The following is a 136943-nucleotide window of genomic DNA, read 5'->3' on the forward strand; positions in this document are numbered from 1 at the left end:
CTGGAGGGCAAAGAGGGCCTTCCTGGGGCTGACCATGAGGGTGGGCAAGCAGGGGCTTCTCCTCTCCAGCGGAGGGTCTGCCTTGGCGCGCCTGTGCGTGCTGCAGCTGTGCGGGAACTGCGGGTTTCAGCGGGCAGGCAGGAAAAGAGATGTTGAATGAGTGATGCAAACCACAGTGATGGAAAAAGGCAGAGGAGACACTGGGAGTGCGACGTGAACCAGGTCTTATTAGGAAATGGCAGTCAAGGAGCCGCGGTCGAGGGCCACACCCCCACGCGCTCCGACTGGTTTCGCTTCCACCCCGTATTATCCTCGCGCAGCGTCTGTCTCTGGCGACGCGTCGACCCCATCCCTGGTCCGATCCTTCCTCCGCCCAGCCCTGAGACTGCGGCCCACAGTTTGTTGACCTTTCCTTAGGGTTCACTTGAGGGCCTCCGCGTGGCGATTGAGGGCCTGAGAAAGGGCTGTCACAGCTCCCATCACGCGGCCCAGCTCCCAGGTCTCAATCTGGTTCCGGAATCGCTGTAGGAAGCGGTCGGGGTGCCAGCGGACCTGCTGCACCCGTAAGTACCTCCTGAGAGCCCCCTGCTCCTCCAAGGGGGGCCCTCTGGCCACCAGGGCTGCAGCCATGGCCTCAGGGTCCCTGCCCCCAGGGCAGGGCCAGGGCACATCACTGAAGCGCCACAGGCTGCCCCTCCCTGCCCCTCTAGGGGGCTCTGCCCTGGGCCTGGCCCTGGCCAGCTCTGGCTCTCGGTCCCCCTGGGCCTCCTGGGCCCTCCTGGCTCGGCTCTCACGCAGTTCCTCCTCCTTGGCCCGGGCTCGTTCTCGGAAGAGCCGCTGCTCCTCCTCCTGCTGTCGCCAGCTGTGACTGGAGCCCTCGGCCCGCGGGGGTCGCCGGGATCTCCCTGCCTCCTGCTGCTGCTGGCGCTTCTGGGCGTGCTCCCGGGCCAGGCGATCTGACCAGGCTGAGAAGGACTCGGGTTCCTGGGTCTCACGGGCAGCATCATCTGTCAGGGGTGGGGGTTGGAGAGGGGCTGTGAGAGGGGCCGGGGCCCAGAGGCAGGCGCGCGCAGAGGAGGGGGCGCAAGGCAGTGGCCTCCTCACCTTCAAACCTCCCGATGACCTCCTGCCACTCGTCCTCCAGCTCGCCCTGCAGCTTCTGCCTCCATTCCCGCTCCTTGGAAGCCTCATCTTCTTCCTCCTCTTCCGTGGAATCCCAGGGGGGTCCCCAGCCCAGGATCTGCCCAGGGGTCTCTCCATCCTTATTCTTTATTCCCATGGCGGAGGGACAGCGGCTCAGCAGTGGCAGGAAGAAGTCTGTGTAGGCTGTGTGTGGGACAGCAACAAGCAGGAGTCAGCCGGGACTCAAGGCCCTGGCAGGGGCGCCAACCTGAATCCCGCCCCCTGCCTGTCACCCATTTTCTTGGTCTTAGCCTTAGCAAGATGGGAAGGGGGGCCCACACAGATGCCTCCTGGGAATCAGGAAGTAACCACCCCTGACAAATGTGTCCTCATGTTTTACCACATGCATGGCAGGTGTGGTAGTTGAAGACACTCTGCCCTGTGTCCCCACCAACTGTTGCAGTGTTCTGGAAGTTCCACCAATGCAAATGGCATTTTCCAGTTCTGCCTCAAGGCATCTAGGGCGGCATCAGAATCCACTGCTTATTCTATTGTTGGCTTGAAAATACTGTCACTGCACAGCCCTCGTGTCTCTCACCCAAATCTACACAGCAGACTGGTAAAATGCAACACGCCGGTCTGCACCACTACACACACATACACACACGGAGATTCGTCTGCTTTATATCCCTTTTCCATAAACTCAATAAAATAAATGCTTTCAAGGGCATCCCTCTCAGCCAGCCTTAGTAGGTCATGTTGGAGGGGTGGGCCAGTAGCTAGCCAACAGCCCAAGCTCTTCCAAAGGCCTGCTGCCCTGGGGCAGGGGGAGGGGTGGGGACAGAGGGTCTCACTCAGGAGCTGGGAGGAAACAGCCAGGGGCTGACAGTCCTGAGCTCCAGGGTTAGCCATGCCACCGGAGGCCCACCTGCTGTGGCCACCAACCACCCCCCTCACTCAGGGCACAAGGAAGGGGCGGGAGCAGCCTCCCTTCCTGTGGACCTACTTTCTCTCCCTGGGGAGGAGGAAATGGGCCAGCAGTCTTTCAGCCTTTATTGGGTGGTGCTCGAAAGCACTGCTGACCTCGGTGAAGGATGGCACAGGTTGACCTGTCCCTGCCAGCAAGGCAGGAAGCCAGGGCGACCAAGGCCGCTCCCCGCACCTAACCCGCGTCAGTGCCAGGAGCAGGCGCATGGGCTGGGACCTGCCCCAAGTCCTCCCCAAACCAGCAAATACCTGGTCCTGTCTTTCAAGTGCTCGTTCCCCCGACGGGGCTCACGGCAGCTGTGAGGGAGGGGTGTGCTCAGGCTTGTAGGGCAGATTTCAAATTCCTAGGTTTTTAAAAGAGGAAGGCCTCCAGCTATGGAAGTGACCAGTAAGATAAGGTACAGAGTAAATACTAAACGGCCTGCACAAAAGATATGCTGTGGAAACAAGCGGACTATAAAACTGTATACAGGATCTAAGCAACTGTCATTAAAAAGGGGGGGGGGGGACACCAAATCCTATGCTTGAAAAAACATGAACTAGAAAGAAATCAGTAAAAACTCTAGTTTCTGAGTGGTAGGATTAGAGGCTCTCCTTCCAACTTTATCTGCTATTTTAATTTGAAGGGGATGTAATTGAAACTTTCTTCTCTTTATGAAGAAAGAATAATGAATTTGTCCACTAACAGTAGATTGCTGTGGTCTCTACCAGCCCGGTCTTGGTGTACATAAACACGCGTGGCACTGTTCAGAGACCTATGACCATACTGCATGTACTGTTCAGCAACCTGCTTTTTAAAAAAATACATTCATTTACTTATTTGGGACTGAGAGAGACAGACAGACAGACACACACACATACACACAGTTCCTATCCACAGGTTCACTTCCCAAACAGCCGCATGGCTGGGACTGGGCCAGGACAGAGCTGGGAGCCAAGAGCCCAGCTGGCCGGGATGTAAGCACCTGAGCTGTCTGTGCTGCCTCCCAGGGCACAGAGGAAGGTGCGCATTAGTGCACAGCTGGAGTCGGGCTGCAGCTGTGACTCGAACCCAGGCCCTCTGCTGTGGGATGCGGTGTTTCACTGGCATCAGAACCACTAGGCGAAACACCATGTCTGTCTTTTTTCCACAGGAATATATACAGTCTACCTCACTTTTTTTTTTTTTTTTTGATGACTGCGTGGTTAAGTGTTCCACTGTGTGTGCAAAACAAACAGATCTCGCCACCAATTGACAGCCCGTGTTTCCAAAACTGTTCGGCGTCCTACGTGCATCTTTGAGGACTTGTCCAACATTTGTGCAGAGCACATTTTCAAAAGTGGAACTTTTGAGTCAAAGAAAATGTACACTTTTGCAAACTGCGTTCAGTAAGATTCTGCCAAGAATGTATAAGCATGCCTGTGGCTTCCTTTACTGAGACTAAATATAATCAACCCTTTAATCTTGCCAATCGGATAGATTAAAAATGATTTTACTAATGAAGCTTTCTTCATTTTCATATATATATATATTTGCTATTTGTATTTCTTCTGTGAATGACTCAAATTCTTTTCCCATGGAAATTATTTATATCAATGAGACTTCTTCATATTGTGTGTTTTATATGTATCTATATAAATATTTTCTGCCTGATATATATATATATATTTTTTCCTTTCTTATGTATCTTTTAAAGTTGTTAGGGGAACAGACATTGTTTGGGAGGCCCGATGATAATGTTTGCAAGCATCTGGGGAGTGATACAGTGGATGGAAGAGCTCTCTCTGTCTCTTTGGCCTTTCAAATACAATGAAAATAAATAAAAATATTTAAAAAAATTTTTATGTAGCTAAATATCTCAATATTTTCTTTTTAGATTTTTTATTCCATTTCATTTTATTCTTAGGTTATCTTCATTCTAAGATTATAAAATATTCCCTTGTTTTATTTAAAAACTAAAAAATTTATTTATTTTGGAGCCAGCGAGACGGAAAGATCTCACCTACTAGTTTACTCCCAGATGCCCACGGGGGTCAGGGCTGGGCCAGGATGAGGCTGTTAGCCGGAAGCTCAGGCTGGGCCTCCCACATGGGTGATGGGAACCCAACTACTTGAGCCACCGCCTGCTGCCTCCCAGCCTGTGCATTAGCAGGAAGCTGGAATCAGGAGTGGAGCGGGGACTCAAACCCAAGCACTCCAGCATGTGCTCATAGGGGTCTTAACTGCTAGGCCAAATACCACTCCTATTTTTATTTTTAAAAGTTAAAAAAACTGGGGCTGGTGCTGTGGTGCAGTGGGTTAATGCCCTGGCCTGGGGCACCAGCATCCCATATGGGTGCCGGCTGCCCCACTTCTGATCCAGCTCTCTGCTATGGCCTGGGAAAGAGGTAGAGGATGGCCCAAGCCCTTGGGCCCCTGCACCCATGTGGGAGACCTGGAGGAAGCTCCTGGCTTCGTTCCGGCCGTTGTGGCCAACTGGAGCGTGAACCGTCAGATGGAAGACTTCTCTCTCTCTCTCTGTGTGTGTGTAACTCTGACTTTCAATTAAATAAATCTTGAAAAAAAAAAAGAAAAAAAGAAAAATTAAAAAAAAACCTCAGGGGCAGGCAGCAGGTAAGCTGCACCTGGGATCCCCTGGTGGAGTGTTCTCCTGAGTCCTGGCTACTCTGCCTTCGGTCTGGCTTCCTGCTGACATGCAACCCAGAAATCAGCAGCCAATGGCACAGCACTTGGGTCCCTGCCACCCACATGGGAGACCCAGAATGAGTTCCAGGCGCCTGGCTTCCACCTGGCTCAGCCTTGGAGAGTGAACTAGTGGATGGAAGATCTCTGTCCATTTCTCTTTCAAATAAAATGAAAATACTTTTGAGATTTCAAAAATTCAAAAAAAGTACCAAGTATTGAATAATAAACACCTCTGTTCCTATCACAGGGTATATTGATATGCTGACATTTGTAAAACATTTTATGTTTTTAGGTAGTCAAACATTTATTCATTTGAGAGAGAGAGAGAGAGAGAGAGACAGAAACTCCTCCATCTGCTGGTTTACTCCCCAGACACCTGCAGTGGTCAGGGTTGAAGCCCAGAGCTCAGTACTCAGCCTGGGTCTCCACGTGTGCGGCAGGGACCCAATTCCTTGAGTCACCTTTGCTCCCTCCCAGGGTCTGTACCAGCAGGAAGGTGGGGTCGGGGCCAGAGGCAGGCATGGAAGCCAGGCACTTCAATCTGGGACATGAACATCTTACCTGGAGGCCCAGTGCTCACCCCACATTCTATTTTAAAGGAATTAAACCCTAAGAGATAAAACTGTCCAAACCACCTTTCAAGCTTTATTCACCCCTCCCCCCCAGGGCAACCCTGCTTATGAATTTGGTGCGTAGCTTCCTGTCACATTTAGATGCTGAATCTGCTAGAATTTACTTTTGAGTTGGGTAGGACTCTTTTCCCCTAGGTGAGCCAAAATTAAAAAAAAATTTTTTAATTTATTTGAGAGCTGGAAGAGAGGGAAGGTGGGAGAGAGAATGAGAACAAGAGCTCCTATATGCTGGTTCACTCCCACAATGGCCACAACAGTCAGGTCTGGGCCAGGAGGAAGTCAGTTCAGGTCTCCATAGGAACGCAGTTACTTCAGCCCTCACTGCTGCCTCCCAGCGTCTACACTGGCAGGAATCGGGGTGGGAGGCAGAGTGAAATTCTGATGCAGGCATTTTAACCGGTGTCTTGACTGCTAGGCTGCATGCTCACCCCCCATGTTGTTTACGACCTACTTCTTAGCCCTCCAGTATGTGAAATGCCATCTTGGCACAGCTGGCACTGTGGCTTAGGGGGTAAAGCCACTACCTGCAGAACCAGCATCCACATATGGGCGCCAGTTTGAGTCCCAGCTGCTCCACTTTCAATCCAGCCCTCTGCTATGGCTTGGGAAAGCAGTGGAAAATGGCCCAGTCTTTGGGCCTCTGGACTTGTGGGAGACCTGGAAGAAGCCTAGGCTTCGGATTGGCCCAGCTCCAATGGAAAAATGGAATTAAAAGATAGGCTTATTTTGGGGTAAATTTTTTTTAAATCTATGCAGTTTTTTCATATAGTGTTTTCTATGAACTTTTGAAGGCCCTCCCCATATGCTGTGCTTTAAAAAATTATTTGTTTTTATTTATTTATTTGACAGGCAGAGGGGAGGGGAGGGAGGGAGGGGGAGGGAGAGAGAGAGACAGAGAGGTATCTACCATTTGCTGCTGGTTTACGGCCCAGATGCCCACCACAGCCAAGGCTGGGCCAGAGTAAAACCAGTAGGCCAGCACATAGTCCAGGTCTCCCGTGTGGGTGGCAGGGACCCAAGTACTTGAGCCTCACCTGCTGCCTCCCAGAGTGTGCATTAGCAGGAAGCTGGACGCAGCAGTGGCGCTGGGACTTGAACCCAGGCCCTCCATATGGGATGTGGGTGTCCCAAGCAGCACTCAATTGCCCCACCCCCTGCTGTACTTTCAATGGGAAAAAATAAATATGAAACAAACTCTGTGGAGGAAAACTTCATTCTGTCTCAGGGATGGCAGCACTGCTCTCCCCTAAGCCACAATAAGCCATGATTTTTACCTTTAAGGGACAGGCGAACTAACTGGCAAAAAGAACAGTTTCTAAAAATGCCAACCGCCAAGGCTTATGAGTGAACGCGGAGGCTCTCGGGAAGAAAAGGTCACAGCGGCTGAGGTGGTCCGAGAGGCCTTCCTGGAGGAGGTGGGGCTGGTGCTGGGCTGGGCGGCAACACTGAGCGAAGTGGAGATGAGGTGACAGGCAAGCAAGCAGCAGGCTTGCGGCAGGCGAGTCTCGGTGGCTGGAGTCGCAGGTCTGTGGGTGTGCAGTGGGAGGTGAGGCTGGAAAGCAGAGTGGAAGGTCTGGATGGCTCAGCCACTGCAGAAACGGGGTCATCGCTCACTTGCTTTGCAGACTCAAGTGCGTAATGGGCGCTCAACGTCTGGTCCCGTGTGGGCACGGAGCAGAAATGCAATGAATGCTACGCTCAGAGAGGACCAGCCTGGCCTGGCTTTAGTCTCCTGGCAGACGGTAGAACACCACGCTATTTCTGAGTGTTCACGGATCTTGCTCTGTGCAGAGAATGGTGACTGTCTGACTAAGGTGTGTTTATGCGGGGTCTCTACCAGCAAAGACCACTTCCCCATGAAGCCATGGGTTCTAGAAAGAAGTCACCAAAAGCCCCATGGGGGCTGTTCCCTGGCATCTTACTGGCTGTGGTAACCCAGCCCAGCCACTCCCGCAGGACCGGCACATGCCTCGCACTCTACAAGGGAACTCAGAGGGAAACTCCCAGGGTGGATTCTGGCTCATTTGATCTGCTCCATGGAGACAGCTTCATTGTACCAAGCCAGGGTGGTCTCAAAAGTGGCTGGAAATGGAATGAGCTGGGCTTTCAGCCTCGGAGTTAAAGGCCACCCGGAGGCAGGGCTGGCAGAGGACCAGGAGGGTGTAAGGCCCGCGAGGACGCCAGGGTTTGAGAGGGGGAGCAGGGGGCAAGGACCTCAATCAGCTCCGAGATTTCAGACAAGTTTCTGAAGCTACTGGGGCCGACCTTCCTTGTCTGTAAACAGGATATAATAGCAATCTCACATGCTTCTTGGAATTTAAACAATGATGGGGTGAGCATTGTGGCCCAGTGGGTTAAGCTACCACCTGTGATGCTGGCTAGCATCCCATATGAGCACTGGTTTGAGTTCTGGCTACTCCACTTCCAGTCCAGCTCCATGCTAATGCACCTGGGAAAGCATCAGAAGATGGCCCAAGTATTGGGGCCCCGGCACCCACAAAAGAGACCTGGATGGAGTTCTGGGCTCCTGACTTTGGCCTGGCCTAGCGCTGGCTGTTGGAACCATTAGGGGAATGAACCAGCAGATGTAAGATTTCTCTTTTTCTCTGTCTCCCTCTCTGTTACTCTGCCTTTCAAATAAATAAGAAAATAATTTTTTAAAAAAGAAAGTCTTAAAAAACAAAGTTCAGTTCCCAGAGTGTCTCTGCGTTTCAGAACAGCGAGTCTGGGACCTGCTGATGGCAACAGAAACAATCACCAGAATCCACAAGTGCTTACCATGGGCCGGGCGCTCCAGTTACAGCCGTCCACAGATTCCTGTAGGCGGCTGGTTCCAGGATACCAGCTGGACACCAAAACCTACACATGCTCAAGTCTCTTCTATAAAATGCCATAGTGTTTACATTTAACCTATGCATGTACTTTAAATCACCTTTAGATTATTTAGGACAGGAGTGAGTGTTTGACATAGTGGTTAAGAAGCCATTCTGGGACACACACATCTCATATTGGGGTGCCTTGGTTGGAGTCTCAGCTCCACTTCTGATTCCAGCTTCCTTCTAACATGCACCCTGGGGGGCAGCAGGTGATGGTTTGAGTACCTGGGTCCCTGTCACCCATGTGGGAGATCTGGACAGAGTTCCAACTCCTGGCTTTAACCTGTCCTAGCTCTGGCTGTTACAGGGATTTGGGAAGTGAAGCAGTGGGTGGAAGATCTCTCTCTGCTGGTCTCTGTTTCTCTTCCTTTCAAATAAATAAAACATAAAACAAAAACAAACAAAAAACTAGGGGGATGGCATTGTGGTTTAGCAGGTTAAACCTCCACCTGTGACTCTGGCATCCCATATAGGTGCAGGTTTGAGAACTGGCTACTCCACTTCTGGTCCAGCTCCCTGCTAATGACCCAGGAAAGCAACAGAAGATGGCCCAAGTACTTGGGCTCCTGCACCCACGTGGGAGACCTGAAAGAAGCTCTTGGCTTCGGCTTGGCCTAGTCCCAGTCATTGTAGCCATTTGGGGAGTGAACCAGCAGATGGAAGATCTCTCTCTCTCGCTCGCTCCTTCTCTGTAACTCTGCCTTTCAAAAAAAAAAAAAAAAAAAAGTTGAGCGAGAAAAAAATGCAATATAAATAGAAATAAATAGTTGTTAAACTGTATTGTTTAGGAGATAGTGAAAAGGAAAAAGTCTGTCAGATGCATTTTGATTTTTTGACTATGTTAGCTTCACAGCTTGTTGAATTCATGAATATAGAACCCACAGGTATGAAGTGGAGAGCGGACTATACTGTGTCATACACTCTCAATACGTATATGATTCTTAAACCACGTATGTCCCAGCACGGGCACTCTGAACTCTGTGAACAGCCAATCACTGCAGTTCTATGAAGTGTAACTCAGGCCAACGTAGCTGTCAAGAGCATGGACATTCCAGCCTGGGTTGTGATCCCTGGTGAGTGCCTGGCTATGTAACTCTGGCAAAATGACCTCACTTCCCTGCGCCCAGTTTCAGAATCTAGAGTGAGGGCTAATGGCAGCATCTACCGTACAGTCCTGTGTGAGGACAAAAAAAAAAAAATTGCTTTGTGAGGCACCTGGCATTTCGCTCATTTTGCAGGTAGACAGATTAAGCTTTGGGAAGTTTCAGAACACAACACACAGCCAATAGGAGCGAGGGTTTCTGGGGTGGGGGTGGGGTTGTGGCATGGTGGGTTAAGCCAAACCTCGAGATGTCAACATCCCGATTCCAGCCCTGGCTACTCTGCTAATGACCCAGCTCCCTTGCTAATGTGCCTGGAAAGCAGCGGATAATGGCTTAAGAACTTCATCCCTGCCACCCAGGTGGGAGATCAGGGGGGAGTTCCTGCCTCCTGGCTTCAACCTGGTCCAGCCCTAGCCATTGTGGCTGAACATGGAAGATCTCTCTCTCTCTCTCTCTCTCTCTCTCTGTCACCTTGTCTTTCAAAAAAATAAATAACTCATTTTAAAAAAACAAGAGCTGGGATTTTCCAGGCAATCTAATTTCCAAGTCTACCTTCTTTGCTACTTTTTGTGCTATAGGCAAACAAGTCCAAAAAACCCCCCAAAGTAGCTCCTAATCTAGGAAGCTGTGACATTTAAAGACCAGCCGTTTGGGGGGACGGTTGGGCTCTCACACAGCACAGCGCAGAAATGTCAAGGCACACACGACAGCCACGCGCCAGCTCTGGTCAGCTGCACCCCTCCGGCTCTCACTTCTCAGCTCTGGGTGGGCTTTCAAGGGGCAGGCCAGGTGGGCTGCCCGCGAGCTGGCTTCCCCTGGGCAGACTCACCATCGGGGCCCTGGCGGGCAGCGGCGTGCAGGGCCGTGTCCCCGTGGCGGTCCTGGTGCGCAGGGTCGGCCCCGAGCCGCAGCAGCAGGCACAGGGCAGGGGCGTCGTGGCGGGCGCAGGCCCGGTGCAGGGGTGGCGGCTGCCCGGCGTCTACATCGAGGCCCGGGTGTCGCTGCAGCAGGGCCTGAGCCCGGACCAGCCGGCCGGCGGACAAGTACCGACGGAAGCGACGCTCTCGGCGCTGGCGGCGCGAAGCGGAGGCCATGGCACTCTTGGGCTGAGGAAGAAGGAGAAAAGGCGGCGATCAGGACCCCAGGTGCGCCCGTCCCCCCTCACCTGTGATGCCCGCTCCTGCCTCCCTCGATGTCCCCCTTTCTCCTCAGATCTCCAGCAAACCACCCGACCCGAGGCCTGCCCTGGCCCTCATCCCTCCCCAGATGACAGTCAGGCTTGGAACAAAAAAATTTGGAATGGGACTGGAGGCACAGACTTAATTTTTTTCACATAAATTTTGAGAAAAGGATGTCTCGCTGCTTCAAGGCTCATGAGCCCAGGTAAAATTTTTCATAAAGCATAAAAAAAAAATAGGGCCGGATGGGGGCAATTTTGAGCAGAAATTTGAATTTTAAAAAGTCACAATTTTAAAGACTGATTTAGAAAGCGAATATAGTGTACCCGGCAGACAGATGTAGAGGCTTCTCCCTCTGGGACCTGGGGGGAGGGGTTACTCATCAGACCTGTCCCCCGCCCCCCAAGTACCCCCAGAGCGGTAGGCCCAAGGCCTGAGTTTAAGACGCTCGGAGAAGGGAGGCGGGAAGGGCGGAGACACGCCAGGCTGCGGGAAATGACGTAAAGACAGACGTAGGCGGAGGGCGGAAATGAACGCTGAGGAGCCCTACCGGATGGCGTTCTGCCCTGACCGGGAGTTTCTCAGTCCGGCCTCCGGGGGGAAACTAGGGAACTTAAGTAACTGTTCCGCTTGAAACCAAAAGACTTGAATGAGAGGCTAAGAAAAAGAGGCGAGGCGAGAGCCGGGAGAGATGAGGGCTATTTGGAGGTTTATCCCCGCGTTTCTCAACCAGGAGGAGAGAGGGCGGCGGTTCAGTGATAGAGGGAAAAATGAGAAGAGAGAAAACAAGGCAGGCAATGACAGGATAAAACCCACAGTGAAAACGGAAAACATAAAACCACAGTGAGGCCAAGAACAGGGACAAATCCAAACAGAGAAAAAGACATCAGGAGACAACCGTAGGACGGTGCAGATGAAATGGATGCGGGCGTTTGGATTTGGAAATCGTGGGGCAAGGCTGAGAGAGAAAAGCTGGGGGAATTAGAAGGCCAGCATACTCTCTTTCCGAAGATGACATCCCTACCTTTTCATCCCATCCTCAATTCCTTTAAGTGTCCTCCTCAGAGACCACCTCAAGCTCTCCTCCCACCCCGAAAGCCCTCGGGTCTCCGCGCCTGTGCGCATCCCTAAAGCTGAGCGACCGCAAGGCCCTGCACCTGCTACGGCGGGCGCGCGGCTTGGCGCTTGGTCTCTGCTGCCCCCAAGCGGCCTTTCTGGGTACTGCCCGAGTGAGAGGTGGAGAGGACCTGTCATCAGCCCGAGGATCAGACTGGGGGGAGACACCCGGTGCGGCAGGCTGGGCGAAAAGGGGGAGCACTAAGACCCAGGGGTAGCTGAGGCCTGCAGCAACGAGCTGGAGGAGGCGAAACCGGCGCTGGGGGTGGGAGCCATCTGGTACCTCGGTAGCCTACAGAACAGCACCAGCACTCAGGACAGAAATGGCCAGCCAGTCCCAGGGTATCCAACAGCTCCTGCAAGCTGAGAAACGGGCCGCGGAGAAGGTGGCGGATGCCAGAAAGAGTGAGCCTACTTCCCCTTCCCTTAGGGGTCTGGGGAGAAAGTGGAGGAGGGGAGCAGCAAACGTTGGGGTCCTTGGGAAAACCCAAGCCTGGTGGGCGGCGAGCTGGGAGCTGGAGGCTGGGTCGGAGAGAGAAGGCAGAACTTTCTGGAAGGGACTGGCTCCTACCATCACTTTTTTTGGGGGGGGGTTCACCCTGGTCCCCCTGCACCCTTTTCTGCTTTCAGGGAAGGCCCGGCGGCTGAAGCAGGCCAAGGAGGAGGCGCAGATGGAGGTGGAGCAGTACCGCCGGGAGCGGGAGCAGGAATTCCAGAGCAAGCAGCAGGCTGTGAGTTGCGGGGGAGCTGGGATGGGGACCTGCGCCCCCACGGCGAGTGCATCTAATGAGGGGTGTGCGGGTGACTCACCCAGGACATCAGGTGGCAGAGGGTGCAGGGGACCACGACGCTGGTCAAGCTCTGTGACGCCTAGGAGGGCCTGGGAGCCCTGACGCTTGTGCCGCGCGGTGGATTATCGAGGTCCCTGTGGAGTAGGATGGTGTCTGGGGTGGGGGGTGGTGTTTTAGGATGAAGCGCCTGTCGGGGCTTAGAGAAGACGGGATTTGCTGGGCGGGGGTTGGTTTAGAAGACGGGATTTGCTGGGTGGGGGTGGTTTTCTGTTCTGGGCCTTGCTCCAGACTATCTCCCTCCACGCGCCTGGATCCTTCTTTCTTTCCGCTTTCTCCTTTCTCTCTTCTACCCCTTTCCCCAACCCCCTCCTCCCCAGGCCATGGGCTCCCAGGGGAACCTGTCGGCTGAGGTGGAACAGGCTACGAGGCGCCAGGTGCAAGGCATGCAAAGCTCCCAGCAGAGAAACCGTGAGCGTGTCCTGGCCCAGCTGCTTGGCATGGTCTGTGACGTCAGGCCCCAGGTCCACCCCAACTATCGGATCGCTGCCTAGAACCCACCGTCCAGCCTGGCTCCTTCCGCCAGTTCCCTCCCTCAAAGGGATCCCTCAAATCAGCATCACCTCCCACCTCTGTTCCCTGGAGATTCTAGGAGGCAGGACCTAGTAATTGTCCTGTGAAACCTGCACTTCCTGCTCTGGCCTGCATCTCCCTGATGCTCTTTAACCCTCACTGGGACATTGTCAGCTTCCACATCACACTGACCCGAGCCCTGTCGTCAAATCCGTTTCATGGAGAAGTAGAGATGTGCAAAACACACTGACTGCATAGCCTGCAGATCTGGGCCCCTCGCCCGACCCTGCCACCTGCTGGCTGTGCCGCTGGGATCAGCTCCTTAACCTGGTAGCTCGTGTCCCTCTGTGGAACTGGAGTAAGAGCAAGGCCTGCCGTGTGCGGCTGTTGCAGTGTTGAGTCCTTTTGAGAGCCTGCTGCCTGACCTGTAAGAGCCGCGATTCTATAAAGGGCAACCCCGTGACAGTCTCCCCAACCCTTGCTCATCTGCTAGAACCTAAACTCAGCTGTTCCCTCGCGTCTGCCCGTCTGTCCGTCTGTCCGTGCCTGATTCTGCACATGCTGTTACGCTCGCTGGTGATTCTCTGCAGACTGGGTTTTCACCAGCTCTTTTCCCAAAGAACCTTAGGCCCTGTGGGCAGAAGGAATGATGACCTCATTCAGCCCCTCTGTCGCGGCTCCAGGGGGGGGTCTGTATCTCATCAGCTGCTCACTGCTTCTGGGATCTAAAGCAACGATGCACCCCCCCCCCATGCATGGCCTCCTCCTCACGCCCTCATCTTTGTAACAGTTAACAATTAAGTCAATAAAATAAGTATGGTTGAACAACTGATGAGTCAAAGCAGCCTCCTTCCTCAATGCAGTCATCCCTTGTTCCCCACTCATGTACCCCAAATACTCCAACAGGCTGTCCTTTGAAACTTGAAGGAACAAAAGCAAGTAGCACTTTATTATTTCTCTAAAGTGCGAAACGTGTGGAAGCTAAAGACTATAAAATGGTAACTGCAAGAGAGAAGCTGGCATGAAGGAACAAGCACTTTTTTTTTTTTTTTAATTTTTTTGAAAGGCTAAGAGAGAGAGAGAGAGATTTTCTGTGGACTGTTTCATTCCCTAAATGGCCACAACAGCCAGGGGCTGGACTGGGCTGAAGCCAGGAGCCAAGAATGCCATCTGGGTCTCCCACACGGGTAGCAGGGACCCCAGAACTGGAGCCATCAGCAGCTCTTCCCAGGCTCATTAGCAGGGCGCTGGATTGGAAGTGAGGAGCTGTGTTGTGACACAGCGGGTTAAGCTGCTGCCTGCAACGCCCTCACCCGTATCAGTCCCCAGTGCTCCTCTTCCAATCCGGCGCCCTGCTAATGCGCCTGGCAAAGCAGTGGAAGATGGCCCGAGTATCTGGATCCCTGCACCCACGTGGGAGACCCAGAAGAAGCTCCTGGCTCCTGGCTTCAGCCTGGCCCAGCCTGAGCAATTGCAGCCATTTGGAGAGTGAACCAGTGGATGCATGATATCTCTCTCTCTCTGTCTGACTCTCCTTTCTCTGTCTCTCTGATTTCCAAATAAATTTAAAAAAGTAAAAAAAAAAAAAAGAATAAATCAATTAAACTGTATTTAGGGTAGGGAAAACCGTCCTATGACACATCCTTGGATCGGTCGTTTCTCTTCACCACAGAAGACAAACTTGCTTCACCGAAAACGTGACCCAATGAGATAATCCTTAGTGTATTTACCAGATTTACTTTTAAAAATTTATTTATTTTCTTTTGAAAGGCAGAGAGACAGAGATTTTCCACCCACTGGTTCACTTCCCAAATGCTTGCAACAGCGAGGGCTGGACCTTGCCAAAGTCAGGAACTCAAGCTGATCATATCCTACGTGTGTGGGTGGAGGGACCCGGCCGCTGGAGCCATCATCAGCCGCCTTCCGAGGGATGCACCAGCAGGAAGCTGGACTTTGGAGCCGAGCCAGATGCCAGTCTGGGCACTCAGACATGGTAGGCGGGCTCCAGTCACCTGTGCCAAAGGCCTGGCTCCTATTTACCAGGCAGGGAGGCAGAATAGAGAATTAGAGGTGTTTACTTCCTGTCACTTTACTTCTGTTTTGCTTGTCTGCAATGGTAATTGACTAACGGTATCTACTCCCTATTGTTAAGTGTGCTAACAAGGAGATGCCAAAATTCTTGGCTATCACTTTTTTTTTTGTAAGCAGCAGGACATTGGCATCTGCAGCCTCTCACAGAGGGGGATGACACACGTTTCCTTCTGGAAAAAAAGTCCAGGATGAGCAACAGGGCTGTTAGGGTGGGGCTAAGAACATTCTGCTTGAATTTTTTTTTTTTTTTTTTTGACAGGCAGAGTGGACAGTGAGAGAGAGAGAGAGACAGAGAGAAAGGTCTTCCTTTTGCCGCTGGTTCACCCTCCAATGGCCGCCGCAGCCGGCGCGCTGCGGCCGGTGCACCGCGTTGATCTGATGGCAGGAGCCAGGTGCTTATCCTGGTCTCCCATGGGGTGCAGGGCCCAAACACTTGGGCCATCCTCCACTGCACTCCCTGGCCACAGCAGAGAGCTGGCCTGGAAGAGGGGCAACCAGGACAGAATCCGGCGCCCTGACGCAAGGCCAAGGATTAGCCTAGTGAGCCACGGTGCCAGCTTTGAATTTTTTTTTAAGATTTCTATTTATTCCACACAGCAGACTCATAGAATGACAATTGCTTTAAATAGCACTCTTAACTTCAGAAGCAGCCCTTAAGGCATTCTGGCCTGGCTGAAAAGCCCAGGAGAGCATTTTAGGCATGGACAGCCAAGACACTGTGGCAAAAAATGTCCTACATGAAGGACCTCATGGGTGAGACCCCAGTGGAAAGCAGGGACCATCAATGAAAGAGGTATATTTTCTCTGAAGGGAGAACTTCCACTTTGCTTATGGCCCTGTGTAAATACTGACGGGGTCTGTGGATCTGAAAGGCTTCCATAGCCTAGGCAGCTCTTGTCAAGAGCCTCGGGTGATCACTGACATCATACAGAAGAGTGTTAACCGTTAAATTAACAAGAGTCACCGTGTACTGTTCCCATGCAGGACCTCTGTCCTTAAAGAGTTGCATTATAATTATCTCTAAGTGCTCAAAAAAGATGTATCATTCTTGGGTGCTTCTTTAAAGTTAATCAAGTTTCTAAAACAAAAGTGAAATTGACTTCAAGATTTAGTGACTTTGAACAGCCCTTATCTGGACTGCTGAGGAATAGTTTTTCATGCAAATTGTTGAACTCTTTACTTAGAGTTGGTCTTCTGTGTACAGTTAGTTGAAAATGGATCTTAGTGGAGAATGGGACAGGGAGGAGGAGGAGGGGTGGGAGGGCGAGTATGGTGGGGAGAATCATTATATTCCTAAGGTTGTACTTCTGAAATGCATGAAGTTTGTATTCCTTAAATAAAAGCTTTCTTTGGAGGGAGGGAAATAAATAAAAATTTTATTTATTTACTTGAGAGGTAGAAAGAAAGAAAGAAAGAGAGAAAGAGAGAGACAGAGAGAAAGGTCTTCCATCGGCTACTTGAGAGGTAGAAAGAAAGAGAGAAAGAGAGAGAGACAGAGAGAAAGGTCTTCCATCGGCTGGTTCACTCCCCAAATGGCTGTAACGGCCCGAGCTGGGCTGATCCAAAGCCAGGAGCTTCTTCCCGGTCTCCCACGCGGGTGCAGGGGCCCAAGGACCTGGGCCATCTTCCACTGCTTTCCCAGGCCACAGCAGAGAGCTGGATCGGAAGTGGAGCAGCCTGGGCTCCAATCGGCGCGCATTTGGGAGGGCGGCGCCACAGGCGGAGGATTAGCTTACTACGCCGCAGCGCCGGCCCCCTGGATTAACCTTTATGCAAGGCTATATAACCCTCATTAACAGCTGGGGAGGAATCTGAGAGCCCTCGCTCACCAGCTCCGGGGCCTTGGCTACCTCGGCCAACGCTACTCCGGGCAAACGCCGTCGCCATCCCTCCGTGCACGGCTCACTCCCCCGGCCTCGGACCCGGCGCCCCGAGCCCCAGCCTAAAGCCCAGACGCCCGCAGGTCACCTTGACTACAGCGCCGAGGACCCCGTGGGAACCCGCGGCCGCCGCCCCGCCTCGCCGCGCTCGTTCCCGCAGAGGCGTGCCCGGAGAGAAGACCTGCACGGCCAAGTCCTGAACGAAGAGGTGAGGGGCGTGGGCAGGGGTGCGACACGAGGAGAGCGGACAGCGGTCAGAGAGGGCTGTTTTCTTTCTGTCATGTGTGGCTGGCAGCAGCCGGGGAGTTAGAAGAGGCCCAGGAAGAACACCGCGGCAGACAGGCATTTCCCACAGCCAAGCCCGCAGCGCGCGGAACTGCAGACCCGCGGAAGGCCCTGCTTCCGGTCTCCTCGCGCCTGCGCCTTGGCGGGCGGGAAGGCGGGAGGCCGGAGTGGAGGGAAGCCGGGAACCGGAAGTGAAGGCAGATTCCCTCCTTCGTTGCTGTTGCCGCCGCCATACGCGCTCACCCTGCTCAGGTAAGCTTCGGCCTTCATTACCATCCGCCTCCATCTGCGTTTCTTTCTGGTTGTCCTGCCGCTTAGGCTCCTGATACGCCTTCCGTGGGCGTTGGTCTGGTCGCCGGGGCATGATGGAGTTGTTAGTTACACTGCTTTGAACCTTTTCGAGGGCAAAGAGCTTGGGCGGGGGAAGACGAGGAGACAAGGGAGGCCCAATCCAAGATGGTGGCTCCGGCGCCATTGTGTTCCCTTTGCTGCGGGCTCCGCGTGGGGGTCCCCCGCCAGCCTGAGGGTCCAGCGCCGACGCGCGGCGGCGGCGGCTTCTGGACGTTTGCGAAGGGCGTGGCTCTGCCCACCGTCGCGTCTCTCGGGGCCTCTTGCCCGCCGTGTGGGACCAGGAGGAGGAGGAGCCGCCCGTTTACTGGCCCAGTTGGGCCCTTGTTGGGAGCGCTTTCCCGGTGTCTCCGGGTGGCGTCGTTGTATGTCTCCCCAGGGGGTAGCGCCTCAGGGACGCGGTACCTCTTGGTAAAAATGCTGTTAGGGGAGACCTCCTGCTCTCGGTTCTGCTTCCCCCTTACCCATTGTGGGGTCCGGAGACGGAGCGCGTGTGCGCGCGCGAATCCCCTCCCCCCGTTAATTACACAGGATCCCTGAGCGCGGAGGCAGGGTGCTGAGGGCTGGGAGGCCGGCGAGCTGGGGGTCGTGTCTCGCAGCCACATGATGTTTTCGTTTTGAGGCGTGAGCGCTTGGCGCGCTGATGACCTTAATCTATCACCCTGGACTGATGGCTGCCGTGGGAGGAGTCAGTAGGCACAGCCCTAGGTTTGGCCTTGAGGGCTTTTCAGCACCTGGCTCCCAGTCGCCTTAGTCCCATCACCTTCCCGGTATCCTTTTGTCTTCGCTGCTGTTGCTTACACAGCAGGAACTTGGAACTTGTCCTGCCCCTCAACAGCTAACTGGATTTCTGCTACCTTGCTCCTAAGGCTTGGTGGGAACCTGCGTCCCAGCCACGTCCCTTGAGCACTTTTCCCGTTTCCTCTCTTGCATTTGCTTTTCATATTTACATATGTGTTTCTAGTTCTGTACTGGAATTTTTTCCCAGATAAAAGGCATCATAGGGACAGGAGGAAAGTGTGGGGCTCAAAAAGGGTGGCGAAGGCCCTGCCTGTGACTGATACATCGGCTCTCTCTTCTTTTCCTAGCTCTTCCTCCAGAAACTGTCTTTGCCCGCCCGCTTCCCGCTTGCTTCCCCCCATTCTGCAAGAGTCGATCCTGAGACCCCTCCCCGCCTCCCCCCGCTGGCCCAGTGATGGCAGAGAACGACGTGGACAACGAGCTCTTGGACTACGAGGAGGATGAGGTGGAGACAGCAGCTGGGGGAGATGGGGCTGAGGCCCCTGCCAAGAAGGACGTCAAGGGCTCCTACGTCTCCATCCACAGCTCTGGCTTCCGGGACTTCCTGCTCAAGCCAGAGTTGCTCCGCGCCATTGTTGATTGTGGCTTTGAGCATCCATCAGAAGGTAAATTTTGGCTGGACGTAGAGTTCTTACTAGGCCCCGTGAGAATGAGACAAAGATGTAGTCGGGTTCTTCGGGCAGTAAGGGTTTATGTTTAGTACAAATAGGGAATTACCAGAAGCGATTTTAACAAGTTAGGGGTTTACACAGTCTGCTCTGTGGTGACGGCCTGGAGGTGCTGGTGGTCCAGAAGTGGCCTGGAGGCCTGCTGTTCCTTCCTGTGACGTGTCTCCTTTTCCTTGCTTGTTGTTAACTTTGTCATTTTGAGCTCTAATGTTAAATTTCCAGAAAGAGCCTGATTGCTGATTGCACCATTAGTTATTCTCTGTTGGGTCAGGCCAACACTGATCTCTGGAAACCTTTTTGGTCTAAAGATGGCTGACTTCTGGGTCTGGTGCCAAGTCCCGTATTTTATTCAAGGTTGCTGGGTTTTATAACCCGAAGCCTGGCAGCCTAAAGTAAGAGAAATGGCCTGTGACTGGCGTTCAGGGGCCACAGGCTGTTACAGATGAAGGACAATAAGGACGGAACCAGGAGCGCTGAGAGTGAGCTGGTGCTAGTGCAGGAAGGTTCTTAATCAGAGTGTGGAGGCCAAAACCTGGGGGAGGCTAGAGTAGAAGGAACTAGCAGGGCTCTGGTGTCAGGATAGATGTAACTGAGGAAGCAGAGGCTGGGAATTGACCAAAACCAGGTAAATTTTCTGAGTTGAGTGTGAGAACTGGGTTTGGCATGGGGAAAGGTGGAGTTATGTAGAGGTCGAAGTTGATTTATCTTTCGTTGTTTCCTGTTTCCAGTCCAGCACGAGTGCATCCCTCAGGCTATCCTTGGAATGGATGTCCTGTGCCAGGCCAAGTCCGGCATGGGGAAGACCGCGGTGTTTGTGCTGGCCACACTGCAGCAGCTGGAGCCAGTTACTGGGCAGGTATATTTGGGGAGCGTGCTGGGGAAGGTGCTTTGGTTAGGCATACGTGGGAGGGTGTTTCTGTCCCAGCTGTGTTGTGCTTTCATAGCCTGGGTCCCCCCCAACTTTATTATTATTATTATTATTATTATATATTATTTATTTATTTATTTATTCATTTGAAAGAGAGGAAGAGACAAAGATCTTCCATCTGCTGGTTCACTCCCTAAACGGCTGCAACAACAGCCAGGGCTGAAGCCAGGAGTTTCTTCCTGATCTCCCATGTGGGTAGCATGGACCCAAGCACTTGGGCCATTCTTTGCTGCTTTCCCAGGCACATACTAGCAGGGAGCTGGATTAGAAGTGGAGCAGCTGGGTCTCTAACTGGTGCTCATGGGACGCTGGCAGGCAGTGGCTTTATCCGCTATCCCACAGAAGATGGAGACTGTCACCCTTGACAGTGTGGGGGTGTGGTAGTAAGCTTGGGGCTGATCATTGAAATCTCAGAACCTAAGTTATTTGTGGTCTCCAGGTGTGCTTCTGTATTTCTTACTCTCCAAGAGGGCAACAAAGAGGCATATACACTGTATGTTTTCATGTAACCCTCTCTCCTCCCAGGTGTCTGTGCTGGTGATGTGTCACACTAGAGAGCTGGCTTTTCAGATTAGCAAGGAGTATGAGCGCTTCTCTAAGTACATGCCCAATGTCAAGGTAAGCAAGCGTGGAGACGGACAGAGTGAATGGGGGTGTGGGTGGGGGTGGGCTTTGGGGACCTTAAAGTTTAGCTCAGCAGTGTGTATTACAGCTTATGTGAGAATCTCGGCATATGTGTAAGTGATGCTAAGTCCCTCAGGCTTCCAGTGTACAGGAGATCTTATTAAATCATAGGGCTCATTGCATATACATTATAATTCAAGAGATGCTTTGTTGCATTTTATTTTTGTAGAAGCCTTAGTTTGGCTTGGCTTAATGCAGTGTAAATACACCTGTTGGGTAGCAGAACTCACGATCACGCTCTGGATGCTGTGTACCACATGGCCATCCTCTTTTTGAAGTTTCTGTTTTTATTTGAAAGGCACTTGTGTGTATATGCATACAGATTTTCAACCAGGGACTCCGTATATGGGATGCGGATGTCCCATGTGATGGCTTAACCACTGTACCACGTGCCTAGCTGCCACCGTGCTTTCCTTACTAGTACTTATACCCGTTCACTTCACTGTGCTTTGAGAATTTTGGAGAGTGTAGCAAGAGGAAGCTGGAGGCTCTACAGGAATGGTGTATCTTTTTTGTTTGTTTTATATAGATGTATTTATTTGAAAGGCAGAGTTACTTAGAGCGAGGAGGGGAGAGCTTTCGTTTGCTGGTTCACTCCCCAAAGGATCTGGGCCAGGCTGGAGCCAGGAATTTCATCCGAGTTTCCCATATGGGTAGCAGGGCCCAAGCACTTGGGCCATTTTCTGCTGCTTTCCCAGGCACATTAGCAGGGAGCTGGACTGGAAGTGGAGCAGCTGGGACTTGAACCGTTGCCCACGTGGGATGCTGGTGTTGCAGGTGGTGGCTTTAACCTGCTATACCACAACGCGAGCCCCAGGTCCAAAGATAAAGTTCTGAAATGTTCTACGACGTGGTTTGGAGCAACTTGAGTGAATGGGGACTCTGGGCAGATTGGAATCCTTCCTTCATTGTCACGCTCTGTCCCTGGTTTGGCAGGTCGCCGTGTTTTTTGGTGGTCTGTCTATCAAGAAGGATGAAGAGGTGCTGAAGAAGAACTGCCCGCATATTGTCGTGGGGACTCCTGGCCGCATCCTAGCCCTGGCTCGGAACAAGAGCCTCAACCTCAAACACATTAAACACTTTATCTTGGATGAATGCGACAAGATGCTTGAACAGCTCGGTGAGTGGCAGTGCTGGGACTGGCTGGCGGTCCAGGGCCCCGCCCTTCAGAGCCAAATGATGCTTGTTTGCTACAGGAGCACTCAGTGCAAGGACGACTCTATCTATCACCCATGACTGATGGCTCTGGGTTCCCTGGACTGCCTTTGTTAGCGCCTTTGTTGACCGTTAGCGAGGTGGATATCGTGTGCTTTCTATGACAGATGTTCTTTGAGACTAGGAGTCTGATAATACGTCACCACTACAGCTCCTCTTTTTTTTTAACAGTGGGTGTTGTAGTGGGAGGTACTCAACAAGGAGATGGTCTACTCTGGCCTCTGTAGCATAACACCTGCGGTTAGGATTATGGCTGAGTAGATTGCTAGGCCTAAATTCTAGGATAATGGAGAGTGGGAGTTTGTATGGTGTGCTGTTCTAGCGGGCTGAGTGGGGTTGTTGAAGGAAAATTTCAGTAAGAACTGAATGTGGGTGAGTGGGTGAGGGGGGTGGACATAGTCTAGGGAAGTTCTTGTGATGGATCTTGATGGCTGTTTAAGATGGCCAGCTGTCAGGTGGCTCCGGGCAGTGATGGCGGCGTGGAGTAGACTTGACATCTCGAATGTCGTAACTGCTTAATATTTGGAGTCTGCAGAGGCTGGGGCTTAGAGAATGAGGAGTTGGGAGCATTTTGCGAAGGCCTTGTCCTTTTGAGACCACGTGGTGGGCTGCTTCATCCCTGTTTACTTGGGGCTTTGGGGTTGATTGAGACAGAGCTGGGAATCGTTTATTTCAAGCTCGCTGCTTTTTCCCTTGTGATTGCTGTGGGTCTGGTTTGACGGTGCTCGGAGAACTAGAGAGAACTGGGGCACTTTTCCGTGGAGTGAGTCGCTCGCTTACCTGCTTCCAGTCTCGACCTCAGCCGGCAGGCCCTCTGCTCTGGTTTTCACGGTGCTGTTTTCTCCTCTCGTTTTTCCTTCACTGCAGACATGCGTCGGGATGTCCAGGAAATTTTTCGCATGACCCCCCACGAGAAGCAGGTCATGATGTTCAGTGCTACCTTGAGCAAAGAGATCCGTCCCGTCTGCCGCAAGTTCATGCAAGATGTAAATACCCTTCTACCTTCTCTTCCTCCACTCCCCGCCCGCTGCCTCCTCCCCCTCCGTGCCCTCCTCCTCCAGACCCCCTTGTCCTTCAGACGTCAAGAAGGGGGCTCGTGCCCGTCTGGGAGTGATGGCTCCTTGAAGAGACACAGCGAGGCAGAGACAGCTAGCGTTAGGGTCTGCGCGGGTGCCAGGGAAACTCCGGAAGACTTGGTCGGGTTAACGTGAGAGCGGGTAGTGTTCGACTGCTTTTAAAAAATCAACAGCATTTTTTTTAACCTCTTCTCCCCTTTGGGGGAGGGCAGTGTTTTCTGCCCTACCGCCCACCGTCATCTACATACCCCTTACAGCCACGCACCCTCAAAGTGGCATCGAGCATACAGCTGGAGCCTTCTGCTCACCAAAACACATACCTCCCGGTGGCAGGAGAGCAAGAGAGAGGGACAGACAGATGGCAGGGCTCGACAGAAGAAGAGCAAACAGCACAAATGAACCCGCCCCCTCCCCACCTCCAGGGGTGGGGGCCTTTGGCACCTCAGTCCCCGATCCCCTACTCCTTCCTGCCCATACCTCCTTGCACCCGTCGGAACCTCGGTTGACGCGAGCCGGCAGCAGAGAAGCACCGTGGCGCGACGAGGGAATGCGGACGGCACCCAGCGGTGGATGGCGGCAGCGGAGGCCGCGGGGAAACCTCACCAGGAAGCTGAGGACCAAACCAGCCTCTTTTTCCGTTCCCGGTTTTTTTCCTGAATCCAACGCGTGCTGTGCCCTCTTTTCCCCACATGTGTTTGGGGAAGGGTGTCCTGAATGGGGGTGGTGGATTTTTTTTCTTTAAAACAATTTTTTTTTTAAATGCTCAGAGTAGAGGGATATGGGAAAAGGTAAAGTGGATAGCTCCACTTGGATGTAACCCGGCGGGTGTCAGGGCCTGGGGCTGGCAGAGGCCATTGTATAAGCAGTGGAGTGGGTTCCTCCCCTCCCTGTGTGCTCCTTCCCGTGGGATAACTGGAGCTGTCCTTGGGGCTAGTATCAGATTGGAAGGAGGCCATGGAAGATCCCTTTGTGCCTTGTTAGCCTGCCTTCTGAGATTGTGCTGGTGTTTTTTCCCCATGGAATGCAGTGACTCTTTCCCATCTTGGTCCCTGGGTTCCTCCCTGAAGTAGGATGAAGTTTGGAAAGTTGGGCTTTGTACTAGTGTCAGTTTCCATCTTTAATGCTACTCTCCTCCACTTCAAGGATTTTTTTTTTTATGATTTATTTTATTTATTTGAAAGAGTTGAAGAGAGAGGTAGAGACAGAGGTCTTCCATCCGCTGGTTCACTCCCCAGATGGCCGCAACGGCTGGAGCTGTGCTGAACCGGAGCCAGGGGATTCTTCCAGGTCTCTCACGTGGGTGCAGGGGCCCAAGGACTTGGCCATCTTCTGCTGCTATCCCAGGCCATAGCAGAGAGCAGGATCGGAAGTGGAGCAGCCGGGACTAGAACTGGCGCCCATAGGGGATGTCGACGCTTCAGGCCAGGGCAATAACCCACTGTGCCACAGCACCGGCCCCAAGGGTTGATTTAATTTCTAAAAAAATGTTAGAGATAAACGCATACCTACTGCTCTGAATTTGTTTTTCTAGCACCACTTACTGATGCCTTCCATGTAAGCCTGTAGGGGATTTGACTCTTAGTTCAGAGGCCAGTTTAATCTGAAACTGTGCCCTTGTGAGATGAGGCAAGTTGTACTCCTCTGGAGTGATTTTGCTTCTCCTTAAATGGCATTTTGATTCTGTCCCTTGCATTGTTTGATCTTGAAGACATCCACTTTCCTAATGTGCGTAACAGTTTCCTAGTGGAGAGAAAACTTAGGAGGAGCAGTCCTTGTCCTCCCCTTTGTTCTAAAGCCAGCTCTGAAGGAGTCACTGACCTTGAGTCGCCGTTGCCCATTCTTTCCCAGATGTTTGCAGTGTGTTGCGACTCCTCTCCTGTTTGTTTTCCCCACCACCTCCGTTGGAGGTCGTGGCATCTTGCCATTGGGTGGTTTTGTTGGTCCTGCTCCCTTTGCAAGCACAGGTTCCCATGCCAGTTCTCAGTTGGGCAGTCTTAAAAAGAACTCCACTGACAGGAAGGAAATGGGTCTGACGTTTTAGACCACAGTAAAATGGGTATTTTTGGGGGGGTGTGGTGGGGTTTTCAATCTTCTCTTCTCCCCATCCCCCCATGGGGTGTATTGGAGAGCAGCTTCCTCCACCCCCCCAGGTTTAACCCCCCCACTCTGCCCTCCTCCCGTTCCCTACCCCTTCCTCCCCCCCCAGCCTATGGAGATCTTCGTGGATGATGAGACGAAGTTGACGCTGCATGGGTTGCAGCAGTACTACGTGAAACTGAAGGACAACGAGAAGAACCGGAAGCTCTTTGACCTTCTGGATGTCCTTGAGTTCAACCAGGTCAGTTGTTCGAAGACCAGTAGGAGGATGAGCGTTGGCTACATCTCCAGCTGTAGCAGAAGCCTGGGTATTAGGTATATTTTTATTGAGGAAACCATCAAAGTGGGGAGAGGTGGAGAAAATGTACTTTTAAAGATTTATTTATTTGAAAGACTTTGAGAGAGGTCTTCCATCCACTGGTTCAAGCCCAGTTGGCTGCAATGGCTGGAGCTGTGCCGATCTGAAGCCAGGAGCTGCTTCTGGGTCTCCCATGCGGGTGCAGGGGCCCAAGGACTCAGGCCATCTTCTACTGCTTTCCTAGGCTATAGCAGAGGGCTGGATCGGAAGTGGGGCAGCTGAAACTTGAACTGGTGTCCATATGGGATGCTGGCACTGCAGGCGGCGGCTCCACCTGCTAAGCCATAGTACTGGCCCCGAAAATTTTTTTTCTTTTTTTTTTTTTAAGATTTATTGATTTATTTGAAAGTCAAGAGTTACATAGAAGGAGAGGCAGAGAGAGCTCTTCCATCCGCTGGTTCACTCCCCAGTTGTCTGCAACTGCTGGAACTGGGCTGATCTAAAGTTAGGAGCCAGGAACTTCCTTAGGGTCTCCCGTGTGGGTGCAGGGGCCCAAGGACCTGGGCCATCTTCTGCTTTCCCAGGCCATAGCAGAGAGCTGGATCGGAAGTGGAACAGCCAGGATTCGAACCAGGGTCCATATGGGATGCTGGCACTGTAGGCAGTGGCTTTACTTGCTAGACCACATCGTGAGCCCCACTGAAAGTTTTTGAGTGAATTTTTTTTAAGATTTATTCATTTCTGAGGTAGAAACAGAGAAAGGTCTTCCATCCACTGGTTCACTTCCCAAATAGCTGCAATGGCCAGAACTGGACTGATCTGAAGCCAGGAGCTTCTTCCAGGTCTCCTACGTGGGTGCAGGGGCTCAAGTACTTGGGCCATTGTCTACTGCTTTCTGAGGCCAAAGCAGAGAGCTGGATTTTAAATGGAACAGCCTGGACTGGAACTGGTGCCCATAAGGATTGCTGGGGCTACAGGCAGAGGCATAGCCCACTAAGCCACAGTCCTGGCCCCAGAGAAGTTCTTTTAAATGAGAGAAGACATTTGATTTTTAGGGGCTGAGCATGAGGAAAGGGGTGTGTTTCTGTTTGATTCCTGGCATTGATGATAAATGGAACCCTTAAGTAAAATGAACTTGGGCATTTAGTTTTTTTTTTTTAAGATTTATTTGTTTGAGAGGTAGACTAAGAGAAGGAGAGAAGTCTTCCATCCTCTGATTAACCTACAATGGCCAGAGCTGAGCCCATCCGAAGCTAAGAGCTTCTTCCAGGTCTCCCACATGGGTCAGGGACCCAAACACTTGGGCCATCTTCCACTGCTTTCAGGCCATAGTCAGAGAGCTGGATTGGAAGAAGAGCAGCTGGGATACAAACTGGCACCCAAATGGGATGCTGGCGCTGCAGGTGGAGGTCTAACCTAAGCCACAGCGGTGGCCCTGCATTTAGGGTTCTTAAGTCTGTTTCTTGTATTGAGGAGAAACATTTCTTCATGATGTCTCTGAGGTCTGTTTGCACTAAAATCTCCCTGGAGTTAGAACAGGCCCCTTGGCTTCAGTGCTGTGATGAGTAGGAATGTCATGAGCTCCCTAGACCCTAGTTTTAATGACTTGGGATCCTCACCTTAGTGACTTCGCTGCCCTCTCAGGCTGTCTGCCCGGGCGATGATGTGGTAGGGAGTTACAGGGAGAGGGAAATTACCGAAGACTCACGCATGACCTTTCCCACCGTGGGCCACACCCCACCCTGCCCGCCCCGCGCCCGCAGGTGGTGATCTTTGTGAAGTCTGTGCAGCGCTGCATTGCTCTGGCCCAGCTCCTCGTGGAGCAGAACTTCCCAGCTATTGCCATCCACCGAGGGATGCCCCAGGAGGAAAGGTGAGCTGCGGGTGGGGAGGCCTTTTATGTCCTCGCAGGAAAAGGAGCCGCTGCGAGGAGGGAGTCTCAACACCTGTCTAATTTCCTTCCTCACAAAGGCTTTCTCGGTATCAGCAGTTTAAAGATTTTCAACGACGAATTCTTGTGGCTACCAACCTGTTTGGTCGAGGTATGGACATTGAGCGGGTGAACATAGCCTTTAACTATGACATGCCTGAGGATTCTGACACCTACCTGCATCGGGTAAGCCCCGCAGCACATGCCACTGCCGTCCGCCCTCAGGGCGCCGCCTCACGGCTCCCTCTCCCCATGGAGGTTTCCCATTTTATGGATCCTCCAGACCTGCTCTTTTGTCTCCTTTCAGGTGGCCAGAGCGGGCCGGTTTGGCACCAAGGGTTTGGCCATCACCTTTGTGTCAGATGAGAATGATGCCAAGATCCTCAATGATGTGCAGGACCGCTTTGAGGTCAACATTAGTGAACTGCCTGATGAGATCGACATCTCCTCCTATAGTGAGTAGCGCTGTTAGACGGCTCTCCCCCCGCTCTTCAGGTCCTCATCCCTAAAGAACTTCCTTAAATCCCGTGCTGTACAGGAAGTGAGCCCCTGACGGTTCTTCCTGCCTGTCTCTGATGCCCTGTTGGGTTTAGGTCATTGTGTTGACCTCTGTGCAGTCTTCTGCCTTCAAATTATTTTTCTCTACCTTCGCTTAAAATTCATGCTACAACAGATAACCTGCATGTGCACAGGGGTCTTCAGAAAGTTCCTGGGAAATGCATGGGTGTCAAAACGTTTTGCACCAAAACAAAATTGCCTTTTATTTAGTTCCATTCTTCATAAACCTTAAACTAAGCACCCTCGCATGCGTGTCCTTCCTGCCTCGCCTCTGCCCCGTTCTGACTGCTGTGCTTTCTCCGCAGTTGAGCAGACACGGTAGAGGAATCGCCCGTTTGGGAGCACGATCGTGTCTTCTGGAGAGGATCCCAGGCGTGGGGGTGAAGGAGACACTACTGCTGCCTGCCCCTCACAGCCCCCTCCCCCGAGGCGTCCCTCTTTTGCATCACCACCACTCCGAAACCTCAACTCCTGATTTGTCAGAATTTTTTTTTTAACAAAACTCAAAATGAAAGAGAAATGTGTCTTTGTTATCTGTAAGTGCTGCCTGCCTTTATTGGAATTGAAGTGAGATTGTAGGGCACGAGTCAGCGAATTTGTGTGCAGACTGTCATTGGGCAGGGCCGGGGCGGGGGTGGTGGGGGCTGGAATGGGACCCAGCAGGCTGGGAGGTCATGGCTGTCTTGGCTGCCTGTGGAGGTCTCTTGCATTTACTTGATAACATGGAAGGGGGTGGCGGGTGGTGTGTCCATTGTTGGAAAGTTGATGAGGAACAGGTGGAAGCTCACATGTCTTCTCCGGGCTTTCTCTGTGTCTCCTGATTGGTTCCTGTGGCTTTTGGGTCTTGAGTTCCTGGGCCCCTTCGCGCCCCTTGTATGTTGTAGCTGAACTTGGGCCAGCTCAGCTGTGCGGTGGGGCTGGGGTCCCTGGGTGAAGGGGAAGTAGAGGGAAGCAGCATTAGCAGGGTGGGGAGGTTGAGGCCTTGGAAGCTGTGGTTCAGCATCAGGAAGTTAGGAATTCCACCAACTCTCTGGGCCCCTGCACCCGCATGGGAGACCTGGAAGAAGCTCCTGGCTCCTTTCAAGTGTATACTTGAAAGGCAGATCGACCATCTATCTGCTGGTTCACAAATGGATACGACAACCAGGCCCAAGGCAGGAGCTCCACCCCGGTCTCCCACATGGGGGTAGGGCCGCAAGTACTGCTGCTGCCTGCTCGGGCATGTTGGTCGGAAGCTGGGATTCACTGACTCCACTGTGACTGACGGTGTGCAGGCCGTGGCTTCACCTGCTGTACCCTCTCAGCTTAAAGCCATCTGCTGGGATGCTGAGGCAGCTTCCTGTTTGAGACTGGCGGGGGGGGGGGGGGGCAGTGATTCTGAAACAATGAACTGTTGATGAGGACTTTGTGGAGGGTGGGAGCCCTGAGGTCTGGTTGGGTGTGGTGGGCAGGGATAGTGAGCTGTAGGGTGGGGGTGGTGTGGGATGGGGTTAAGGGCAATTCCCCGCCTGGGTCCAAGTCCCCTTTCATGCCCTCCAGCCCCACCCCTTGTGCTACTCATCCTGGGTGATGACGTCATCATCCCACTGCCTGTGGAGCTGCTCTGTTCTTCTGTTTGCCTTGGGATTCTGGGAGCATGTGCACACCACCCCCCAGCCCTGGGATGCCAGGGACTAGAAGAGCAGGAGGTGGCGAAGGCAGGGCAGAGGAAGGACTGTGACAGGTGGGGCAGTCTGAGCTGCCCAGTAGCCGCCAGGAACAGATTCCCTCCGGGCTTCACCTCACTTCAGTGCCCACCCCTGCCCCTCTGCTGCCCCCGCTCCCCTCCCTGCCTGGCCCCAGATGGAGACCAGGATCGGCCTTTTTCCTGAGTGAAGCATGCTCCTGCAGTGGTCAAAGCACTGGTGCCCAGGCTTCAGTGTCTTCTCACACGCCTCTCAGATCTGCAGAGTCGATTTGCAGATGGGGACGCTGGCACTCAGCACTCACCCTGGGCGGTACCTGTGGGGCCCGCCCTGGGACAGGTGTGCTCAAGGCGCCACAGATGGCGGGCAGAAGAGCCTGGGGGAATTGTGTGTGGGTTTACCTGGCTTGAGTACTGATTGTCCCTTTACCCCTTTGCTGGCCCAGGATGACTTCTTTCCCTCCCCTCCCATCCCCTCCCCTCCTGTTTTGCATTGCCTGCTGTAGGGACTTGCCTTCCCTGGGCTCCTTAGTGTCACTTGCAGCTGTGGCTCCTGACACAATGACACTAGTGTGCGGTCAGCACTGTGGCAGTGTAGTGGGTTAAGCCGCCGGCATCCCATATGTGCACCGGTTAGAGTCCCAGCTGTTCCACTTCCTATCTAGCTCCCTGCTAATGCACCTGGGAAAGCAGTGGAAGATGGCCCAAGTGCTTGGGTCCCTGTACCCATGTAGGAGACCCAGAAGAAACTCCTGGCTCCTGGCTTCAGCCTGGTCCAGCCCTGGCCATTGCAGATGTTTGGGGGAGTGAACCGGTGAATGGAAGATTCTCTATCTTTCAGATTCTTTATCTTTCAAATAAGTAAGACTTTAGGAAAACACAATGCCACTAGTGCCCGTGTCAGGCTTTTTTTTTTTTTTTTACAGGCAGAGTTGGACAGTGAGACAGAAAGGTCCTCATTCTGTTGGTTCACTCCCCAAATGGCTGCTACAGCCGGCACACTGCGCCGATCCGAAGCCAGGAGCCAGGTCTCCCATGCGGGCGCAGGGCCCCAAGCACTTGGGCCATCCTCTATTGCCCTCTCAGGCCACAGCGGAGAGCTGGGCTGGAAGAGGAGCAACTGGGACTAGTATCTGGTGCTCATATGGGATGCCGGTGCCGCAGAGGAGTAACCAAATGAGCCACGGCGCCGGCCCCCGTATCAGGCTTTGTTGAGCTAGTGAGCCCACCCTCCACACCTGTATGGAGTAGAGTCCTGGCCTCACACCTGGGGTTTGAGCAGTGTGTAGACTTGCTGGGCTTCCTGCCGCGTGTTCTGAAGCGATGTCCTGCTGTGGCTGGAGGCCGAGGTGCTGAGAAGGAAATAGAAGACCTCCGTATGAATCAGCTGGGGAGAGGCAGAAAAAGCCGCTGCAGAAGGCAGGATGGCAGACGGCAGGCGACTGCCAACCAGCGTGCTCTCTGCATCGAGGGCTCCAGGGGCCGCGTAGGGAGAGCTCTGTAGAGGTCAGTGGGTCACAGAGCTGGGGGCTGAAACCCCTCTGGGTGGGGAGAGTGGCTGTCCTGTGTCCCTCGAGATAAGGTCATCCATGGCTCACGTTTGTCTCAGAATGTCATCATATCTCTCCCTCACACCTACAGGATAGCTTTACTGGGCACAGGCTATTTAATTTAATTTTTTGAATTTTATTTAATTTTTAAAGATTTATTTGAAAGGCAGAGCTACAGAGAGGTAGAGGCAGAGAGAAAGAGAGGTCTTTCACCTGCTGGTTCACCCCCCCCTCCCCCCAGATGGCTGCAATGGCCAGAGCTGTGCCAAGCCAAAGCCAGGAGCTTCTTCCAGGTCTCCCTTGAGGGCTCAGGGGCCCAAGGACTTGGGCCATCTTCTACTGCTTTCCCAGGCCATAGCAGAGAGCTGGATCGGAAGTGAAGCCTCTGGAACTTGAAACGGTGCCCATATGGGATGCTGGCACTGCAGGCGGCAGCTTTACCCACTACACCACAGCATGGGCTCCCACACGGTATATTTTTAAAAAATTTTTATTTGAAAGGCAGAGAAAGAGGAGATCTTTGATCTATTGGTTCACTCCCCAAATGCCCACCACAGCCAGGGCTAGGGCAGGCTGAAGCCAGGAGCCTGGAACTCAATCCAGGTCCCCCACGTGGGAGGCAGGGACCTAAGAACTCTAGGCATCACCTGCTGCTTCTCAGCGTGTGCATCAGGGGGAACTGGATCAGAAGTGAAGGAGCTGGGGCTCCCGTACAGGATGTGGCATCCCCAGTGGCGACTCAGGTGCTGTGCCACCCTCCCACCCCGGGGCACAGGTCTCATGTGGGTGGCAGGAACCCAGCCATTGGAGCCATTGCTACTACCTCCCAGGGTGCACATCAACAGGAAGCAGGAATTGAAAGTGGAGCCAGGGCTTGAACCCTGGCGTTCTGATACAGATGTCAGGGCCAGCGCTGTGGTGTAGCGGGTAAATCCACCACCTGCAGGGCTGGCATCCCATATGGATGCTGGTTCAAGTCCCGGCTGCTCCACTTTCTATCCAGCTCTCTGCTGTGGCCTGGGGAAGCAGTAGAAGATGCACTCTCGTGGGAGACCTGGAGGAAGCTCCGAGCTTCAGACGGGTGCAACTCCAGCTGTTGTGGCCATCTGGGGACTGAACCAGCGGATGGGAGATTGATTCTCTCTCATGCTCTCTCTGCCTCTGCCTCTCTGTGGCTCTGCCTTTCAAAAAGATATGGGATGTGGGTATTCCACACTGTTAACAGTAGGTCCAGCACCTACTACTTCTGTTTGATTTTTTAATTACATCATCTCTCAAGTCCCTCATTAGAATATTAAGTTGTTTCTCTGTGTTCCTTTTTTTTTTTTTAAGAGATCTATTTATTTACTTGAGAGGCAGAGTTACAGAGAGAGAGAGAGAGAGAAGATGGTAAGACAGAAGTTTTCCATTTGCTGGTTCACTCCCCAAATGCTCATCCTCCACTTGGGCCATCCTCCACTGCTTTCCCAGGCCATTAGCAGAGAGCAGTGGATCGGAACTGGAGCAACTGGGACTCACACCGGTGCCCACATGGGATGCCAGCGCCGCAGGCAACGGCTTAACCTACTAAGCCATAGCGCCGGCCCCTCTGTGTTCCTTTTTAAAAAAAGATCTACTTTTCTTTATTTGAAAGGCAGAGTGGCAGAGAGATTTCCCACTTGTTGGTTTAATCCCCAGATGGCCACAATGGATGGGGCTGGGCCAGGCTGATGTCAAACTAGGAGCTCCATCCTGGTGTCCCACAGAGGTGGCAGGAGCCCAAGTAATTTGGGCTGCTTTCCCCTGCCTTCCCAGGTGCATTAGGAGGGAACTGGATTGGAAGCAGAGCAGCCAGGACTCTGATGCGAGATGCCGGTGTCTCAGGCGGTGGCTTAGTCCACCGCCAGCTCCTCTCTGTTCTGAGGTTTATCGAATCTCCTTGAGACAGCCATTTCTTCTGTGCATTTGGAAGCTGCAGTTTCTAGGTGACTGGCTGCTGGCACCTTATTTTGCCCCTTGGTGAGGTCGTGGTTCCCTGGAAGTTCTTGGTACTTGTTGCTGTGCTGTGCCTGCGCACTAAAGAGTTACTTATTTTCCTAGGTGCTATATACTCTGAGCTCTCTGCTGATTTTCTGAGCCTGTGGCCACTTCCCCTATTCCACCACTAGGTGGTGCCCTAAGCTGGGTTTTGCTGCAAGGCCGCTGTTGATGCGTTGTTTCTGTTTGATTTCTGGAGAATGCTTGTAGCTCAGCTTTGTGCCCAAACTCTAAGTGGTGTGTTGTTCAGAATGAACAGGGGAGGTGTCTAAAAAAGAGGTAGTCTATCCCTATAAGCCTCTTCCTGGGGCTGGCCTGGGCCTGTGGCCAGCAGCGCCACAGTGCTGTCACCTGGACCCACAGCCTGCTGAGGCCAGGGCCCCATGGGGGTTGGGCCAAAGCCTGTGCCGCTGTGGGTTCCTGTTGTTGAGGCGTCCTCACAGCCAAGGCCCCTGCAAGCAGCCTCAGCCGATGCTGGCTGGCACATACGTCTGCCCAACCTGGGCCCTGTGGCGCCATCTGTCACCAGCACAGATCTGGAAGTTTCATCCGCTGGCGTTGGCCTAGGGCCTGCCCAGCATTGGGTTTTTCCAGCCCAGTGCCAAGTCCCAGGACACAGTTCTGTGGTTCCTTGCCATCTGAGCTGGGTTCCATGAGGGTCTCATCATCATGAGGGTACACGCCAGGCCCACATAGAGCTGGCAAATGGCCCATCGGAATTTTTTTTTTTTTTTTAATTTACTTACTTATTTGAAAGGCAGAATTACAGAGAGGCAGAGGCAGAGGCAGAGAGAGGTCTTCCATCCGCTGGTTCACTCCCCAGATGGCTACAATGACCAGAGCTGAACTGATCCGAAGCCAGGAGCCAGGAGCCAGGAGCTTCTTCCCAGGTCTCTCACATGGGTGCAAGGACCCAAGGGCTTGGGCCATCTTCCATTGCTTTCCCAGGCCATAGCAGAGAGCTGGGTTGGAAGTGGAGCAGCCGGCACTAGAACTGGCGGCCATATAGGATGCCGGCACTGCAGATGGCGACTTCACCTGCTACACCATAGTGCTGGCCCCAACTCATTTGAATTGTAATATGCTATGGCGTAGCAGCTAAAGCCGCTGCCTGCAGTGCCGGCATCCCATATGGGCACTGGTTTGAGTCCCAGCTGCTCCACTTCCGATCCAGCTCTCTGCTAATGTACTTGAGAAAGCAGTGGAAGATGGCCCAAGTGATTGGGTCCTTGCATCCACGTGGGAGACTTGGAAGAAGCTCCTGGCTCCTGGCTTTGGATTGGCTCGGCTCCAGCCATTGTGGCCATTTGGGGAGTGAACCAGCAGAGGAAAGACCTCTCTCTGCCTCTCTGTAACCCTGCCTTTCAAATAAATAAATAATAAATAAATCTTTAAAAAAAAGGGCACCTATTTAGTAAAAAACCAACAACAAGAGAGACTTCTACAAGACGACCTAAATGATACACTAACAACCCTTCCTGAACACTGGCCCTTTCAAGCACCAAGTGGCTGCCTTAAATGGCGAGTCCCAAATGGATTAACCCCTTCTACCTTCCAGTCGGCATTCCTAAGCCTTGAATAGAACGGGGCTTATGAATTTTGGCTCTGTTAACCTGTGAGGACCACAGGCATTGGCTTTGGGTGGACCTCACTTTAGTGGTCAGGTGTGCGTGTCACGTATGGAAATGAAGGCAGGAGGAAATCACACGGAAGCCAGGGGACCTGGTCTTACGTTACGGTGTTAGTTTGCCTTTTATTGTTTCTGAGTATTAAGAGCACGTTGGTTGGGTGGGATTTATGGCCTGACCTCTGCAGGAGGGGCCTGGTTCAGCCAGGGATGTGCAGGGGATAGTGGGAAAGCAGCACCCCCAAGGTCAAGGGCTGCGATCTGCCTCAATGGGCCGGGTCAACCCACAGATGAGAGATGGTCAAACAGGTGTTGTGTTTGGGGACTGGCTGCTACCCAGCAGTAGGTAACAGGAGCACCCTGTAAGAATGTTCCCCTGTTCCCCTGTCTTTCTCTGCTGTCTGTTCTTCCTGCCTGGTTGCCAGCATCGAGGGCACAGGTGTCTTGTGTGTTGTGATTAAACACGACCATGCCTGGCACAGGGCACTCGTAAATGTTTGCTAAATGGGTGAATAAATTCTCTGGCCAGAATTCTTTTGCAGCTGGGTCTGATCTTGAAATGGGGGAGCTTGTTGGAGCTGGGTTTTGGGGGGTTGCATCCGTCAGCGTGGGCTGCTGGAACAGCACAGACCAGGGCTTTCACAGCCGGACTTGGTTCCCACAGTTCCTGGGGCTGGAGGTCCGGGCCCAGGGAGCCGGCAGATTCGCTTCCTGGTGAGGGCTCGTCCTGGCTTCAGAGGCCCTGCCTCCCCGCTGGGGCCTCCCTTGGTACACACAGAGGGGAGTCCATCTCTTCCTCCTCCTCTTTATTTTTCTTTAAAAAGCGATAACTTTATTTTCAAGGAAGAGTTACAGAGAGATCAATCTCCCATGTACTGTTCACTCCCCAAATGGCCACAATGGCTGAGGCTGGGCCAGTCTGAAGTCAAGGGCGTGGAGCTCCATCTGGGTCACCCATGTAGGTGGCAGAGGCCCAAGCACTTGGTCCATCTGCTGCTACTGCCTTCCCAGGCGCATTGGCAGGGAGCTGGATCAGAAGCAGAGCAGCCGGGTCTGGAACCAGCGTTGTGATACTGAAGTTCACCTGGCAAGTGGTGGCATGTCCTGCTGTGCCACGACACCAGCCCCCCGGCTCCTCCTCTTCTTAGGAAGACCTTACTCCATTATGGGGACCACCCCTGCAGCTTCAGCTGAGCCTCAACACCCCTAAAAGCCTTGGCTCCTGACACCGTGGTGTTGGGCGTTGGAACTCCAAGATAGGGATTTGTGGGGGATGCACACATTCAGTCCAGGATCAAGGGGCCAGGAAGTTCGGCCCCCGGTTAGACCTCTCTTCCGGCTTGTGGATGGCTGCTCTCACCGTGTTCTCCTTCTGTGTGTGCAGAGAGAGAGAGAGAGAGAGAGAGAGAGAGATCTCGGGCCTCTCTTCCACCCTTATTGTCGCTCCCCCTCTTCGTGGAGGAACGACACAGGACCCTGCGCTGTTCTTTCGTCTGCTCGGCCCTCCCCGGGTTTGCTGCTGGTTCTTCCCGGGTTGGCTACTATCCCCTCCACCTCCGTGGAAGGGCAGTTCCCCCTGGCCACATCCCCCACTTCCGCAGGGGAGCGGCACACCGCCGGCCGGCTTTTCTCGGGGGCTGCACGGGGGCTGCACAGGTGTTCCCCTTAGATGTTCCCGGTGCATGCCGTTTCTCTCCTCCTTTATAGTCCTCCTCCGCCAATCCCAACTCGGCTGCCCACACGCCGAGTACGCTGCTCTCCAATCAGGAGCAGGTCCTACAGTTTATTAGTTGAACTGGAGGCAGCTGTGCGGAAGCTGTTTACTTCTCTCCCAGCGCCATATTGTGGGAGAGCAGATGCATAGAATAAGTCTTAATTCGAGTAACAGTCTAGTCCGGATTGCTCCCCACAGATCCCCCTTTCTTTTTATTTTTGGCGTTGATACGCGCCTGTCTTCGGTGACCTGCGGCGCGTAAGCTGCTAGCTGCCCGCAGGTGCTCATCGCCTCACTTGATTAGGCAGACCGAATCCAAGCTCTCACATTGCAGTGTTGTAGGGAGGCCTTTTTATTTCTCTATTTCTCTATCTCCGGGCATTCCTATTTCTCCCATTTTACTTCTATCTTCCAGCATTCCTATTTTTCTCACTTTACTTCTAAAACTTCTGTTTCTCTTATCCCTGCGGCTTTCCGGCGCCTCGCCCTGCCGGCGGGTTCCCGGCTCTGCGCCGCTTCAGCCCGCGCCTCATCTGCGCGGCTCGGCTTTGCGCGGCTTGGCTTCGTGCGCTCCACGGTCTCCACGCTTAACCCTTTCGCGTCTGAACCATGGCCTACGCCAGCCCGTTCCCTATCTATTCAAGCCCCGTGCTCTCTCTGCACGCGGCGGCTTCCACGAGTAACACAGCGTAGCTCACGTGTCCGCCACTAGCATTCAATCTAAGTTCCCCGGGCTAGCCTGGCGAATTCAACCCAGCGTACGTCTCCGCCCCACGGTTTGGCTTCCTGTCCTTTGCTCCCCGGGCTAATCAGACGGATCCCAATCTGGCTTACGTCTCAGCTTCTGGTTTCAACTTTTCGCCCCCTATTCCCGGGCTAACTTGAGAACCCCAAAGTGGCTTTCGTGTCCGCCTTGGCCTGCCCCCCACGGCTTCAATTTCCCTAACATTTTTCTCTACCCGGTATGTTTCCCTAAGCTTTCTTCCAACAATATTCCTCCCTCATTTCTCCTGGCCTCTCCCCACAGTCCGCATCCGAGTCTGTTTGTTCTAGCTTTCACTTTCGCTTTCGACCTTAGAGATTTCTCCCAGCTTCCCCCCGTAGTCCGTATCTGAGTCTATGCCTAGGCTTTCAATAGCTTCTTCCGGCACCTTTTTCGTCCGGCTTTTCCCTAGGCTGTTTGCTAGTCTCTCTCTCCGATATTTTCCCAATTCTTCCCATTTCTTCCCTCCTAAGTTTGCTATCTGTCCTAGGTTTCCTATCCGAGCTAGGTTTCCTATCCGAGTCACGGCACCATTATGTCGCTCCCCCTCTTCGTGGAGTAACGACACAGGACCCTGCGCTGTTCTTTCGTCTGCTCGGCCCTCCCTGGGTTTGCTGCTGGTTCTTCCCGGGTTGGCTACTATCCCCTCCACCTCCGTGGAAGGGCAGTTCCCCCTGGCCACATCCCCCACTTCCGCAGGGGAGCGGCACACCGCCGGCCGGCTTTTCTCGGGGGCTGCACAGGTGTTCCCCTTAGATGTTCCCGGTGCATGCCGTTTCTCTCCTCCTTTATAGTCCTCCTCCGCCAATCCCAACTCGGCTGCCCACACGCCGAGTACGCTGCTCTCCAATCAGGAGCAGGTCCTACAGTTTATTAGTTGAACTGGAGGCAGCTGTGCGGAAGCTGTTTACTTCTCTCCCAGCGCCATATTGTGGGAGAGCAGATGCATAGAATAAGTCTTAATTCGAGTAACAGTCTAGTCCGGATTGCTCCCCACACTTATGACCTCATCCAACCCTACTTGTTGCCCTCAGATCCCATATCCAAACAGTCACACTGGGGGTACATTTTACCCACATGGACTTTGGGGGACACAGCTCTGTCCACAACTGGACACTCCCATGACGCGTGTGTATCTGGTACCCACCATGGTGTCAGTTTCCTAAGCCCCCGACAAGCATGGTGCTCAGCACCACCCCAGTCATGATCTCACCACACCAGCACCTCAGCCTGGCAGCCCCCGGCCACCAACTACTCCCACGTCTCCTGGGCCTTGGGAGGGGTCGTCTGTATTTCAGGGTCATATGTGGCTGCTGCCCAGCTAACAGTGTGGCTCAGCTGCTGTGTGTAGGGCCTGGGGGTCTCTTCCCTGGCTATGGACCCCCCAAAGTTCTGCATTAGTCACTGGGGAAGACATGAGGTTTGGGGCTGCGACTGGAGAGCTCCTAAGATCAGAGGTGGTGGGCAACCTGACTTGAGTCCCAGTGGAGGAGTCTCCAGCAACAGAAGCAGCAGCAGGAACAAGTGATAGGAACTTGGGAGTCCAGGGTCCAATCCCAGGAGGCTGAGGGCACCCGGTATGTTCCCTGGCCCCGGGAACCCACTGTTACAGTCTGAACACCTGGCTCTGTCCCGAGCCACTCAGTGGACAGTGAACAGCGACGGCACTGTGCATTGTGCCAGACAGTCCCGATTCTGAAGCTGTTGACCGGGCTGGGGCACCCTTTATGCGCGGAGCCTTTCCTGATGCGGGCAGTAGGGTGCTGGCTGAGCAGGAGCGGCGATAGGGGGCTTCTGTGCTCAGCCCTGTGGCCACACGGGGGCGCTGCCGCGCCGCTCTCGGCGCTTGACTTAACTTCCCGGAAGGGGCGTGTGCGGTGTCGGGTAGAGACGGCAGCCCCGGGCCCGGCATCACTGCAGAACTAGCCCGCTTCTGAGCAGTCCTGGACTGAACCGGGGGCCCGCTGCGGCAGAGGCTGTAGGAGAGGAGCGCGCAGCCGCCCTTGTGTGTCCTGGAGGTTTCCACCGCCCCCTGACACGCCTCCTCCAGCCCCTGGTCACTACTGAGCAGTAGAACCGCTTCCTCCCGTTCCCTGCTGCTTTTCAGCGCCCTTGCAGCGCTCACAGCCTTTGCGGAAGGAGCTGTGAGGCTCTGGAGCCTTGCTCATCTCTGCAGAGGTCCTGGGCGCCTGGGGTCCCCGGGCACGGAGGCAGTGTCCCGAAGGGAGCTTTTCAAAACCACGTGATGCTGACATTCCCTCTCATCTGCAAGATGAGTTTACCTGGTGCGGCCAGTGGCTGTGTGACTCAGCCCAGCCCCCAGACCCCCGTGGGGTCCTCCCCTCGGGGGACCCCAGTATGGTGCTCCCTAGTGAGGACACAGCTCCCGGGGCCAGCTCCCTGCCTGGCATGGTCCTCAGGTCCTCTTGGAGAGCTGGTCCCGCACTGCCCTTCTCTGGGCGGGGTCCAGCGCTGTGGCATAGCGAGTAAAGCTGCCGCCTGCAGTGCCGGCATCCCCTTCCGATCCAGCTCTCTGCTATGGCCTGGGAAAGCAGTGGGAGATGGCCCAAGTCCTTGGGCCCTGCACCCACGTGGGAGACCTGGAACAAGCTCCTGGCTCCTGGCTTTGGATCGACGCAGCATCTGGGGAATGAACCAGCAGATGGAAGACTCTCTCTGCCTCTCCTTCTCTCTCTCTGTAACTCTTTTGAATAAATATATTAAATCTTAAAAAAATAGAAGAAAGTGAAAATAAAGAGAATTTCCATGTATAGCAGACTGGACACACATGTGTATCGTTACCATTCACAACAATCTCCTGGACTGAACTTCAATTTACAATCACATCCCAATTAAACACACAAAGAAGAACGAAGCCCTGCTTGGCAGAGTCTCTGCCGCCCTCCCCAATAAACACCACAGGGCTGTTCCCCTTCCCCCAGTTCATCAATCAAACGCTAGCGCTAGCATAGGTCCCGCTGGGAAGGGGTTCACAGAGGTAACTAAGGTGCGAAGTGATGAAGTGTGAAGCTGGCGGGTGATGCTGGAATGTCCTAACTGGGGGAGGGGGGCCCTTACAGCATTGGGCTCTTCCGTGGGAGGGATTTCTCCCCTGTGGGCTTTGAACATGGAGGGGCTGTGCTCCCAGAAATGCTGGTGGCCCCTAGGGGTTCTCAACAGTCCCCCCCCCCCCGCCCTGCGCGCATACACGCACCTGTACCCTGGCAGCTGGAGACGGGACCCCCGTTCTCCAAGTGCAAGGCACAGAATTCTGCCCATGGCTCAGGCAGAGTTCGGAGGAGGTCTCCACCCCCAAGACGGCAGCACAGCTCTGGGGAACCCTGCACCCAGAGCACGTACGTGCACAGCAGCCTGGAATTTGACCCAGGACCAGCAAACAAACAAGAGGCGTTGTCCCAGGCTACACAGTGTGTGGTGACCTGTTATGCAGTGACAGGAAGCTGGTGACACCCAGGCTGAGGTGTGCACCAGGTACCAGGTACCCCAGCTGAACGTTGCCATGTACCACCGGAGTGAGTTCAGGAACTGGTGTGCACACTCACTGAGTGAAACAAAACCTTTTCCTAACTTTTTTTGTGTTTTTCACTTCACAATTTTGGTGTGAAGCAGTTCCATTTTAATACAATCAGATTCCACCCATTTCACAAATATTAATTGGTGCCTCCTATGCAGCAGGTATGGCTCTGTATGCTGGGGTTACAACTTTGACCAGAACAGCCCTAAGCCTTTGTACTTGTCCGTCTTACATTCTAGAGGTTTCTTGAGCGTGAGACGGAACCATTAGGTGTTTTTATTTAATTTTCTTTATCTATTTGAAGGAACAAAGAGGGAGAGAGAGGAAGAGGGAGCACTCCCTGCTGGGGCTAGACCAGGCTGAAGCCGAAGGTGGGAGCTGGGATTGCAACTCCGCTCTCCCAGGAGGGAGTTGGCAGGGACCCAACTACTGGAGCTGTCAACACTGCGTCCAGGGCTTGCATTAGCAGGAAGCTGGAGTCAGGGCCAGAGCTGGGGCTCGAACCCAGGCCCTCTGCTGCGGGATGCAGGTGTCTTAACCTCTCGCTGAATGCCCAACCCCGAGGATTTTAAATGAGGAGCTGAGACAACCAGACTCACATTCGCAGGATGACTGACCACTGCGGAGAGAGGAGGCTGGGCATGGCACAACTCGGGGTGAGAGGGTGGTGAGGGCTAAGGGAGAGGGGAGAGGCTGAGGGATGAGGGAGACAGAAAAGGGGCAGAGGCAGGAGGTGAGAAAAAGAAGTGGAATGGAAGAATTTTAAAGCAGTGGGATTTGCAGGTTTAAATAGTGTTCTATGTTTTTTAAAAAATATTTATTTATTTAAAGTCAGAATTACAGAGGGAGGGAGGGAGGGAGGAATGGAGGGAGAGAAAGAGAGAGAGATTTTTCATTTGCTGGTTCACTCCCCAAATGGCTGCAATGGCCAGGGCTGGGCCAGGCCAAAGCCAGGAGGCACAAACTTCTTCCCATGTCTCCCATGTGGGTGCAGGGCCCAAGCACTTGGGTCATCTTCCACTGTTTTTTTCTGGTGCATTAGCAGGAAGCTGGGTTGGAAGTGGAGCAACGGGTACTTGAACCGACATCCCTATGCAATGCCGGTGTTGCAGGCAGTGGCTTTACCCACTACACCACAGCACCGGCCCTAAACATTATCCTATAAATAATATTTATTTATCTACCTGTTTGTTTATTTTCAAAATGGCACCACATTGTTTTATTCCAACTTTCAAACAATATAAACAGGTGATGACGATGACTTCTTTTACCAAACCATGCACGTGACAATAAAGGAACAGAAAAAGAATTGACAAAAAAGGAAATCATTAAAAAAAACCCGAGTCTTTCACATTTCAGAGCAGTGCTCCGGCAAAATCGGCAAATCTTTCTGGCCAGCTGCCTCCGACATGGACTGGAACAAATCCCTGATCTTAGTGAGAGTGCCACCGTGTTTCCCCGAATAGTTTATAATCCGAGTCACTGCGTGTCACACTGCTCCACTCAGACTTTCATCAACCTGATCTTTCTTCTTTTTTTTTATGGGTAGGGAAGGCACACCTGATCTTTTTATTACAGAGAGAGAGAGAGAGAGAGAGAGAGAGAGAAATCTTCCCATCTGTTGCTTCGCTCTCAAAATGGCTGCAACTGCCAAGACTGCGCCAGGCCAAAGCCAGGAGCCTGGAGCTCTCTGGGTCTCCACCTGGGTGCAGGGGCCCAAGCATTGCACACCAGTTCCTGAACTCACTCCGGTGGTACATGGCAACGTTCAGCTGGGGTACCTGGTACCTGGTGCACACCTCAGCCTGGGTGTCACCAGCTTCCTGTCACTGCATAACAGGTCACCACACACTGTGTAGCCTGGGACAACGCCTCTTGTTTGTTTGCTGGTCCTGGGTCAAATTCCAGGCTGCTGTGCACGTACGTGCTCTGGGTGCAGGGTTCCCCAGAGCTGTGCTGCCGTCTTGGGGGTGGAGACCTCCTCCGAACTCTGCCTGAGCCATGGGCAGATTTCCGTGCCTTGCACTTGGAGAACGGGGGTCCCGTCTCCAGCTGTCAGGGTACAGGTGCGTGTATGCACGCAGGGCGGGGGGGGGGGGACTGTTGAGAACCCCTAGGGGCCACCAGCATTTCTGGGAGCACAGCCCCTCCATGTTCAAAGCCCACAGGGGAGAAATCCCTCCCACGGAAGAGCCCAATGCTGTAAGGGCCCCCCTCCCCCAGTTAGGACATTCCAGCATCACCCGCCAGCTTCAGATGATTGACTTCGCACCTTAGTTACCTCTGTGAACCCCTTCCCAGCGGGACCTATGCTAGCGCTAGCGTTTGATTGATGAACTGGGGGAAGGGGAACAGCCCTGTGGTGTTTATTGGGGAGGGCGGCAGAGACTCTGCCAAGCAGGGCTTCGTTCTTCTTTGTGTGTTTAATTGGGATGTGATTGTAAATTGAAGTTCAGTCCAGGAGATTGTTGTGAATGGTAACGATACACATGTGTGTCCAGTCTGCTATACATGGAAATTCTCTTTATTTTCACTTTCTTCTATTTTTTTAAGATTTAATATATTTATTCAAAAGAGTTACAGAGAGAGAGAAGGAGAGGCAGAGAGAGTCTTCCATCTGCTGGTTCATTCCCCAGATGCTGCGTCGATCCAAAGCCAGGAGCCAGGAGCTTGTTCCAGGTCTCCCACGTGGGTGCAGGGCCCAAGGACTTGGGCCATCTCCCACTGCTTTCCCAGGCCATAGCAGAGAGCTGGATCGGAAGGGGATGCCGGCACTGCAGGCGGCAGCTTTACTCACTATGCCACAGCGCTGGACCCCGCCCAGAGAAGGAAGGGCAGTGCGGGACCAGCTCTCCAAGAGGACCTGAGGACCATGCCAGGCAGGGAGCTGGCCCCGGGAGCTGTGTCCTCACTAGGGAGCACCATACTGGGGTCCCCCGAGGGGAGGACCCCACGGGGGGTCTGGGGGCTGGGCTGAGTCACACAGCCACTGGCCGCACCAGGTAAACTCATCTTGCAGATGAGAGGGAATGTCAGCATCACGTGGTTTTGAAAAGCTCCCTTCGGGACACTGCCTCCGTGCCCGGGGACCCCAGGCGCCCAGGACCTCTGCAGAGATGAGCAAGGCTCCAGAGCCTCACAGCTCCTTCCGCAAAGGCTGTGATCGCTGCAAGGGCGCTGAAAAGCAGCAGAGAACGGGAGGAAGCGGTTCTACTGCTCAGTAGTGACCAGGGGCTGGAGGAGGCGTGTCAGGGGGCGGTGGAAACCTCCAGGACACACAAGGGCGGCTGCGCGCTCCTCTCCTACAGCCTCTGCCGCAGCGGGCCCCCGGTTCAGTCCAGGACTGCTCAGAAGCGGGCTTGTTCTGCACTGATGCCGGGCCCGGGGCTGCCGTCTCTACCCGACACCGCACACGCCCCTTCCAGCGTGAGGATCCCCCTGGCTCTTCCCATCCGTGGGTCTGCGCGGGGCCCGCAGTCTGGGGGACCTCGGCCCCGGAGACTCGGAGCCCCCTTGGGCACCACGCGGGGAAGGGTCGCGAGCTGCGGTCGTGCCCGGGTCACTCACCAGCCTCGCTCTGGTTTTCCTAGCCGCGCCGGGTGTTCAGGTTCACGCGGTCAGTTGCGCAATGTTTTTGCAGCGCTGGGTCTCCCGGTCCCAGTACCCCGGGTCCACCTGCCTCACCAAGGCGCCCGTGGCTCCATCCTCGGGTTCTCGGCGTCGCTGTCGAAGCGCACGAACTGCGTGTCGTCCACGTAGTTCACGGCGAGAAAGCGCGGCTACCCCAGGCCGGGCCGGGACACGGCGGTGTAGAAGCCTGCGGGCGGGAGCGGCCGAGAACTGCCCGACCCCCGCCAGCAGCGGGAACCCCGGGTCTGAGACAGGTGGGACCCGGCCGGGAGGAAGGGGAGAGGGGGTCGTGAGACTGAAAGGGGGGCGGGTAGGGAAAGGCAGCACCGGCGCTGCCGAGGTGGGGGCGTCTGGGCGGGGGGCTGAGGAGACGTCGCTCCCCGGGGTCCTGTGTCCCCACCGCGCGGAAACCTCGCTCCTGCCTCACGAAGGCCGTCTCCCTCCCGACCCCACACTCACCCGCCTGGGTCTCGGTCAGGGTCAGGGTCAGGGTCCCCGTGAGCAGCAGGAGGAGGGTCCGAGGCTCCATCGAGTTCAATTTCTGGGTCTGGAAACCGGACGGCCAATGGGAGTGAGACCGGGGCCCGAGTCACGAGTGTCCAGGCAGAAGGACTCGACCCAGGTTGTGAAGTGGAAGTGAAACTCAGGGACGCAGGGACTTCCCGCCGCTGGGCTTCCCCGGCCCAGACCCGCCCTCGGACCGAGACCTGGACTCTGCCCCGACCCCTGTCCTCCCGAGCCCCGCGCTGCGTGATGTGCCCCCCCCCCCCCCCCCGGCCTGTCAGCCTCTGTCTGAGGAACCCGGAGAGCCCCAGGCCGGCCCAGCCCCTCCCTTCCTTCCCGGATCCCTGTCCCTGAGCTGTGCCTGCTCCTTACCTGTTCCCTGGACTCTTTTTTTTTTTTTTTTAAAGATTTTTAAAAATTTATTTATTATTTGAAAGGTAGAGTTATAGAGAGGCAGAGAAAGAGATAGACAGAGAGGTCTTCCATTTGCTGGTTAACTGCTCAAATGACTGCTATGGCCGTAGCTGATCTGAAGCCAGGAACCGGGAGCTTCCTCCAGGTCTCCCAAGTGGCAGCAGGGGCCCAAATGCTTGGAGCGTCTTCTACTGCTTTCCCAGGCCACAGCAGAGAGCTGGGTCAGAAGAGGAGCAGCTGGGGCTAGAACTGGCGCCTATATGGGGTGCAGGCGGTGCAGGCAGAGGATTAACCTACTGTACCACAGCCCCTATTGTAAACTTTTGAACAGCAAACCAGTGAATGGAAAATAATTCTATCTACCTATCATCCGTCTCTCTATCAATCATCTGTCTTATCTATGTCTCTGACACTTCTCGTTCAAAATAAATGTCTGGGACCAACAGCACAAGCACCAGCAGCCTGGCCGGCAGTATAGTCTGCCTGCCCCCCTCACGGGGTCCAGGGCCCAGGAAGCCAAGATGCTGGCCAGAGAGGCACACTGATCTTTTTTATTTCAGAGAGAGAGAGGGAGGGAGAGAGAGAGAGAGAGAGAAATCTTCCCATCTGTTGCTTCATTCTCAAAATGGTCGCAACTGCCAAGACTGCGCCAGGCCAAAGCCAGGAGCCTGGAGCTGTCTCTGGGTCTCCGCCTGGGTGCAGGGGCCCAAGCATTTGGGCCATCTGCAGCTGCTTTCCCAGGAGCATCGGCATGGAGCTGGATCTGAAGTGGAGCAGCTGGGACTCAAACCAGCGTCCATTTAGGATGCCAGCACTGCAGGCGGTGGCTCCACCCCCTATGCCACAACAGCGGCCCCCTGTAGACCTGACCTTGAGAAGTGACGGTTGTGCTGTGACTGCAATGGGCGCCGACTGAGGACACAGCAGAGAGGGCAGTGAAGTCACCAGGTTCTCTGATGGCATCAGGCGATCATCAGCTTACTCAGCAGGCTCAAGCCAAAGGTTGTTTTTTTATAGAAAGCTTTTATTTGATAAGTATAAATTTCATAAGTACAACTTTTGGAGTATAGTGGTGCCAAAGGTTTTCAAGATAGTCCCTCCCCCCATCTTGTATTGCAAATATTTCATATAAAATATGAAACTGAGTTCTGTTTTATAAAAAAAACCTGAATTTGAAAAAAATGATTTATTTTTAGATTTGAAAGGCAGAATTACAGAGGGAGAGAAAGAGAGAGAGACAGAGAGAGGTCTTCCAGTCACTATTTACTCTCCAAATGGCTGCAACAGCTGGAGCTGAGCCATTCCGAAGCCAGGAGCCAGGAGTTTCATCCAGGCCTCCCACCTGGGTGCAGGGAACCAAGGACCTGGGCCATCTTCCACTGCTTTCCCAGGCATATTAGCAGGGAGCTGGATGGGAAGTGGAACAGCTGGGACTTGAACCAGCGTCTGTATGGGGACGCTGTGGTCCCTTCACTCCATTTGTGTACCTGGTCAAACTTCCAGGCCAGGATCAAATTCCCATCAGCTGTCACCACAGGACCAGCCTTGAGAATGGCCATTTGAAGTTAAACCTCACCCCCAAGCTTCGCGGTCACTGCTCGGCTCACCAGGACTCAGGCCATTTGGTTGTCCTCTATGCCATTGGTCCCCGAGATCCTTTGACTCTTTTATGAAATCAGAGACCAGAATGACGTGACCGGCCGAGCCTGCCGGCATCTTCCCGTGGGTCAGGCTGCCCCTACCACCCTCGATGAGACTGAGATCAGCATCTGCGGGTCAGCACCGTCCATGGAGAGGTCAGCCGCTAGGTGTCGCTCCAGGTCAGACTGCAGCACGAGCCGCCAGGCCTGGGGGGAAGTGGGAACGCAGCAGGTTCAGATTGTCGGGCTTCACTCCCGCTGTTTGCTGCGCGGCCAGCACAAATCTGGAACCACTCCCGGTTCCCAGCGCTTGGTTATCCTCACGTGGTTCTCCGCCACTGCGCGGCTGGCCAGCTTCTTGGCCTCCTGGGTCCTGGACCCCATGAGGGGGACGGCAGACTACACTGGCAGCCAGGCTGCTGGTGCTTGTTCTGTTGGTCCCAGACACTTATTTATTCATTTTGAACCAATCTGAAATGTAGAGTGTCAGAGACATAGATAAGATAGCTGATTGATAGATACATGGATGATAGGTAGATAGAGATATTTTCCATTCACTGGTTTACTGTTCAAAAGCTTGCAATAGGGGCCGGCCGTGGCGCAGGTTAATCCTCTGCCTGCACCGCCTGCACCCCATATAAGCGCCAGTTCTAGTCCCAGCTGCTCCTCTTCTGATCCGGCTCTCTGCTGTGGCCTGGGACAGTAGAAGATGGCCCAAGTCCTTGAGCCCCTGCACCCGCGCAGGAGACCCGGAAGAAGCTCCTTGTTCCTGGCTTCAGACCGCCTCAGCTCCAGCCTTTGCAGTCATTTGGGGAACGAACCAGAGGATGGAAGACCTCTCTGCATATCTCTCTCTCTGCCTCTTTGTAACTCTACCTTTCAAATACTAAATAAATTTTTAAAAATCTGAAAAAAAAAAATAAGAGTCCAAGGGGACAGGAAAGAGCAGGGCACAGCTCAGGGACAGGGATCCGGGAAGGAAGGGAGGGGCTGGGCCGGCCTGGGGCTCTCCGGGTTCCTCAGACAGCGGCTGCCGGCCGGGGGTGGGGGGGGGGGCGACATCACGCAGCGCGGGGCTCGGGAGGACAGGGGTGGGGGCAGAGTCCAGGTCCCGGGGCAGCACTCAGGGTCTCGGTCCGAGGGCGGGGTCTGCGCGGGGGAAGCCCAGCGGCGGGAAGTCCCCGCGTCCCTGAGTTTCACTTCCACTTCACAACCTGGGTCGAGTCCTTCTGCCTGGACACTCGTGACGCAGGGCCCGGTCTCACTTTCATTGGCCGTCCGGTTTCCAGACCCAGAAATTGAACTCGATGGCGCCCCGGACCCCCCTCTGCTGCTATTGGGGTCCCTGGCCCAGACCCTGAACGAAACTCAGGCGGGTAAGTGCGAGGTCCAGAGAGAGACGGCCTCTGTGGGGTAGGAGCGAGGGGACCACGCGGTGGGGACACAGGACCCCGGGGGAGCGACGTCTCCTCAGCCCCTGGCCCAGACGCCCCCACCTCGGCCGCGCCGGTCCTGCACCCTCCCCTCCCCAGTCCATTCCCTGCCGCCCCTTTTCCGTCTCAGGTCTCAGGACTCTCTCTCCCCTCCTCCCACCTGACCCAGACCAGGGGGTCCCGCTGCGGGCGGGGTCAGGCAGTTCTCAGCCGCTGTCGCCCGCCCGTAGGCTCTCGCCCGCAGGCTCGCACTCCCTGAGTTGTTTCTACACCGCGGTGTCCAGGCCCGGCCTGGGGGAGCCGCGCTTCATCTCCGTGGGCTACGTGGACGACACGCAGTTCGTGCGCTTCGACAGCGACGCCGCGAGACCTAGGATGGAGCCATGGGCGCGGTGGATACGACAGGTGGACCCGGGGAACTGGGACCGGAACAAGCGGAACGCCGAACCGGAACACGCGGAACGCCGAGGACACCGCGCAGACTCACCGCGTGAACCTGAACACCCTGCGCGACTACTACAACCAGAGCGCGGCCGGTGAGTGACCCGGGCCCGATCGCAGCTCGCGACCCCTTCCCGCGTGGTGCCCAGGGGGCTCCGAGTCTCCAGGGCCAAAGTCCCCCAGATCTCCATTCTCAAGATGGTCCCGTGAGTGCTGCTCCTGTGTCCCACGAAGGTCACAAAGTGCCTGAACTTTCCAAATCTTTCCCTCAGACCCACCCAAAGCCCACGTGACCCACCACCCCGCCTCTGACAAGGAGGCCACCCTGAGATGCTGGGCCCTGGGCTTCTACCCCGCGGAGATCTCACTGACCTGGCAGCGGGATGGGGAGGACCAGACCCAGGACACGGAGCTCGTGGAGACCAGGCCTGGGGGCGACGGAACCTTCCAGAAGTGGGCGGCTGTGGTGGTGCCTTTCTGGGGAGGAGCAGAGATACACGTGCCGTGTGCAGCATGAGGGGCTGCCTGAGCCCCTCACCCTGACATGGGGTGAGGAGGGCAGGAGGGGCGAGGGCTCTGTGGGGAGGGCAGAGCCCTGCTGGGGCCTCCAGCAGGGGCAGGGCTGAGCCCTGGGGTCAGAGCCCCTCACCTCGCCTTCCTTTCTCAGAGCCTCCTGCTCAGCCCACCATCCCCACAGTGGGAATTGTTGCTGGATTGGTTGTGCTTGGAGCTGTGGTCACATGAGCTCTGGTCACTTTGTGATGAGGAGGACGAGGCAGAGCTCAGGTAGGGAAGTGGAGGGTGGAGTCTGAGTCTCCTGTTCCTCTGGGGAATTGCAAGCCCCAGGAGAAGTGCAACTGCCCCATTCCTGGGAAGCCCCTTTCGCACACAGGATCTCCCCAGTCTGTGCCCGCGTGCTAATGCTTGCTCTGTTGTAAAGCACATGGAAAATAAAGGGCAGATCCAGTACCTGGATGGGGACTTGAATCCCACAGTCAGGGTACTGCGGCAGGGAGCGGGGATCCCGGATCCCTCCGAGAAAGGCCTGGGAAAGCAGTGGAAGATGGCTCAAGTGCTTGGGTCCCTGCACCCACGTGGGAGACCCAGAAGAAGCTCCTGGCTCCTGGCTTCAGATCAGCTCAGCTCTGGCTGTTGTGCTATTTGGAGATTGAACGAGCGATGGAAGACCTCTCTCCCTCTGGCTCTATCTCTATCTGTAACTGTCTTTCAAATAAATAAAATACATTAAAAAAAAGCAAAAGGAATTGTGTCAACAGACACCATAGAAATAAAAATAATCATCAGAAATTACTACAAAGAGCTGAATGCCAACAAACTGAGAAACCTAGAAGAAATGGATAGATTCCTGGACATGTACAACCTATCTAAATTGAGCCATGAAGACATAGAAAACCTAAACAGACCTATAACCGATTTGGAAATGGAATCAGTAATGAAGACTCTCCCAGTAAAGAAAGGCCCAGGACCAGATGTCTTCACTGCTGAATTCTACCAGACATTTAAAGAAGAACTACCTGCAGCTCTTCTCAAGCTATTCAAAAAAAAAACTAAAAAGGAGGGGATCCCCTTCAACTCCTTCTGTGAAGCCAGCATCACCTTAACTCCTAAATTAAGATAACAACAGAGAAAGATAAAACAGAGAAAGAGTACTACAAACCAATTTCACTGATGAACATAGATGTAAAAATCATCAACAAAATACTTGCCAATCAAATCCAATAACACATCAGAAAGATCATTCACCAGGACCAATTGGGATTTATCCCAGCTATGCAGGGATGGTTCAACATTCACAAATCAATCAATGTGATACACCACATTAACAAATTAAGAACAAAAACCATATGATTTTCTTAATATATGAAGAGAAAGCATTTTATAAAATACAATACTCTGGGCCCAGCGCCATGGCTCACTTGGCTAATCCTCCACCTGCGGTGCTGGCATCCCATACGGGCACCGGGTTCTAGTCCCGTTTCTCCTCTTCCAGTCCAGCTCTCTGCTGTGACCCGGGAGGGCAGTGGATGATGGCCCAAGTGCTTGGGCCCCTGCACCCACGTGAGAGACCAGGAAGAAGCGCCTGGCTCCTGGCTTCGGATCGGCGCAGTGCCGGCCGTAGTGGCCATTTTGGGGGTGAACCAACAGAAGGAAGACCTTTCTCTCTCTCTCACTGTCTGTAACTCTACCTGTCAAATAAATAAATAAAATAAATAAAATCTTTAAAAAAAATACAACACTCTTTCATGATGAAAACTTTAAGCAAATTGGGTATAGAAGGAACATTCTTCAACACAATCAAGGCAATTTATGACAAAACCATAGCTAGTGTCCTACTGAATGGGGGAAAAGTTGGAAGCATTCCCACTGAGATCTGGAACCAGAGAAGGATGTCCACTCTCACCATTGTTATTCAATACAGTCCTGGAAGTTTTAGCCAGAGTCATTAGACAAGAAAAGGAAATCAAAGGGATACAAATTGGGAAGGAGGAAGTCAAACTATCCCTATTTGTAGGTGATATGATCCTGTGCATTGGGGATCCAAATGACTCCACTAAGAGACTATTGGAACTCATAGAAAAGTTTGGTAAAGTGGCAGGATATAAAATCAACACACAGAAATCAATATCTTTTATGTACACAGACAATGCCATGGTTGTGAAAGAACTTCTGAGATCAATCTTATTCATAATAGTTGCAAAACATCAAATACCTTGGAATAAATTTAACCAAGGGTGTCAAAGATCTTTTTGATGATAATTACAAAACATTAAAGAAAGAAATAGAAGAAGACACACAAAAAAATGGAAAAATCTTCCATGTTTGTGGATTGGAAGAATCAATACCACCAAAATGTCCACATTACTTAGAGCAATTTACAGATTCAATGCAATACCAGTCAAAATACTAAGGACATTCTTCTCAGATCTAGAAAAAATGATTCTGAAATTCATATGGAAATACAGGAGATCCTGAATAGCTAAAGCAATTTTGTACAACAAAAACAAAGCTGGAGGTATTACAATACCAGATTTCAAGACATACTACAGGGCAATTTAATCAAAACAACCTGATACTGGTACAAAAATAGATGGGTAGGCCAGTGGAACAGAATAGAAACCCCAGAAATCAACCCATGGATCTACAACCAACTTATCTTTGACAAAGGAGCTAAAATCAGTCCCTGGAGCAGAGAAAGGACAGTCTCTTCAACAAATGGTGCTGGGAAAACTGGATCTCCACATGCAAAAGTATGAAGCAAGACCCCCTACTTTACACTTTATACAAAAATCCTCTCAAAATGGATTAAAGACCTAAATCTATGACCCAATACCATTAAATTATTAGAGAACATTGGAGAAATCATGCAAAACATTGGCATAGGCAAAAAGTTCTTGAAGAATATCCCAGAGGCACAGGCAATCAAAGTCAATATTGACAAATGGATTACATCAAATGAGAAGCTTCTGCACTGTAAAAGAAACACTCAGCAAAGAGGCAACTGACAGAATAGGAGAAATTATTTGCAAACTATGCAACTGATAAAGGATTAACAGCAAGAGTATATGAAGAGATCAAGAAACTCAACAACAGGGACTGGTAGAGTGGCGCAGTGGGTTAAGGCCCTGGCCTGAGGTGCCGGCATCCCATATGGGTGCTGGTTCAAGACCTGGTTGCTCCACTTCCAATCCAGCTCTCTGCTATGGCCTGGGAAAGCAGTAGAAGAAAGCCCAAGTCTTTGGGACCCTGCACCCATGTGGGAGACCTGGAAAAAGATCCTGGCTCCTGGCTTCGGATTGGCGCAGCTTCAGCCATTGCCGCCAACTGGGGAGTGAACCATTGGATGGAAGACTTCTCTCTCTCTCCTCTCTCTCTCTCTCTCTGTAACTTTGACTTTCAAATAAATCTTTTAAAAAAAAAAAAAAACCTCAACAACGAAACAAAGAACTCAGTTAAGAAATGGGCAAAGGACTTAAACGGGCATTTTTCAAAAGAGGAAATCCAGATGGCCAACAGACACATGAAAAAGTGCTGAGAACCGCTAGCCATCAGGGAAATGTAAATCGAAACCCCAGTGAGGTGTTGCTCCCCGTCTTCGTGGGGGAGCAACACTGAACCCTGCGCTGTTCTTTTGTCTGCTCGGCCCTCCCCGGGTTTGCTGCTGGTTCTTCCCGGGTTGGCTACCGACCCTTCCACCTCCGTGGAAGGGCGGTTCCCCCTGCCACATTCCCCACTTCCGCGGGGGAGCGGCACACCGCCGGCCAGCTCTCTCGGGGGCTGCACAGGTGTTCCCTCAGATGTTCCCCATAGATGTTCCCTGGTACATGTTGTCTCTCTCCTCCTTTATAGTCCTCTTCCGCCAATCCCAACTCTGCTACCCACACGCCGAGTACGCTGCTCTCCTCCAATCAGGAGCAGGTCCTACAGTTTATTGGTTGAACTGGAGGCAGCTGTGTAGAAGCTGTTTCCCTTCTCAGCGCCATATTGTGGGAGAGCAGATGCATAGAATAAGTCTTAATTCCAGTAACTTAGGCTAGTCCGAGTTGCTCCCAGTTGCTCCCCACAGTGAGGTTTCACTTCATCCCCATTAGAATGATTTTCGTACAGAAGTCAACAAACAACAAATGCTGGCGAGGATGTTGGGATAAAGGTACCCTAATCCTCTGATGTTTGGAATGCAAACTGGTAAAGCCTCTGTGGAAGACAGTATGGAGATACCTCAGAAATTTGAATCTGGTCCTACCATCTGATCTAGCCATCCCACTCCTGGGGATTTACTCAAGGGAAATGAAATCAGCGAATGAAAGAGTTATCTGTACCCCCATGTTTATTGCAGCTCAATTCACAATAGCTAAGGTATGAAATCAACCCAAATGCCCTTCAACTGAAAACTGGATAAAGAAATTATGGGATATGTACACCATGGAATTCTACATGGTGGTAAAAAAAATGAAATCCTGTTGTTTAAAAAAAATGGCTAAAACTAGAAAACATTATAGTTAGTGAAATAAGCAAGTCCCAAAGGGGCAAATATCATATGTTCTCCCTGACCTTTGATAACTAATAGAGCACCTAAATGATAAAATATAGAAATGAAAATGACACTTTGAAATGCAATGTCTTTAAATAACCCTTGTCTCAACTGTTGAGGAACAGTTCTTTTTCATAATATTTGTGAACTCCTTACTTAATATAGAGTTAATTGTATGTGTTATAAAGTTAATTGAAAGTAGATCTTAGTAAAAAAATAATAAGGGGATTAGGAATGGGAGGAGGAAGAGGGGTGAGAGTGTGGGTGGGAGGGTGGTATGTGGGAAGAATTACTATGTTCCTAAAGTTGCATTTATGAAATGCATGAAGTTCGTATCCTTAAATAAGAGCTTTCCTGGGGAAAAAGATAACATTAATATCAATTGGTCTAAACCATTCAAAAAAACTTATTCTATAAGACAAGCACAACCTTGATTCCAAAACCAAACAAGGACAAGACCAAAAAAGAAAACTGTAGATCAATATCCCTGATGAATAATTCCTTATTAGAATTACAAATAAAATATTCAGTAATCAAATGCACTAGCACATCAAAATGATCATTCAAACGATCAGGAAACATTTATCCTAGGGATGCAGGGATTGTTCAACACACGCAAACAGATAAGTGTAAACATCACATCAATGGCACGAAGGATGAGGATCATCTGATCATCTCAATAGGTGCAGAAAATGAACTCAATAAAAAATTCAACTTCTCTTCATGACAAAAATCCCTGAAGAGATTAGGTGTAGAAAGAGCAAACCTCAATACAGTCAAGGCTCCTAGACAGGCAAATAGCTAACATCATGTTGAAAGTAGAAAAACTGAAGACGTTTCCTCTCAGATTTGGAACCAGACAAAGATATTTACTCTCATTTTTATTCAATATAATCCTGAAGTTTTTAGCCAGAGCAGTTGGGCAAGAGAAAGAAATAAAATTACGAATAGGAAAAAAGGAAGTAAAATTATTGCTGTTTACAGATGACATGAGTGTACATATAACAATCCTAAATACTTTACCAGAAAATGAATAGAAATGAAAATGAAATTTAGCAGTTCAGCAAAATTGCAGGATACAAACTAACATGCAATAGCATAGCATTTTTATACACCAATAGTGAACTCATTACTGAAATAAGAGCAAACTCATTCACAATAGCTACCAAAAGCAAACTTAAAACAAATTTATCCAATGATATGAAAGACCACTACAATGAAAATTACAAAAACATCAATAAACAAAATCGTAGAAAATACAGAAACTAGAAAGACATGTAGTGTTTATAGATAGGAAGAATGGAAATTTATAAAACATGATTTATAGATTCATTGCAACCCTCACCAAAATATCAATGTCATTCTTCACAAAACTAGGAAAAAATCCTAAAATTCATATGGAAGCATAAAACTTGCAGAAAATTAAAAAAAGGCTGGAAATATTCCAATTCCTGATTGCAATACATACTGTAGAGCTCGGTAAGCAAAACAGCGTGGTACTAGTGCCCAGACAGACATAAAGAGCAGATATCAAAGAGCAGAGATCTCAGAGATGAATCCACATGCCTACGGCCAACTGATTCTTGACAAAGATGCCAACAACATACACTGGGGAAGGGATAACTCCAATAAATTCTTCCATATGCAAAAGATCAAACAAGATCGTTACCTCTCATGCTATAGCCAAATCAACTCAAATGGATAAAAGACTTAAAGATAAGAACTGAAATAATAGAACTACTCTAATCAACATAGAGAAAACATTTGAAGACATCGGTGTAGGCAAAAATTTTTTTTAGATAAATGGGATTATATCAAACTAAGAAGTGGCTGCTGCAGGCCGGCGCCGCGGCTCACTAGGCTAATCCTCCGCCTAGCGGCGCCGGCACACCGGGTTCTAGTCCTGGTTGGGGCGCCGGATTCTGTCCCGGTTGCCCCTCTTCCAGGCCAGCTCTCTGCTGTGGCCAGGGAGTGCAGTGGAAGATGGCCCAGGTGCTTGGGCCCTGCACCCCATGGGAGACCAGGAAAAGCACCTGGCTCCTGGCTCCTGCCATCGGATCAGCGCGGTGCGCCGGCCGCAGCACGCCGGCCGTGGCGACCATTGGGTGAACCAACGGCAAAGGAAGACCTTTCTCTCTGTCTGTCTCTCTCACTGTCCACTCTGCCTGTCAAAAAAAAAAAAAAAAAAAAAAAAAAAAAAAAAAAAAAAAAAGAAGTGGCTGCTGCAGGCTTGACCTGCGAGGGCCGCGCACTGTAGGATGGTGGGGCAACGGTGTTCCTCGACAAGAAGCACCGGAGACAAGTTTCAGTGAACATGTCCTTTTATTAACAATCAAGCACACCTTTTAAAGGGCAGGCAGTGGGGGGTGTAGCTGATTCAGGGCAACACTAATTCTGTAGGAGAGGGCAGATATTGGTGCCGCTATGCTTCTCCAATCAGCTTGAAGGTCACTTAGCTAGGTAGCCTTCCTGGTGACTCTGGGCTACACCCAGGAGCAGTTTACCTGATTGGTGGGGGTAGGGGAAGTGTGCCTGGGGCTCCTGCTGTCTGCCAGCATTCAGGTTAACCCCCTGCATGGACAGTCTCCTAGCCAGGTACAGGATCACCCACAGTCTGCACAGCGGAGGAAACAACAGAGTGGAGACAACTGACAGATGGGAGAAAAGATTTGCAAACTATTTGACAAAGGATTAACATCCAGAATACATAAGGAACTCAAAAAACCCAACAAAGAACAAGCAATCAGTTCCAAGATGGGCAGTACATTTGAGTAGACATTTCCCAGGAAACACAAATAAATAGCCAACAAACATGAAAACATGCTCAATAACACTAACTGTCCTAAAAATTCAAATCAAAACCACTATGAGACAGTAATCCACTCCAGTTAGAATGGCTATTATCGAAAAGACAAAAAATAATAAACGCTGGTGTGGAGTGGAGAGAGTACCTGTCGGCCAGAGTGTAATTAGTGCAGCACATGGGGAGCAGCATCGAAGCTCATCAAAAAACTAGAGAGATCGACCAAGAAAGTGCCCCACTTCTGGGTATATATTCGTGAGAAATGAAAGCAGCACACACATTCTTATGTTCATTGCTGTACCGGTCACAGTAGCCAAGATATGGAATTAACCTGCATGTCTACTGCTGGATGACTGGACAGAGAAAACATTTCAGCCATGAAGAAGAAGGCAGCAGCAAACTGATGGAACTGGAGATCATTATATTAAGTGCAGTAAGCAAGTACCACATGACCCCTCTCGTAGGTGGAAGTTCACTGTAAGTCAGTGTGAATTTAGGATAGTGGTTACTTGAGGCTGGGGAGGGGAGGAAGAAGGATAGGGAGGGAGGTTGGGTAACAGTACCAAAATTCAGATGGAAGTACTAAATTCTAGTGTTCCTCAGCAGAGTGGGGCCCCAGTGGTCAAAATGGTTGCATTTAAGCCACATAATGAACAGGAAAGGAGAAGCCGATGGGCCCCAAACATAAAGAAAAGATAGGGAAATGGAACTGCTAGTCATCTCACTTCATGATTTTACACTGTATGTGTTTGCAAATACTGTACTCTATGCCGTTCAGCATACAACTACTATGTGTTAATAAACTTAAAAACTAGTAAAAGCAGTAAGTGTTGCTGATTAATTTTCCAGAAACATATCCATGTGAAATACGACTGTATATAACTGTATATAACTAGCATGGAAAAAAGCTAGACCTAGTCATGTACTCTCAAGGTGTGATCTTCAGTCACCTGTTCACTCAGCCAAACCCGAGTGCCTTCCAAGTCCCAGATAAAGTTCTTGGCTCTGATCATTGCTCCATAATTCAAATTCATCAGCTTTCTTTACCTCTTACTGCCCAATACCTGAAAACTCTTTCAACCTTTGGAGAATTTCACATTTAACATCTTGATAAGAGACAGAAAGTGCCTCCTTCCAGAGGAGAGGGAAACTCCCAGTCATTCCTACAGTGGGACACAGGCTGAGGCGGAGGCTCCACTGGGCACTTGATCACATACAGGACGCTGATCAGGGTGAGCTGATGCGTGGAGGCCAGGTCTATGCAGATGCATCTGGCAGGGCTGGTCTGAGTGGCAGTAGTGATGCCACACTTCCAGGGGTAGCAGTGGCAGCAGTCCAAGCTGCAGGGCCCCGTGCCCAGCATCAGGTGTCAGTGGTGTGAGCTGTGCCATTTGTGCCCAGCAGGAGGACTGTGGCACTTACACGGGACCCAGTTAGGGTGGAGATAGGGATTCTGCTCCAGACTGTGTAGGGTCAAGCCTGGTTCTGTAACCTTTGCCAAAATTGAATTTGCTTTCAATAGCATATATACTCTATGTAAATCATAAACATTTGGACTCCATTGTTTGCTCCAAGAAATGAGAAAACATCTGGGGAATAATTTCAGAAAGCAGCATTCAGAGAGTTCTTTATGTTCAGCTGGGAGCCTCTTCCTGACCACCACCTGCACTATATTCCCTGGGAGAGGGGTCAGCATCTATCTCCCAACATTGTGTCTCATAATTGACAATATATGCCCTTCATTTTCTTTCTTAAGGAAAAAAAATTATTTTTTGAAAGATTTATTGATTTGGTTTGAAAGGCAGAGTTGCAGAGAGAGAGGGAGAGATGAAACTTCCTTCCAAGCTTTCTTCCACTGCATGCCTTATGAAGGCAGCAAAGCATGGCTCAAGTGCTTGGGTCCCTACCACCTCCTTGGAGACCTGGATTGAGATCCAGGCTCTGAGCTTGGCCTGGCCCAACCCCAACAGTTGTGGGTATCTGGGGAGTGAGCCATTAGGTGGAAGCAGTGAGTCCCTGTGGTCATGTGTCGTGGTGGGACAATGTTGTCCTGGAGAGACAAGGACAGTGGAAATGATGACCGAGTTAAGGAGTGACTGCATAAATTCCCACCATGGACTGAGCACTGACTGGGTGCAGCCCTGTCCACACTCAGCTCCTCACAGCCTTCTTATCTACCCACCCGTAATTATTTTGCCCAAATATAAACTCATACTGTCTTGCTTTAACGTTCGTGAACATGATCTAATGTGAGACACTAAATCTGAAGCAGCAGTTTGAAAAGAACTCCTACCAAAGCAGCATGAATTCTGCTAAAATTAAAGCAAGAACAAACATCAAATTTATGGAGAAGCTTGGGTGGAAGAATGGTGAAATCATTAAAGATTTATGAAAAGATTATGATGATAGATTCCCAAATAAATCAGCAGTGTACAAATGGATAACTCATTTGGAGAAATCAGGAAGATAAAGCCTGTAGCAACAAACTATCCACATTAATATTTGAGAAAAAATATCCATCAGTTGATTCCCTAATTGAAGGGGCTGACAAGTAACAGCATAAACAACAGCCAACAGCACAGACATCTCCATTGTTTGAACGCCAATGACTCTGAAAAACTCAAGTTGAGCTCACTTCCTGTTGGATGGTGCCGAGACTGATGTGCCCAGATCAGCTGCACACAATAGCAGAGCTTTCAGTGGAAATATCAAGCAAGTGGGATCAATATCCTCAAGAATTTCTTCAAACAGGAGCTAAGTCGTGGCTTTTCAGTACGATCCTAATGGCAAAGCACAATCAAAGCAATGGCTACCAAGAGGCAGCAGTGGTTTAAAGCAACACAGACCAGTCAGGAGCAAAGGTGCTAGCGGCAAGTTTTTGGATGCTCAAGGCACTCACCTTCTGACTTTCTGGAGGGCCACAGGACAATTTCTGACGACTATGAGAGTGTTTTGAAAATTTTGACAAAATTTTAACAGAAAACACCCAGGAAAGCTTCCCTAGTGAATCCTTCTCCACTGTATTTCCTAATATTAGGCTACAGTTTTTCTTCAGTAAATAATGTATGAAATACTACACTGTGGACCCTCAGATAACTGTCATTGTCTTGACCTTGATGGAGCTTATGTTGAGAATTAGTTAACGCCCTGGCCTGAAGCACTGGCATCCCATATGGATGCCAGGAGCCAGGAGCTTCTTCTGGGTCTCCCATGTGGGTGCAGGGGCCCAAGGACTTGGGCCATCTTCTACTGCCTTCCAAGGCCATTGCAGAGAGCTGGATTGGAAGTGGAGCAGCCAGGATTCAAACCAGCACTCATATGAGGTGCCAGCACTGCAAGTGGTGGCTTTACCCCTACTCTACAGCGCCAGCCGTGAGAAATAAAATTTATTGATGGGGCCAGCACTGTGTCATAGTGGGTAAAGCTGCCGCCTGTGATGCCTGCATCCTGTATGTCCTGGCAGCTCCACTTCTGATTCAGCTCACTTCTAATGCACCTGGGAAAGCAGCAGAAGATGGCCCAATTGCTTGGGCCCCTGCACCCACATGGGAGACTTGGAAGAAGCTCCTGGCTCCTGGTTTGATCTGGCTCAGCCCTGGCCATTATGACTGTTTGGGGAGTGAACCAGCAGATGAAAGATCTCTCTCTTTCTCTCCCTCTCTCTTTGTAATTCTTTCAAATAAAAAATATATATATTTTTTAAAAAGAGGTGCAGTCAGACAGGAAGTGGAGAGGAAGAACATGTGCCTTCTCCCTATCCCCCCACCCGCCAAAAGTTTAAAAAAGTTTATTGGTAACTTTTTATTTTTTTAACTTTTATTTAGTAACTGTAAATTTCCAAAGTACAGTTTATGGATTACAATGGCTCCCCCCCATAACTTCCCTCCCACCCGCAACCCTCCCATCTCTCGCTCCCTCTCCCATTCCATTCACATCAAGATTCATTTTCAATTATCTTTATATACAGAAGATCAATTTAGTATATACTAAGTAAAGATTTCAACAGTTTGCACCCACACAAACACAAAGTGTAAAACACTGTTTCAGGGCTGGCGCTGTAGCTCACTAGGCTAATCCTCCACCTGTGGCGCTGGCACACAGGGTTCGGGTTCTAGTCCCGGTTGGGGCACCGGATTCTGTCCCGGTTGCTCCTCTTCCAGTCAAGCTCTCTGCTGTGGCCCGGGAGTGCAGTGGAGGATGGCCCAGGTCCTTGGGCCCTGCACCCGCATGGGAGACCAGGGGAAGCACCTGGCTCCTGGCTTTGGATCAGCGCAGTGCGCCAGCTGGGGGTGAACCAACGGCAAAAGGAAGACCTTTCTCTCTGTCTCTCTTTCTCACTGTCCACTCTGCCTGTCAAAAAAAAAATACTGTTTCAGTACTAGTTATGGTATTAATTCACATTGAACAACACATTAAGGACAGAGATCCTACATGAGGAGTAAGTGCACAGTGACTCCTGTTGTTGACTTTACAAATTGACACTCTTGTTTATGGCATCAGTAATCTCCCAAGGCTATGGAAGCCTTTTGAGTTCATCTACTTCAGTCTTATTTAGATAAGGTCATAGGCAAAGTGGAAGTTCTCTCCTTGCTTCAGAGAAAGGTACCTCCTTCTTTGATGGCCCGTTCTTTCTACTGGGATCTCACTTGCAGAGATCTTTCATTTCGTTTTTTTTTTTTTTTTTTTTTTTTGCTAGAGTATCTTGGCTTTCCATGCCTAAGGTAACTTTTTATTTTTTAACTCCATTTTCCATGATCATTTTGAAGTTTCCTCCTACACCAATAATTCAAGTCTATTCCTGTAACTGTGAGAAACATGTGCTTGTGTGTGCCAACAAAATGTACACAGCGACTCATAGCAGCGTTGTTCCTAATCCATAAACAAAGTGAATGACCACAACAAAGGGTTAGCTTAATGTGTGGTTTGCTTATTTATTGTACTGTTTTCCAACAATAAACATGAGCAGACACTAACAGCATCTTTACAGATATATATTTGAGCTAAAATACAGCCTCAAAAGAATGTACCCAGCAGGATTCCACTCGTCTGAAAAATTACAATTCTGTGTAAAGTTCAAAATAATCTGCACTGTTTAGGGATTAATCTGTATCATTTAGAGATGTTTAGAGATGCACACAAACTTTAGACAATCTGGCTAGGTTTACTAAGGAATCTCAGGATAGCAAGAGCATTCTTAGTGCTATGGGGATTTGTTATGGAAATTTCATGCTGTAAGTATATTTTTTCTTACTGATTTAAACAATTCTATCAGCTTATTTATTTTAAGGTTCTGAGGGGAGGCATCAGTTGTGGGACTCGACCTGGGAAGAGATTCTTCTGCTGAATCTGAACTTCTCCTGGGAAAACGGGTCCTTCCCACCGCATGGACCACGTGACCACCTCAGCCTCACACTCCCGCGGCGGAGGAGAGAGTGCCATGGTGGTGTCGATGATGCCTGTGACCGTCTACTTTGGCTTTAAGAACGTGGAACTGGTGTTTTCTGGAGAAATGGCTGGAGCCTTTGTGGCAGTGCTTCTTCTAGCAATGTTCTATGAGGGACTCAAGAGAGCCCGAGAGAGCCTGCCATGGAAGTCACAAGTCAGCGTCTGCTACAGGTCCGAGCTGTCCCAGGACCAGATGGGACCACTTTGTGGAGACACAGAACGGCTGGACGGCAGATGCTCAGCTTTCCTCGCGCCTGCAAGCAGCGCTGCGTGTCCTCCAGGTGGCCATCAGCTACTTCACATGCTCATCTTCACGACCCGCAACGGCTGCCTGTGCATTGCCGCAGCAGCCGGGCCGGGCCGGGATACCTGCTCTTCAGCTGGAAGAAAGCGTGGTAGGTGGGCATCTCAGAGCATTGCCATTAACGTCACACCCCGTGGTGTGGCCTCCGTGAGTGCAGTGGGAAGCAGTCTGCGACTGGAACACGTGATTCCTGCTCCAATCATCTCCTCTTGCTCCTCTTCACACACACACACACTCACATGCGCACACGCGTGCACACACACATGCACACATGCAACACAATACACACATGCTCACACGTGCACACACACGCACACACACACACACACTGCTCAGCAGAGGTTTAGTTTATAGTTCCTGGGGTAAAGTGGTAACCTCCTAAACAGTTTTTTTTTTCCTACTAAGTTGAGATTCCCGTTTTTCTTAAAGAGAAGCCATCTGAGATGTCTTCTTCCTATTATCTTAGATCCCATTTTTATGTTCTCGTCTAATCTGGGCAGCTTTCTATTCAACGACCTGGTCATCTGCTGCCTTTTTTTATCTTCTTGGTTTTATTTGGCAGACAGCGTACGAATTTGTTGGGTTTTGTTTTTCGTGAGTCAGTGATGGGAAGGGTTTGACTTTCAGCAGGATTGATGGCAGCTGAGAGAAATTCTTGTCCAACTAAACCCAGAACTCAAACTTAACAGCAGAAAATAAGTTCTAGTCTTTGGACTCTATAAGCGGGACATACCCTGTGCCTTTCTCCAGGTGTGATGTGTTGCACCAAAATCTTTGAGGTGTGCAGAGGGGTGGTTGTGACTTAATAGAGGCCCAGGGCTTGCAGAGTGTGCATTCTTGGGTTACTAACTCATCAATTTTTTCTCCCACTTACCATTTTGATTAGAATGAATTTGCAAATCAAAAAAAGACAATCAATTTGAGAGAATAGAAATAGATATTTTAAAATCCAACTGTAAAACCACTGGCATTTGACTTTGACTGAGTACCTTGGTTTGTCTCAACTGAATGAAGCAAAAGAGTTTGAATTTGTTCCTATTACTGTTTTCATGTGTCTGTCTTCAAACCAGGGAATTTCGAACTTGAGCATGCATCAGAATTAGCAGGGGGCTTATTGAAATACTAATTGCTGGGCCAGCACCTTGCTCAATAGGCTAATCCTCTGCCTGCGGCGCCGGCACCCCAGGTTCTAGTCCCGGTTGGGGTGCCGGTTCTGTCCCGGTTGCCCCTCTTCCAGGCCAGCTCTCTGCTGTGGCCAGGGAGTGCAGTGGAGGATGGCCCAAGTGCTTGGGCCCTGCACCCCATGGGAGACCAGGAGAAGCACAGCGTGGTGCACCGGCCGCAGTGCGCTGGCCGCAGCGGCCATTGGGGGTGAACCAACGGCAGAAGGAAGACCTTTCTCTCTGTCTCTCTCTCTCTCACTGTCCACTCTGCCTGTCAAAAAAAAAAAAGAAAAAAGAAAAAAAAAGAAATACTAATTGCTGGGCCTTACTCCCATAGCCCCAAAGTTGGCATATATTGATTCCTGGTGATATTCCTGCTGATTTTGGGGGACTCACACTTTCAGAATCTCTGCTTTAAATTCAGAAAGCTTCACCTGGTATTGGATGTGGAAATTTGAATTGCTGATTGGTAGACTGTAATTCATGTCATACATACTGCTGGTCAATACTTAAGCATTCCAGAAGCTTTTGTGTGTATAGCTATGCCTGTGTATAGGTGTGTACACCTATACCTGTCCCTTTGCACATTTACAGGAAGGGCTGCAGCCAAAGTCCCTTCACCGGCATGGATGAAATCGCCACTCCTTGTTTTTAAAGAGCTGTGGTTTCTCGGAAGGAGTTTGAAGGTTGAGAGACCTTTGACCTGCAGTGTAAATCAGCCAGCCACCCTGGGCCAGAAGGGCAAAAGTTCAACTTCTCTTTGGAGAAACTTTTTTTTTAAAAAAGATTTATTTATTTATTTGAAAGTCAGAGTTACACATAGAGAGAAGGAGAGGCAGAGAGAAAGAGAAAGAGAGAAAGAGAGAAAGAGAGAGAGAGAATCTTCCATCCTCTGGTTCACTCCTCAATTGGCTGCAATGGCCGGAGCTGTGCCGATCTGAAACCAGGAGCCAGGAGCTTCTTCTGGGTCTCCTATGTGGGTTCAGGGGCCCAAGGACTTGGGCCATCTTCTCCTGCTTTCCCAGGCATAGCAGAGGGCTGGATCAGAAGTGGAGCAGCGGGGACTCGAACCAGCACCCATATGGGATGCCGGCACTGCAGGTGGTGGCTTTACCTGCTACCCCACAGTGCTGGCCCCTGGAGAAACCTAGGGTGTAGGTCTGCTGATGGCCAGACTTGCATTAGTCCCCAGCATCCATACCCACACAGGCAGATCCCCATCCTCTGCATGGCCATCTTTGCTACTCTTGGGGGCTTAATTAGATCACAAGTGGTTAAAAGCTTCTTTTCTCAGTGATGAATCACGTTGGATTTTTATTCTGTTGTTAGTCTCTGCCGCAGTCTTGTACTACCTCGGTAAGGTGAATCTTCTGTGCTGGTCTGCTCAACCCTGCTCTCCTTGGAGCCAGACACACCGTGCCTTGGCCAGAGCTGTCCTGTTGGCTTGGGCACTGGTTTTGAAGTTTGTACTTTCTCTGTGGATGCCAGTTAAATACAGGGGAGAGAGGAATGTGCACTTCTATGGCTTTCAACCAAGAGAGGGTGATGAGTCTACTGGATGGAGGTTAAAATCCAAGAACCAACATTGGAGCTTTGTGCTTTTCTCTCATTTCATCCACTTGAAGTCCTGATAACTTGGCATGGGCAGAGAGAATGCTGGGTATTGACAAGAGTCTGGAATTAGAGCTGTAAATAGCCCGTGGCCATCTCAGAAGCCAAGGAATCATAAAACCATGAGAACCAAGTAAGCATCAAGGTTCAGTCGTGATCCTGGTACTCTCTAGATATCTCAGCATGAGCTGCTATAAAATACCTTCCCAGTTCTGGGACCTTATCAGTAAGGTAAGAAAGACCAAGGCCACTTAGGGTATTATGAATTTGAAACTAACAGAGAAGAATCTTGGGGCTGGTGCTGTGGCATAGTGGGTAAAGCTGCTGCCTGCAATGCTGGCATCCCATATGGGCGCCAGTTCGGGACACAGCTGCTCCACTTCCCACCCAGCTCTCTGCTATGGCCTGGGAAAACAGTAGAAGATGGCCCAAGTGCTTGGGCCCCTGCACCCTCGTGGGAGACCCAGAAAAAGCTCCTGACTTCAGATCAGTGCAGTTCTGGTCGTTGTGGCCAATTGGGGAGTGAACCAGCGGATGGAAGACTCTCTCTCTGCCTCTCCTTCTCTCTCTGTGAAACTCTGACTTTCAAATAAAGAAATCTTTTTTTTTTTAAAGAAACTAACAGAGAAGAACCTCAATTTGTGATAGGTTTTCAGGATAACCTCCTGGAAAACCTGAATTTTAGAGACTCAGGGTTGCCAAAGGATGAAACCAGTGAAAGAAAAAGTTTAAATTCTTCCCGTATTTCTTGAGCTGTTGGATTGTCATAATATAATGATCTCAGTGACTTTCTTTTTTGTAAAGATTTATTTATTTATTTGAAAGGCATAGTTACAGAGAGGCAGAGGGAGAGAGAGAGAGGTGTCTTCCATCTGCTGGTTCACTCCCAGGTGGCTGCAATACCAGGTCTGGGCCAGGCTGAAGCCAGGAGCCAGGAGTCCTTCTGGTTCTCCCACATGGGTGCAGGGGCCCAAGGACATGGGCCATCTTCTACTGCTTTCCCAGCTCATAGCAGAGAGCTGGAACAGCTGGGACTCGAACCGGCGCCCATATGGTGTGCCGGCACTGCAAGCGGCGGCTTTACCCTCCACAGCGCCGGCCCCATCTCATTGACTTTCACTTCTGTATTCCTGTTCATTTGCAATGTAATGCCTGATGTCTGTTCATTTTGGACCTAGACTTCTCTTTTCCGCCTTCCCTGTGTACAGCTGTTACCCTCGCCTCTTTGGCCTCTTATTCTGCTCTCCTTTTCCCTTCCTGGCTTCCAGTCGTTTATCCCCATCGTCTAGTTTGCCCAGTCTCCCTAGCCCCTCTGATGCAGTAGGCATCGCTATTTGTAGGTGTCAACAGCAGCAGTTGGCATTTAGCAGCCTGTTAGAGACCTTCAGCATGCTTCTAGAAGTGGCTGCCCAGCTGGAATTTCTGCAAGTCTGGGTAAAGGGCTACCTCGTACCCTGCTCAGACTTACAAACTCTTACGTGCTGTCTCCAGTCTACGATGGCGGAACACTCAACACCCTGACTGCCCACAAAGAGGGAACCCTCACTCTGTCCACCAGGGGAGTAGAAAGTTACCTCACTACCTCTGTAGCCCTTTCAGGCTGTGGGTACTGGTCTTGAGTTTCTAGTCACAGCTCCTTGCATAGGAGCTGGAGGGGCATGAGGTACACTCTGATGTCATTTAATTTTGATCCTGCTCTCTCCAGCTGCTTCTTCAAAAGACACAATCAAAGATACACAGTAGGGGCCCAGTGCTGTGGCTCACTTGGTTAATCCTCTGCCTGCGGCGCTGGCATCCCATATGGGCGTTGGGTTCTGGTCCCGGCTGCTCCTCTTCCAGTCCAGCTCTCTGCTGTGGCCCAGGAGTGCAGTGGAGGATGGCCCAAGTGCTTGGGCCCTGCACCTGCATGGGAGACCAGGAGGAAGCACCTGGCTCCTGGCTTCAGAGCGGCACAGCGCACAGGCTGTAGCAACCATTTGGGGGGTGAACCAACGGAAGGGAGACCTTTCTCTCTGTCTCTCTCTCTTGCTGTCTGTAACTCTACCTATCAAATAAATAAATAAATAAAATCTTAAAAAAAGATACGCAGTAATAAAGTCACAATCATCATAGACCAGTCTTTCTCTGACAGAATGCCTTCATCACTGGGTCTACAGTTAGTGCTGACTGTTCTAGATTGTAAGCTCTTGGAGAGCAGCATTGCTGTCGTCAGAGTGTTTTAACAGTGTCACATGCAAAAGAACAAAATAAATATTTTGATTTTGTGGGGGAAAAAAGAATCCTAACTACTTGTGTGTGATTGGAGCACTTGGCCGTCACTCACAGAGGAGACGGACCCCCCTGGTCAGCTACAGACCCTCACTGGGAAATGGAGCTCAGAGCTGTCAGCTCTTGGAATGTGGCTGGTGCAAGTGAGAAACTGAAATTTAAAATTGATCTAATTTAATTGATTTAAGTTGAAACAGTAAAATAATAGCTAAACAGCTAATTTTCGTTGATTTAAATTTCAATAGTTAGTGGGCCTGCGTCAGAGACCCCATCATGAGGGTCTGAAGGGTGGGCGCTTGCCCAGTGGCTGGGTCTTTCCTGTTCTCTATCAGAGCACCGGGGTTTGTGCCCAAACTGTGGCTTCTGATTCCAGCTGCACATTAACGCACACCTTGACAGGCAGCTGTGACGGCTCATGGAACTGGGATCCTGCCACCCATGTGGGAGACCCGGGTCGCGTCCCAGGTTCATGTTTTTGGCCCGGTCCTGCCCTGGTCACTGGAAGCATTTAGGTAGCGAACCTGCAAATGGGAGCTCTTTCTGTATCTCTCTGTCTCTCAAATAAATAAAATAAAAATTAAAACGTGAAGGTGTGCTATCACTATTCTATTTGGTCCTTCCATCGCCATGAATCATAGCTTTGCTGTTGTGGAAACAACATCAAAGGCATGAAAAGAAATGTTATAAAAACTTTCCACAGCAGTGAGGCAAGTATGAGCTGAAAGCAAGAACTTGGGGTTTCTCTTAGGACGTGCATTTAATATTGTTGATGTACCTACCCTGCAGAGAGAGCGGGAGTAGGGAGGGAGTGGTTGAGCTGCGGGATGGGTATTCCCCGTGTGTGTGTGTGTGTGTGTGTGTGTGTGTGCGTGTGCTCCTGTGTGCCTCTCTGCCCTGTGATCAGTCTGTCCATATCTCCCATTGTCCCCCAGTAATGGGATCTCGACTTTCCTAGGTAACATCTTTTACCTGGTTTAGTAGCAGCTGTTGTTTCAGTGGACACACAACCAAAAGGGGAAGGGATCCATGAACAACAAGACAAGGGAGCCAGGTGCTCGGACCTGAGGCACTGAGGGACGGAGGCCTCCTGGGGAGGTCCCCCTGACCAGGGTACTGTCTGGGCCTCCTGCTGTGGAAGCGGCTGGAAAGGAAGGGAGGAAGTAGGGGTGGCCCTGCCCCTGGCTGCACCTCTGCTTGTCCTTTCTGAGGCCAGTGCCCCAGCGGTGGTGCAGCAGCAGGAGGACCCCCGGGGCTGCCCCCCCCCCTGCAGTGAGAGCATTTGACCTCTCAGCTGCCAACCTCATTCTGATCGGGCTGCAGGGAGGCAAGGAGCTGCCCGGGGACTCTGGACTCAGAGGGACCCATCCTGGGTGGAGAAGGAGTAGTCACAGCTGGGTGGCTGGGCAAGTGTTCTCCAGAGAGGAGCTGAGCTGCCCCTTGCCTGCCAATGCCTTCAATGGGACCTGGGATTAGGTGGTGTCAGAAGCCAGGGATGGAAGAGGGGAGTCTCCGCCTGGACCCAAGGCCTGTTCCTTTTCTCCTCAATGGAGGTGCTGGCGAGGTCCACACTCCCCCCCCCCCCGTGCCCCCCGATCACTCACATCTCACTGGCATCTGGAAGTTCTCACTCTAACCTCCCTGCCACTGCACCTTGTTCCAGCCCCAGGCTCTGACCTCTCCCTCCCCTCTCCCACACCACAGCCAGCCGACGGCTCTGGCTCACTTCCCACGCAGGAGCTGATCCAGGTGAGAGTCTGGGCTCCAGCTGAGGCTGGGAGAAGGAGGGGCCCATGGGCCAGGGCTGGGGAGGGAGAGAGGAGTTGAGGGGCAGGGAGGAGCCACAGGTGGATGTTTCCTCCTCCCCATCTTCCCCTCCTGCTTCCAGGGAGTCCTCCTCCCCCAACCCAGGGACATGGGAGGAACAGCAGAAACCAGGAAATATTCCCCAGGAAAGGAAAATATGAGTGATCCTCCCCCTGTTTCCCTCACTCTACATTGTGGGCCAGTGTCTGGTTTATACTGATTTGTTTTGCACCAAACCCCAGAGTCCCCTGATTTTGAGTAAGATAATAAAAATCAAGAACATTCACATTGATTCTACTACTGTCCCTATTCAAATATTGCAAACTGTCATAATTATACTTTTTTAAAAAAGATTTTTTATTTATTTTATTTTATTTTATTTTATTTGACAAATAGAGTTAGACAGTGAGAGAGAGAGACAGAGAGAAAGGTCTTCCTTCCGTTGGTTCACCCCCTAAGTGGCCGCTACGGCCAGAGCTACGCTGATCCGAAGCCAGGAGCCAGGTGCTTCCTCCTGGTCTCCTACGTGGGTGCAGGGCCCAAGAACCCAGGCCATCCTCCACTGCCCTCCTGGGCCACAGCAGAGAGCTGGACTGGAAGAGGAGCTACCAGGACTAGAACCTGGCACACATATGGGATGCTGGCGCTGCAGGTGGAGGATTAACCAAGTGAACCATGGCGCTGGCCCCTTTATTTATTTATTTGAAAGGCAGTGTTACAGAGAGGCAGAGGCAGAGAGAGAGAGAGAGAGAGAGAGAGAGAGAGAGAGGTCTTTCATCTGCTGGTTCACTCTCCAACAGCTGCAACAGCTGGAGCTGGGTGGATCCGAAGCCAGCAGCCTGGAGCCTCTTCTGGGTCTCCCATGCAGGTGTAAGGGCCCAAGCACTTGGGCCATCTTCCGTTGCCTTCCCAAGCCATAGCAGAGAGCTGGATAGGAAGTGGAGTAGCTGGGACTTGAACTGGTGCCCATATGGGATGCCAGCACAGCAGGCGGTGGCTTTACTGGCCATGACACAGCACTGGCCCCAATTATGCTGTTTATAGGTATTTTTTTCTGATCCAGCACCTAATCCAAGAATATATACTGTGTTCAGTTGTCATGTAGATTTAATCTCTTTTTTTTTTTGTTAAAAATTATTTATTTGAAAGGCAGAGTTAAAGGGAGAAAAGGAGAGAGGGAGAAGGAGAGGGAGAGGGAGAGGGAGAGGGAGAGGGAGAGAGAGAATCTTCCATCTGCTGTTTAACTCCCCAAATGGCTGCAGTACCAGGTCTGGGCCAGGCTGAAGCCAGCAGCCTGAACTCCATCCCGGTCTCCCATGTGGGTGACAGGGACCCAAGCACTTGGACCATCTTCTGCTGCTTCCCAGGCAGATGAGCAGGAAGCTAGATTGGAAGCAGAGCTTCCAGGACTCGAACCAGCACTCACACTTGGCATCACAGGTGGTGGCTTATCCCACTGTGCCACAACAATGGCTCTGAGTTAATCTCTTAATATAAAATAATTGCTTGTTCTTTGTCTTTGATGATGTTGGTACTTTTGCAGAGGACAGACCGTTTAGTTTATAGAAAGCCTGTCAACTTCACTCCTTCTGCTGCGCCCCCATGATGAAGTACAGGCTATGTGTTTAGGCAGGGATGTTACACAGGTGACACTGGGTCCTCCCCAAGCGTCACCCACAGGGCCACCATGTCAGTTTGGCTCGCGGTGGGTGGGTGATGCTGACTTTGATCGCTTATCAGAGCAATACGGACCAGGTACTTCTGCCACAGAGTTGCCGTTTTCCATTATGGTTGAGAAACTTTTGGGAAAACACTTTGAAATTATGTGACTATCATTTTGTTCAATTAACTTGCACCCACCAGCATTCCTCTAAGGTTCTTGCCTGCGTGTGTTGTTGTTACCGTGGTGGCCACACAATTTTCAAGCTTTGTTGTTTGTGTCAGGTGTCAGCTGGAACCCCACAGTGAGGACCGGCTTCGTCCCCCTCCCACACTGTTTTCTGGCGTGAGTCTACTGACAGTGTGTACCAATGCATTCCTCTGACCCAACAGCTTATGGTAGCAGGATCGGCTCTCAAATCCCGCTCCTGTCACTTAACTGCCTGTGTAGACTTGGACAGGTCACCAATCCTCTCTCTGCTGCAGTGTCCCAGTGTGCAAAGGACAAAAAGGAAAAAGCTCTTTTGTATGGTTCTTGTGAAAGCCACCTATGACAGATTCTCAGAGACCAGGAGGACCATATGCAATCCCTCACACATTTGTGCAATGGCAACCCCAGAAGAGAAAAGAGAGAATGACGAAGTTAAATGATGTATAAAGAAATAATTAGGCCGGCGCTGCGGCTCACTAGGCTAATCCTCCACCTTGCGGCGCCGGCACACCGGGTTCTAGTCCCAGTCGGGGCGCCGGATTCTGTCCCGGTTGCCCCTCTTCCAGGCCAGCTCTCTGCTGTGGCCAGGGAGTGCAGTGGAGGATGGCCTGAGTACTTGGGCCCTGCACCCCATGGGAGACCAGGAGAAGCACCTGGCTCCTGCCATCGGATCAGCGCAGTGCGCCGGCCGCAGTGTGCCAGCCGCGGTGGCCATTGGAGGGTGAACCAACGGCAAAGGAAAACCTTTCTCTCTATCTCTCTCTCTCTCACTGTCCACTCTTCCTGTCAAAAAATAAAAAAAATTTAAAAATTAAAAAAAATAATAATAAAAAAAGAAATAATTGCCCAGGGACCAGCGCTGTGGTGTAGTAGATTAAGCCTCCACCTGTGGTGCCAGCATCCCATATGGGCGTAGTTCATGTCCTAGCTGCTTCACTTCCAATCCAGCTCTCTGCTGATGGCCTGGGAAAGCAGTAGAAGATGGCCCAAGTCCTTGGACCCCTGCACCTGTGTGGAAGACCCGGAAGGAACTCCTGGCTCCTGGCTTTGGATCAGCTCAGCTCCGGCTGTTGCAGCCATTTGGGGAGTGAAACAGCAGATGGAAGATCTTTTTGTCTGTCTCTTCCTCTCCCTTTCTAACAAATAAATACATCTTTTTTTTTAAAGAAATGCCCCAAAGTTTCCAAAATTGGTAAAAGACATGAATTTATAGATTTGGTAAACTCAATGAATGTCAGGCAGAACATACATACATGAAAGCACACCTGAGAAAAACTAAAGAAAATGAAAATCTTGAGAAAAATCTGAGAAGATGGCACGGGGCATGCGTGAGAACAACAGGAATGACCGGTACAAGTGGTTCTTTTTTTTTTTTTTTTTTTTTTTGACAGGCAGAGTGGACAGTGAGAGAGAGAGAGACAGAGAGAAAGGTCTTCCTTTTGCCACTTGTTCACCCTCCAATGGCCGCCGCGGCCGGCACGCTGTGGCTGGCGCACCGCGCTGATCCGATGGCAGGAGCCAGGTACTTCTCCTGGTCTCCCATGGGGTTCAGGGCCCAAGCACCTGGGCCATCCTCCACTGCACTCCCTGGCCACAGCAGAGAGCTGGCCTGGAAGAGGGGCAACCAGGACAGAATCCGGCGCCCCGACCAGGACTAGAACCCGGTGTGCCGGTGCCGCAAGGTGGAGGATTAGCCTAGTGAGCCATGGCACTGGCCACAAGTGGTTCTAATTTGTCATCAGAGACAGTGGAGCTCAGAGGACAAGGCAGCTACTTTTTAAAAAAGTGCTGTAAGAAAACCACCTGTTAACTCCGAATTATACAAGTCCGTCCTGTAAAAACTATGTTCAGAGATGAGAAAAAATTTTCTCTAGGTCAAATAAAACTAAGGCAGTTTTTGCAGAAAGACCGCATGACAGAAGAAATACTACAAAAATTTCTCAGGTTGGAAGAAACTGCACCCAGAAGGGAACGAGAGTTCACTTCCGTTAGGAGTGAACACTGGAAACAGTGAGTGTAAGGGAGAAAACGGAGCCGCCTTTTCCCTCTCCTGGTTTCGTTAAAATACAAGTGGCCCACGCTGTCGACCACTTTGAGCCACGCGGCACCCGCAGACACTGCATCCAGCAGCAGCACATCACACAGGGCGCAGTCAGGTCACGTGATGTCTACGGGGTCCCCAGCGGAGTGTGCACTTGGCCATCCTGTTGGCCGGGCTTTGGCAGGCATGGATTCTGTCTGGACTGTTGCAGGAAGGGTCTTCCCTCAGGCCTTGGTTATTAGGGCTGATATGAGGACGAGGGGTCACTGTGGTACACAGTAGGGTCCCTGGATGGTGAACCTATTACTAGTCATTCACGTCTCCCGGTGGATCACAGCACGGTTCTGTGGGTGAGCAAGACTGGCCTCAGCTGTGGCTGGTTGGGCAAAACTGACGTCTGCAGGCCTACCACCTCAGGCATGAGCCGTGTGCCTCTTGCCTAGATCCTGAGCAGCTGAAATTACTCCCGGGCCACAGCTGGGAGGGGCTGGTACCAGGTGCCAGGGCCACTTTAGGTTCTACAGTTGAACTGAGGTCAGCAGGTTTGACTCTGGGGCATGGATGAATGTGTCCCCACCGGGTCCCTGGGAGGCAGAACTTCTCCAGGACCCCAGCGGAGATTGCCTGGGGCAGAGGAACAAGACTGTTTCAGCTTGCAATATACTTTACAAAATTTTAACAAACACCTATAGGGCTTAGCAGAACATTCTTTGCCTCTGGTATTTCCAACTTTCTGGGAGGTTGCCTAGAAACAAATTGTCTCCTCAGTTATGTTCATTGAAGACAACAAGGCTGAGTATCACAATAAAAGATGTTGTGAGGTCATCACGTAGGCAATGAGCTCTGGGGAAGGGGACGTCGACTGCACCGAATCGCTGTGACTGGCAGGTGAGTCAAGGTTGTGCATGCTGGCTGCAATGTTCTATATTATTATATATATATATATATTATATATTTTCTGAAGGCTCGATGCTGGAGCTCCCAGCAGCATTGCAGGGATTTTAGACACATCCGTGTGTGAAGGGTAAGGTCACTATTTTTACAGGATAGATTTCAGATCACCTGGGTTCCCCACTGTAGCAAACCCCAAAGGAGACAGGTCTCCGGCAGGATCTGTACGCGGGCCCCAAGCACAGCTCCTCCAGATGTAAACAGGAAACTGCCGTTGCTTCACCACCGCCCCACCCCCGCCAGCTCACCCCTCCCCATCCACCACCAGCTCACACCGTCTGGCTTCACAGTATCTGGGGCGAGCTTTCTTCTGGAAGACTCAAGGGGCCAGTTAAAGAGTAGGGAGAATCCAGGGATCAGTGTCACGAGCCTGCTGTCATCACGCAGCTTGACAGGGCTAAGAGCGACGTGTCAGAGCCCGGGAAGGAAGGACACAGGACACAAGACTGCCTTCACAGTGAGAGATTTTATTGCTTACACACCAGGGGTTTTACCACACTACTCATCAGCATGCTCATTGAGGTCAATACACTTAGCAGTATCAATATACTTATCGATCCATACTTACCAATATACTTGTCAATATACTTAACAGTCCAATCTATAGCTTAACTACTACTTTGTCGCTCCCCCTCTTCGTGGAGGAACGACACAGGACCCTGCGCTGTTCTTTCGTCTGCTCGGCCCTCCCTGGGTTTGCTGCTGGTTCTTCCCGGGTTGGCTACTATCCCTTCCACCTCCGTGGAAGGGCAGTTCCCCCTGGCCACATTCCCCACTTCCACAGGGGAGCGGCACACCGCCGGCCGGCTTTCTGGGGGGCTGCACAGGTGTTCCTTCAGCTAGATGTTCCCCTTAGATGTTCCTCATAGATGTTCCTGGTGCATGCCGTCTCTCTCCTCCTTTATAGTCCTCCTCCGCCAATCCTAACTCGGCTGCCCACACGCTGAGTACGCTGCTCTCCTCCAATCAGGAGCAAGTCCTACAGTTTATTAGCTGAACTGGAGGCAGCTGTGCGGAAGCTGTTTACTTCTCTCCCAGCGCCATATTGTGGGAGAGCAGATGCACAGAATAAGTCCTAATTCCAGTAACTCAGTCTAGTCCGGATTGCTCCCCACAGATCCCCCTTTCTTTTTATTTTTGGCGTTGATACGCGCCTGTCTTTGGTGTCCCGCGGCACACACTCTGCTCTACTTGCTAGAGTTGTCACAAGCTCTTACAAGTCCTATCAATCAGGCAAACCGAATCCGGGTCCTCTCTTCGCCATGTTGTGAGGAGGTTTTTAGGCGCTGATGCGTGCCTGTGTTCGGTGCCCTGCAGCGCATGCTCTGCTCTGCCTGCAGGGGCTTACAAGCCCTATCAGGCAAACCGAACCCAAGCCTTCTCATTGCCATATTGTGGGGGAGGCCTTACTGATGTTAATTCGTGCCTGTCTTCGGTGACCTGCGGCGCATAAGCTGCTAGCCGCCGCAGGTGCTCATCGCCTCACTTAATCGGGCAGACCGAATCCAAGCCTTCTAATTGCCATGTTGAGGGGAGGCCTTTCTATTTCTCTATTTCTCTATCTCCGGGCATTCCTATTTCTCCCATTCCACTTCTATCTTCCAGCATTCCTATTTCTCTCACTTTACTTCTAAAACTTCTGTTTCTCTTATCCCCGCAGCTTCCTGGCACCTCGCCCTGCCGGCAGGCTCCGCCCCGAGGCTATTTCTCCGCGGCTTTCCGGCTGAGCCGCTTCAGCCCGCTTTGCGCGCACACTCCGCAGTCTCGCACTTAACCCTTTCGCGTCTGAACCACGGCCTCGCGCCAGCCCCGTTCCCTATCTATTCACGCCCCATGCTCTCTCTGCACGCGGCGGCTTCCGCGAGTCACACAGCGTAGCTTACGTGTCCGCCACTAGCATTCAATCTAAGTTCCCCGGGCTAGCCTGGCGAATTCAACCCAGCTTACGTCTCCGCCCCACGGTTTGGCTTCCCGTCCTTTGCTCCCCGGGCTAATCAGACGGATCCCAATCTGGCTTACGTTTCAGTTTCTGGTTTCAACTTTTCACCCCCTATTCCCGGGCTAACTTGAGAATCCCAAAGTGGCTTTCGTATCCGCCTCGGCCTGCCCCCCGCGGCTTCAATTTCCCTAACATTTTTCTCTACCCGGTATGTTTCCCTAAGTTTTCTTCCAACAATATTCCTCCCTCATTTCTCCTGGCCTCTCCCCACAGTCCGCATCCGAGTCTGTTTGTTCTAGCTTTCACTTTCGCTTTCGACTTTAGAGATTTCTCCCAGCTTCCCCCCGTAGTCCGTATCTGAGTCTATGCCTAGGCTTTCAATAGCTTCTTCCGGCACCCTTTTCGTCCGGCTTTTCCCTAGGCTGTTTGCTAGTCTCTCTCTCCGATATTTTCCCTAGGCTGTTTGCTAGTCTCTCTCTCCGATATTTTCCCAGTTCTTCCCGTTTCTTCCCTCCTAAATTTGCTATCCGTTCTAGGTTTCCTATCCGAGTCACGGCACCATTATGTCGCTCCCCCTCTTCGTGGAGGAACGACACAGGACCCTGCGCTGTTCTTTCGTCTGCTCGGCCCTCCCTGGGTTTGCTGCTGGTTCTTCCCGGGTTGGCTACTATCCCTTCCACCTCCGTGGAAGGGCAGTTCCCCCTGGCCACATTCCCCACTTCCGCAGGGGAGCGGCACACCGCTGGCCGGCTTTCTGGGGGGCTGCACAGGTGTTCCTTCAGCTAGATGTTCCCCATAGATGTTCCTGGTGCATGCCGTCTCTCTCCTCCTTTATAGTCCTCCTCCGCCAATCCTAACTCGGCTGCCCACACGCCGAGTACGCTGCTCTCCTCCAATCAGGAGCAAGTCCTACAGTTTATTAGCTGAACTGGAGGCAGCTGTGCGGAAGCTGTTTACTTCTCTCCCAGCGCCATATTGTGGGAGAGCAGATGCACAGAATAAGTCCTAATTCCAGTAACTCAGTCTAGTCCGGATTGCTCCCCACACTACTTAACTTACTATAATTACACTTAACTATCAGAATAACACTATTTCCTTTATGACTAAAGAACTACTGAAATCAATACCATGAATATAAATAAATATCAGTAATACTGCTTGAGCTTATTCATTAATCCACAGATCACAGTATATAGTGTTAAAGTAACTTTGAGGGCTATCCAGTTATCATAGTATATGTACAGCAAGGTATCTAACATTATTTTTAGTCACAGGGTCAAAGCATATTCATATTACATTACACATGGCTAATGTCATTTACAAAAGCTGTGTTTTCAAGGCTCGCATCACGGTCATGAAAAAGTCAGTGTTCAAAGTCCAGAGCTCAACGTCTCGGCAGAGACGGATCTCGGATCAGTCACTTAGAGGCAGGAAGTCGTGGGAAGGCTGTCACTCTGGGCAGTAGGCTCAGAGTTCCCAGGCGGATGGCAAGGGGAGAAGTTGGAGATGTCCCCTGCTGGGAGGCCTGGTCCGGCTCTGCAGTCAGGCCTGGCAGCAGGCTGCTAAGGGGTCCAGGCGAGGCAGCGAAGTGGCAGCTCCGCTGGAGTTTTGATCCCGTAGTCTCCTTGTGTCGCTTAGCAAGGGGGCTAGTGAGCTGGCTCTTCAGCTCCAAGTGCGAGGAGATCCAGAGGTTCACACGCACTGGGCCCTTGATCCGTTGTTGGCTTGTGTCATTACCACAGAGCAACGGGCTGCCCCTTCAGCTCCAGATGTGTGGAGAGCCAGAGGTTCCCACACCAGGCGGTGATCCCCAAGAGGGTGGAGAGCAGTGCCAAAGGCTCTCCTTCTATCCTAGTTTCCTGGCAGCTCTCCTGCTTGTTCGGGTGCTCCCAGTCAGTCGTGCTCCCTCTCGGAGTTTCCCGGGACGCCACCATCCACTGTTTGGGACCAGGTGTTTCCAGCTCATTCTCAGGTTGCGTCCAATCATCGTGCAGTAGGAAGGTGACTCAAGGTTATCGTGCAGCACACGCTGCCCAGGGATGTCTGTTCAGTCTGATGAGGAGCATCTTCTGGCAAGCGCTGAGCTTGATATAAGTGATGTCATCAGTCTCTGGCTTGACATGAGTGACTCCATTTTTATTTACTTTCACTTTGTGGATAGTGGAGTTTCCACAGTTCACCTCCTTCTGCTGGTCAGGCGAGCGGTGATCTGTGACTCTATTTTTGGGACTCCTGTGGGATTCCCCACAATCAGGGAGGGAGAATCCAGGAAAAGAGGAGAAGTGGCCGGGCGCAGCCCAAGCCTGGCCTCCCGGAGTCCGTTTGACGAACAGCACTCGGGGCAGTGTAGCGAGGGTATGGACCTGGCAAAAGTCCCAGGTTCGAGGCGTGGCTCTTAGAGCCTCAGTCCCGGGGTCCCCTAGTCTGGGGCTAGGAGTAGGAGCTGTGGGGATTCCTCGCATCTCCAGTTTCACTTCCTCTTCTCACAACCTGGGTCGGGTCCTTCTGCCTGGATACTCGTGACGCGAGCCCAGCTCTCACTCCCATTGGGCGCCCGCTTTTCGAGAAGCCAATCACCGTCGCCGTTTTCAGTTCTAAAGTCCCCGCGGATGAGCCGGGATTCAGTCTCTCCAGACCCTGAGGGTCTAGTCTATGGAGCTTCGAATCCTTCTCTTGATGTTTTGCGGGGCTCTGGCCCGGCCCAAGACTCGGGCGGGTGAGTACGGGGTCTAGAGGGAGACGGCCCCTGCGGGCGACGGGCGAGGGGGCCGTGCAGCGGGAATTAGGGCTCCGGGAACGCGCGTCTCAGTCTCCCCTGCCCTGCCCTTTGCACTTTGGATCTGCCCGCCCTGACCCTTCCCCAGACCTGCCTCCGCCCGCCCCCGGCGCCCTAAGGCTCACCCTTCCCATCCCGCGAACCCCTTCCCGGCTCCACCCACGCGCGCCAGCCGGAGGCTCGGGCCGGTCACAGCTGCCCCCGCCCGCCCCCAGCCTCCCACTCCCTGCGGTATTTCCACGTCGCCGTGTCCCGGCCTGGCCGCGGGGAAGCGCACTACACCTCGGTGGGCTTCGTGGACGACACGCAGTTCGTGCGCTTCGACAGCGACGCGGCCAACCCGAGGGTGGAGCCCCTGGCGGCGTGGATGGATCCCGAGGGGCCCGAGTACTGGGATGCGCAGACCAAGATCGCCGGCGTCCACGCGCAGACTCTGCGCTCGAACCTGCGCACTGCACTCGCCTACTACAACCAGAGCGAGGATGGTGCGCGGCTACGGGGGTCGGAGGGGGTGAGAGCCGACGTGGTCCTGGGATGAGCCAGGATGCTCTGAATGTGCGCGCGCGCGCGCGGGGGGGCGGGTGACCGGGGCGTGGCTGAGCCTGGGGGCGGGGCCAGGTTCTCACAGCTTCCAGTGGACCTCGGGCTGCGACGTGGGGCCGGACGGGCGCTTCCTCCGCGGGTATGAAGAGTTCGCCTACGACGGCGCCGACTACATCGTCCTGAACGAGGACCTGCGCTCCTGGACCGCGGCGGACGCGGCGGCGCAGATCACGCGGCGCAAGTGGGAGGCTCTGGGCCATGCCGAGCACTACAGGGCCTACCTGCAGAGGGAGTGCGTGGAGTGGTTGCGCAGATACCTGGAGATGGGGAAGGAGGCCCTGCAGCGCGCAGGTAGGCGAGGCCTCGGGGCGCCTCCCAGTTGCCCCTCCAGCAGAGGCTGTACCTCCCCCACCGTAAGCAGAGAAAATGGGATTGCCACTAGAATGCTTCCTCCTTCATCTCCCCCTTCAGATCCCGAGGGGGAGGAATCCACCAGGGTTGCTAGAACCTTCTATCAGAGAGCGGCTCTGAGGGTCTGCCCTCCTCTTGGGGACAGTCAAGGGATCTGGACTTCCTGGGGATGCAGAGGGAGGAAGTCTCTGTAATAACTTCCTAGCGTGTTTCTATGGCCCTGGCGGCAACCGTGGGCACAGCTGGGTAACTTTGGGGCTCAGGCCCTGTCCTCTGCCCCACACCCAGACTCTGGAGGTCTGACTCCAGCTTCTCTGTGCCTCTGGGCCTACATCCTAGTCAGGTCCAGAAGTCTGTTTTCCCTCCTCAAGACCTGGAGCCTCCTACTCTGCACTGCCTCGCCCTGATTCTTGAAACTTCCAAGGCTTAGGCGATTTCCCAGAGACCAGAGACCAGGCTGGTGCCTCGCTATTACCCTGCCTGCCCCGCTCCACTTGGCCTATCTGTTCTGAAGGTGCTAATGTGAATAGTGCTTTTCATGGCCAGAGCAGGCATACAAACTGTTTGAATTTCTTCTTTCTTACCCTCAGATCCCCCCAAAGCCCACGTGACCCACCACCCCGCCTCTGACAAGGAGGCCACCCTGAGGTGCTGGGCCCTGGGCTTCTACCCTGCGGAGATCTCACTGACCTGGCAGCGGGATGGGGAGGACCAGACCCAGGACACGGAGCTCGTGGAGACCAGGCCTGGGGGCGATGGAACCTTCCAGAAGTGGGCGGCTGTGGTGGTGCCTTCTGGGGAGGAGCAGAGATACACGTGCCGTGTGCAGCACGAGGGGCTGCCTGAGCCCCTCACCCTGAGATGGGGTGAGGAGGGCAGGAGGGGCAGGGCCTCTGAGGGGAGGGCAGAGCCCTGCTGGGGCCTTCAGCAGGGGCAGAGCTGAGCCCTGGGGTCAAAGCAGCTCACCTCCCCTTCTCTCCCAGAGCCGCCTTCTCAGTCCACCAACTCCATCGTGATAAGCGTTTGCCTGGTTCTCCTTGGAGCTGTGATTGCGTTTGTGTTGTGGTGGAGGAAGAGCTCAGGTATGGAGAGGGTGAGGTCTGACTCCTGTCCCACTGCTGAGCTTCGAGCCGCAGGTGGGCGTCTTCCAGTCTCTGCCCTTGTTACTGGGATGCACCATCCACACACAGATGCTGACCTGGCCTGGGAGCCTGTGTGCTATCATTCACTCCATTGAAAAGCAAGTGTGGGGAAGAGGAAGAGCTTTGGGGACCTATGCCTGCCGGGCTTGGGCACAGGGAAATCCCTGCTACTGGCTGACCTCACGAGGGCCGTGGGTCCAGCCCTTGCGTGTGTACTGACCTCTTGGCGTCAGTTTGGAAAGTTCCCTGGGGTCCAGACTAGGAAGTTTCTCTAGGACCTCGTGGCCCTGCCCCTTCCTGGCCTCTCATGGGACATTTCCTGCCCGCTCTTGGCAAAGGCAGTGTTTCTACAAGGAAGTATTGGGGGATGGCGATCCATGAGACTGTTGGGGGTGAGGTGGGCGGGAGGCCACAGGGGAGCTCACCTAGCCCTTAATTCCTGCTTAAGCCACATCCCCTGTGGGCCCTGACCAGGTCCTGTCCTGCCCCGGGAAGGGACAGTGCCCTGAGATGTGGTGCCTCTCAGAACTTCCAAAGATGCGATCCCGAGGGTCTGCGGTGGAAGAGGGGGGCGTGTCTGCATTATGGGGCTTCTGGCTGTGGACAGTGAGTGTTAGGGGGACTGTTCCCAATGTCGCCTCTTACTGTGACTCACCTGGACTGTTTGCTTCTGCAGGATGAGACGGCTGCCTTATGTAGGCCTGAGCGATGTGGGGCCTCTGCTTACAGTGCCTGCATCCCATATGGACAGTGGTTCGCATCCTGGCTGCTCCACTTCAGATCCAGTTCCCTGCTAGTGGCCTGGGGAAGCAGTGGAGGATGGCCCAGGTGCTTGGGCCCCTACACACATAGGAGACCCAGAAGAAGATTCTGGGTCTTGGCTTTGGAGCTGCTCAATTCTGGCCATTGTGGCCACATGGGGAGTGAACCAATGGATGGAAGACCTCTCTCTCTGTCTCTCCCTCTTTCCACCTGTAACTCTACCTCTCAAATAAATAAATAAAATAAAATAAAGTATTTTTTTTAAAAAAGAGGACTCCTTGATTTGAACGAGGAAATAAGTAGAAGCACTGAGACTCTTCCAGAATCCACGTGATTGCTGTGCTGAGTCTGTTGCAGCTTAGGACAGGAACAGCTGTGAGGAGTCCAACTTGGACGGGACCGTGTGGGTCGGGCTCAGTCCATCCTGGGCTTTACATGGTCATTCCTTGCCTGGGTCATCTCCACTCCCCTCTGTCCTTGTCCCTCAGCAGAAGCACATCCCACCAGAACAGAGACCACAGAGACCTGCGACAGTGGGGACTTTGCTGGGGTCTGGTCCTGTCCCCAGGAGTGGACATCAAGGGCTCTGGTCAAGGCCAGCTTTCAGCCTCTGTCCTTTGTGTCTTTCATTTTGTTTTTTTTTGTAGAGGTTTATGCCTTTGCTTGTCCCTGGGTGTGGGTCCTGGTCCCTTGCTCCTGTGGGTGTCCCGTCTCTGATGGTAGCAGAGGGACTTTATCTGTCCTTGTCCCCCTCTGCAAGGCTCCTGGAGGCCCTTACACGCAGGGGGCAGTGGTGTCAAGAGATGAACTGTCAGGTTGGTCGGAGGCTTGCCCTCCTCCTGGGGCTGTTTTCCAGATTGTTCTTTCCATCATCCCCCAGTCTTTGAAGGATGACCCAGATTCTGGAACTGGTAGTTTCTCGTGTCAGTCAAGTCTCCCATGTGAGAGACTTAGTAAGTCTCCCATCTGTCCCTGCTCACCCAGCCACTCGACCTGCCCCTTGCTTTAGTCACTGTGGGGCCGGCTGTAGGCTAAGTCCACGACTTGTTCAGCAGGGTGCAGCTAACAGAGGTGGGAAATGGGAACCGCATGCCTGAATTGTTCTCTGAGCAGACGAGCTCGTGAGCTGCAGAGCGCAGGTAGGTCAGTGTGGGGAGGGCAGAGAGGGCAGGGACAGCAGCACCGTGAGAAGTGCACAGGGGGCACTGATGTCAGTGTGCATTTAGCTGTCACCAGCAGCATCTGGCCTGAGGCTCCACGAATAAAAACAGTGTCTCCAGGGCAGGCACTGAGACACAGGCAGTAAGCTGACACCTGCAACACTTGGTAGCTGAGTAGCCTTTCAAGCCCCGCCCCTCTGCTTCCTACCCACCTCCTGGAGGCAGCAGATGATGGCCCAGTATAGGTTCCTGCCACCCATTTAGGAGCCTCAGCTGGAGTTCCTGGCTGCTGGCTTTGGGCTGGTCCCAACTCCACCTGTTGTTATCATTTAAGGAGTGAACCAACAGGTGCAAGATTCTCTCTCTCTCTCTGCCTTTCAAATAAATAAAAAAGCTTTGAAAAAAGAGATGGTGTCTCTAGAATGAGGACACACTCTATCCTGGTCACTTTGTTGTGTGCCAGGTACATGACACTTTTTTTGCACCTGGGAGACAAGCGTGAAATAAAAACAAAACTTGTCAGGAGGATTGTCTAGTGGGGCTCAGGCGGAGTGAAGGAGAGTTGATGCTAGGAGGCGGCACTGCTGGGGGGAAGGTGGATGGGGGTGTGGGATTGGGCGCAGGGCTGATGGCTGTTGTACTTGGGTGATCAGTGTGGGCATCAATCAGTAAGGCAGTGATGTTGAGGAGAGATTTGACGGACGTGGGCTAATCAGTTGTGAGGATGCCTGGAGGATTTCTTTCCAGGAAGGGGGACGCTGCAGTGCGAGTGTCCTGGGGCAGGGGCGTAACCGTGGCAGCCAGGAGACAGTGATTTCTGTAGCAGAGCGAGAATGTGATGAGGTCAGATCACGTGGGAACATGCAGACTGTGGGACATTGGGAAGGTGTCAGCTTGGTGGGCTTCCAGGGGGCCCTCCATGGTTCTCCACACAGCATACTTCACAGCACATCAGTGTTGTCCTGGGTGGTGCGCGTGGGATCCTACATTGGTCTCCACCATCCTGACACAGCTGGCTTTTGGTAGAGAGGTGGAGTGGCCTTTTGAGGACAGGTGCAGCAGTAGCCAGGTGGGAATACCATGTGTGCCTGGGGTAAGGTTCCCCAAAGGGCTGCAACAGCACTGTGCACCACATGGTGCTGCTCCTCCCACTGCCAGGGTTCATGGGCTCGGGGTCAAGTGTGGAAACAGGAGTGGTCCCACTCACAAGTACCCCTAGGGGCCCTCTCGAGGAATTCACGCTTCCTGTCACTGTGACCCAGTGTTATGCTGGTCCAGAGATTCGCTCTCTCTTTTTTTTAAGATTTATTTTATTTATTTGAAAGACAGAGTTACAGAGAGAGGTAGAGACACGGAGAGAAGTCTTCCATCTGCTGGTTCACTCCCCAGATGGCAACGGCTGGAGCTGCACCAATCTGAAGCCAGGATCCAGGAGTTTCTTCCGGGTCTCCCACGTGGGTGCAGGGGCCCAAGGACTTGGGCCACCTTCTACTGCTTTCCCAGGCCATAGCAGAGAGCTGGGTCAGGAAGAGGAGCAGCTGGGACTAGAACTGGCACCCATATAGGATGCCGGCGCTTCAGGCCAGGCGTTGGTTCAGCCTCCAATGGCCGCTGCGGCCGGCGTGCTGCGGCCGGCACACCGTGCTGATCCGAAGGCAGGAGCCAGGTGCTTTTCCTGGTCTCCCATGCAGGTGCAGGGCCCAAGGACTTGGGCCATCCTCCACTGCACTCCCGGGCCATAGCAGAGAGCTGGCCTGGAAGAGGGGCAACCGGGACAGAATCTGGCGCTCAGACCGGGACTAGAACCCGGTGTGCTGGCACCGCAAGGCAGAGGATTAGCCTATTGAGCCACGGTGCCAGCTGCTACTTTGCTTTTGGTTCAGCTTCCCACTAACGTGTCCTGGGAGGCAGCAGGTGACGGCTCAAATGCTTGGGTCCCTGCCATCCACTTGGGGGACCCAGATGGAGCACCTGACTCCTGGTTTCAGCCTGGCCCAGCCCTGGCTGTTGTGGATCTTTGGGTAGTGAACCAACAGATGGAAGATTCTCTCTCTCTCCCTCTCTCTCTCTCCCTCTCTCTCTCTCTCTCTCTCCCTCCCTCTCTCTCTCCCTCTCTTCGCTCTCTCTCCCCCTGTACCCATACTCTGTGTCACTCTGCCTTTTAAGTACAAACAACATTTCTTTAAACTGCTGATGTATTTGAGCATTGTCATACTTTTTCTTAAGCATCAATTATTTCACCATTTTCCCTTCCAAGCTTCACCATACATTTGATGTTCTTTCTTGCTTTAATTTTAGCAGAATTCATGTTTCTCTGGTTCGGGGTCTTTTGTATCTTCTTAGTGCTTCAAAGTGCATCCTGCTTAGACGCGTTATAACATGCTAGTATGAGGCTATTTTGGTGCAAAAGAAATCCTTACCTAATCTTTTCTGAATACGCATTTTCTATGAGTCATTTGAAGATCCCTCATGTGTGTTTAATGAACAACATAACTGCCACACTGTCTTCCAAAGCGGCTGTACAAATTTATGCTGTAGTGAATAGTGCATGACAATTCTCTATGGTCTAAATGCCCACCATTCTTGGACCATTCAGTGATTTGATGTGCAATTCTTTTTTTTTTTTAATCTTTTTTTTAATCTTTTTTTTTTTTTTTGACAGGCAGAGTGGACAGTGAGAGAGAGAGACAGAGAGAAAGGTCTTCCTTTGCCGTTGGTTCACCCTCCAATGGCTGCCGCGGCAGGCGCGCTGCGGCCGGCGCACCGCGCTGATCCGATGGCAGGAGCCAGGAGCCAGGTGTTTTTCCTGGTCTCCCATGGGGTGCAGGGCCCAAGCACTTGGGCCATCCTCCACTGCACTCCCTGGCCACAGCAGAGGGCTGGCCTGGAAGAGGGGCAACCGGGACAGAATCCGGCGCCCCGACCGGGACTAGAACCCGGTGTGCCGGCGCCGCTAGGCAGAGGATTAGCCTAGTGAGCCGCGGCGCTGGCCCTAATGTGCAATTCTACTGGATAAGTCATGGTATCTCATCACATTTCTTTCATTACAGTTGTTGTGCAATTTTATCCTTGCACCATTTGCCCATTTAAAGTGGACAATTCAGTGGTTTTAGTATAGTCACAAAGTTGTGGAAAAATCACCACATTCAATTCATTTTAGAATTTTTTTTTAAATAAAGATTTAATTATTTTATTTGAAAGGCAGAATTACAGAGAAGCAGAGGGAGAGAGAGAGAGAGAGAGAGAGAGAAAGAGGGGGAGAGAGAGAGAGAGAGAGAGAGAGAGAGAGATCTTCCATCTGCTGGCTCACTACCCAGATGGCTGAAACCACCAGAGCAGGGCTGATCCAAAGCCAGGAGTCAGGAACTTCTTCTGGGTCTCCCACATGGGTGCAGGGGCCCAAGGACTTGGGCCATCTTCCACTGCTTTCCCAGGCCATAGCAGAGAGCTGGATCAGAAGTGGAGCAGCCGGGACTCAAACCGTCACCCATACTAGATGCCAGCAGTGCAGGGAGTGGCTTTACCTGCTATGCCACAGCGCCGACCCCACAGACCATTTTAACACCCTCATCTGTGGCATTGCTTCTGGGCTTGGTGTTGTGCACTGGTCTCTTTTTTTCATCCTATTGAACACTTTATCTCATTCTAACAAATTCATAGTATGTTTCTCCTAGGTAAAGTGAGTCCAGTACATTCTGTGTTTTTATTTCAAGAGCATGTTGCTACCTTTAGCTACTTGAGAAGCACCTTTCCAAGTTCCCGAAGTATCCTATTTCTTCTTTGAACAGAAATTACACTTGGTAAACAAGCTTGGGAACCACTGACAATTTTTTCCATTTTAAAACTTATAAAGCCAGCGCCGTGGCTCACTAGGCTAATCCTCCCCCTTGCGGGCCGGCACACCGGGTTCTAGCCCCGGTCGGGGCGCCGGATTCTGTCCCGGTTGCCCCCTTCCAGGCCAGCTCTCTGCTGTGGCCAGGGAGTGCAGTGGAGGATGGCCCAGGTGCTTGGGCCCTGCACCCCATGGGAGATCAGGAGAAGCACCTGGCTCCTGCCATCGGATTAGCGCGGTGCGCCGGCTGCAGCGCGCCAGCCGTGGCGGCCATTGGAGGGTGAACCAACGGCAAAGGAAGACCTTTGTCTCTGTCTCTCTCTCACTGTCCACTCTGCCTGTCAAAAAAATTTTAAAAAAACTTATAATTCATGAACACGAATTATTTCCTCATTAAAAAACCCTTCAGGAAAGCTTTGCTGTTTGCACTTGCACATATTTTGGTGGATTCATTCCAGAAATCTTTTTTTTTTTTTTTTTTTTTTTGACAGGCAGAGTGGACAGTGAGAGAGAGAGACAGAGAGAAAGGTCTTCCTTTGCCGTTTGTTCACCTTCCAATGGCTGCCGCGCTGATCAGATGACAGGAGCCAGGTGCTTCTCCTGGTCTCCCATGGAGTGCAGGACCCAAGCACTTGGGCCATCCTCCACTGCACTCCCGGGCCACAGCAGAGAGCTGGCCTGGAAGAGGGGCAACCAGGACAGAATCCGGCACCCCGACCGGGACTGGAATCCGGTTTTCCGGTGCAGTTAGGTGGAGGATTAGCCTATTGAGCCGCAGCGCCAGCCACCAGAAATCTTGAAATACTATGCTGGGGTGGGTGCTGTGGTGTAGCGGGTAAAGCCGCTGCCTTCAGTGTGCCGGTTCAAGTCTCGGCTGCTCTACTTCCCATCCAGCTCTCTGCTATGGTCTGGGATAGCAGTGGAAGATGGCCTAAGTCCTTGGGCCCATGCATTCAAATGGGAACTCCAGAAGAAGCTCCTGGCTCCTGGCTTTGGATCGGCGCAGCTCCGGTTGTTGTGGTGAACTAGCGATGAAAGACCTCTCTCTCTCTCTCTCTTTCTCTCTCTCTCTCTCTGCCTCTCCTTCTCTCTCTGTGTAACTCTGACTTTCAAATAAAATAAATAAATCTTTAAAAAAAGAAATACTATGCTCATGTTGTTAGTATTTCTTAATTGAATTTACTAAATGTTAATTGTATGTTCAAGGGGCTTCACAAAGTCCATGGAAAGTCATGATTATTATTTAGTTTAATTTTCCCCTGGATTTGTAATCCCTCTCATATAAACACAAAAGATTTTTGCATATGGATTTTAATCCAATCGCTTTGTTTATGCTTTGATTAATTCAGAGTTTATAGTCCAGGATTCCACCTGCTAGGACATCTGGTGTAGTTTGAAAGGCAATGGGATGGAGGCTGCTGGTGTTTCTGTCCTTTACTGCTTTGGAGAAGCCCTCCACACAGGGTCTAATGAGTGCTGAAACAACCCATTAACACACGTTTTGCATTCCCAGTTTCTGGGCCACTGGAGCAAAAGTTGAGCTGGGACCCTGTGGGGACGGAGCCTGGCTTACTCTCCCCAGGCAGCCCTCTGGGTCCATGCCAAGCCCCGAGGGTGCTCTGGTGTCTCCTGTCGGCCACCTTGAGCTGTCACCCTTCTGGCAGGCGGTGCTCTCAGCCATGCCCAGAGCAGCCAGGGTCCTCCAGGAGAAAAGCAGGGGCCGGTGCTGTGGCACAGTGGGTTAATGCCCTGGCCTGAGGCGCTGGCATTCCAGATGGGCGCCGGTTCAAGACCCAGCTGTTCCACTTCCAATCCAGCTCTATGTTGTGGCCTGGGAAAGCAGCAGAAGATGGCCCAAATCCTTGGGCCCCTGTACCCCCGTGGGAGACCTGGAAGAAGCTCCTGGCTTCATATTTGTGCCATGGCCATTTTGACCAATTGGGGAGTGAACCATCAGATGGAAGACCTCGCTCTCTCTCTGCCTCTCCTCTCTCTGTGTAACTCTGACTTTCAAATAAATAAATGAATCTTTCAAAAATAAAAAGAAAGAAATAAACACCACTCTTTATTTTGAGTTTCTGCTTTCTGCTCCTGGGACGGCCCAATCTTCACCGGCTTTCTTAGCCCATGCACACCTTCAACCTGACTTGTTTTTCTCCTGCTTTGCTGTGATGTTCAATGGGTGGAGCTGTCCAAATTCATCAGCAATCGCTGTCAACTGCAGGGCAGGTAACGACTTTCCATGTCAGAGTCACACACCGAGAAGGAAATGCGGAAGTACCGGTAGTGGCCACAGCAAGTGCAGCTTAGAGGCAATAAAACAAAATATTCCGCAGGCTTCACTCAGAGCCCCCTGAAGGTTTCTCTCTCAGGAGAATTCCGCAGCTGCTTCCCCACCTCCCAGCCGCCGCCCTTCCTCTGTTCTTGTTTGTCTCCCGCACACTGAAGACCCCGCCCCCGTCTCATCTCGGTCGGGTTCCTGCGGTCAGGAGAGGCCAGCCCCAGAACGTTCCAGAACCCTCCATGGGCTCCACGATAACCAGAATAGCAGGGCACCCTGACCCCTCCTCCCCCGGGCGGTGGGCCAAGGTCACGAGGGAGATCTGGGCTACTTAGAATCGGGGTCGGCCTCCGCTGCGCAGGGACGAGGCAGCGGGCCGGCCGGGGTGCGGGGCGGGTCCTGGGGAGTCGCCACCGGACCCCCCCTCCCAGTGCGTCTATCTCCCTCTCCTTCCTTCTCTGGGCTCCTCCCTCGGCCCCTCCCCAGATCCCCGCGCCCAGGCGGCCGGCAGGAAGCTGGGGAGGCTTGAGCTCCCCGGGGGCAGCAGCGAGCGTGTCCGCGGACACGGGTGGCCGGTGCGGACCCCCGAGGGAGCGGGGCCGGGGTCTCAGTTCTGCCCTCTCCGGGGTTCCCGGGGTGGCCCCCAGGCTCGCACTCCCCCAGGAACTTGAAAGCCGCCGGGCTCCATCCACCTCAAGGCCTCGCGCCCTGGTTCTTCAGCGCCGCCTCCGAAGGCGACCCGCAGTCCCAGCGCCCGCACCGCGACTGGGAGCGGCGGAGCCACGTCGGGGAGGACGGACGGGACTGCGGGCGCGGCGGGCAGACGTTCGCAGAGGTGTTAGGAGTCTGTGACCAGGCCCCTCGGCTCCCGAGGGGGCGCGACCCCAGAGCAAGGCCGGCTTGTGAGGTCCCAGGCTCCGGGACCTAACCCTAGCACTCCCCCACGGACCTAACCCTAGCCCTCCCCCACGGGACCTAACCCTAACCCTCCCCCATGGCGGAGGGCGGCGCGCTGACCCTCCCGGGCGGGGAAGGCAGGGTCACTTGGTTTCTGTTTCTTTTTCAGTCTGGATCTGGACTGAATTACTGTCTTCTTGCAGCGCAGGGAGGAGCCTGGGGTGGGCGTGGCTGCAAGGCGGGAAGGGGCGCTGCGATCCCGGTCTCCCGCCCCGGTTGACGGCGGCCTCGGCCGGTCCGGGGTCCCACGCGTGGCAAGGTTGCGTGGTGGCGCGGGACGGAAGGTTCCGGGGGCGCTTTCTTCCCACTTCCTTCATTCGTGCCCCAGCACCGCAACAGACGGGACGGCGGTGCAGAGCCCGCCTGGGGGAGCCAGCAGTGGTGGAGGCTGCCAGGGACTCCCTGGGGGTCCCTGCACTCGGGGGGAGCTCAGGGCACAGATCAGGACCTCCCGGAGCCGAAGTCAAACCTTAAACATGGTGTCCCAACCTCTAGACCAAATGTGCACTCAGCCCCTCCCCCGCTCTGAACGCTCTGGTGAGTCGTTTCAGCGCCTCCCTCACCTCTCACCTGCTTTGCTCACTGGATGGACACAGCTCCGCAGCTGGGGAGTTCCCTCTGCTGCTCTGTGCTGCCCCCGTGCGGCCACCGGAGCTCAGACCAACCCCCGGCCACGCCCACTGCTCTCCCTGAACTTCTTGTCCCAGCCCTGGGGAGCCCACTCCCTTGCCCGCAATCCTCCTGTCAGGGCAGGGTCACCCCTCAGTCTGCCCCGTCCTGCCTGACCCCTGCCCAGCTGCTCTCTGCGCCGTCGCCCTTCCCTCTCCCCACTCTGTGTCAGCTGATGACAGTGCTCCCACCACACTGGGGACACTGAACTTTCTAGAAGACAGTGATGACAGATTTCCACAGCATCTCTCTCCTGTCTGCAGCTGCACACCTGCACCTCATCCCGCAGCTGCCCGGGGTCCCTGGCCCCCTCCCCCACTTCTCTGACAGGTGTTTCCTATGAAAATGCTGGCGAGTTTCACACCATCTTGGCATCTGCTTCTTGGAGGACACGGACCAACAGGTCATTCCCGTGTGTGTATGATGCCACGATTCCTATTCCAACGTGAAAATCCTTCTCTCTCTCCAACTCTTCCACCCACACAGGCCCCTCTGCTGGCCTCTGTATGACCCTCTCTCAGTTACTGGATGTCTGTTCTCATCACTACCTTTTGGGGTGGTTTGCGACACAACAATGGAGAACTAACCAAACGCTTGCATTCTACAGACTCAATGCTTTCCTTCCTGCATTTTGATCTCAGCCACGCTCCTGTCTCCAATTCCGCTCCTGTACTCTTTTCATTTTCTTTTGTCTTTTCCCCCCTTCCCCATCCTTCCTTTACCCTCCTTCCCTCCAGCCTTTCTCCTTCTCCTTCTCCTCCTCCTCCTCCTCCTCCTTCTTCTCCTTCTTCCCCTTCTTCTCCTCTTTCTTCTTCTTTTTGCTTTTTATAGTGGAGGATTCCACCCATGTGATGTCCACCATGTGGCTGCATGGGAAGTGTCCTCTGGTCCCGTGTGCTTCAGTTCAACGCCACAGGACATGGATAAAGGCAGCACTGGTGGCTCCTGCTGAGTGAGGGCAGCCGGGGCGGTACTGCAGCCAGGCAGAGGCTTGCAGCCCTGAACCCCTCCCCGGCTGGGCGTTCTCTCTTTAGAACATCAGCAATGCAGGCTCTCAGGCTCCTCATAAATGTTGAAACCGATCCACACACTTCAGGAATCAGAGTAGCCTTATCAGTGTGTTTCTAGAACCTGCGCCACTGAATGCCCCCATCCCACCCACATCCCAGACCTGAGCTCTGGAGGCTTTCCTGCCTGCATGCCTGGGGGTTGGATATACTAACATTTATGGGAAAAACTGCTCCCAACACACACATCGAGAGAAAGTGGGGAATTTGTGGCACCCATAAAATGTAACATTTCAGCAGAACAACATGGGTGAATCCCAGCCTCAGAGAGCAGGAACAACTCTCCCACGCTGTGAGTGACACAGATGAATGCATGCAGTAGGGGTCACTGCACAAAGAGTTAAGAACAGACCAAACTACTGACATTTGGATCATGGAGGTAGGTGCTCATTGTAGGAAGGGCAAGTACATGATGACACAGCCTCAGCACAGAGGCCCAGTCTAGAAGAGGGCATAGGTGGCTGCAAAGGTCCAGTGAGGGGAGGCCAGGTGTCTATCAGTCACCTACTTACATGGTCAGTTATGTCATAGCAGCCAGTCTGGCTGGTTTTTAAACAAAAGAGAAAGAAATTACCAAAGTTCACTGCAAGGCTCCTTAGCAAGAACACCTCGCATTGGAACAAAGCCACAGCCCAGTGGAAAACTTCAGGAGGCCAGAGTCACAGCCAGGCTGGCGCCCAAATTACTCCCACTGCCTCTCACCCAAAATCACAGCAGGAGCCATGAGGTCCATTAGAGGAGGCCCATGTGGTGTCCAGGGGGTGTTTTTTTTTTAATGAAGACAAACATCTTTGATCCTGGATTGGAGGTCACCATTTCTGCATCACCCCAACTCTGTCCTCATGGTGCTAACCCAGGTGTACAGACTGAGATGTGAGGGTCACATTTTTCTAGCTGAAAGGCAACCTGATTAGACAATGCTTTTAAAGATAATTTTTGAGTAAGCAAATTGACAATTTTGGCATCCTTAACAAACTAAACTTGAAACTTCCCAGGAAAAAACAATGTTCATTTGCTTTTTTAAAAAGATTTGTTCTATTATTTGAATGGCAGAGTTACAGAGAGGCAGAGAGAATGAGAGAGGTCTTCCATCCACTGGTTCACTCCCCAAATGGCCGAAACCACCAGAGCTGGGCCAATCCAAAGCCAGGAGCCTGGTACTTCTTCCAGATCCCCCACAGTGGTGCAGGGGTCCAAGGGCTTGGGACACCTTTTACTGTTTTCCCAGCCATAGCAGGGAGCTGGATTGGAAGCAGAGCAGCTAAGACTAGAACCGGCGCCCACATGGGATACCAGCACTGCAGGTGGCAGATTTACCTGGCCACAGCAGAGAGCTGGCCTGGAAGAGGGGCAACCGGGACAGAATCTGGCACCCCGACTGGGACTAGAACCTGGTGTGCCAGCGCCGCAAGGCGGAGGATTAGCCTAGTGAGCCGCGGCGCCGGCCTTAGTTTGGTTTTTGTTTACTTTGGTTTAGTCTGCTTTTTAACAAATGCTGGCAAGGATGTTGGTGGGAATGGAAGTGAGTACAGCCACGGTGGGAAACAGTGCGGGGATTTCCTCACAAACCAGCAATGGAATTTCCATAGGATCCAGCTATCCCGATACTATTCCCAAAGACACGAACTCACTGCTTCAACGTGTAACCTGCACCTCTGTGTTACAGCAGCACTGCTCACGGTAGCCAAGAGTTGAACTCAACCAAGGTGTCCATCATCAGCTGAGTAGGTAAAGAAAATGTGGTACATACACGAAACCGAATACTATTCAGCCATCAAAAAAGAATGAAATCCTGCCATGAGCAGCAAAATGGTTGGAACTGGAGGATGTTGTGTTGAGTGAATTAAGCCAGGTACAGAAGGCAAATACTACAAGTTCTCCCTCATAGAGGAGAACTAATACTTTTAAAAAACCACACACATGTCAATCTGAACACAGAATGTGATCACTAGAGGCCTTGAGAGTGGAAGGAATTGAAGGAGGTGTGACAGAGACAAAGCAAGAGAGAGACCACAGTGGGAGGGGCTCAGGTGAGCGACTCCCCTGCTGTGGTCACTGACTATGGAGGGTGGGGGGCAAAGGAGGCTGGAGGCACTGGGGTGGGAGCAGCCACCCCATGCTGCATCTGACAGCTGTCATGGAGACAGGACGCCCGTCCTCCGACTGTAAGGCACAGAATTCTGCCCACAGCTCGGGAGGAGTTTGGAGGAGGTCCCACCCCTGAGATGGCCCCACAGCTCTGGGGAACCCTGCACCCAGAGCCCATGCACAGCAGCCTGGAATCTGACCCAGGGCCTGTGAACAAATGAGAGGCCTTGTCCCAGGCTGCACAGTGTGAGGTGACCTGTTCTGCAGTGACAGGAAGCTGGTGACACCCAGGCTCGGGGGTGCACAGGTGCCCCTGCTAGCATCGTCTCCACCAGAGCGAATTCAGGAGCTGGCGTGAGCACTCACTGCATGAACAAGACCTTCCTGATGGCTTTGGGACTTGTCCTTTTAGGATTGTTACACGAAGCCTTTAAATTGTAAAACAATCAGGTTTCACTCTTTCAAAAACCCAGTTCAGCACCTGTTGACAGTAGCAGTGACTCCAGATGCTGGGGTTACAGCTTTGCCCAAAACAGCCCTGAGCCCCTGTGTGCTTATGACCCTTACCTTCTAGAGGTTTCTTGAAGTGAGATGGAGCCATTGGAGTGGGACATTTAAAGTTTTATTTATTTATTTGAAAGGCAGGGCTGGGGTGGGCACTGTGCGTAGCCAGTTATGCTGCACCTGCAGCCCAGGCTTCCCTATGTACCTGTGTGACCCCGACTGCTCTGCTGTCATCCAGCTCCCTGCTAGTGCACCTGTGACCCTGCCTAAGCCTCTGTAACCATGTAGGAGACCTGGTTGGAGTTGTGGGCTCCTTGCTCCAGCCCAAGACATAGCAACCATTTGGGAAGTGACCGGTGGGTAAAAATTCTCTTGGGCCATCTTCCAGTACTTTCCCATGCATCAAAAACAGAATAACCTGGACTCAGCAGCCCTGGGGTACAAGGTCGGGGCTGAACTCACTGCGCCACCACAATGCTCCCTCGGGAGTGCCTGACAGGCAGGAGTGAAGCAGCTGACTCGAAATAGCCAGGGGCTGCTGCCCTGGGAAGAATGGTCCCTGGGTGGGGAGAGGGCAGTGCTGGTGCCCACATGGGGACTGGGGGCGGGGGGAAGGAGAGGAGGAAGTGAGGGGGAAGGGCTGAGAAGGAGGTGAGGCAGAGGCAGAGGTCAGGATTCTGAGGCAGCGGTGAGCTCAGCTTCAAGTGAGTTTATTGATTTGAATAGACGCATCTGCAGAGCCTAGCAGGGATTCCTAGCACTTATAATTTTTAAACATTTATGTCAGCCGGCGCCACGGCTCAATAGGCTAATCCTCCGCCTAGCGGCGCCGGCATACCGGGTTCTAGTCCTGGTCGGGGCGCCAAATTCTGTCCCGGTTGCCCCTCTTCCAGGCCGGCTCTCTGCTGTGGCCCGGAAGTGCAGTGGAGGATGGCTCAAGTGCTTGGGCCCTGCACCCCATGGGAAACCAGGAGAAGCACCTGGCTCCCGCCTTTGGATCAGCGCGGTGCGCTGGCCTCAGCGCGCCAGCCGCGGTGGCCATTGGAGAGTGAACCAATGGCAAAGGAAGACCTTTCTCTCTGTCTCTGTCTCTCTCTCTCTCACTGTCCACTCTGCCTGTAAAAAAAAAATTTTTATGTCATATCTATGTTGACAGAGTTACCAAAGGAGGAAGAGAAAGAAGGCAAGGAAGGAAGGAGGGAGGGAGGAAGGGAGGGAAGGAGGGAAGGAGGGAGGAAGGGAGGGAGAGAGAATCTTATATCAGCCGATTCACAACCCAAATGGCTGCAAGGGGCAATGCTGTGTCAGGAAAAATCCTAGAGCCAGGCTCGTCTTCAGGGTTTCCCACATGGGTACAGGGGCCCAAGCACTTGGGTTATTTCTCCTGGTTTCCTGCGTGCATTAGCAGGGAGCAGGATTGGAAGTGGAGCAGCTGGGACATGAACCAGCACCCAAATGGGAAGCCAGTGTCAAAGGTAGAGGCTTAACCTGCTACTCCACAATGCTAGCCCAAGCATTATGGACTGTCTAAAATCTAACTGCCTCTTTACGTGAATCAGGTTAAATACTAACACCAGTAGAGCAATAATATATGTGCAAGGCTTGGATGGAGACGATTCATACAAATGGGCAGCAGGTGGGCATTAGCCTCGCAGCAGAGATGCCTGCACCCCACAGCAGATGCCCGGGCTGAGTGGCTGCTGCTCCTGACTCCAGCCTCCTGCCCACTCAGACCCTGGGAGCAGTGACACAGGCTCAAGGGACTGGGCTCCTGCCCCCTCACTGCAGTCCTGGGCTGGATTTCATCTGCTCCTCTTCAGCCCAACCAGATGAGAGTCTCTCTCTCTCTCTCTCTCTCTCTCTCTCTAATAAATCACATTTAATACAACACAGAGGAATGGGCACTGGGGCGGCAGTGAAGCTGTTGCATGTGATGCCTGAGACCTTGAGGTTGAGTGACGGCCCCACTCCCAATCCCAGTCCCTGCTGAGGAGCACCTGGGGGGCAGGGGTGGTTGCTCAAGTGCTTGGGTCTGCGCCGCCCATGTGGGGGACTTTGATTGAGTTCTGAGCTCCTGACTTCCATCTGGCCCAGCCTGGGCAGTTGCAGGCATGCAGGGAGTGAACCAGTGGATAAGAGATCTCCCTCCATCCAGCCCATAGTCTCCCTCTCACTCTCACAAGTAAATAAATAAAACAATAACAGGTAATGCATGAGAACTGGTGGATAGTTTATTGTCTGCATCAAACAGTGGCAACCCTGAGGTGACAAAATGTGCAGAAGTTTCTAGTTGAAACACTAAATGACAAATTGTGCCTCAGTGCTTCTCTGCAGAGCATCTCCCCTCCCCCATTCTTTACTGAGCTTTCTTCCTCTACTGTTTCACTTTATCAGGTAGTAAAACTATTAAATGTAAAATTCCAGAAATAAACAATCCATAACTATTAAATTGCATGTCCTTTTATTATTTACTTATTAGTTAAAGGCAGAGTGACGGGGAATGGACAGAGATCTTCTGTCTTCTGATTCACTCACCAAATGCCTACAAAGCCAGGCTGGGCCAGACTGGAGCCAGGAACCTGGAGCTCCCTCTGGGTCTCCCACGGTGCTGGGAGGGGCCCAGTCCCTGAGCCATCACCTGCTGCCTCCCAGAATGCACGAGCAGGAAGCTGGATCACAAGCAGAGTCGCCAAACTCAGACCCAACCCTCTGCTGTGGAATGGGGCGCCCTAGGCAGAGACTAACCTGACCTCCACACCCCCCTCCTGGGCCCTCCTGAGGGAGTGATGGGATCTCCTGACTGGTCCCTCCCACCTGGGGTGTCAATCATGGCTGGGTCCAGCCCATCCCCACTGCATTCCCTACACCCACTAGTCACTCAGCAGGCCTCCCGCGTGTCACATGGCTCTGGAGGTGTCACAGGTCTGTGTCAGCCCCCTTACCTGATGGCCTAGCACTGCATCAGAGTGTCTGCCACCCACCTCCCTCCACGGCATCACACAGGCACCGGGCTCCTCACACTGTCACAGAGGAGGGGACACAGCACGGAGACCTCTCAGAGACCACAGTCACACGGGGCTTCTCACAGCTCGTGGTGGGAACAGCCCCACGCTATCAGTGCTGTGGTTTACCTCTTCCTGTTCTTGATTTATCAGCTAAACTTCATCACAGGTGCGTGCAGGGCAGGGCTCAGGACTGCCCAGGGTCAGGCATCCCTGGGGTCCTGGACCACATCTGGTGGATGGGGAGGGACCCGGTGCTGAGCTGTGCTGCACTCCCACAGACAGGCTCAGGGCTGGGGGTGGGGGAGAGGTGACTGTCACCAGGGCACAGCCATGTTATCTGGGAAAGCAGACCTGGGGCTCTGGGGGCGTCACTGGGACGCTGTTGGACACCTTTAGGTGTGATGGGGCCGTGGTGTGCTCTGTCACAGATCGGGGTCCTGATCACTCAGGTGGGAAAGTGCGTGCTGCAGACGTGGCTGATAAACCACAGGACCCGGCTCCGCAGGGACCTCTCTCTGGGGCTCTCACACACAACGCCCCCCCCCCCCCCCCCCCCCCCCCCGCCCAGGCTGAGGACGAAACCACTGCCACTCCTCCCGCCCTCCCCAGGCCCCTCACTCCCCCCAGCAAGGTCCCTGGAGGTGAGTTTTCCTCTAGAAGAGTCCAGGGGACAGGTAAGGAGCAGGACACAGCTCAGGGACAGGGATCCGGGAAGGGAAGGGAGGGGCTGGGCCGGCCTGGGGCTCTCCGGGTTTCCTCAGACAGAGGCTGCCTGGTCTCGGGGAGCCGACATCACGCAGCGCGGGCCTCGGGAGGACAGAGGTGGGGGCTGAGTCCAGGTCCTGGCGGCGCTCAGGGTCTCGGTCCGAGGGCGGGTCTGGGCCGGGGAAGCCGAGCGGCGGGGAAGTCCCCGCGTACCCGAGTTTCACTTCCACTTCACAACCTGCGTCGGGTCCTTCTGCCTGGACACCCGTGACGCGGGCCCAGATCTCACACCCATTGGGAGTCCGGTTTCCAGAGGAGCCAATCAGCACCGTCGATCCGGGCTATAAAATCCCCGCGGAGCTGCCAGTGCTCAGTCTCCTCAGACCTCGACAATGGGGTCCATGGCGCCTCGGACCCTCCTCCTGCTGCTCGCGGGGGCACTGACCTTGAAAGACACCCAGGCGGGTGAGTACAGGGTCGGGATGGAGTCAGCCTGTGCGGGGCAGGATCGAGGGTACCGCGCGGCGGGGACACAGGACTCCGGGGGAGCGGCGTCTCCTCAGCCCCCAGCCGCCCCCACCTCGGCCGCGGCTGTCCCACCCCCTCCCTCCCTGCTGCCCCTTTTCCGTCTCACGACCCCCTCTCCCCTGGCTCCCACCCGGTCCCACCCACCTCAGACTCCTCCCGCTGCTGGCGGGGGTCGGGGAGTTCTCAGCCCCTGTCGCCCGCAGGCTCGCACTCCATGAGGTATTTCTACACCTCCGTGTCCCGGCCCGGCCTGGGGGAGCCGCGCTTCATCATCGTGGGCTACGTGGACGACACGCAGTTCGTGCGCTTCGACAGCGACGCCGCGAGCCCGAGGATGGAGCAGCGGGCGCCGTGGATGGGGCAGGTGGAGCCGGAGTACTGGGACCAGCAGACTCAGATCGCCAAGGACACCGCTCAGACCTTCCGCGTGAACCTGAACACCGCGCTGCGCTACTACAACCAGAGCGCGGCCGGTGAGTGACCCGGGCCCCACCGCAGCTCGCGACCCCTCCCCGCGTGGGGCCCAGGGGGCTCCGAGTCTCCGGGGCCGAGGTCCCCCAGACTGCGCGCCCCACGGAGACCCTCGGCACGGGAGGAGCCCGCGGGACACTCACGGGTTTCGGTTTCGGTTTGGGCCGAAATCCCCGCGGGTGGGTGAGGGCGGGGGCGGAGCTAGTGGCCAGGGCTGACCGCGGGGCGGGGCCAGGGTCTCACACTTTCCAGACGATGTTTGGCTGCGAGGTCTGGGCGGATGGGCGCTTCTTCCACGGGTACCGGCAGTACGCCTACGACGGCGCCGACTACATCGCCCTGAACGAGGACCTGCGCTCCTGGACCGCGGCGGACACGGCGGCTCAGAACACCCAGCGCAAGTGGGAGGCGGCGGGTGAGGCTGAGCGCCACAGGGCCTACCTGGAGAGGGAGTGCGTGGAGTGGCTGCGCAGATACCTGGAGATGGGGAAGGAGACGCTGCAGCGCGCAGGTTCGCAAGGCTGGGAGGGGCCGCGCTCGCCGACCTCCCCTGTGGTGGGGGCTGGGAAGGAGGGGAGGAAATGAGACCCAGGCCCCAAACCCCTCTCCTTAGGTTGGGGGGTGGGTGACAGAAGCGTCCTCCTTGATTTGGTGCCTGCCCTTCTCTCAGGGCAGTAGAGGGACCCGGGCTGTCTAAGGAGGGAGGAACAGAACATTCCAGAAGTCTCCTCAGCGGTGCCCTGGACTCAGACAGGGTTCTGTGAGCCGGGACCTCTCTCAGGCCTGTTCTTGGCCTCAGGCTGCTGCGTGGGGAGGTTTGACCCCAAGTGTTCCGAGTCTCTGCCTCCTCTCAGGTCAAGACTGAAATCCTTTTCCTCCCCTCAAACACCTGGAGACTCCTAGCCTGGGCTGTCTCTCTGATTCTAGAACTTTCCAAAGAATCCGTCATCCCGATGCCTGTGTGCAGGCAGGGTCTGGGTTCTGCACACCCTCCCCTACCTCCGTCGTCCCCTCCGTTCTCAGGATGGTCCCCTGAGTGCTGCTCCCGAGTCCCATGAAGATCAGAAAGTGCCTGAACTTTCCAAATCTTTCCCTCAGACCCGCCCAAAGCCCACGTGACCCACCACCCTGCCTCTGACCGGGAGGCCACCCTGAGGTGCTGGGCCCTGGGCTTCTACCCCGCGGAGATCTCACTGACCTGGCAGCGGGATGGGGAGGACCAGACCCAGGACACGGAGCTCGTGGAGACCAGGCCTGGGGGCGACGGAACCTTCCAGAAGTGGGCGGCTGTGGTGGTGCCTTCTGGGGAGGAGCAGAGATACACGTGCCGTGTGCAGCATGAGGGGCTGCCTGAGCCCCTCACCCTGACATGGGGTGAGGAGGGCAGGGGGGCGGGGCCTCTGAGGGGAGGGCAGAGCCCTGCTGGGGCCTTCAGCAGGGGCAGGGCTGAGAGCTGGGGTCAGAGTCCCTCACCTCGCCTTCCCTTCTCAGAGCCTCCTGCTCAGCCCACCGCGCTCATAGTGGGAATTGTTGCTGGAGTTCTTGGAGTTCTTCTGATCCTGGGAGCTGTGGTCGCTGTTGTGAGGAGGAAGAAGCACAGCTCAGGTAGGGGAGGGGAGGGTGGGGTGTGAGTCTCCTGTCCCCTTTCTGTCAGGTAGAAGTGCACACACCCCCTTCATGGGATGCGCAGTGCACACCCATCTGCACACCCAGGCTGGGCCCTGTGTGCTAACTTGGGCTCTCTGTAAAGCACAGGGAAGATGAGAATGAATGTTTCCTGGGCTGGTGCTGGTGATGGGAGCTGAGTGCCAGCAGCCGCAGAGCAGGGGGCGGCCCCAGCTGAGGACAGGGCTCCAGGGGCGGGGTCTCCTGTCCCACAGCCACAGTTCTGGAAGCTTCTGTAGGATGAGCCAGTGCTCTGGGCTCCCTCTAGGTGGGTGCTCAGGCCCTGCCTCCTCCCTGGCCTCTCACAAGGTGTTTTCTTCTCACAGATGGGAAAGGAGGGAGATACACTCCGGCTGCAGGTAAGTGCTGGGGTGTGGTGGGGGTGGGGTTCACTGAGACCCTTGCCACAGTGAGAAGCCCATGGAGACGCTGCCCGCCCACCCCTCGTCCCTCCCTCAGCCACGTCCCCGTGGGCCTCACCAAGTCCTGATTTGTTCACCCCAGGTGGCCACAGGGACCAGGGCTCTGATGATTCTCTCATGCCCTGAAAGGTGAGACCTGGAGGCTGCTTGGGAGGGGGTGGGGCAGAGGGGACACCGTGGCCTCTGGGATTCCTTGAATGGGCCATGGTGGTGGCTGCTCATGTCCCGTGTGAACTGCTCATCTGAACTTGTTATCTGGATTTTTCTATAGCGTGAGAAGTGGCCTGTGTGGGACTGAGCGATGCAGATTTGTGCAGGCCCCGTCTCTGTCCTCAGAGCCTGGCTCACCTTGAGCGCGTGGGCAGCAGGCACAGTGTGAGGAGGGGAGCCTGGCCCGCCCTGCCCGTGTGGGCGTCTCCGTCCTGTCTCAGGTCCTGTGCACTGCGCTGCAGCTCCTTCCCCATTCAGTCTGAACACTGATTTATTTTTCCAATTCTGTCATCTGGTGTGGATGAGTTAATTAAATGAGGAGATTCCTTAAATTTGAATGAGGAAATAAATAGGAATAAATAGAGGTGCTAGAACCTTCCAGAACCCGTGTGCTTGCTGTGCTGAGTGTGCTGCAGGTGGGGCTGGGAGGGGCTGGGAGGCACTGAGTGAGGACAGTGCTGTGCCCCTGGGTTCTGAGTCTACCCGGGCGCTGTGGTCGCTCCTCACCCGGGTCCCTGCCCCGTCCTCGTCTCCAGTGGAAGCTGTGCCCCCCCGCCCCCGCCTGTGCTCACAGGGACTCAGCCATGGCCCCAGGAGGTCCTGTTCCTGGGACCCGCAGCAGGGACGGCTTCCTGCGCCCGGGCAGCCTGAGCTCAGGTTTGTGATGGAGCAATAAGGAGACCACTCAGGTAGGAGGTTAGTTGATGGCCCAGAGAGGCTGTGAGGGACTGGGAACAGGCCTTCTTACTGGGCAGGGGCAGCGTGGGCCCTTCTGAGACAGTGGCTTTGAGGAGACATTTGAGGGACATGAGGAGTCATCTGCAAAGCCATCTGGGGCAAGTCCTTTGCAGGCAGGGAACCTACAGTGCAAATGTCCTGGGGCAGGAGTGTGTGTGTGTGTGTGTGTGTGCACATGTGTCTACACTACAGGAACAAGGAGCAGGGGGTCGTGAAGACTGGGTCAGGGGTACGACTGGCACGGAGGCCGTGTGCACACTGGCAGGGTGTTGCCCTTGCTCTAAGTGAGCTGGGAGCTGGGAGAGCTCTGAGCAGGAAGGGGCGTGGCTCAGCTGCTCCCTTACAGGACCGCGTGGCTGCTGGGGGAGGGTGGGGCGCAGAGGCCAGCAAGGCTGCAGGAGGACGTCAGGGCACCCGGCAGAGCCCAGGCTGGGGACGCAGCTACTGCGCTGGGGCGGGGTGGGAGGAGTGGGAGAGGAGCTTCCGGCTCCCTCTGAAGATGGACTCACGGCGCTGCCTCGTGGACTGCACCAGGGTCTGAGAGAAGGCGGTAAGGAGTTCCTGGCAGCAGGAAGTGGGGGTTTCTCTGGAGGAGAGGGGGCGACAGTGGGCGGGGCATCTGAGGAGGGGGCGGCCCAGGCGTCCATGCAGGTGCCCTGGGAGCCCAGGTGTCTGCAGGGAGTGTGGCTGACACTGTGGGGCCGGCAGCTGGGCCGCAGGATGGAGTTAGGAGAAATGTCTAGGCTGGAGAAGTAGACGGGGTGGGGCACCGTGTGCATGGGGTTTGCAGTCCTGAGCAGAGAGGCAGTCACCAAGGGAGGGGGCGGCTGGGAAGAGGAAGGGCCCGGGCCCCGCCCTGGCCTGCAGCATCGGTGATGGGAGTGAGCCCACGGCAGAGCCGGCCGCGGGTCTGGGGCCACGTCCTGCACTGGGGGCCTGGACTGGCTGGGCAGGAGCCCCCGGGATGCCACGAGGATTCAGACAGTCTGGGGAGGGCAGGTCTGCGTGTGTGCAGGGTGTCCTGCCGCTGTGGTCCCCAGGCCACACTCTCAGCAAGACCTGAACCAGGACCCCCAGGCTGGGCCTCGACCTCCCCTTGGGAATTAGTAACTGAGAAGTTCCTGAGCAGGCCCACACTGGGAGGTGGAGCCTCTGGCAGGGACTGAGTGTAGCTGTCCCCGCCCACAGTGCAGCCATCCCTGCCCACTGTGCTCTCCCTGATTCCCCTGAGTTTCCGAGGTGGGAGGCGGCACACACTCAACTCTGAGCCTCTCTCCAGCTGTGACTGCGCCCCTCTCCTGCTGTGGATGTGCTGGGTGGTCTACTCTCTCGGTGCTGGGCAGTGGGAGTGAGTCAGGTTCCCAGTCAGCCCCAGGCTCCCCAGGAGGCCACACCCCCCAGCAGGACTCTGGACTGGCAGGCAGGGTGATGGGGGGGGGCAGTGCATTTTGTCAGCTCCCAGTGCTGTATGCAGACATGACCGTACTGAAAGTCTAATGCACTGGATTTTCTTTTTTAAAAAAGGGTTTGTAGTTATTTGAGAGGCAGAATTATAGACAGGGAGCGGGAAGAGAGAGAAAAAGGTCTTTCGTCTGCTGGTTTAATTCACAAGTGGCTGCCACAGCCTGAGTTGGGCTGAACCGAAACCAAGACCCAGGACTTTCTTCGGGTCTCCCACGTGGGTGCAGGGCCCAAGGACTCTGGCCATCCTCTGCTGCTTTCCCAGTGCATTAGCAGGGAGCTGGATCAGAAGTGGAGCAGCCAGGACCCAAACCAAAACCCACATGGGATGCCAGCACTGCAGGCGGTGGCTTCAACTGCAACGCCACAACGTTGGCCCCATACATAACCATTTTAAAGACTTACACTACTAAGTTATACAACCAGGATGGCATGGTGCTGGCGTGAGGCACAGACACATGGACATAGAAAATAATTGGAAGCCCAGAAAAAAATCCTTTGATTTACAGCAAAGTGACCTTTCACAAGGATACCAAAACACACACTGAAGAAAGGACAATTCTTCAACATGGTGAGGGGAGAACTGGATATTCGCATGCAGCATAAAATTAGACCCTTACGTGGCCGGCGCTGTGGTACAGAAGGTTAAGCCTCTGCCTGCAGTGCCAGCATCCCATTAGGACACCGGTTAGAAACCTGGCTGCTCCTCTACTGATCCAGCTCCCTGCTAATGCACCTGGCAAAGCAGCAGATGATGGCCCAAGTGCTTGGCCACTGAACCCACAAGGGAGACCCGGAGGAAGGCCCGGCTCCTGGCTTTAGATCAGAACAGCTCTGACCACTGTGGCCATATAGGGAGTGAACCAGCAGGTGGAAGACTCTCTCTGCCTCAGCCTCTCTGTAATTCTGCCTTTCAAATAAATAAATAAATGCTTTTAAAAAGGAAAGATATCAACTGCTGGTGAAGACTCAGGAGAAAGAGGCACAGTGTTTGTGGGAGTGGACATTAAGAAAAGTAGTGTGGAAGACCTTAAGAATCAAAACTAGAATCTTTCTGAATCATTAAAAACAGAGCCACGGCATGACCAGATATCCCAGTACTGGGCACACAGCCGCAGGAAGGGAAGTCCGGCATGAAGGAGACGTCTGCACCCCGTGTTCACTGCAGCCCTGTTCACGATAAAGAACACGGAATCAACCCTCAGGCCCAGGGCGGAGGAGACAGAGCAGGGGGTGTGTCCACAGTGGGGCGCTGCTGAGCCGGTTAAGAGGAGGAATCCTGGGGTTTGCAGTGAGGAGGATGAACCTGGGGTTCATGGTGTCACTGAATAAGCCCGGAACAGATACAAACCCCCCTGAGCTCACTCACTGTGGCGTCTGAAAAGCTGAGGCCCTGGATGTGGAGAATAGAACAGGGGCTCCCCGAGCTGGGAGGGGCAGAGGGAGGGCGGGAGGAGGGGCCCCGGTACAACTATGCAGGAGGAGCAGCTCTGCTGCGCTGTGGCCCAGGAGGCCCCCGAGGGAACAGGGACCTAGCGTCTGTCACAGGCTGAGAGCAGTTGGTGAATGTTCTCTACACAGAGAGACGCTGGGGGATCAGGTGATCCGTTTGCTAATGACTTTGATTTGATCCTTACACATGTATCCACGCACTGAGAGTCCACACTGGACCCTGTAATATGTACAACCACTGTGTGTCCATCAAACATAAAGTCAGGGCAGCTGTTGGCAGCAGCGGCTGTCACACTGGTTACACCTGCACCCCCAGTGCCGTGGCTGTAGGTGTGCTGGCTGCTCGCCATTAGTCCATCTCTCCTGGTGCGACCCTTGGAGGCATGGAGGATGGGTCAAGCACTGGGACATCACCTAGGAGACCCAGGTTGAGGTTTGGGCTCTTGGCTTTGGCCTGGCCCAGCCCTGGCTATTGCCTCTGGGGAGTGAGTCAGCAGATAGAAGATCTCTCTCCATTCATCTATCACTGTCTCTCTTTTTCTAGCTGTGTGTGTCAGCCTTTCAAATAAAAAATGGAAGTTGATTAATTGAAGATAAAAATAAAATTTTTAACTGAACCAACTACTAACCCAAGGGTAAAGTTGTCAGTATCAAATTTGCCTGAGCTTTGTAAAAAATCAAATAAAATCTACAAGGACCGAGGAGCACTTAAGGGACAAACAGGTTCTCAGGTGGGCAGGGAGCGCGGGGTCATGGACTCAGCCACTGCCAGCCCAGCCCCGCTGCCGGCCCTCAGGCAGCCCCGGGGGAGGCGGCAGAGCTCCTGCTGCCAGGGAGGCCACGTGGACTCTGCTCCCGGGGACTGGGGTTGAGGGACAGGTGATGGCTCTGGCGGGGACTGAGCAGCCGCTGTCCTGTCTCACTCCCAGGCTGGAGTCACCTCCATGACCGTGTGTGTACAAGCACTGAGACGCCAGCATGAGTCACAGCTGCCGGGACAAAGGAGAACACACAGGGCAGGCGGCAGAGACGGCAAAGCCTGGAGGAGTGGGTGGAGGACGGGGGCCTGGAAGAACTCCCACAGGCCCCGAGGAGTCCAGGCGCCCACACGCCGGCCCAGGGCCACATGAGCGCTCCAAAGCCCCTGAGAGCCTGGAGCCCTGACCTCTGGCTGTCTCCAGGCTCTTTCTGCTGGGAAAATCCCATCCCCGTCAGCAGTGCCCATCAGAATCAGAGGACAAGGCTGGAGGTAAAGGAGGGAGACAGCTCACTCTACAGGCAGAGGAGGGGCTGGCAGCCTTCGGGGCCTCTCAGGGGGAGGCTCTGGGCTCTGAAGGGCACAAGTGAGGCTGGGCTGCTGAGCCGGGCTGAGCTGGGTGAGGTCTGGCAGCAGCGCCTCTCGGGTGTCACCGCAGGTCCTGGAAACCCTGCCCCATGGCAGGAGGGGGACACAGCAGGACGTCCTGACACCGCGCACCCGCAAACCTCACTTGGCCGAGACCTGAGAGAGGCAGAGGACTGTGTGAGAGAGGAAACCTTTCCCAGGGCAGCGTCTGCACAGCGGGTTCAGCTCCTGGTTGTGGTGCAGCCTCCCAGAGCAGAGGGCGGGTTCACAGTCTGCCTGCTCGGCTTCCAATCCCGCCCCCAGCTAATGCGCCTGGGAAAACAGCAGAAGATGCCAAGTGGGAGGGCCCTGTGCTCCACGTGGGAGACCCACACAGAGTTCTGGGCCCCTGTGTCCAGTTTATACCTGTCCCAGCATCTATTTGGGGAGTGAACATGGATGGAAGATCTCGCTCTGTGTCTCCCTCTCTCTCTGTCACCCTGCTTTTCAAACAAAATAATTTTTAAAAATTTTATTCCAGAGTGCTATTTTTTTTTTTACAGGCAGAGTCGACAGTGAGAGAGAGAGAGACAGAGAGAAAGGTCTTCCTTTTGCCGTTGGTTCACCCTCCAATGGCTGCTGTGGCCGGCGCACTGCGCTGATCCGATGGCAGGAGCCAGGTACTTCTCCTGGTCTCCCATGAGGTGCAGGGCCCAAGTACTTGGGCCATCCTCCACTGTACTCCCGGGCCACAGCAGAGAGCTGGCCTGGAAGAGGGGCAACTGGGACAGAATCCAGCGCCCCAACCGGGACTAGAACCCGGTGTGCCGGCGCCGCAAGGTGGAGGATTAGCCTAGTGAGCCGCGGCGCCGGCCTAGAGTGATAGTTTTAAGAGGGGGCTTTTTAAGAGGTATTTGAATTCTGAGGGTGGAGTCCTCCCGCTGGGATTAGGGCCTTTATAAGGGGTCCAGGCTGGGGGAGGGTTTCCTCTCTCCCCCTTCCATCTGCACATGAGGACCAAGTGTTGTTCTCCCCAGAGGATGCAGCATTCCAGGTGCCTTCTGGGAGTCAGAGTCCCCAACCTGCCAGTGCCTTGAATGGGACCTCCCGGCCCCCAGAACTGGGAGCCAATAAATTCCTGTTCCTGCAGCGCCTGTCACAGCAGCACAGGTGCACTAGGACAGCCCTCCCCCACCAGGAACCACAACAGAGGCGGACATTTTGACCTGACCCATGCGCTTCTCTTCCCCTTTCACATTCTGAGGGCCCCGAGCCTGGACTACCAGAGCGTCTGTAACAACAGATCCACAGCCTTGCCTGGGAGTCCAGAGCTGGCCTGAGAGCCCCTGAGGCTGCAGTCAACCCGCTCCCAGTCAGCGCGACCGAAGGCTGGAGTTTCTTAGAGCAGAGCGTAGAGGGGCAGGAACAGAATAGCGCAGGGCAGGACGGGAGGTTGGAGGCTGAGTGGGCTTCACGCTGCGAACAAAACCAACGCAGCAGCTGCAAAGGAGCCCTCAGGTAGCCCTGATGCCGCACTGCGTCTCAGACGTGGGAGCCGGGGTGCAAAGTCAGCGAAAATGTGGGAAGCAGTTGCCTCTGGGAAGGCTGGAATTGAGAAGAGACAAAGATATGGCATTCCATGAGAAATCTTTTTTTTTTTTTTTTTTAATTTGGAAGTCAGAGTAACAGACAGAGGGAGAGATGAGAGAGAGAGAGAGAGAGAGAGAGAGAGAAGGCTTCCATCTGTGGTTCACTTCCCAGGTGGTCACAGCGTCCAGCCAGGGATGTGCCAGGAAGAAGCCAGGAACCAGAAGCTTCTTCCAGGTCTCCCATGTGGGTGCAGGGGCCCAAACACTTGACCATGTCCTGCTGCTTCCCAAATGCATGACCAGGGAGCTGGATCAGAAGTGGAGCAATTGGGGCACCAGCCAGCACCCATATGGGGTGATGGTGTTGCAGGTATGGGCTTTACCCACTGTGCCACAATGCTGGCCCCTCACGGGTCATCTTGAAAAATAAACAATTCTCTCAGTTATAGGTACTGGTAAGTCTGATTAAAATAACAACAACAATTCCAAGAACATGAGGGTTTATGGCTGATGACAGCTGAGGAGCACAGGTGGGTTGGAGGCCTCATCACACGTGTGCACAGTTTGCACACACCACACCTGCACACACGTGCGAACCACAGCAGCCCTGAACCCCATGGGACAGGACGCATCAGCAAATGCATCTCTGCACGGTGCCTGCATAAACGCTCTGCCACCTCCCCTACTGTGCACCCTGGGACCCAGGGAGCCCCCACGAGGGTCCCTCACCCTCTCCTCATCCAGGCAGGCCCTGGACCCCCTCCTACTGCAGGCAGAGCGCCCATCCCAGCTTAGTCCATTGTGCAGGTGAGCCTGGTGCTCTCTGCCACCCCTGCTGACCTGGGTGGGGCTGAGGCAGCCCCGTTCTGGAAGTGCAGCCAGGGCCAGGAGTCAGGGGGGACTGAGACTGGGGTGGGGGAGTTGCCCCCTCCCTGCCCACTCAGTCTGAACCCACGACATCAGGTGCCGGTGCTGCTCCCCCTGTGCCCTGGGTTCCTTCACCCTTCACTGACTCAGCTCCATCCCCCAGCGCCCCCTCACCCAGGAGTGGACTAAGCCCTGCTCTTCATCACCTGGATCCCAAAGCCCTGTCCCTGTGCCCCGCAGCTCACCCAGCCCTGTCCTCCACGAGGGCTCCTCCCTAGGGCTCCCCACAGCCTCAGCCCAGAACCACGGCCCAGGCGCCCAGCATCAGTGCCGGCCCCTTCTGTTCTGCTGGGACCCTGCGGCTCCAGATGCTGGCGCAAGTGGAGATTTGCTCTTCTTGGGTACAGCGTCAGGACGGAGCCCTCCTCTGCCCTGCCCTCATGTCCACCCTCAAATCCCCCAGATTCGTAATTCAGACACAGACCAAATACAAACATTTAAAAACCACAGAAAGGTCTACACTACAGAATTTACACATATGATAGACAGGAGGGGGTGCACGGAGTGTGACAGAAGTCAAGGATTTCAGGCCCAGGAGCCAGGAGTGGGGTCCCAGCAGCAGCCACAAGGCCACCTGCAGACACAGTGCACCTGCAGTGAGATGACCCCACACCATGCAGTGTGCTACACACAACAAAGCAACAGGAAAACAACACAGACAAGAAGGACCAGCCTGGCACAGCTGCCAACACTCACATGTGGGAATTCTTTTCACCCACACAAACACAAGGAAAAATGTAGCTCGTTTTCTATTTCGTTTGTTTATGGGATGCCAGCATGTAGGAGGCAGGTTAACCCAGTGCACCACAACAGCATCAAGCTGGGCCCCTGGGTTTGCTTTTTTTTTTTTTTTTAAGATTTATTTATTCATTTGGAAATCAAAGTTACAGAGAGAGAGAAGAAGCTGAGAAAGATCTTCCATCCACTGCTTCACCTCCAGATGGGCACCACAATCCACGCTGGGTGAGAGAGAAGCAGGAGCCAGGAGCTTCTTCCAGGTCCCCCACGTGGGTGCAGGGCCCACACGTGGTCATCTTCACTGCTCTCCTGCAGTGGAGTGGAAGTGCAGCTGCCGGGCCTGGAACCCGGGCTGGCTCACAGGCGTCGGCTCCACAGCCACTTCACCAGCCGCGCCACGACGCCGGTCTCATTCCCCATTCCCACCCTCATTTTGGAGGCAAGTAATCTGAAGTGACCAGAAGGGTGGCGTTGCTGGTCCAGGACAGGAGGGGCCCAGGCCCTTCCCTAGGGACCCCACTCTCAGTGGAACCAGGGGACCCAGGATTTACACCTGAGCCTGAACCTCGGACCCTGTGCTGTCGTCGTGGTCTCTTGGCGCCCCCTGCTGGTCATCCATGACACGAAGGCTCACCAGCTCTGCTGGGGGCAAGAAACCAGAAAATGTTCCAAGGGTGCTTCTTACTGGGTCAGGACTTCTCCCTCCTCAGCCGCTCAGAACTCAGCTCCCACCCTTGTTGGAAGGATGACGACGCCCACGTCTGCTCACGCCTTTTCTCAGCCCTGGCTCCTCTCCTGCAGCTCCGTCCACATGACCACTTGCCCCTGCTGTCACCACACACAGGCAAGGGACTAGGACGGCCACAGGGAACAGGACAAGATCGGAGCGTGGAAACCCAGGCCTCTCCTCCCCTCAGGCCCCTGGGTCCCCACACAGCCTCCCTCCTGTCCTCTAGGCCAGCAGGGGGCACACACGCCCCTCTTCCTCCTGAGTCCCCAGGCACCCGCACCTGCACTGCCCAGCCCTGAGTCAGCAGCTCCCGACTGCAAAGCCCACCAGGAGGTCAGGGGCACCTCAGGCCCAGAGCAGCAGAGCTGGCAGCGCCCTGCCCTGGAGCAGCCCATGCGGAGGAGGTCAGGCCGCCACCCTCTGCACCTGCCTAGGCTCCCAGGCTGCCCTGGGTCCTCCTTGCTCTGCCTGGTCCACCTGCCCCTGAAACACAGCTGCACCCAAGGGCTGCTGCCTGCCCGAGGCTCCCCTGCCTTCCCACCCCATCCTGGTGGGGACTCACTCAGGCCACAGCCCTCAGGGGGCTTCCTCCCCGTGGGGAGTAGGGGGTTCTGAAGGCCCATGGCCTGAGACGGTTCCCACAGCCACCTACCTCCTGCACCCTAGGGTGTCACTGCCATGGCCACCCCTCACACAGGGGACGCTGCCACCAGACACTGAGTTCTCATCCATTTCATCAGTTTTCCAACTCTGGGGTCAGGGGAAACCCTAGGAGGACCATCCACAGGACATTGTATCTTTTTTTATATAAAAAGATTCATTTATTTATTTGAAAGTCAGAATTAAATCACAAAGTGGGAGAGAGAGAGAGAGAGCGAGGCCTTCCATTCACTGGTTCACTCTCCAAATGGCTGAAACGGCCAGAGTTGGCCAATCTGAAGCCAGGAGCCAGAAGCTTCTTCTGGTTCTCCCACGTGGGTGCAGGGGCCCAAGCACTTGGGCCATCTTCTGCTGCTTTCCCAGGCCACAACAGAGAGCTGGATTGGAAGTGGAACAGCCGAGATTTGAACCGGCACCTATATGGAATGCTGGCACTGTAGGTGGCGGCTTTACCTGCTATGCCACAGCACTGGCCACAGGACATCGTAACTTGTAAGGACATCATCTTTGGTTTTTCCCAGGGCCATCATATTTTTATCCTGTAAGGCTTTTGATTGTTTGGGGTGACAGGTGTTTTTCTTTTCTTTTTTTCCCTCAAAGAAATCTTTTATTTAATGAGCACAAATTTCATAAGTACAACTTCAGGAACATAGTTATTTTTCCCACCACACCTGCCCTCCCGCACACACTTCCACCCGTCTCCACACTGGCCCTCTGCTCCTGATTGCCCTCGTCCCCCGCGCCCAGCACCTGCGTGGCTTTCTGGCTTCCGTCCCTGCATCCCAGGAAGTTTATCTGAAACGATGCGTTTACCCAGCACCCTGAAGAGGGCAGCCGGGTCCCTGTTCCTTTTCTTGTTCTGGGTGACGAATCCTCACCTGGTCTCCCTGCCCGGCTCTCCACAGGAGCCAACTCTGCTGCAGGGACAGAGCCACTTGGGGTGGCTTTAGGGGGCCCAAAAGACCCTGTTCGCACACCACTACCTGCCCAACTTTAGGGACTGTTGGCCACCTGGCTTTTTATGGTACTGCCTTAAATATTTCCCGAGACTTCTAGAAATTTCACGAGTTTGAGGGTACACGGGGCTTTCAGATTATTTTTTTTCAACTGGGCATTGACACTGAGTAGTAGGATGAGAAAGGACAGTAAAAACCACTGCCTTTTACCATTGAAGAATCCGAAGTCTTGTGACTTTCCCAAGGTCATCGGAATCTCCTACACCGAGGTCTTAATACAGTTGCCAGCAGATAAAAGAATGATCAGAACCACAAATCTGCCCCCAGTTCTTGGTAAAATCTAAAAGAAAGGGGGAATCTGAGGAGAATTCATAGTAGGCGAAAGATTCATTTCCTGCACTGAAAATAGTTTACCATCAGTAAAGTCAAGATATGCTAAGTCTTTTAAATTCAACTACTTCTTCCTTATTTTACATAAGGTACTGAGTCAGCCAAGGCTGCTTTTCTGTGTCATGATGGTGCAACTGCTGCCAAACGGAAGGACTCTGATGGTTTGTCGGTAAAGAAAACAAAACCTGCATGCTGGTAAAAATCTGTTAGAGAATATTAGTCGGTCAATCCGTCACAATATTCCAACAGAAGTTCTGTTCATTCGTTCCATCCCCACACCCCTCTACTCTCTGTATTTCTCAAAGGTAAACTTATATATAAAAGCGTAAAAGACCTTTCTAAAAAAATAAAGAAACTATTTAAAAGCCCACCTGGGGCTGGCACTGTGGCACACTGTGTTAAGCCACCATCTGTAGCATCGGCATCCCATAATGGTGCTTGCTCAAGTCCTGGTTGCAGCACTTCCAGTCCAGCTCCCTGCTAATGCACCTGGGAAAGCAGAGGAAGGTGCCCTCGGCCTTGGGCCCCTGCACCCACATGAGAGACCAGGATGAAGCTCCTGGCTCCTGGCTCTGGTCTGGCCCAGTCCTGGCATTGCAGCCATTTGAGGAGTGAACCTGCAGATGGAAGATTCCCTCTCTGTCTCACCCTCTCTCCTTCTGTAATTCTGACTTTCAAATTAAGAAATAAATAAGTACACCTTCATTTAGACACACACACACACACACACACACACACACGGGGAAAGGCCCATCTCTTCAGTCAGTGGTGCTGGGGGAACCAGACATCCACACAGAGACTGAGCCTGGATCCTGACCTCACCCCTGAGCCACCCAGCATGCAGTACAGACGTCAGGGTGAGACCGGGAACTCTGCGCCCCGGGGAGAACCGGAGAGGGCAGCTCTGACAGTGCTGGGCACAGACTTCCTGAATGTGACCCCAAAGAAGCAAATGGGAGGAAAACAGACCCATGGCCGGCGTCCAGCTGAGCAGCTTCTGCTCGGCCAAGGAAACACCTGTGGAGCGGGGACAAGCCCCAGACTGGGAGATGCTTGCCAGTCACACACTGAACGAGACCTTCACACCCACAGTACAGAGGACTCACTGCCAGGAACTCTACTGAGGAAAGGACAGAGGACTTGAACAGACAGTTCTCAGAGAAAGACGCACAGACGGCCAGCAGGTGGATGAAAGTGCCCAGGAGGTGGCGCTGTGACGCATGGGGGATCCCGTGTCCCAGTGCCTGGGATCCATCCACCCCCGCTTATGGCCCAGCCCCCTGCTAAGGCAGCAGGAGAGGGCTCAGACCTTGTGTCCTTGTCATCACCGTGTGACCCTGGATCACGTTCCCAGCCCCTGACTTTGGCCCAGCCCAGGCCCAGCTCTTGCAGGCATTTGGGGAGGATGGAAGATCTCTCTCTCTCTCTCTCTCTCTCTCTCTCTCTCTCTCTTTCTCCTTTGAAAATGGATAAAAATGAATTTAAAAAAACTTAAAAACAAAAAGCTTGCCATCCTAACACTCTGGGAAGTGAACGTGGACCCAGCAGGACTCTGCAGCTCAGCTACTGAGAGATGAAGACCATGCTCAGCCATCAGACTGTCAGATTCCAGAAAATTCCACATCACTCTGAAGGGACAAGCAGGTGTCATGAGAGGCCCCGGCCAGCCCTGCAGAGTGAAGCCGTCACTTCTATGTAGAACACAGTGAGGGCCGCCGCCGTGAAATAGCAGGTAAAGCTGCCACCTGTGGCACCGGCATCCCATGTGGGCACGGGTTCTAGTCCTGGCGGCTCCTCTTCCAATCCAGCTCTCTGCTATGGCCTGGGATAGCAGTAGAAGATGGCCCAAGTCCTTGGGCCCCTGCACCCGCATGGGAGACCTGGAAGAAGCTCCTGGCTGTTGCTCAGCTATTGCAGGCATTTGGGGAGGGAACCAAGAGATGGAAGATCTTCTCTTCTCTTCTCTTCTCTTCTCTTCTCTTCTCTTCTCTTCTCTTCTCTTCTCTTCTCTTCTCTTCTCTTCTCTTCTCTTCTCTTCTCTTCCCCTCCCCTCCCCTCCCCTCCCCTCTCCTCTCCTCACCTCTCCTCTCCCTCTCCTTTTCATAATAAATAAAAATGTATAATGAAACACTTGAAAGAGGTGACATAGAACATGTTTCAATTCAGCTGCTTGATTCAGCAGCCCCCACATTAAGGACAGGGATGCCAGGAACAGCTGGATGCTCTCTCTCCGTGTCAGAAAAAGGAGCTTTGCCCAGGCTGACGAATCGACCTCAGAGTTGTCCAGTGACAGATTAAGGAGCCCAGATTAGATGATTAATTTGTAATATTTGGAGGATGGGATAAATGACCTGATGTCCTGGGGGGTGGGGAGACACAGAGAAGGTATCAGCTCGTGTCTCCCATTGGTGACCATCAAGAGGAAAGACGGCAAGGTTGGTGAGGATGAGGAGAACGGGAATTCTTAGGCACTGTTGGTGACACTGCAGATGAGAGCAGACCTGTGGGAAACAGCACGGGGCTTCCTAAAAACAAGTTGATACAGAACCGCCATGGACCCAGCTGTCCACTCCTGACACCAAGGGATAGAAGTCAGGGTGCTGAGAGACACCTGTGCCCGCGTGCTCACTGCGGTGTCCCCCACAGTCATGGAGATAAAGATGCAACCTGAGTGACCAACCACAGGGGAATGGGTGCACAGACCGCGGTAGGGGTGGGCGCGTGCTGGGCAGCAGTGAAGACACCGCATGGGGGCCACACCTATAGCAAAGCCCTGATCCCAGCCCCCTGCCGAGGGGCATTCTGGGAGGCAGCGAGGGGTGGCTCGAGTCCCCGGGAGACCAGCTGAGGTCCAGACCCCTGGTTTCAGCCTGGCCCAGCCCACGAGTGGCAACCGCTGGGCTGTGACCCGTCAGATGCTTGCTCTCTCTCTCCATCTGTCACTCACTCTCTCTTCTTGCTCTTTTCTCTCTCCTCTCCCTCAAAGAAAATAATGAATGGACAAAAGTAAGTAAAAGTGAACTACCGCATTGCTTTACGCAGTGTGGCTGCTGTTACTCAACCACACAGGTGAATGCTATCGCCAGCAGCATCCAGGCGGGAGTGGGGACGTTTATGTCAGTGCAGTGTCAGCCGTGGAAGGAGGCACCTCCCGCTCCCCTAAACATGGGACTGAACAAGCAGACCACCCATATGAATGCACAGCGGGGTCACTGGGACGGGGAAGGCGTGGGGGCTGGGATGGGGACAACGGGGCTAACACCGCTGCGTGGAGGGGTCGGGCCCAGGGATCCACAACTCAGGGGCTGACTACAGCACACAGCCAGCTTTTTTTTTTTAATATTTATTTTATTTATTTGAAAGACAGAGTTACAGGGAGAGGTAGAGACAGAGAGAGAGAGGTCTTCTATCCGCTGGTTCACTCACCAGATGGCCGCAATAGCCAGACCCGCGCCGATCCAAAACCAGGAACCAGGAGATTCTTCTGGGTCTTCCACATGAGTGCAAAGCACTTGGGCAATATTTACTGCTTTCCCAGGCCATAGTGAAGAGTTAAAATTGTGTATGTGCGGGTGTAAAAAGTTAAGCTTAAGCTTACAGGTTTAAACCTTCCTGGTGCAGCTGTGAAAATAAGACAGAGTAAATTAGCACCTTGACAGTAGGGACTCCATTTTGGAGCACTTGAGACTCCATTCTGGGAAAGCACCCCCCCACCGTGAGACTCTGGTCTGAAACTATGATCTCAAATAGTCGGACAATAGCAGTGCACTACATCACCCTTGGCAACGCACAAAAACCCCCTAACATGATTGTTCAAGCTTAAAAATAAAAAGGTTGCACCTGGGTTACCTGAGCTAATAATGAAGATGTGATTTGTCTATGTATTAAGATCATAATTGCTGATTGTAAGATATTAGCAACTGCTTAGCAACCGTGTATTCTCTCCACTCTCCCGATTTTGCGGTTTTTGCCTTTATAAACCCTATAATGTGGTTCCTCGGGGCTCCTCTGTCCTTGCATGTTCAGAGAGCCCCAACATGTTGGATCAATAAATCTTTAACCCTTTGCTGGTTGCATGAGAGAAAAGTCTCTTGGAGTCGTTCCTCGGGCGGTGGGCTTTTTCGGACCCTAACAATAGCAGAGAACTGGATCAGAAGAGGAGCAACCGGGACCAGAACTGGTGCCCTTATGGGATGCCGGTGCTTCAGGCCAGGGCTTTAACCCACTGTGCCACAGCGCCAGCCCCATACAGCCAGCTTTTATGTATGTCAGTGACCTCTGGAAGACCTTTGCTCAAATGATCCAAATAAAAAGTAGAAAAGGGGGGCCGGCATGGGACGCAGCAGGTTAAGCTGCCGCCTAAGTACAACGCCAGCTTCCCATGTGAGCGCCAGTTCCAGCCCAGCTGCTCCACTCCTGATCCAGCTCCCTGCTGATGCACCCAGAAACCTGTGGAAGAAGGTCCAAGTGCTGGGTCCCTGTCGCCCTTGTGAGGGACCTGGATGAGGTCTCAGGCTCCTGGCTTTGGCCTGGCTCAGTCTCAGCCTTTGCAGCCACTTGGGAAGTGAACCTGTAGATGGACAATCTCTCTCTCTCTTTTTCTCCCTCTCTCCCTCTCTATAGCTCTGCCTTTCAAATAAATAAATATTTTTAAAATAAAGGAAGCAATGAAAAGCACATGGACATGGAAATTGCCCTGATTTGATGTACAGTCGAAATGGCCAGGGTCAGTGCTCTGGCGCAGCAGGCTAAGCCTCCCCTACAGCACCAACAGCCCATATTGGTGCCAGTTTGAGTCTCGGCTGCTCCACTTCCCATCCAGCTCCCTGCTGTTGCTCCTGAGAAAGCAGCAGAAGATGGCCCAAGTGTCTGGGCCCCCGCACCCTCTTGGGAGACCTGAAAGAAGCTCCTGGCTTCTGGCTTCAAATCGATCCAGCTCCGACTGTTGCGGCCATCTGGGGAGTGAAGCAGAGGATGGAAGACCTTTCTTTCTGTCTCTCCCTCTCTCTCTCTGTAACTCTACCTCTTAAAAATGTGCAAAATGACATCAGGAGCCACAGACCCATGCTCGCAGGCACCTGACTCCTAACTACTTGTGTTGAATCTCCTCCCCTTTATCCTTGGTGACTGCCCACAAAGAGGCAGCCGAGGCCACACCCCTACTCTGGGTGACGCCTTCCACACCCCCAGCACAGCAGGGAGAGCAGGGCCCGCGGGAAGAAACAAGCATCCGGGGACCACGCACAGCTGAGCGCTGCTCAGGCACCAAAGCAGGGTCCTCCGACACCTGCCACACGGGGAGGAGCCTACGATGATGCGAGAGAGAAGCCAGCAGCAGAGCCCTGCACTCTGTGGTCGCCCTCTGTGTGGAACACGGAAACACAGGGGCGTGGCCAGCAGATGCAGTGTCAGTTACAGGACTCACTTCCTGTTCCAGTGCACAGAAAGGGCCTGGAGCAATCATTTCAACACAGATAAAGGGAATTTAAGTGTGCACAAAGGATGGGGAGTCGAGGTGCTGGCTGTGCGGATCGCATGCTGTGTACACGAGCTGGAGTACGCGGAGGGCCGTGGAGAGGGGCAGCCTTGGGGACAGCCTGGAATCAGTGCCCAGGGGGTGCAGGAGGGACTGTGGGGGAGGGGAGGACTCACTAGTACTCTGTGGGGGGGAGAATGGGTGGGCACACAGGCTCCTCAGAGTCCATATCAGGGTGCAGGGGATGTAAGGGGGGACACCAGGGAGGGGGGGAGGATGGAGGGAGTCACAGGCAGAGGCCCTTGTCTGGGACTCCCATACTGCCCCCTGCTCAGTCCAAGCGCAGAGCAGCCACAGTCCCGGGGTCTGGGAGAGGCTGTGTGGGCCTGGGGTCTCCATACCAGGTCGTGGGCAGGAGAAAGAGGAGCCCTAACCTGGGTACAGGGACCCCGGGACTGAGCTGAAACTCGCTGCTGACTAGGAGAAGCCAGGGCCCTGGGCCCTGAGAACTGTCTCCAGAGTGGCAGCAACGGTGCCTGAGCCTCAGCTCTCAGCACCCTGGGGAGCTCAGGGGAGCACCCAGAGGCCGCCGGCGAGCCTAGAAGGGCTAGGAAGTCCTGGAAGTGGAGGCCTGGAGGCCAGGCGGTGCAGCGGGTGGGGAGTGGGATCTGGAGCCCAGAGCGCCGCGAAGCCTGAAGGACTGACAGCGCTGAACTGCGGGATAGAGTTGTGCGGGCAACAGGCGGCCTCTGTCCTGCACCTCCGGGCTCCGCCCTGCCCCACGCCCACCGCGCAGGAGCCAAGGGAAGCCCAGGCAAGAACACACGAATCCACCTGCCTGACCCCTGCTCCCAGCCGGCGACAACGGACCCGACCGTAGACAGAGAGTGGGGCCGCCCTCGTGGAGGGGAAAAGTCCCAGGGAACGCTCAGCCCAGGGCGGCGCAGTGCAGGGCCTCAGAGAACGGCAGAGGCTGCAGAGAGCCTGCTGTGCGGGAGCTCGCGGGACAGGGAGCCTTGCACTAGGGGCCCCCCCGCAAGCACTCTGCAGATGTCGTCCAAACCCAGAGCACGCCCAGGTTGCTGACGTCACTCGCCAGCCCCGCGGACTCCGCACTGTGGCTTCAGCCTGGTGTCAGACTCCCAGGGGCAGTTGGTGGGACCCAGCGCCCAGGCCCAGCCCGGGGGAAGGGAGAACGCGCCACCCTCTGCGGAGCTCCCCGCAGGCCTCAGCCCCGCCCTCTGAGAAGGCCTTCCGCGCTGGGACCGCTGCCACTCAGCCTCTCCGCCCCGGTTCGGGTTCGGCCACTACAGCCCCTGCCCCACGCAGCCAGGCCTCCTCCCCGGGGCCACGCCCTGTACCGGCCCCTCCCCCCACTCTCAGGGATGCAAGTCGGCTCCAGCGCCTTTTGTCTCAGAACCACTGCCTTAGAGCAGGCTTTCTCTGCCTGCAGGCTACACACGCGCAGGCTTCCCTGTCCCAGCCACGACCGGACACCCCGAGCCCCAGCGCATGGCGCCTCTGGCACCTGCCCTCCGCCGCCACGCCTGCAGCCTGGCCTCCCCTGCCTGCTCTGGGGACATCTCCCCGGGACACAGTAAAACAGGACTCCCTGCCTGGCCCTCCCCTCCCCATCAGGAGCCCGCGGCTGAAACACCGGTCCTCTGCAGTGACTTCCGCTCTGCCCTGCACCCCAGGGGACCCTCCCCCGCATCCTGAGATCATTCCAACCTCACGTGGTGTTGGGTACAGGCTCGAGGTGTGGCTAAAAGTACCCCAGTGACAGGGTTGCTCAATGTGATGGGTTCTGGGTTTTGTATTTTTTTCCTAATTTCTTGAGAGAGAGAGAGAGAGGAAGAAAGAGATCGGAGCGCTCACGCCTCCTAACAGAGCAGGAGGGTGCACTCCATCCCCAAATAAACACCACGTCCCGCTACCCAGGTGTCCCACGCAAGTGGCAAACACCCACCTACCCAAGCCAATTCTGTAACTGACAAACTTGATTTTCAGTCCTGGCTCAGGTCTGGGGCGCTCCCCAGGGTCTGCGCCCCCTGCCGCCGTGCCCATGCCCCCCATGGCCCCTTCCCTAAGGAGGGCTTCCCTCCTCCCAGACCCTGCACAGTTCCCTAGGCTCTGTCCCAAAACTCCCTTCTCTGCTTGGGCTGTGGCCTCGGATGCCTGCGCTCCCAGCACAGGGGCCCCTCTCCCTCAGCTCGGGACCGGGGCTGCATTGGGAAAGGAACAGAACCCGCGCAGCGCGGCCTCAGATGTCAACCAACGGGAGTTTCCTGGAGGCTCCAAGGCCTGCGTGCCCCGCGCACTGCGGCACCGCCAACGCTTCCCGCGCGCCACACGCAGGGACCCGCAGGGCTTCCTGTCCCTGTGCCCTCCCCGCAGGATTTGTGCCCGTCCCATGGGTTGGCCTAGAGGCTCCCACACTCAGCGGGCGGAGTGGCAAGGAGAGAGCAGAGAAGGGAAGGCAGACAGGGACGAGCTGAAGAGAGGAAGAAAAAGGGAACCGGTCCGGGAAAGCGGGGAAGGAAGATGCAGCAAGGGCGCCCATGGGGGGGCAGGGGCGGGAGATGCAGAGCTGGTGGGCTGCAGGCCCCATATCCCGCGGCCACCTCGCCCCCTTATGCCCCACAACCCCGCTCTGTGGCGGGGCAGCTGCAGCTTTCCCCTCTCTTTTTTATTGCAAGTAAAACAAAATCTGCATCACGCACGGGACAGGCGGGAGGGAGAGCAGCACCCTTGTGATGCCCGGGATCACAACCCCACAGCCATGGCCAAAATAACATCACATCACATCTGCATTCTTGTCTCGAGGTCAGAACCAGGGTCGGGTTGGGTTTGTAGCTCACGGGCTGGAAGCCACTGGAGACCCGCGTCCCACACAGGACACCCCAGTGCCAGCGCAGACCACTCGGCTTCCAACCCAGCTCTCCGCTAGTGGGCATCGTGGGAGTTGGCAGGTGATGACTCAGCGACCAGTCCCCGCCACCTGCGTGGGCAACACGATGGAATTCCTGGCTCCCCTCTTTGCCCTGCCCAGCACTGGCTGTTTGGGGGGCATTTCAGGAGTGAACCAGGGGATGGAGTAAACCAGGGGATGGAAGATTTGCTCTGTCTCTCAAATAAAATGGAAAAGGAGAGCGAGCAAGTATTCACAAATAATTGTAGGAGTTTAGCCTTGTTACACTGTCTCCTTTAAAAATCAGTTAATTCTGGTAGTAATAATAATCAAATTTGGATTTAAGAAGCATCTTTCATTGAAATACAACAATGGAATAATAAAATATAATATTGTATTTTGTTGTGAAAGTTTGTGTTTATTTTCTTATTTACATGAAGGCTCAGGCCCACAGGTCCACCCTGGGATTGGCTGAGGAGGCGGGGAAGGCGGGGCTGACCCTTGAGGGGACCAGGCCTGGGGGGTCCGGGCCAGGAGAGGCCACGCAGATGTGGACAGACGGACTTGACTAGGGGTGGCTCCGTCCTGTGTCCCCCGGGAGAGTCCCCGTCTCCCTGCGGCCACGGGACAGCCGCGGGGAGCGGAGGGAAGAGCAGCCCGGGACTACAAAACCCCTCGGGGCGCTGGGCCCGCAGCTGCCCCTCTGGGAGCCACTGCCATTGCTCCGGACACGGAGATGCCGCCAGGCCAGAAGGCTGCTGGTCCCGTAGCTAGCAGAAACTGCGGGAGGCCTGGCCCCCCGGGAGCCCTGGCCCAGGGGCAGCGGCGACTCCCCCGCGGCAAAGGGGCTGTGGATTCGTCCCCCGGGGGCGTAGTCGCAGTCACGTGGAGGACACTGTCGGGTCTCGGCGCTGATCAAAGGAGGAGGCAAACCCCGACGGCTTCCACGCGAGTCGGCTAGCGGGCGTCCCACTCGGCGCCTTCCCAGGAAGTCCCAGCCTGCGCCGAGGCGAGACGAGCTCGCAGCGCCGTCCTCACGGTCACGCAGGACCCCGTGTGACCCGCGTGCGCACAGCCACGCGTCCCTCGGGAGCCTGACCTCTACGTGTTGCGTGAAAGCGCTGTCCCCAGGAGCCTCTCACCTGGAGTCCCGCGCTCGCCCCGGGGTTCCGGTGGACCTGCAGGAGGGAGCTCCTGCTCAGAGCCTTCCCTGCCTCTGGCAACAGAGCTGCGCCGCGGGGCGGGGGCGGGGTCAGCGACGCTCTGCACTGGTTTTCACCTGTTGGTTAGAAACATTAAATGGCAAGTGGTGAAAAAAATGGGACCAGTGTTGAGGCTTAGCAGGTTAAGGTGCCCCTGCGATGCCTGCATCCGATATGAGCACTGCTTCCAGTCCCAGCTGCTCCACCTGGGAGCCGGCTCCCTGCTATGCCCCTGGGAAAGCTGCAGAGAGGCCCAGGTACTTGGGCCCCAACACCCAAATGGGAGACCCAGAAGAAGCTCCTGGCTCCAGGCTCTGGATCAGCCAAGTGCTGGCCATTGTGACATTTGGGGAGAGAATCATCAGATGGAAGACCTATCTCTATTTTTCTCTCTTTGTAGCTCTGCTGTTCAAATAAATAAAGAAATCATTTTAAAGACTAAGATTTTATTTATTTATTTATTTATGTTTTTGGGAGGTACAGTTACACACTGAGTGGGAGAGACAGAGAAATTTCCTCCATCCACTGGTTTTTAAATGTTCCTATTTGGTCTGTGTCTGACAAATGAATCTGGGTGGATTGGAGGGTAGAGCGTGAGGTCAGGGCAGAGGAGGGCTCTGTCTCCACACTGTACCCAAGATGAGCAAATCTCCTGCCCCGGCATCTGGGGCTACAGGGTCTCAGCAGACAGAAGGGGCTGGCACTGATGCTGGGCGCCTGGGCTGTGGTTCTGGGCTGAGGCTGTGGGGAGCCCTAGGGAGGAGCCCTTGTGGAGGACAGGGCTGGGTGAGCTGCGGGGGACAGGGACAGGGCCAGGGCTTTGGGATCCAGGTGATGAAGAGCAAGGCTCAGTGCACCTCCGGGGTGAGGGGGCGCTTGGGGGATGGGGCTGAATAGTGAAGGGTGAAGGAACCCGGGGCACAGGGGGAGCAGCACCAGCACCTGATGGCACAGGATGAAGGAGTGAAGCAGCTGACTCATGATAGCCATTGGGCTGCTGCCCTGGGAAGAATGGTCCCTGGGTGGGGAGAGGGCAGTGCTAGTGCCCACATGGGGATGGGGGGGCAAGGAGAGGAGGAGGTGAGGGCGAAGGGCTGAGAAGGAGGTGAGAAGAGGCAGAGGTCAGGATTCAGAAGCAGCTGTATGCTCAGCTCCAAGTGAGTTGTTTTATTGACTTGAAGAGATAGTATCTACAGAGCTTTGCAGGGATTCCTAGCATATAGTATTTTAAAATTTTTTTCTTACTTATTTTGAAAGTTAGAGTGACAGCAAGAGAGGATGGGCAGGATGGAGAGAGAGCATCGCTATTCCATCCATTGGTTCACTCCCTAAATGGTTGCAAAGGCTGGGGCTGGGCTAACCTAAGCTAAGGGGCCAGGAGCTTCTTCCAGGTCTCCCACAGTTGCAGGGGCCCAAGCGCTTGGGTCATCCTCTGCTGCTTTCCCAGGTGCATTAGCAGAGAGCTGAATGGGCAGTGGAGTAACAGGGACTCAAACCAGCGCCTATACAGGATGACAGAGTCGCAGGCAGAGGCTTAACCTGCTATGCCACAAAGTCGGCTTGATACATTTAGAATTTAATGCATCTGTGGGGCAGCGAAAAATCTAGTTGTGAATCAAGTTAAATACTAACACCAGTGCCCTAATAAAATCTGTGCAAGGCTTGGATGGAGACGATTCATACAAATGGGCAGCAGGTGGGCATTTAGCCTCGCAGCAGAGATGCCCGCACCCTACAGCAGATGCCCGGGCTGAGTGGCTGCTGCTCCTGACTCCAGCCTCCTGCCCACGCAGACCCTGGGAGCAGTGACACAGGCTCAAGGGACTGGGCTCCTGCCCCCTCTCTGCAGTCCTGGGCTGGATTTCATCTGCTCCTCTTCAGCCCAAACGGATGAGAGTCTCTCTCTCTCTCTCTCTCTCTCTCTCTCATAAAAAACATTTAATACAACACAGAGGAATGGGCACTGGGGCGGCAGTGAAGCTGTTGCATGCGATGCCTGAGACCTTGAGGTTGAGTGACAGCGCCACTCCCAGTCCCTGCTAAGGAGCACCTGGGATGCAGTGGTGGTTGTTCAAGCACTTGGGTCTGCGCCACCCACGTGGGGGACTTTGAGTTCTGGGCCGCTGACTTCCATCTGTCCCAGCCTGGGCTGTGGCAGGCATGAGAGATTCTCTCTCTTTCTCTCTCTCTCTCTTTCATGTCTATCCCCCTTTTTAATCTTCCTCTGTCAAATAAGTAAATAATAATAGGTAATGGATAGGTAATGGATGAGTGTCGCTCCCCCTCTTCGTGGAGGAACGACACAGGACCCTGCGCTGTTCTTTCTGTCTGCTCGGCCCTCCCCGGGTTTGCTGCTGGTTCTTCCCGGGTTGGCTACTATCCCTTCCACCTCCGTGGAAGGGCAGTTCCCCCTGGCCACATTCCCCACTTCCGCAGGGGAGCGGCACACTGCCGGCCGGTTCTCTCGGGGGCTGCACGGGTTCCCTTAGATGTTCCCCATAGATGTTCCTGGTGCATGCCGTCTCTCTCCTCCTTTATAGTCCTCCTCCGCCAATCCTAACTCGGCTGCCCACACGCCGAGTACACTGCTCTCCAATCAGGAGCAAGTCCTACAGTTTATTGGTTGAACTGGAGGCAGCTGTGCGGAAGCTGTTTACTTCTCTCCCAGCGCCATATTGTGGGAGAGCAGATGCATAGAATAAGTCTTAATTCCAGTAACTTAGTCCAGTCCAGATTGCTCCCCACAGATGAGCATCGGAGAACAACTTATTGTCTGCATAAACAGTGGCAACCTTGAGGTGATGAAATTTGGAGAAGCTTCTAGCTCAAACACTAAGGAACATATCGTGCCTCGGTGCTTCTCAGACACCATATTCCATCCCCCATTCTTCAGACTGAGGTTTCTTTCCCTGCTGTTTCATTTCATCATGTTGTAGGAATACTAATGGAAAATATCAGAAAAAATGGTTCATGCTCTTTTAATTTATTAATTCACTTATTCCTTAAAGGCAGAGTGAAAGGGAGATGGACAGAGATCTTCTGTCCTCTGGTTCACTCCTAAAGACCTACAAAGTCAGGCTGGGCCAGGCTGGAGCCAGGAACCTGGAGCTCCCTCTGGGTCTCCCATGGGGTGGGAGGGGCCCAGTCCCTGAGCCATCACCTGCTGCCTCCCAGAATGCACGAGCAGGAAGCTGGATCACAAGCAGAGTAGCCAGACTCAGACCCAACCCTCTGCTGTGGAATGGGGTGCCCTAGGCAGAGACTAACTTGACCTCCACACCCCCTCCTGGGCCCTCCTGAGGGAGTGATGAGATCTCCTGCCTGGTCCCTCCCACCTGGGGTGTCAATCATGGCTGGGTCCAGCCCATCCCCACTGCATTCCCTACACCCACTAGTCACTCAGCAGGCCTCCCGCGTGTCACATGGCTCTAGAGGTGTCACAGGTCTGTGTCAGCCCCCTTACCTGATGGCCTAGCACTGCATCAGAGTGTCTGCCACCCACCTCCCTCCACGGCATCACACAGGCACCGGGCTCCTCACACTGTCACAGAGGAGGGGACACAGCACCGAGACCTCTCAGAGACCACAGTCACACGGGGCTTCTCACAGCTAGTGGTGGGAACAGCTCCACGCTATCAGTGCTGTTGTTCACCTCTTCCTGTTCTTGATTTATCAGCTAAACTTCATCACAGGTGTGTGCAGGGCAGGGCTCAGGACTGGCCAGGGTCAGGCATCCCTGGGGTCCTGGACCACATCTGGTGGATGGGGAGGGACCCGGTACTGAGCTGTGCTGCACTCCCACAGACAGGCTCAGGGATGGGGGTGGGGGGGAGGTGACTGTCACCAGGGCACAGCCATGTTATCTGGGAAAGCAGACCTGGGGCTCTGGGGGCGTCACTGTTGGACACTTTTAGGTATGAGGGGGCCACGGTGTGCTCTGTCACAGACCAGGGTCCTGATCACTCAGGTGGGAAAGTGCATGCTGCAGACGTGGCTGATAAACCACAGGACCCGGCTCTGCAGGGACCTCTCTCTGGGGCTCTCACACACAGCGGCCCCCACCCCGGGAACTGAGGACGAAACCACTGCTGCTCCTCCCGCCCTCCCCAGGTCCCTCACTCCCCGCCAGCAAGGTCCCTGGAGGTGAGGTTTCCTCTAGAAGAGTCCAGGGGGACAGGTAAGGAGCAGGCACAGCTCAGGGACAGGGATCCGGGAAGGGAAGGGAGGGGCTGGGCCGGCCTGGGGCTCTCCGGGTTCCTCAGACAGAGGCTGCCGGGCCTCGGGGAGCCGACATCACGCGCAGCGCGGGGCTGGAGAGGACAGGGGTCGGGGCAGAGTCCAGGTCCCGGCGTGGCGCTCAGGGTCTGGGTCCCAGGGCGGGGTCTGGGCCGAGGAAGCCGAGCGGTTGGGAGTCGCTGTGTCCTGGAGTTTCACTTCTCTCCCAAATTGGGTGGTGTCCTTCTACCTGGACGCTGGTGACTCGAGCCCAGGCCTCACTCCCATTGGGCGTCTGATTTTAGTGGAGCCAATCAGCGCCGCCGGATCCGGGTGATACTTGTGCATGGAGCTGACAGGACTGATTTTCCCCAGAACTGGACCATGGGTTCGATGGCGCCTTGTACCCTCCTCCTGCTCTTCGCAGGGCCCCTGGCCCTGACTGAGACCCGGAAGGGTGAGTGCACAGTGGGATGGAGACGGCCTCTGTGGGGCAGGAACGTGGGGACCGCGTGGCAGGGACACAGGACCCCGGAGATCGTCTCCTCAGCCCCTGGTCCAGAAGCCCCAACCTCAGCCGCTCCGGTCCCGTCCCCTCCCTCCCCACCTCCCCTATTCTGTCTCAGGACCCCCTGTCCCCTAACTCCCATCCGGTCCCACCCACCTCAGACCCAGGCATCCCGCTGCTGGCAGGCATCTGATTGTTCTCAGCCGCTCCTGCCCACAGGCTTGCACCCCCTGAGTTATTTGCTCACCGCCGTGTCCCGGCCCGGCCTGGGGAAGCCCCACTTCCTCGCCGTGGGCTACGTGGACGACACGCAGATCGGGCGCTTCGACAGCGACGCCTCGAGACCGAGGGCTGAGCCGCGGGCACCGTGGGCGCGGCAGGTGGAGCCGGGGTACTGGGTCTGGGAGACAGCGCGCTAAGTGCTTTGAGCGGATTTATCGCGTGCACCTGAGCACCCTGCGCGGCTACTACAACCAGAGCGCGGCCGGTGAGTGACCCGGACCCGACCGCAGCTCGCGACCCCTCCCTGCGTGGGGCCCAGGGGGCTCCGAGTCTCCCGGGCCGAGGTCCCCCAGAATGCGCGCCCCACGGAGACCCTCGGCCCGGGAGGAGCCCGCGGGACACTCACGGGTTTCGGTTATGATTTATGTCGAAATCCCCGCGGGTGGGTCAGGGCGGGGCGGAGCTACGTGGCCGGGGCTGACCGCGGGGCGGGGCCAGGGTCTCACACCATCCAGAGGATGTATGGCTGTGAGGTCGGGCCGACGGGCGCTTCCTCCGCGGGTACCAGCAGCACGCCTAGGAAGGCGCCAACCACATCGCCCTGAACGAGGACCTGCGCTCCTGGACCGCGGCGGACATGGCGGCGCAGATCACCCAGTGCAAGTGGGAGGCGTCCGGTGAGGCTGAGCTCCACAGGGCCTGTCTGGAGGGGGAGTGCGCGGATGGCTGCGCAGATACCTGGAGACGGGGAAGGAGACGCTGCAGCGCGCAGGTGCATGGGGCTGGGTGGGGTCGCGCTCGCTGACCTCTCCTGGGGCAGGAGCTGGGGAGGAGGGGAGGAAATGAGACCCAGGCCCGAATCTGCCTCTCCTCACCTTAGGGGGGCGGAAGCGTCCTCCTTGATTTGGGGCCGCCCTTCTCTCAGGGGAGTTGAGGGACGGGGCTGTCTCAGGAGGGAGACACAGAAGATTCCCAAAGTCACCCTCAGCGGTGCCCTGGACTCCCGCAGGGTTCCGTGAGCCGGGATCTCTCCCAGGCTGCTGCATGGGGGGGTTTGACCTCAGGTCTTTGGAGTCTGGAGGCCTCCACTCAGGTTGTGACAAGTGGGGGTATTCCAAAAATGTTATACTTCAAGACAGTAAAAGTAAAGGTGTGTGGGATGTGTTCTTGAACACGAAGGAAACATTTGGTACCGGAGGGCATCAGATGCCAGCCCCTGGAGTCAGGCAGGAGTAGGGGTTGATTGCTGATTGGCTAGCTGCTCCCCTTTGCTAGCATGCCCGCCTGATTAACTGCTGACAACACAATGAGGTTTTGCCTTTAACCCCCTCCCCCACTACTGCATCTGGCTGCTGTCTCTCTGGATTTGCTGTGTGAGAAAGGCAGTCGCCAGCTGGCTAATAGAGATTTCTATTTGATCTCAAGGTCTAGATGTGTGTTAATTGGTGTGTCCCACAAAAAAGTCAACACCGAAATCCCTTTCCTCCCTCTCAGACAACTGGCGACTTCTAACTGGGAGGTCTTGCTTGATTCTAGAGTTTTCCAGATATTAGGACCTCCCATGCCTCTGTGCAGGCAGGGTCTGGGTTCTGCACCCCCTCCCCACCTCTGTCGTCCCCTCCATTCTCAGGATGGTCCCCTGAGTGCTGCTCCCGTGTCCCATGAAGATCACAAAGTGCCTGAACTTTCCAATCTTTCCCTCAGACCCGCCCAAAGCCCACGTGACCCACCACCCTACCTCTGACTGGTAGGCCACCCTGAGGTGCTGGGCCCTGGGCTTCTACCCCGCGGAGATCTCACTGACCTGGCAGCGGGATGGTGAGGACCAGACCCAGGACACGGAGCTCGTGGAGACCAGGCCTGGGGGCGACGGAACCTTCCAGAAGTGGGCGGCTGTGGTGGTGCCTTCTGGGGAGGAGCAGAGATACACGTGCCATGTGCAGCATGAGGGGCTGCCTGAGCCCCTCACCCTGAGATGGGGTGAGGAGGGCAGGGGGGCGGGGCCTCTGTGGGGAGGGCAGAGCCCTGCTGGGGCCTTCAGCAGGGGCAGGGCTGAGCCCTGGGGTCAGAGCCCCTCACCTCCGCTTCCCTTCTCAGAGCCTCCTGCTCAGCCCAGAATCCCCACAGTTGGAATTGTTGCTGGATTGGTGGTGCTTGGAGTTCTGATCCTGGGAGCTGTGGTCACAGGAGCTGTGGTCGCTGTTGTGATGAGGAGGAAGCACAGCTCAGGTAGGGGAGGGGAGGGTGGGTCCGAGTCTCCTGTCCCTTGAGAAACTTCCAGCCCAAGGGAGAAGTGCACCTGCCCCATTCATAGGACACCCAGTCCACACCCATCTGCACACCCAGGCCGGGCCCTGTGTGCTAACTTGGGCTCTCTGTAAAGCACAGGGAAGATGAGGACGAATCTTTCCTGGGCTGGTGCTGGTGATGGGAGCTGAGTGCCAGCAGCCGCAGAGCAGGAGGCGGCCCCAGCTGAGGACAGGGCTCCAGGGGCGGGGTCTCCTGTCCCACAGCCACAGTTCTGGAAGCTTCTGTAGGATGAGCCAGTGCTCTGGGCTTCCTCTAGGTGGGTGCTCAGGCCCTGCCTCCTCCCTGGCCTCTCACAAGGTGTTTTCTTCTCACAGATGGGAAAGGAGGGAAATACGCTCCGGCTGCAGGTAAGTCCTGGGGATTAGGGGGGTGTAAAGGTCAGCAAGACCCTTGCCACAGTGAGAAGCCCATGGAGATGCTGCCCGCCCACCCCACGTCCCTCCCTCAGCCTCAGCCCCTGCGGGCCTCACCAAGCCCTGATTTGTTCACCCCAGGTGGCCACAGGGACCAGGGCTCTGATGATTCTCTCCTGGCTGTGAAAGGTGAGACCTGGAGGCCTGCTGGGGAGGGGGAGGGGCAGAGGGGACACCGTGGGTCTGGGGATTCCTTGAATGGGCCACGTTGGTGGTGGCTGCTCATGTCCCCGTGTGCACTGCTCATGTGAACTTGTTATCTGGATTTTTCTATAGCGTGAGAAGCGGCCTGTGTGGCACTGAATGATGCAGATTTGTGCAGCCCCCGTCTTTGTCCTCAGAGCCCCGCTGACCTTGAGCGCATGGGCAGCAGGCACAGTGTGAGGAGGGGAGCCTGGCCCGCCCTGCCCGTGTGGGCGTCTCCGTCCTGTCTCAGGTCCCGTGCACTGCGCTGCAGCTCCTTCCCCATTCAGTCTGAACACTGATTTATTTTTCCCATTCTGTCATGAGGTTTGGGTGAGTTAATTAAATGAGGAGATTCCTTAAATTTGAGAGAGGAAATAAATAGAAATAAGTAGAAGCACTAGAACCTTCCAGAACCCGTGTGCTTGCTGTGCTGAGTGTGCTGCAGGTGGGGCTGGGAGGGGCCGGGAGGCACTGAGTGAGGACAGTGCTGTATCCTGGGTGCTGAGTCCATCCGGGCGCTGTGGTCGCTCCTCACCCGGGTCCCTGCCCCATCCTTGTCTCCAGTGGAAGCTTGTGCACCCTCCCCCGCCTGTGCTCACAGGGACTCAGCCCTGGCCCCAGGAGGTCCTGTTCCTGGGACCCACAGCAGGGACGGCTTCCTACGCCCGGGCAGCCTGAGCTCAGGCTTGGGCCCAGCCACGGCCCCCATCTTTGCCGCGTTCATTTATTTTCATTTCCTTGGCTGCTCACACTGCCCTTGTTCCTGTGAGGGCCCTGGTGACTGCAGGGTGAGGGGGCGGGGCTGTGGCTGCCTCAGGCTGCAGCTGACCTGGGCTCCATTGATAAACAAGCAGCAGCAGGAAGGGGGCGGAGCTCCACTGCAGGTGCTGTGTGCTGGGGGCCCCGCCCATGACACCCGAGCTGCAGCCCTGAGGGAGGCAGAAGCTGCTGGCCCTGTGGAGCCTGCATTCCAGGGAGGAGGCAGCTGATGGGCTCTGGACAGAGCAATGGGAGAGCGCTCAGGGTAGGAGGTTAGTGCGTGGGGGAGGTGGTGCAGAGAGGGTGTGAGGGAGAGAGAAAGTGGCTGCCTTGCAGGGGTTGGGGGCAGGGAGAACCCCACTGAGACAGTGGCCTTGAAGACATTTGAGGGACATGAGGAGTCATCTGCAAAGCCATTTGGGGCAGGTCCTTAGTAGGCAGGGAAACTCCAGTGGGAATGTCCTGGGGCAGGTGTGTGTATATGTGTGTGTATCTGTGTGTCTATGTGTGTATGTGTGCGTGCATGTATGTGGGAGTGTAGTGTAGTGTCTACACTACAGGAACAAGGAGCAGGGGGTCGTGAAGGCTGGGTCAGGGGCACGACTGGCACGGAGGCCGTGTGCACACTGGCAGGGTGTTGCCCTTGCTCTAAGTGAGCTGGGAGCTGGGAGAGCTCTGAGCAGGAAGGGGCGTGGCTCAGCTGCTCCCTTACAGGACCGCGTGGCTGCTGGGGGAGGGTGGGGCACAGAGGCCAGCAAGGCTGCAGGAGGACATCAGGAGACCAGGCAGAGCCCAGGCTGGGGACGGGGCTACCGGGCTGGGGCGGGGTGGGAGGAGTGGGAGAGGAGCTTCCGGCTCCTTCTGAAGATGGACTCGCGGCGCTGCCTCGTGGACTGCACCAGGGGCTGAGAGAGGGCGGTAAGGAGTTCCTGGCAGCAGGAGGTGGGGGTTTCTCTGGAGGAGAGGGGGCGACAGTGGGAAGGGCATCTGAGGAGGGGGCGGCCCAGGCGTCCATGCAGACGCCCTGGGAGCCCAGGTGTCTGCTGGGAGTGTGGCTGACACTGTGGGGCCGGCAGCTGGGCCGCGGGATGAAGTTAGGAGAAATGTCTGGGCTGGAGAAGTAGACAGGGAGGGGCACCGTGTGCATGGGGTTTGCAGTCCTGAGCAGAGACGCAATCACCGAGGGAGGGGGCGGCTGGCCCAGGCTGGAGCCGTGGCCCTCAGTGTCGGTGATGGTAGCAAGCACACCGCAGAGCCAGCTGTGGGTCTGGGTCCATGTCCTGCACCAGGGGGCCGGGACTTGCTGGGCAGGAGCCCCCGGGACACCAGGAGGATTCAGACAGTCTGGGGGGAGCAGGTCTGTGTGTGTCCAGGATGTCCTGCCGCTGTGGTCCCCAGGCCACACTTTCAGCAAGACCTGGACTGGGACCCCCAGGCCGCGCTTCGGCCTCCCCTTCAGGATTAGAAACTGAGCAGTTCCTGAGCAGGCCTACACTGGGAGGCGGAGCCTCTGGCAGGGGCTGAGTGTAGCTGTCCCCGCCCACAGTGCTCTCCCTGATTCCCTGAGTTTCCAATGTATAGTTGGTGCACATACAAATCTGAGCCTCTCTCCAGTTGTGACTGTGCCCCTCTCCTGGGCTGTGGATGTGCTGGGTGGTCCACTGTCAACCTGCTGGAAAGTGGGAGTGAGTCGGGTTCCCAGTCAGCCCCAGGCTCCCGAGGAGGCCTCGCCCCCCAGCTGGGCTCCTGGCAGGCAGCGTGATGGGTGGGGGCAGTGCATTCTGTCAACTCCCAGTGCTTTTGCAGACGTGCCTGCACCCTAAGCCAAAGGCACTGGATTTTCCTTACCTAAAAAAAGGGTTTCTATATTTATTTGAGAGGCAGACTTGCAGACAAAGAGAGAAGTCTTCCATCCTCTGGTTCACTCCCCAGTTGGCCATAACAGCAAGAATTAGGCTGCTCCGAAGCCAGAAGCCAGAAGCTTCTTCCAGGTCTCCCACGTGGGTGCAGGGCCCAAGGACTCTGGCCAAGGTCTGCTGCTTTCCCTGTGCATTAGCAGGGGGCTGGATCAGAAGTGGAGCAGCCAGGACTCGACCCATTACCCACACGGGATGCTGGCACTATAGGCAGTGGCTTAAACCGCAATGCCACAATGTTGGCCACATAAATAATCATTTTTTAAAATTTTTTTTTGACAGGCAGAGTGGGCAGTGAGAGAGAGAGACAGAGAGAAAGGTCTTCCTTTTGCCGTTGGTTCACCCTCCAATGGCTGCCGCGGCCGGCGTGCTGCGGCCAGTGCACCGTGCTGATCCAATGGCAGGAGCCAGGTACTTATCCTGGTCTCCCATGGGGTGCAGGGCCCAAGGACCTGGGCCATCCTCCACTGCACTCCCTGGCCACAGCAGAGAGCTGGACTGGAAGAGGGGCAACCGGGACAGAATCTGGTGCCCCGACCGGGACTAGAACCCGGTGTGCCAGCGCCGCAAGGCGGAGGATTAGCCTAGTGAGCCCCAGCACCGGCCATAAATAATCATTTTAAAAGAAACATACTACTGGGGACAGCGCTGTGGCACAGCGGATTAACGCCCTGGCCTGAAGCGTCGGCGTCCCATATGAGTGCCGGTTCAAGACCTGGCAGCTCCATTTCCGATACAGCTCTCTGCTGTGGCCTAGGAAAGCAGTAGAGGATGGCCCAAGTGCTTGGGCCCTGCACATGCATGGGAGACCCAGAAGAAGTTCTGGCTCCTGGCTTCGGATTGGTGCAGCTCCAGCCATTGTGGCCAGTTGGGGGTGAACCATCGGATGGAAGACCTCTCTATTTGCGCTCACTCACTCGCTCTCTCTCTCTCTCTCTCTCTGTAACTCTGATTTTCAAATAAATAAAGAAATCTTAAAAAAAATAAAGAAACATGCTACTAAGTTATAATAACCAGGACAGAATGGTACTGGCATGAGACACAGAAACATAGACACAGAAAATAATAGGAAGCCCAGAAAAAATATCCTTCAATTTACAGCAAACTGACTTTGCACAAAGATACCAAAACACACACTGAAGAAAGGACAATTCTCCAACATGGTGAGGGGAAAACTGGATACTCACATGGCGAGTGGCCTTATGAAAAGTAGTGTGGAAGACCTTAAGAATTAAAACTAGAGTCTTTCTGAATCATTAAAAACAGAACCACAGCATGACCAGCCATCCCAGTACTGGGCACACAGCCGCAGGAAGGGAGGCCCGGAGAGAAGGAGACGTCTGCACCCCGTGTTCACTGCAGCCCTGTTCACGATAAAGAACACGAAATCAACCCTCAGGCCCAGGGCAGAGGAGACAGAGCAGGGGGTGTGTCCACACAGTGGGGTGTTGCTGAGCTGGTTAAGAGGACGAATCCTGAGGTTTGCAGCGAGGAGGATGAACCTGGGGCTCATGGTGTCACTGAATAAGCCCGGAACAGAGACAAAGCCCCCCTGAGCTCACTCACTGTGGCGTCTGAAAAGCTGAGGCCCTGGACGTGGAGAATAGAACAGGGGCTCCCCGAGCTGAGAGGGGCAGAGGGAGGGCGGGAGGAGTGCCATGCCTGTTGGGGTGCCGACTTCTTGCCATCAGTCCATCTCTCCTGGTGCAACCCTTGGAGGCGTGGAGGATGGGTCAAGCACTGGGACATCACCTAGGAGACCCAGGTTGAGGTTTGGGCTCCTGGCTTTGGCCTGGCCCAGCCCTGGCTATTGCATCTGGGGAGTGAGTCAGCAGATAGAAGATCTCTCTCCATTCATCTATCACTGTCTCTCTTTTTCTTGCTGTGTGTATCTGCCTTTCAAATAAAAAATGCAAGCTAATTAATTGAAGATAAAAATAAAATTTTTAAATGATGCAACTACTAACCCAAGAGAAATAGTTGTCAGACTGAATCAAGCAGCTGAATTAAAACAAATTCTGGCCGGCACCATGGCTCAATAGGCTAATCCTCCTCCTGCGGCGCCGGCACTCCGGTCAGGTCGCCGAATTCTGTCCCGGTTGCTCCTCTTCCAGGCCAGCTCTCTGCTGTGGCCCGGGAGTGCAGTGGAGGATGGCCCAAGTGCTTGGGCCCTGCACCCCATGGGAGATCAGGAGGAAGCACCTGGCTCCTGGCTTCAGATCAGCGTGGTGTGCCGGCTGCAGCGTGCCGGCTGTGGCGGCCATTGGAGGGTGAACCAACAGCAAAAGGAAGACCTTTCTCTCTGTCTCTCTCACTGTCCACTCTGATTGTCAAAACAAACAAACAAAAAATACTTCTGTCACCTCTTTAAGTGTTTTGGTCAATTTTTTCTTTATTATGTAAAGTAGAGGTGCTCCTGCTGTGACATAGTAGGTTAAGTGTCTGCCTGCCCTGCTGGCTTCCCATAAGTGCCTTGGTTTGTGTCTCAGCTTCTCCTCTTCCAGTCCAGCTCCCTGCTAATGGCCTGGGAAAGCAGCAGAAGATGGTCCACAAGCTTGGGCCGACAACTAAGTGGGAGACAAGAAAGGGGCTCCCGGCTTCAGATCGGCCCAGCTCTGGCTGTTGCAGTCATTTGGGGGGTGAACTAGCAGATGGAAGACCTTCCTCTCATATCTCCCTCTCTCTGTGTGTAGTTCTGCATCTCAAATAATAAATCTTAAAAAAAAAAATAAAAAGGCCAGTGCCATGGCTCACTTGGCTAATCCTCCACCTGTGGCACCAGCACCCCGGGTTCTAGTCCCAGTTGGGGCACCGGATTCTGTCCCGGCTGCTCCTCTTCCAGTCCAGATCTCTGCTGTGGCCCAGGAAGGCAGTGGATAATGGCCCAAGTGCTTGGGCCCTGCACCGGGAGGAAGCACCTGGCTCCTGGCTTCGGGTTGGTGCAGCACGCCAGCCGTAGCAGCAATTTGGGGGTTGAACCAACGGAAAAAGGAAGACTTTTCTCTCTGTCTCTCTCTCTCACTGTCTAACTCAGCCTCTCAAAAAAAAAATAATAATAATAATAAAAAAGAAAAGTAGAGAAGGCAGGATAGAGAGAGGTACAGATAGAGAATGAGAGAGACATCTCTTCCATCCTCCAGTTCATTTGCCAAATACCCACAAAGCCAGGGCTGGGTCAGGCCCCAGCAGGCGTCCAGAACTCAGTCAGGCTCCCCCCTGTCAGGGGCAGGGGCTTAGACACTGCAGCCGCCTCTGCTGCCTCCCGGGTTGAGCATCGGCAGGAAGAGAGCCAGAGCAGAGCAGGACTGGCGCCCAGGCTCTCCCTAGCAGACGCGGGCGTCCCGGGCAGCATCTTAGCTGCTGTGCTCGGTGCTGCCCCTCCCTCCATGTGAACTAAACCTCTGGGCTCGAGACGCTGCACAAGGACACAGGGCCTCCTCTGACTCTCCAGGTGTGTTTTCCCTGGAGAATTTTGCATTTCAAGATAAGCCCCGTTCTCCTGAATAATGCTGCAGAGGGGAGGGGCACCCACCACTCATCCTGGACCTGACCCAGGGTGGCCCCTTGGCCACATTCTCTCCGTGAGCACAGCCGTGTGCGTGGTCCCTGTGTCTTCCTTGCCGTGTGCCACCCTGGGCTCTGTCCTCCCCAAGAGACTAGGTTCTGCACAGAAGTGATGGCGTCCCTCTGCAGGGCTGACGGGACCTCTCATGACACCTGCTTGTGCCTTCAGAGTGATGTGAAATTTTCTGGAATCTGACAGTCTGATGGCTGAGCATGGTCTTCATCTCTCAGTAGCTGAGGTGCAGAGTCCTGCTGCATCCACGTTCACTTCCCTTAGGGTTAGGATGGCGAGTTTTTATTTTTTAAATTTTTTTTTAATTTTTTTAAATTCATTTTCAAGGCAAAGAGAGAGAGACAAAGAGAGAAAGAGAGAGACATCTTCCACTGTTTGTTCCCTTCCCAAATGCCTGCAACAGCTTGATCCAGGGTCACATGTGCATGACATGGACAAAGTCTGAGCCGTCACCTGCTGCCTTAGCAGGGGGCTGGGCCATAAGCGGGGGTGGATGAAGCCCAGGCACTGGGACACGGGATCCCCCATGCGTCACAGCGCCACCTCCTGGGCATTTTCATCCACCTGCTGGCCATCTGTGCGTCTTTCTCTGAGAACTGTCTGTTCAAGTCCTCTGTCCTTTCCTCAGTAGAGTTCCTGGCAGTGAGTCCTCTGTACTGTGGGTGTGAAGGTCTCGTTCAGTGTGTGACTGGCAAACATCTCCCAGTCTGGGGCTTGTCCCCACTCCACAGGTGTTTCCTTGGCCGAGCAGAAGCTGCTCAGCTGGACGCCGGCCATGGGTCTGTTTTCCTCCCATTTGCTTCTTTGGGGTCACATTCAGGAAGTCTGTGCCCAGCACTGTCAGAGCCGCCCTCCCCGGCTCTCCCCGGGGCGCAGAGTTCCCGGTCTCACCCTGACGTCTGTAGTGCACGCTGGGTGGCTCAGGGGTGAGGTCAGGATCCAGGCTCAGTCTCTGTGTGGATGTCTGGTTCCCCCAGCACCACTGAC

At 54.0% G+C, this 136943-nt stretch overlaps 6 protein-coding genes, 2 long non-coding RNA genes, 2 other non-coding genes and 2 pseudogenes across 18 annotated transcripts; 8 read left to right on the top strand and 4 right to left on the bottom strand.

Annotated features, from left to right (window-relative positions):
- Positions 1-207: 207 nt before the first annotated feature.
- NFKBIL1 (NFKB inhibitor like 1) lies at positions 208-12608 on the bottom strand. 4 transcript variants are annotated; one of them, XM_070074253.1, is made up of 5 exons: positions 10890-10991; positions 10215-10491; positions 6736-6958; positions 1105-1326; positions 208-1007 (listed from the first exon to the last, which is right to left on the bottom strand). In XM_070074253.1, the coding sequence occupies exons 2-5, from the start codon at positions 10215-10217 to the stop codon at positions 421-423; spliced, it is 1035 nt and encodes a 344-aa protein (XP_069930354.1). In that variant the 5' UTR covers positions 10218-10491; positions 10890-10991; the 3' UTR covers positions 208-420. The 4 variants fall into 4 exon arrangements, with proteins under 4 accessions (XP_069930354.1, XP_069930352.1, XP_069930353.1 ...); XM_070074251.1 differs by lacking the exons at positions 6736-6958; positions 10890-10991 and adding an exon at positions 12490-12608; XM_070074252.1 differs by lacking the exons at positions 6736-6958; positions 10890-10991 and adding an exon at positions 11588-11726.
- ATP6V1G2 (ATPase H+ transporting V1 subunit G2) lies at positions 11771-13868 on the top strand. The gene is made up of 3 exons (XM_002714267.5): positions 11771-12084; positions 12310-12410; positions 12848-13868. Exons 1-3 carry the CDS (start codon positions 12003-12005, stop codon positions 13019-13021), a joined length of 357 nt encoding a protein of 118 aa, XP_002714313.1. The 5' UTR covers positions 11771-12002; the 3' UTR covers positions 13022-13868.
- Positions 13869-16742: 2874 nt separating this feature from the next.
- On the top strand, positions 16743-28413 carry DDX39B (DExD-box helicase 39B). Of its 3 annotated transcripts, XM_070074250.1 has the most exons (12): positions 16890-17219; positions 17310-17548; positions 18733-19050; positions 19842-19969; positions 20567-20659; positions 21662-21845; positions 22808-22926; positions 25223-25354; positions 27175-27284; positions 27383-27527; positions 27649-27796; positions 28205-28413. In XM_070074250.1, the coding sequence occupies exons 3-12, from the start codon at positions 18840-18842 to the stop codon at positions 28219-28221; spliced, it is 1287 nt and encodes a 428-aa protein (XP_069930351.1). In that variant the 5' UTR covers positions 16890-17219; positions 17310-17548; positions 18733-18839; the 3' UTR covers positions 28222-28413. The 3 variants fall into 3 exon arrangements, 2 of the variants coding, with proteins under 2 accessions (XP_051710928.1, XP_069930351.1); XM_051854968.2 differs by lacking the exon at positions 17310-17548 and having other exon boundaries at positions 16743-17219; XR_007923016.2 differs by lacking the exon at positions 16890-17219 and having other exon boundaries at positions 17410-17548; positions 27383-27453.
- LOC127493343 (small nucleolar RNA SNORD83) lies at positions 18243-18320 on the top strand. The gene has a single exon (XR_007923398.1). It is a non-coding gene; the product is annotated as a small nucleolar RNA SNORD83 (small nucleolar RNA).
- Positions 21897-21970, top strand: LOC127493344 (small nucleolar RNA SNORD83). The gene has a single exon (XR_007923399.1). It is a non-coding gene; the product is annotated as a small nucleolar RNA SNORD83 (small nucleolar RNA).
- A 14883-nt stretch (positions 28414-43296) lies between the features above and the next one.
- Positions 43297-45033, bottom strand: LOC103345076 (uncharacterized). Its single transcript, XR_517859.4, has 3 exons — positions 44878-45033; positions 44356-44605; positions 43297-43538 (listed from the first exon to the last, which is right to left on the bottom strand). It is a non-coding gene; the product is annotated as an uncharacterized lncRNA (long non-coding RNA).
- A 1514-nt stretch (positions 45034-46547) lies between these two features.
- LOC100340071 (ribose-5-phosphate isomerase-like) lies at positions 46548-47890 on the bottom strand (annotated as a pseudogene).
- Positions 47359-49735, top strand: LOC100339821 (RLA class I histocompatibility antigen, alpha chain 11/11). The gene is given in 7 exon segments (XM_070074935.1): positions 47359-47398; positions 48266-48352; positions 48579-48835; positions 48837-48945; positions 49123-49325; positions 49327-49399; positions 49518-49735. Coding segments are annotated over 7 exon segments (846 nt in total). The 3' UTR covers positions 49595-49735.
- A 27577-nt stretch (positions 49736-77312) lies between these two features.
- On the top strand, positions 77313-82001 carry LOC100339318 (RLA class I histocompatibility antigen, alpha chain 11/11). Of its 2 annotated transcripts, none has more exons than XM_051854972.2 (6): positions 77313-78814; positions 79090-79359; positions 79493-79768; positions 80419-80694; positions 80812-80910; positions 81647-82001. In XM_051854972.2, exons 1-6 carry the CDS (start codon positions 78751-78753, stop codon positions 81649-81651), a joined length of 990 nt encoding a protein of 329 aa, XP_051710932.2. In that variant the 5' UTR covers positions 77313-78750; the 3' UTR covers positions 81652-82001. The 2 variants fall into 2 exon arrangements, with proteins under 2 accessions (XP_051710932.2, XP_069930393.1); XM_070074292.1 differs by having other exon boundaries at positions 79202-79359.
- A 6762-nt stretch (positions 82002-88763) lies between these two features.
- LOC138849689 (uncharacterized) lies at positions 88764-90631 on the bottom strand. Its single transcript, XR_011388737.1, has 2 exons — positions 90533-90631; positions 88764-89029 (listed from the first exon to the last, which is right to left on the bottom strand). It is a non-coding gene; the product is annotated as an uncharacterized lncRNA (long non-coding RNA).
- A 6803-nt stretch (positions 90632-97434) lies between these two features.
- Positions 97435-101628, top strand: LOC100328967 (MHC RLA region class I 19-1). Of its 3 annotated transcripts, XM_070074288.1 has the most exons (10): positions 97435-97461; positions 97745-97936; positions 98283-98465; positions 98732-99001; positions 99235-99510; positions 100098-100373; positions 100491-100604; positions 100991-101023; positions 101169-101215; positions 101358-101628. In XM_070074288.1, exons 3-9 carry the CDS (start codon positions 98393-98395, stop codon positions 101210-101212), a joined length of 1086 nt encoding a protein of 361 aa, XP_069930389.1. In that variant the 5' UTR covers positions 97435-97461; positions 97745-97936; positions 98283-98392; the 3' UTR covers positions 101213-101215; positions 101358-101628. The 3 variants fall into 3 exon arrangements, with proteins under 3 accessions (XP_069930389.1, XP_069930388.1, XP_069930390.1); XM_070074287.1 differs by lacking the exon at positions 97435-97461 and having other exon boundaries at positions 97869-97936; positions 98314-98465; XM_070074289.1 differs by lacking the exons at positions 97435-97461; positions 97745-97936 and adding an exon at positions 98046-98117 and having other exon boundaries at positions 98314-98465.
- Positions 101629-126458: 24830 nt separating this feature from the next.
- Positions 126459-129842, top strand: LOC138849883 (RLA class I histocompatibility antigen, alpha chain 11/11-like; annotated as a pseudogene).
- The last annotated feature ends 7101 nt before the right edge of the window (positions 129843-136943 follow it).

The sequence above is a fragment of the Oryctolagus cuniculus genome, chromosome 5 (genome assembly GCF_964237555.1).
Source record: "Oryctolagus cuniculus chromosome 5, mOryCun1.1, whole genome shotgun sequence".
Lineage (NCBI taxonomy): Eukaryota > Metazoa > Chordata > Mammalia > Lagomorpha > Leporidae > Oryctolagus > Oryctolagus cuniculus.

Bases quoted from the DNA above. Each gene is read 5' to 3' on its own strand.
- LOC100339318 (XM_051854972.2), top strand. From the start codon at position 78,751: ATGGAGCTTCGAATCCTTCTCTTGATGTTTTGCGGGGCTCTGGCCCGG. The intron at 79,360-79,492 runs GTGCGCGGCTAC...GGGCGGGGCCAG, and splicing joins CTACAACCAGAGCGAGGATG to GTTCTCACAGCTTCCAGTGG. The intron at 80,695-80,811 runs GTGAGGAGGGCA...CTTCTCTCCCAG, and splicing joins GCCCCTCACCCTGAGATGGG to AGCCGCCTTCTCAGTCCACC.
- LOC100328967 (XM_070074288.1), top strand. From the start codon at position 98,393: ATGGGGTCCATGGCGCCTCGGACCCTCCTCCTGCTGCTCGCGGGGGCA. The intron at 100,374-100,490 runs GTGAGGAGGGCA...TTCCCTTCTCAG, and splicing joins GCCCCTCACCCTGACATGGG to AGCCTCCTGCTCAGCCCACC. The intron at 100,605-100,990 runs GTAGGGGAGGGG...TTCTTCTCACAG, and splicing joins GAGGAAGAAGCACAGCTCAG to ATGGGAAAGGAGGGAGATAC.
- ATP6V1G2 (XM_002714267.5), top strand. From the start codon at position 12,003: ATGGCCAGCCAGTCCCAGGGTATCCAACAGCTCCTGCAAGCTGAGAAA. The intron at 12,085-12,309 runs GTGAGCCTACTT...TTCTGCTTTCAG, and splicing joins GGTGGCGGATGCCAGAAAGA to GGAAGGCCCGGCGGCTGAAG. The intron at 12,411-12,847 runs GTGAGTTGCGGG...CCTCCTCCCCAG, and splicing joins TCCAGAGCAAGCAGCAGGCT to GCCATGGGCTCCCAGGGGAA.
- DDX39B (XM_051854968.2), top strand. From the start codon at position 18,840: ATGGCAGAGAACGACGTGGACAACGAGCTCTTGGACTACGAGGAGGAT. The intron at 25,355-27,174 runs GTCAGTTGTTCG...CCGCGCCCGCAG, and splicing joins ATGTCCTTGAGTTCAACCAG to GTGGTGATCTTTGTGAAGTC. The intron at 27,528-27,648 runs GTAAGCCCCGCA...GTCTCCTTTCAG, and splicing joins CTGACACCTACCTGCATCGG to GTGGCCAGAGCGGGCCGGTT.
- NFKBIL1 (XM_051854971.2), bottom strand. From the start codon at position 10,946: ATGAGTAACCCCTCCCCCCAGGTCCCAGAGGGAGAAGCCTCTACATCT. The intron at 1,327-10,214 runs GTGAGTCTGCCC...TCCCACACACAG, and splicing joins TGCCCGCCAGGGCCCCGATG to CCTACACAGACTTCTTCCTG. The intron at 1,008-1,104 runs GTGAGGAGGCCA...CACCCCTGACAG, and splicing joins GGTCATCGGGAGGTTTGAAG to ATGATGCTGCCCGTGAGACC.